The sequence below is a fragment of the Macaca fascicularis genome, chromosome 10 (assembly GCF_037993035.2).
Source record: "Macaca fascicularis isolate 582-1 chromosome 10, T2T-MFA8v1.1".
In the NCBI taxonomy this organism is placed as follows: Eukaryota; Metazoa; Chordata; class Mammalia; order Primates; family Cercopithecidae; genus Macaca; species Macaca fascicularis.
The window spans coordinates 87694991-87817591 of NC_088384.1; the positions used below are offsets into that span (position 1 = coordinate 87694991).

Here is a 122601-nt window from a genome sequence, read left to right on the forward strand (position 1 = left end):
TTACAATAGTTATGTGGGGCTGTTTCTTTGTTATTAAACAAATAATTTAGATGGTGGCAGTGACTTCTTGGATTGAGGGGAGGGTCCTCGGCTGGGGGTTGACCCCTGACCCTCTTCACAGCTGGTTCTGGGAGGAGAACTGGAGGGCTACATCTGGATTGTTGCTCTTACCGGCCTGAATGAGTGTTTCCGGTGTCTTTAAAGTCTATTCTTCCCCCCACCATCCCCGGCCATTTCCCTGCTCCCTAGTGTTATAAAACTACTCTAGACCTCTGGGGTTTCTCAAGGTGATCATTGGGCCATCTGGATCACCTGGGGAGGTTGTTAAAATGCAGATGAACCTGCCAGGGCCCCCTCTGTGTTGGAGTATTGAGCAAGCCATTTAAGTTGGAGAACGTGGTCGCTGGACCACCCACTTCCTTGCCAAGATGTGGATAAAATGAGACCCAGTGGAAAAGGACTTGCTTAGGGCCATAGCTTGTGAGAGGCAGTGATTCTATCACCCCATTCCCCAGTAGGAGGTGCCTCCCCCAACAGCCTACCTCTGGGTTCCAGCAGGCCGCCCTGGGGCTCCTGGCTCATCCAAGTGGGTGAGCAAGTTGGCAGGGCCAGGTTGGGCACAGCTGCTGGGACACCTGCTCTAGGTCCAGACTCAGCCACATCACCCTGGCCTGGCTCTGTTGGCAGCTCAAACAAATCTCCCCCCAACCCCAGGGTTCCTGGGTAGGATCTGAGGAGTGGAATCTCATTCCCCAGCTCCTGAGCAGGATAAATACGTCATTGGCAACGGCCTATCTGCCTGGACATGTATGTGGATTTCTACTCAGGGAAGCGTGTATGGGTGTCTACTCCTGTGTACCTAACAGCAGTAAGCTGGTCTCCCCCTGCCACTCCACGGTGGGGATGGGCCAACTATTCACATATAGGCCTGGGGGTGTAAGTAGGGGTATGCTCGGGGCTGTGTGCAGAAGGGCAAATAGAGCACATGTGTTCTGCAGATAAGTGTGGAACCTCCAGCTGTTTGGGCTTGTGTGTTCTGCCTAAATGCATTGTGGGCATCTCTGCATGGGTCTGGGATGATGGATGGGTTTGAATGTCTGGGGGCCACAGAACCACACTGTGGGTTTCTGTGTATATAATTGTTCTATAGATTGGTTGGCATTCCTGGGCCTCTGGGGGTCTGGAGTGAAGGTGGGGACAGCTATGTTTGGGCAAATCCTTCCTCAAAAGTTCACGTGGCAACTCCCTGGGCTATTATTAGGTCCTGGGGGCACCAACCCTCAAGAATAGATGCCAGGTAAATCCCCATGTGTTACATATGGAGAAACTGAGTCCCAGGAATGGCAAAGAACTTGTCCCAGAAAGGTAAGGGCTATTCATACGTTTTGTCAATAAACGATAGAATAAAATAAATAGCCCCTAGCACCGGAAGCCTGGCTCTGCTCAACTCAACCCTTTACAAAAACGGTTTCGTGGGGCTAAAGGCAGGATTGTGGTCCCCGTTTTACAGCAGAAGACACAAGCTCACAGACGGGATGAACAAAAAATCAAATGAAAGATTATGATTCCTTGAGCACTAACGTTAAGCCAGTTATACCCCCTCCACAAGCAGTTTATGGCTTTTATCAAACAGTATTTGCAGGCGAATTATGTTCTTTGCTACCCCCTCTCCACCGGCTGCTGTATCAATAGTACTAACCTCACGGAAAGTAGTACAGAATAAATGAAAGTAAGTGGTTAAAACGTTTAGCACAATGCTTGGCACAATGTTGCATAGTTATATATTATCATGATTAATTGTCGCCGGTGCATCCTTGGAGTGTCCTCGGAGGCACACGTGTGCACGCACTCCCTCTCACGTGTGGGCCCTGGCCTGCAAGCCCACCCACGGGAACGTAAGCAGGTTCCCCCTCGCGTACTCCGACATGCAGGGCCTTTCTTCCAGGGGAGGAAGGGGCTGCGGCAGGGGCCTGGGCCACCTCCCCCGCCATTCAGGCACACTCTGGATTCCACGTTCCCCTCTTTTCCCCTTTGGCCCAGGCCCAGCCCATCTGGAGGCCGGCTCGGCGGCGGCCTGGGAGCGTTTCCATCAGCTGGGCCCGAGGAATGCGGAGCTATTTAACCTGAGCATCCCCAGGTGTACGGAGGCGCCTGGCTGTCTGGGGCCCGCAGTCTTTGGCACCGCCGCGCTAGACAAACAGCGCGCCGCCCCCGCCCTGCCCCTCCGCCCGCAGCTGCAGCCGGGCCTGGGAACCGGCGGGCGCCGGCGGCTTGCATAAGAGGCTCCGGGCCTCGCAAAGGGAGGGAGGGAGGGAGGGGGACAGAGGCCACCGGTGTGTGTGCGTGTAGCACACAAAACCCTGCTCCTTTGGAAATCATTAACTCCTTAACCTCTCCTGGACAGGACGCAGCCAGGAGCTGGGGTGGAAGATGCCGAGAAACCCCAGGACCAAGTTTCTTGAGCACTGAACTCTGCCTTTCCGGGGATGTAATGTTAATATTATTTAAGAAATACGGAGAGCTTATTATGTGCTAGGCACCATACTAAACTCTTTACAATATCAATTCATTTAATCGTCAGAACTTTAACGAGGCCAGTGCTATCATCATACGGTCATTTGAATAACAGTAACAACCACCACTACCACAAGAGTAGTAGGCTAACATTTTAGTAGGGAGGCAGGTAGAACCCAAGCCCAGAATCAGCGTTGATGCTCATCACTTCACCTGTCAGAGCCTCTTTTCTTTTTTGGAAAATGGGCTTCAGAACCTGGGCCTCAAGGACTAATTGAACCAATGCACCTAAAAAGCATAGCACAGGCTCACAGTAGTGCATGTTGCAATAACGTGTTTTGAGTGGATTGTCTCAACAGCCCTACCAGGTGTGGGCCTACTGCTATATCCACTTTTTTTTGTTTGTTTGTTTTTCTTGAGACAGAGTCTTCCTCTATTCCCCAGGCTGGGGTGCAGTGGCACCATCTTGGCTCACTGCAGCCTCCACCTCCCAGGTTCAAGTGGTCCTCCTGCCTCAGCCTCCTGAGTCACCGAGATTACAGGCAAGTGCCACCATGCCTAGCTAATTGTATGTTTTTATAGAAAAGAGTTTTCACCATGTTGGCCAGGCTGGTCTCAAACTCCTGACCTCAAGGGATCTGCCTGCCTCAGCTTCCCAAAGAGCTGAGATTACAGACGTGAGCCACCGTGCCCAGCCTATATTCACTTTTCAGATGACAAAACGGAGGCATCAAACAAGTGTGGTGACCTGCCCAAGGCCACATTGCACATTGACTTAGAGGACTTTCCAGAAATCAGACTTGTCCAAATCAGGCTTATGAGGGGCCTCATGTTCCCAGAGTATGTCTAGTTCATGAAGCCTTTCATCTTATTTCCAACTGAAATAATACCTGGTCATTATGTTTATTTGTTTTAAAAGCATACATCAGATAAATGCAAGAAATATACACATTTCAGGCCGGGCGCGGTGGCTCAAGCCTGTAATCCCAGCACTTTGGGAGGCCGAGGCGGGTGGATCACAAGGTCAGGAGATCGAGACCACAGTGAAACCCCGTCTCTACTAAAAATACAAAAAATTAGCCGGGCGCGGTGGCGGGCGCCTGTAGTCCTAGCTACTCAGGAGGCTGAGGCAGGAGAATGGCGTGAACCCAGGAGGCGGAGCTTGCAGTGAGCCGAGATCGCGCCACTGCACTCCAGCCTGGGCAACAGCGTGAGACTCCGTCTCAAAAAAAAAAAAAAAAAAAGAAATATACACATTTCACAACTTTTGCAACCCACATTGGGGAATGTCTTTTTTTTTTTTTTAGACAGAGTTTTCCTCTTGTCACCCAGACTGGAGTGCAATGGGGCGATCTTGACTCATTGCAACCTCCACTTCCCAGATGCAAGCAATTCTTCTGCCTCAGCTTCCCAAGAAGCTGGAATTACAGGCATCTGCCAACACACCCAGCTAATTTTTGTATTTTTAGTAGAGACAGGGTTTTACAATGTTGGCCAGGCCGCTCTCAAACTCCTGACCTCAGGTGATCCACCTGCCTCAGCCTCCCAAAGTGCTGGGATTATAGGCATGAGCCACCGTGCCCAGGTTTGTTTTTTTTTTTTTTTTTTTTTTTTTTTTTTGTGAGACGGAGTCTCGCTGTGTCACCCAGGCTGGAGTGCAGTGGCGTGATCTTGGCTTACTGCAACCTCCGCCTCCTGAGTTCAAGCAATTCTCGTACCTCAGCCTTCTGAGTAGCTGGAATTACAGACGTGCACCACCACATCTGGCTAATTTTTGTATATTTAGTAGAGACGAGGTTTCACCATGTCGCCCAGGCCAGTCCTGAACTCCTGACCTCAGGTGATCCGCCCGCCTCAACCTCCCAAAGTACTGGGGTTACAGGCGTGAGCCACCACACCTGATCCATGCCAGTCACTCTTATTGAGCACCAGGAACTGCCAGCCAGAGAGAGCTCCCTGCTGCCCAGGGTCACACACAGCAGGCCTTCCTGGTGGCAGGCAGGCCTCACATCCCAGCACAGCTGCCAGAAAGAAAGGAGGTGAGTCACAGGGCCAGGCCAGGAGCTGGGTGAGGCTGGGGCCAGGGTCCAGGCAGGCGCCACTTTCCAGGAAAGGGAAGGGAAGGGAAGAGGAAACCAGAAGGCCAGGAGGAGCACAGGGAAGGGCGAGGGTGCCCTTATCTCCCTGGACCCGCCCTGGCTGGTGCTGCTTCCTGCTGCAACTCTTGCAAAACCTCCTTCCCAACACTGTCCTCAAGCAGGGTGCCCCAGGCCAGTACCAGGTTGCATCAAGGCCTTGTGCAAGGGGAGTTAAGAGGGGGACAGTGGCTGGGAGCAAGGCAGGGCGAGAGGTAAGGCAAATGTGGGTTCTAGGCCCAGTGCCACTTCTGGTTGGGCAGCTGCTTCACCTCCTGGGCTCTCAGGATCCCCAGCATTTTGAGATGGAGTCTCACTCTGTTGCCAACCTCCGCCTCCTGGGTTCAAGCAATTTTGGGGGGGCATATTTTTTAGTAGAGAGACGGGGTTTCTACATGTTGGCCAGGTTGGTCTCGAACTACTGACTTCAGGTGATCCACGTGCCTCGGCCTCCCAAATTGTTGGGATTACAGGCATGAGCCACTGTACCCTGCCATCCCCAGCTTTGTTTTGTTTTGTTTTGTTTTGTTTTTGAGATGGAGTCTCCCTCTGTTGCTAGGCTGGAGTGCAGTGGCATGATCTCGGCTCACTATAACCTCTGCCTCCCAGGTTCAAGTAATTCTCCTGCCTCAGCCTCCCAACTAGCTGGGATTACAGGTGTGCGCCACCACACCCAGCTAATTTTTGTGTTTTTAGTAGAGACGGGGTTTCACCATGTTGCCCAGGATGGTCTCAACCTCCTGACCTCGTGATCCGCCCGCCTCGGCCTCCTGAAGTGCTGGGATTACAGGCGTCAGCCACGACGCCTGGCCTCATTCCCAGCTTTTAAATGGGTGTTATACTCACTGTTTTGAGGTTTCAGTGATAGCATCCCAAACCTTTGCACTCCTCAAGCCTCAGGCTAGGCCATTGTACTTCTACCTGGAAAACTACTAGCCCCAACTGGTTCTTTCAACAAATAGTTCATAAAGCTTCTACAATATACTAGGAACAGGGCCCCAGGAGTTAACAATTCAGATACAAATTCTTGCTGTCTTGGAACTTACATTCTTAGTGGGAGACACGCAGTAGATAAATATGCATATGTGTAATCAGAGGTGCATTTACCTGGAAATTACTGAAGCTTAAACTTCAAGCCTCCTCACCTGGAAAGAGTATCAGCCATGTGTTCACATGATTTCTGTGTGTTTTGCAAGATCTGCACAATGTTGTATTCTTTTCTTTGGAGGCTGTACAAACCTAGATCCTCTCCTTTAGAGGAGACAGAGCAGGGCCCAACTTTGAAGGCACAGCTGTAGAAGACAGGAAGAATCGTGTCTGTGGGTGCTGTTCATTTCTTGGGTTTGTTTTGTTATTTTATTATTTTATTTTATTGATTTATTTTTATTTATTTATATATATTTTTGAGACGGAGTTTCCTTCTTGTCGCCCAGGCTGGAGTGCAATGGTGCCGTCTCAGCTTACTGCAACCCCCGCCTCCTGGGTTCAAGCGATTCTCCTGCCTCAGCCTCCCCAGTAGCTGGAATTACAGCGTGCAACACCACGTCCAGCTAATTTTTTTTTTTTTTTTTTTTGAGATGGAGTCTCATTCTGTCCAGGCTGGAGTGCAGTGGCGCGACCTCGACTCACTGCAACCTCTGCCTCCTGGGTTCAAGCAATTCTCCTGCCCCAGCCTCCCCAGTAGCTGGAATTACGGCGTGCAACACCACGTCCAGCTAATTTTTTGTATTTTTAGTAGAGACGGGGTTTCATCATGTTGGCCAGGATGGTCTCCATCTGTTGACCTCATAATACGCCCGCCTCGGACTCCCAAAGTGCTGGGATTACAGGTGTGAGCCACCGCGGCCTGCCTATGTTATTTTATTTTTTGAGACGGAGTTTCCCTTTCCCAAGCTGGAGTGCAATGGTGCGATCTCGGCTCGCTGCACCGCACCCTCTGCCTCCTGAGTAGCTGGGATTACAGGCACCTGCCACCACGCCTGGCTAATTTTTGAATTTTTAGTACAGATGGGGTTTCACCATATTGGCCAACATGGTCTCCAACTCCTGACCTCAGGTGATCCACCTGCCTCGGCCTCCCAAAGTGCTGAGATTACAGGCGTGAGCCACCGCGCCAGGCCTGTTGTTGTTTTAATAGAGACGGGGTCTTGCATGGTTGCCTAGGCTGGCCTCAAAATCCTGGGCTCAAACAGGCCTCCCGCCTCGGCCTCCCGAAGCGCTGGGATTACAGGCGTGAGCCACCCTGTCCGGCCCGGTTTTTGGGTTTGAGACTCTAAAATATCCGGGCGGCAGAGAAGAGCTGGGAGGCGGGCCAGCGCTCTCCAGAGCAGCTGGTCTCATCCATGCAGCTGCAAACGCAGGCGCTGTGCCCGCTCCCGTCTTCCTCTGGCCACCAGCGCCCCCTCCCGAGCAGAGCCTGGGCTGCGCCACCGTGGGCGAGAAAGGCTGCGAGAGGCGGAGGCTGATGCCTTGGTGACCTCTAGTGGGCGCCTTGGGAACTGCAGCCAGAGCTGTAAGCATATTAGGAGAGTGAAGAGTTGTGCCCACAAGAGAGTTCAGCCCCCTCTCCCAGGGCCCCCTTCGCTACCGTTTCCCCCATTCTCTCATCCTCTTTCCTCTTCCTTTCTTGTGACAACCCCCTATAAGCCTCATTCCCTCCCTTTTAAAGGAGGGGATCTTGGGCTAATCTTGGAAATTTCTTTTTTCTTTTCTTTTTTTTTTTTTTTGGTAGCCCAGGCTGGAGTGCAGTGGCGCGATCTCAGCTCATTGCAAACTCCCTCTCCTGGGCTCAAGCGATTCTCCTGCCTCAGCCTCCCGAGTAGTAGGATTACAGGCGACCACCACCACGCCCTAATTTTGTATTTTTGGTAGAGATGGGTTTCTCCATGTTGGTCAGGCTGGTCTCGAATTCCCAACCTCAGGTCATCCGCCCGCCTCAGCCTCCCAAAGTGCTGGGATTACAGGCGTGAGCCACGGCGCCCAGGCTAGTTTTTTTTTTTTTTTGGCGGGGGGAGACAGCTTCACTCACCCAGGCCGGAGTGCAGTGGCGCAATCTGGGCTCGCCACCATGCCTGGCTCACTTTTTGTATTTTTAGCAGAGATGGGGTTTCACCATGTTGGCCAGGCTGGTCTTGAACTCCTGACCTCAGGTGATCCACCTACCTTGGCCTCCCAAAGTGCTGGGATTACAGGTGTGAGGCATCACGCCTGGCCTAATCTTGGAAATTTCTTTTTTTCAATTGTGAAATGTATCATACCTACAATAGAGCAGATATCACATGTCTGCAGTTTAAAAAAGATAGTAATAGGCCGGGCGCGGTGGCTCAAGCCTGTAGTCCCAGCACTTTGGGAGGCCGAGACGGGCGGATCACGAGGTCAGGAGATCGAGACCATCCTGGCTAACACGGTGAAACCCCGTCTCTACTAAGAAATACAAAAAACTGGCCGGGTGCGGTGGCTCAAGCCTGTAATCCCAGCACTTTGGAAGGCCGAGACGGGCGGATCACGAGGTCAGGAGATCGAGACCATCCTGGCTAACCCAGTGAAACCTCGTCTCTACTAAAAAATACAAAAAAAAAAAAAAAAACTAGCCGGGCGAGGTGGCGGGCGCCTGTAGTCCCAGCTGCTCGGGAGGCTGAGGCCGGAGAATGGCGTGAACCCGGGAGGCGGAGCTTGCAGTGAGCTTAGATCCGGCCACTGCACTCCAGCCTGGGCTACAGAGCGAGACTCCGTCTCAAAATAAAAAAAAAAAAGATAGTAATAAAACCGGCCGGGTGCGGGTGCAGTGGCTCACGCCTTTAATCCCAGCACTTTGGGAGGCTGAGATGGCACCATTGCACTCCAGCCTGAGCAACAAAGACTCCATCTCAAAAATATATATATATATATATTTAATATCTATATTAAATATATAATATATAATTATATATATTATTATATATATATCACACACTTAAGTACCAGCCACTCTGCTTAAAATAGAATATTAGTTCATTTGAAGCCTGTGTGCCCTTCAGGATAAAATCCCCATAAGATTTTACCTCTTATCCAGAACTTTGTGTTAATCGATTGCTTGTTCTTTTTTTTCCACATATGTACCAGTATGCATCCTTAAACAATGTATTACTTAATATTACCTGGTTTTGCCTTTTATATAAATAAAATCATACTATATGCAATTTTCTGCAACCTAATTTTCTCATGCAACATGAATTACATGAGAGTCATCCATGTTTGATTTCTTGCCTTCATTCATTCATTTTCACCATTTTGTAGTATCCTCTTTTTTTTTTTTGTGATGGAGTTTTGCTCGTGTTGCCCAACCTGGAGTGCAATGGTGCGATCTCAGCTCACTGCAACCTCTGCCCCCTGGGTTCAAGTGATTCTCCTGTCTCAGCCTCCTGAGTAGCTGGGATTAATACAGGCGTGCACCACCATGCCCGGCTAATTTTGTGTTTTTGGTAAGGACGAGGTTTCTGCATGTTGGTCAGGCTGGTCTCGAACTCCCGACCTCAGGTCATCCGCCCACCTCGGCCTCCCAATGTGCAGAGATTACAGGCGTGAGCCACCGCGCCCAGCCCACTTTGTAGTATTCTATTATGTGATTTATTGCCCCAAGCTCCTGTGATGGACCTTTGGATTGTTTCATGGGCTTAGCTGTTATCAACAGTGCTGCTCTGAATGCCTTGGCACATATCTCCAGTGAATCTGTGTTAAAAGGAGTAGGATGGCTGCATCCTAGGTGATGCACAATTTAAACATTACTAGGTTGGATTTTTTTTGTTGTTGAGATGGAGTCTTGCTCTGTCGCCCAGGCTGGAGTGCAGTGGTGCGTCTTTGCTCACTGCAAGCTCCGCCTCCCAGGTTCCCGCCATTCTCTTGCCTCAGCCTCCCAAGTAGCTGGGACTACAGGTGCCCGCCACCACGTCTGGCTAATTTTTTGTATTTTTTTAATAGAGACGAAGTTTCACCGTGTTAGCCAGGATGGTCTCGATCTTCTGACCTTGTGATCTGCCCGCCTTGGCCTCCCAAAGTGCTGGGATTACAAGCATGAGCCACTGCGCCTGGTCTGGAGTCTATTTTGATTAAACAGAATAATCAGAACTGGGAGGTCCCTTACATACAGCTTAACCCAGTGCACTCATTGTAGAGATAGGAAAAGGAAAGCCTGGAGAAGTTCAGTGACTTGCCCAGAATCCCTCAGACCTGGCCTCTTGGGCTAAGGTCATAGCCTTAGAAGTGATTCTGGGAGTGAGGCATGAGAATATATTTCCTTCTCATTTTGAAGATTAACAAGATATATTTTACCCTTAAAATTGTCTTCTAGGCTGGTTTTAGAATCTGGGCAGCCGGGCACGCTGGCTCACACCTGTCATCTCAGCACTTTGGGAGGCCGAGGTGGGTGATCACGAGGTCAGGAGTTCGAGCCTGACCAACATGGTGCCACCCTGTCTCTACTGAAAATACAAAAATTAGCTGGGCGTGGTGGTGCACGCCTGTAATTCTAGCTACTTATGAGGCTGAGGCAGGAGAATTGCTTGAATCCAGGAGGCAGAAGAAAAAGAAAGAGAGAGAGAAAAGAAGAAGAAAGAAGAAGAAGAAGGAAGAAGCAGAAGGAAGAAGAAGGAGGAGGAGGAAGAAGAAAGAAAGAAGAAGGAAGAAGGAGAAAGAAGAAGAAAAAACAGGGAGGGGGCACATCGAGATCTGGCCACTGCACTCCATCCTGGGCAACAGAGCAAGACTCCGTCAAAAACAAAAAACAAACAAACAAACAAAAAAAAGAATCTGGGCAAACTAGAAACCCAGGATGCTCTTTGAAAACCATCCCACTGGGCACGGTGGCTCACGCCTGTAATCCCAGCACTTTGGGAGGCCAAGGCGGGCGGATCACCAGGTCAGGAGATCGAGATCATCCTTTCTAACATGGTGAAACCCCGTCTCTACTAAAAATACAAAAAATTAGCTGGGCGTGGTGGCAGGCACCTGTAGTCCCAGCTACTTGGGAGGCTGAGGCAGGAGAATGGCATAGACCTGAGAGGCAGAGCTTGTAGTGAGCCAAGATTGTGCCACTGCATTCCAGCCTGGGCCACAGAGCAAGACTACATCTCAAAAAAAAAAAAGAAAGAAAAAGAAAAAGAAAAAAGAAAACTACCCCAAGACAAATACACATTCATACTCATTGCATCTCCAAGTCCTGCCAACTCTAACTCTTCCCCTCCACCCCACCAAAGACAAAGTCTCACTCTGTGGCTCAGGCTGGAATGCAGTGGTGCAGTCTTGGCTCACTGCAACCTCTGTCTCCTGGGCTCAAGTGATCCTCCCACCTCAGCCTCCCAAGTAGCTGAGACTACAGGTGTGTACCACCACACCCGGCTAATTTTTGTATTTTTTGTTTCGTCATGTTGCCCAGACTGGTCTCAAACTTCTGGGCTCAATTGACCTACCTGCCTCGGCCTCCCAAAATGCTGGGATTACAGACGTCAGCCAGTGCGCCTGGTCTTACCACTTTTTTTGAGACGGAGTCTTGCTTTCTTGCCCAGGCTAGAGTGTAGTGGCAGGATCTTGGCTCACTGCAACCTCTGCCTCCCAAGTTCAGGCAATTCTACTGCCTCAGCCTCCTGAGTAGCTGGGATTACAGGCATGTGCCACTATGCTCGGCTACTTTTTTTATTTTTAGTGGAGATGGGGTTTTACCATGTTGTCCAGGCTGGTCTCGAACTCCTGGGCTCCAGCAGTCCTTCCAACTAGGGCCTCTCAAAGTGCTAAAGTGATCCTCCCACCTCAGCCTCCCAAGTAACTGGGACTACAGGTGTATGCCACCATGCCCAGCTCATTTTTGCATTTTTTGTTTCATCATGTTGCCCAGGCTGGTCTCAAACTCCCGGGCTCAATTGATGCACCTGGCGCGGCCTCCCAAAGTGCTGGGATTACAGCATCATTTCACTGTAATCTGTTGGTTCAAGCAGTCACAGAAGCCCTCGCAGGTTCATGGGGAGTAGACATACACCCGCGTTTTGACAGGAAGAGTGTCAAAAATTTGAGGCCATTAAGAAATAAAATGGCCGGGTGCAGTGGCTCACACCTGTAATCCCAGCACTTTGGGAGGCCGAGGCAGGCGGATCACCTGAGGTCGGTGTCATGCGTGTCTGTGTGAAGAGACCACCAAACAGGCTTTGTGTGAGCAACATGGCTGTTTATTTCACCTGGGTGCTGGCAGGCTGAGTCCGAAAAGTGAGTCAGCGAAGGGAGATAAGGGTGGGGCCGTTTTATAGGATTTGGGTAGGTAAAGGAAAATTACAGTCAAAGGGGGGTTGTTCTCTGGCAGGCAGGAGTGGGGGGTCACAAGGTGCTCAGTGGGGGAGCTTTTTGAGCCAGGAAAAGGAATTTCACAAGATAATATCATTGCTTAAGGCAAGGACCGGCCATTTTCACTTATTATGTGGTGGAATGTCATCGGTTAAGGCGAGGCAGGGCATTTGCACTTCTTTTGTGATTCTTCAGTTACTTCAGGCCATCTGGGCACATATGTGCAAGTCACAGGGGATGCGATGGCTTGGCTTGGGCTCAGAGGCCTGACAGTCGGGAGTTTGAGACCAGCCTGACCAACATGGAGAAACTCCGTCTCTACTAAAAAAAAATACAAAAAAATTAGCTTAGGCCGGGCGCGGTGGCTCAAGCCTGTAATCCCAGCACTCTGGGAGGCCGAGGCGGGCGGATCACGAGGTCAGGAGATCGAGACCATCCTGGCTAACACGGTGAAACCCCGTCTCTACTAAAAAAAATACAAAAAACTAGCCGGACGAGGTGGCGGGCGCCTGTAGTCCCAGCTATTCGGGAGGCTGAGGCAGGAGAATGGCGTAAACCCGGGAGGCGGAGCTTGCAGTGAGCTGAGATCCGGCCACTGCACTCCAGCCCGGGCGACAGAGCGAGACTCCGTCTCAAAAAAAAAAAAAAAAAAAAAATTAGCTGGGCGTGGTGGCACATGCCTGTAATCCCAGCTACTCGGGAGGCTGAGGCAGGAGAATCGCTTGAATCCGGGAGGCAGAGGTTTTGGTGAGCTAAGATGGCACCATTGCACTCCAGCCTGGGCAACAAGAACGAAACTTGGTCTCAAAAAAAAGAAAGAAAGAACAATAAAAGAAAAAGAAATAAAATAAGGCTGGACGCAGTGGCTCAGGCTTGTAATCCCAGCACTTTGCGAGACTGAGATGGGCGGATCATTTGAGGACAGGAGTTCGAGACTAGCTTGGCCAACGTGGTGAAACCCCATCTCTACTGAAAATACAAAAATTTGCCAGGCATGGTGGCACACACCTGTAATTCCAGCTACTCAGGAGACTAAGGCACGAGAATTGCTTCAACCCGGGAGGTGGAGATTTCAGTCAGCTGTGATCGTCCCACTGCACTCCAGCCTGGGCGACAGAGCAAGACCCTGTCTCAAAAAAAAGAAAGAAACAAAAGAAAAGAGACTGAGCCAGGGGTGCCAGTGTGCATCTGTAGTCCCAGCTACTTTGGAGGCTGAGGCAAGAGGATCACTTGAGCCCAGGAGTGGGTAACATAATGAGACCCTGTCTCTAATTATAAAAACAAACAAACAAAAACTGTCATGAGGACAATAAGCTATTCTAACTGCAGTATGTTCAGAGAGATTCAGTTCCTTGCCCAGAGGACAATTACAGATGTGAATGGTGATAACAACAAAAACCAGGTTGAAAGGAGATCGGGCCGGGCCTGGTGGCTCACGCCTTTAATAGCAGCACTTTGGGAGGCTGAGGTGGGTGGAACACCTGAGGTCAGAAGTTGGAGACCAGCCTGGTCAACATGGTGAAACCCCATCTCTACTAAAAATACAGAAAAACTTAGCTGGCTGGGCACGTGGCTCTTACCTGCAAAAATACAAAAAAATTAGCCAGGCATGGTGGCAGATGTTTGTAATCCCAGCTACCTACTCAGGAGGCTGAGGCAGGAGAATCGCTTGAACCCGGGAAGGGGAGGTTGCAGTGAGTCGAGATCATGCCACTGCACTCCAGCCTGGGTGACAAGAGCAAAACTCCATCTAAAAAAAAAAAAAATTAGCCAGGCATGTTGGTGCATGCCTGTAATCCCAGCTAATTGGGAGGCTGAGGTAAGAGAATTGCTTGAACTCAGGAAGGTGGAGGTTGCAGTGAGCCAAGCGCATGCCACTGCACTCTGTCTTGGGCAACAGAGTGAGACTCTAACTCAAAAAGAAAAACAAAAACAAAAACAGGGAACAGAAGAATTATTCAACTATGCTCCACCTTGATCCCTGACTCACAGAATCTGTGAGATATAGTAAAATGGTTGTTGTTTTAAGCCACTAAGTTTTGGGGTAATTTGTTATGGAGCATTTGTTATGGTAATTTGTTGTAGCCAGAGCCATCATGTTTATTTGATTGCTTACCATGTTTTCTGCCTCTAGAATGGGTGCTCCATGAACTGCTTTGTTCCCTGCCATGTGCTCACTGTCCAGCCCAGAGCCTGGCACATAGTTGGTGCTTAATAAATATTTGCTGAATAAATGAGAGAGTGGATGAATAGATGTATGCCCACCACACTTGGGTTCAACTCCGTGCATCCAGCTGGGTAGAGTTTCTGGGATAATCCTGCATATGTCTTGGCATTGGGAAGAGAGGCATTCAGGCACCTGCCATCCCCTGGCAGCCTAGTCCCCAGTCCTGGAAGGGGGTACTGAGAGTGGCTTTGGTTACCAAAACCTATTGTTGCATGAGGGCTCAGTTAGTGCCTACCTGCCATGACCTCTCTTTTCTGTTCCAGCCTCCAGACTTTGCACAAATGACTTCTGGTGATGTCTTCCAAGCCTCGTTTGTCTGAATTCACCTCCTCCAGAAAGCCGGTCTAGTTTGGAAACTCTCAGGCTCCCTTCCCGACCTCCAGAGACAACCTTCCTCCCGCTTGTTGACAGTTGCAGGGATTGCTTTAGGATCATTCCCACCCAGAGCCCCCAGGTGCCCCACACGGCCACCTCCCACCCTGCACAATTCAGTCCCCTAGCAATGACATTCCCAACCCAAAATACCTGCTATGTGTCAAATCCTGTGCTGGGTGTTTTGCTGCTGGTATCTCAGTTCAACACACTTCCACAACTCAGTGAGGTCAGATCCGTGATTGTCCCATTTTATGAATGAGAAAGGTGAGGCTCCAAGAGGAAACACTAGTTCCAGGTACCTGGCTGGCAGGTGCTCTTCTGGGATCCAGTTCATCATTATCATCATCATCATCATCACCATTATCATCATCATGACTGTAACTTACTAAGCACTGACTGTGACGATAATGATCTACCAAAGGATGCCCAATTCAAGGGGTTAAACTTCAAGCAGAAAAAGGATATTTTCCTGGTTTCAAAGTATCTCCCTAAGTACATTTAATAACTACACAGAGTAAAATAATAATTTTTTTTTTTTTGAGATGGAGTCTCTCTTTATCACCCAGGATGGAGTGCAGTGGCACAATCTCGGCTCACCACAACCTCCACCTCCCGGGTTCAAGCAATTCTCCTGCGTCAGCCTCCCGAGTAGCTGGGATTATGAGTGCACACCACCATGCCCGGCTAATTTTTGTATTTTTAGTAGAGACGAGGTTTCACCATGTGGGCCAGGCTTGTTTTGAACTCCTGACCTCGTGATCCACCCGCCTCGGCCTCCCAAAGTACTGGGATTACAGGCGTGAGCCATTGCGCCCGGCCTAAGATAATAATTTTACAGTGGAGAAGTCCAGTAGATACTGCCCTAGATAACTGATCAAGGTTAACGTCATTCGTCATACATGTCAACATCAGGTGCTTCTGCAAGGATGCACTGAGGAAGGCATGACACCACTTCTGTGACATTTTCCCCATAATTCATGACTTCAATTTGATCACAAGAAAATTTCAGACAAATCCAACTTGAAAGACATTCTACTAAGCAGCTGAATAGGACTCTTCAAAAGTGTCAAGGTCGCAAAAAAGACGGAGACTGAGGAACTGTCACAGATTGAAAAAGACTGCCAGTGCCAGGTGTGGTGGCTCACACCTGTAATCCCAGCACTTTGAGAGCCTGAGCCGGGGAGGATCACTTGAGCGCAGGAGTTTGAGACCAGTCTGGGTAACATGGTGAAACCATCTCTGCAAAAAAAATACAAGAAGTTAGCTGGGTGTGGTGGGCTCACACCTGTAGTCCCGGTTACTCAGAAGGTTGAGGTGGGAGGATCGCTGGAGCCTCGGGGGTGGAGGTTGCAATGAGCTGAGATCACACCACTGCACTCCAGCCTGGGCCATAGAGTGAGACTCTGTCTGAAAAGAAAAAACAAACAAAAAAAAAAACCTGGTTTAGGCCGGGCGCGGTGGCTCACGCCTGTGATCCCAGCACTTTGGGAGGCCAAGGTGGGCAGATTGCGGGGTCAGGAGATCGAGACCATCCTGGCTAACATGGTGAAACCCCGTCTCTACTAAAAATAAAAATAAAAATAAAAAAAATAAAAATATTAGCCAGGCGTGGTTGCTTGAACCCAGGAGGTTGAGGCTGCAGTGAGTCGAGAGCGAACCACCGCACTCCAGTCTGGGTGACCATAAGAGACCCTGTTTTTTTTTTTTAAAAAAAAAAAAAGAAAAAGAAAAAAAGAAAAGAAATCTAAACTGCATAGGGATCTTAGGGAAAGTCTCTCTGAGATGACGTTTGAGCTGCAAATTGAAGGACATTGGTTGGGGTTTGGGTGTCAATACATAACAACCTCTTCTTTGTCCAAGTTCTGACACAACAGACAGCCAGATGAGGAATCAGGTATATTGAAATCAAAATAACACTTCCTTATTGTTCAGTCACTGTTCCTGCATGACAAGCCAACTGGTGTTTAGTGCGTAAAATAACTGATGCTGATGGTTTCTGTGGGCCAGGAGGTCAGAGAGGGCACGGCAGGGATGACTTGTCTCTGCCCCATGAAGTCTGGGGCCTCAGCTGGAAAGACTCAATGGCTACGAGGGCCTTGATGGCTGAGGCTGGAATCATCTGGAGTTGTACATGTCTGGAACTGGATGCTGGCTGTAGGCTGGCACCTCAGCAGGGCCCTGAGCCAGCACATCTACACATGACCTCTCCATATGGTCTCTCCACCTGGGCTGGCTTGGCTCCCTCATAGCATGATGGCTGGGTTCCCAGAGAGAGTGTCCAACCACGTGGCTTTTTTTTTTTTTCTTTTCTTTTTTTTTTTTCTGAGATGGAGTCATGTTCTGTTGCCCAGGCTGGAGTGCAGTGACACAATCTCAGCTCACTGCAACCTCCGCCTCCCGGGTTCAAGCAGTTCTCTGCCTCAGCCTCCCAAGTAGCTGGGATTACAGGCGCCTGCCACCATGCCTGGCTAATTTTTTTTTCTTTTTTTGAGACAGAGTCTTGCTTGTCGCCCAGGCTGGAGTGCAGTGGTGCAATCTCGGCTCTGCCTCCCAGGTTCAAGCAATTTTCCTGCCTCAGGCTCCTGAGTAGCTGAGGTTACAGGTGCCCACCACCACGCCCAGCTAATTTTTTTATTTTTAGCAGAGACAGGGTTTCATCATATTGGTCAGGCTGGTCTCGAACTCCTGACCTCAGGTGATCCACCTGCCTCGGCCTCCCAAAGTGCTGGGATTACAGGAATGAGCCACGGCGTCGAGCCTTTTTTTTTTTTTTTTTTTTTTTTTTTTTTGTATTTTTAGTAGAGACAGAGTTTCACCATTTTGGCCAGGCTGGTCTTGAACTCCTGATCTCATGATCCGCCCACCTCAGCCTCCCAAAATGCTGGGATTACAGGCGTGAGCCACCGCACCTGGGCCCACATGGCATTTTTATGATCCAGAAGTCACATAGCAACTTTCACCATATTCTGCTGTTTAATGCTGTCACAAAGGTACATCCAGGCTGAAGGAAGAGGGACATAGATCCCACCACTGCAGGGCAGGAGTGTCAAGGTCACAATGGTCCAACTAGCATGTGGAATTGGAGATACTGATGAGGCTATCTTCTTTGAAAATACAACTTACCACAATTCCTGATGAACTACTTAGTAAAGCATAGCTTTGGTCTGTGAGCGAGAGGCTAGGTGTGTTGCTCCAGTAGAGCTTTCTCAGATGGAAACAGGTGGTGGGAATAAGACTTGCCCTTGAGAGAAGAGCATTTTAGCAGAGGGAAGAGCAATGACAAAGGCCCTGCCATGGTCAAGGTTGGTTGTGTTCTAGGAACTGAAGCCCAGCGTGGCTGGGGCGTGGTGGGAGAGCAGGAGAGGCTGATGAAGAAGCTGTGTTTGGAAGGTTTGGTAGTGGGGACCTTGAACGTCAGGCTAAAGAGTTTATTGGGAAGCCAGCGGTGCCAAGAAAGGCTCAAGGATGCCATGAGGCTGTCCCCGCATAGGCTGTCCCCACATCTGGGGGCCAAATGCCCATGCCCATGTGCAGGCCAATTGTGTCTCAGCGAAGACAGAGGCCCTGGCCTCCAGGATGTGAAGGGACTAGTGCCTACCCTAGGGCACTCCCAGATCTCACCACCTCAGCCCCTTTGCCAGGTTGGCCCCCCTCCTCTAGTGTGTCTGCCCTGGTCGGGAGGAGGAAACAGGAATAGTATGAAGCAATCTGACCTGCCCCCAGGAGGTTTCCATCTCTAGGCCACCTGTCATGTCCTGTCCCGGTGAAATCTAGTTAAGGGCATTCATCTACCCCTGATCACACTATGGGCTCTGTGGCAGGCCAGGAAACCTGCCATTAGTGGCATCCACCTCTATGGCAGTCCCAGCTCAATGTCAGTTTCTGTTGTTGTTTTTGAGACGGAGTCTCACTCTGTCACCCAGGCTGGAGTGCAGTGGCATGATCTCGGCTCACTGCAAGCTCCGCCTCCCAGGTTCACACCATTCTCCTGCCTCAGCCTCCCGAATAACTGAGATTACAGGTGCCTGCCACCACGCCCGGCTAATTTTTTTGTATTTTTAGTAGAGACAGGGTTTCACTATGTTAGCCAGGATGGTCTCAATCTCCTAACCTCGTGATCTGCCCGCCTCAGCCTCCCAAAGTGCTGGCATTACAGGCGTGAGCCACCACGCCCAGTAGTTTGTTTTTTTGAGACAGGATCTTGCTCTGTTGCCCAGGCTGGAATGTAGTGGTGCAATCACAGCTCACTGCAGCGTAGAGCTCCTGGGCTCATGCAATCCTCCCACCTCAGCCTCCTTAGTTGGGACTGCAGGTGTGCACCACCACATCCTGCTAATTTATTTATTTATTTTTTGTAGAGGCAAGGTCTCGCCATTTTGCCCAGGCTGGTCTTGAACTACTGATCTCAAGCAATCCTCCCTCCTCAGCCTCCCAAAGTGCTGGGATTACAGGGGCAAGCCACCACGCCCAGCTCTCAGTGTCGGTTCTGACCTGGCTTGCCTGTCCAGGGTTTTAGAAGCACTTGCTGGACGGGCCACCGGAGCTGCGGGTCTTCCCGTGACGTCCTCCGAGCCTGAGCTGCTGCTGGGACACTCTCAGTGTTCAGTGACTCCCACGGCTCCGCAGAGCCTCTGCTCTCACGGGTGAGCTGGGTGGGCCTTGCTCTCCGCTCCTGGCCATGGCCCTCGGCTCACTGACCACGCCCATCGGCTCGCTGGCCCTGCCCCCTCAGCTCCTGGTTTCCTTGCTGTCCCCTGGCCTCACTCCTCGTGGTTAGCTCTGCCCATTCCCGCCTCTCCCTGCTCCTTCTGTACTAGACCTCCTCCTTGGGTTCAAGGGGCCCTCGGGCCTCCCGAAGGGCTGGGAGTCCAGGTCTGTGATGTTTTGTCCAGCACCTCTTCCTATTTTCACCTTAGGGTCCTGCGTGAGGCCTAGCTCTTCCGCAGTATCCCCTCTAGGCTGGCAGGCTGGAGGTGGGTCCTCTGTGAAACCTAGAGCCTGGGTGGGGGTCTTGTTGGCAGGGGGATGCTGAGGCTGTGGCTCAGGTCTTAGCGTCTGGGCAGAATCTGGGGGTCTCCCTGGAGCCGACCAAGTGAGTGTGAGCTGCCATCCCTCCTGTTGGCAGGTCTTAACCTGTCCCAGAGCTCTCGGCATGTCGGCCCTGTTGTGGCAAGTGGCCTGAATGCCCTCTCCGGAGCCCTCTCCACCCTTGGACCCACCAGGGTTCCAGAAGACCCTTATTCCTTGGCTTTGGGACCCCGAGTGGCCTGCCTTAAGGGACAGTCCATCTCTTCCCAGGTTCAGGACCTCAAAAGGAGGCTCCGCAATCGTCCTGCAGGCTGTATTCCCTGTGAGCTGCTCAGGGCCTGCCTCTACCCCATGGCTCTCAGCCCAAGGGTGGGCTTCTCCCACAGATGTTCCTTATCACAGCATCACTCAACTTCTGGAACCTGATGTTCCCACAGAGGCTGGGGCGGAAGAGCGCAGGGAAGAACAGAGGGACGCCTTTCCCAAATGCCTTCCCTTGGGAGACCCTGTGAAACTGAGGGGGGTGGGGGGGAAGATTAGACCCAGAAATGGTGCCGCTTGGCCACTCAGAGTGGCTGTAGTAGAGCCATGCATAGACACAGGCCACTCACTCCAGTGCAGCCACCACCCTCCCAGCCACCCTGAAAAAAGTCTGGCAAGACTCATCAGCTTCTGCCTGGCGTGGTGGCTCATGCCTATAATCCCAAGCACTTTGGAAGACCAAGGCAGGAGGATCCCTTGAGCTCAGGAGTTCAAGACTAGCCTGGGCAACATAATAAGACCCTGTCTCTACAAAGCTTTAAAAAAAAAAAAAAAAAGCCATGGTTTTTCCTCCAGATTCTTGAAGAAGCGTCTTCCCCTGTCCTCTGTCCATAGGACTACTCTATAGAACACCCTGCTCAGCAACCAAGAGGTAAGGGGTGGTCCTTCTTTTTTTTTTTTGGAAAGGGAGTCTCACTCCGCGGGCCAGGCTGCAGTGCAGTGGTGTGATCTCGGCTCACTGCCACCTCCGCCTCCGGGGTGCAAGCGATTCTCCTGCCTCAGCCTCCCGAGTAGCTGAGATTACAGGTGCCCACCACGCCTGGCTAATTTTTGTCTTTTTAGTAGAGACAGGGTTTCGCCATGTTGGCCAGGCTGGTCTCGAGCTCCTGACCTCAGATGATCCACCCTTCTCGGTCTCTCAAAGTGCTGGGAGTACAGGCATGAACCACCACGCCCGGCCAAGATGGTCCTTTTGGGGGTCTCACATTTGGAATTACTTTGGTTGGGGAAGGGGAGGAGCAGCTCCCAGAGTGACCAGCAGTGGGCCCAACCTGGCCAGTTCTGGGAGCTGGACGTCTCATGGAACTCTGGAAGACTCCCAAGCTGCCTTCTCAAAGATTTGTCTCTGGCACCGTCCAGAATGGAGGTGATGTGCACTCTAGGGTCCCTCTAACACCTTCCCTTGAGCCCCTCGCCTTCTAGGCTCATCTGCCCCCAGGACTAAGCCCCCTCCATTGATTGATTGATTGATTGATTGATTGAGATGGAGTCTCGCTCTGTCGCCCAGGCTGGAGTGCAGTGGTGCAATCTCGGGTCACTGCGACCTCCACCTCGGCCTCCCTAGTAGCTGGGACTACAGGCATATGCCATGACGCTTGGCTAATTTTTGTATTTTTAGTAGAGATAGGTTTTATTTTATTTTTTATTTATTTATTTATTTATTTATTTATTTATTTATTTTTGAGATGGAGTCTTGTTCTGTCGCCCAGGCTGGAGTGCGGTGGCTCGATCTCGGCTCACTGCAACCTCCGCCTCCCGGGTTCACGCCATTCTCCTGCCTCAGCCTCCCAAGTAGCTGGGAATACAGGCGCCTGCCACCATGCCCGGCTAATTTTTTATGTTTTTAGTAGAGACGGAGTTTCACCATGTTAGCCAGGATGGTCTTGATCTCCTGACGTTGTGTGTGATCCGCCTACCTCGGCCTCCTGAAGTGCTGGGATTACAGGCATGAGCCACCACGCCCAGCAAGATAGGTTTTCTTCATATTGGCCAGGCTAGTCTCGAACTTCTGACCTCAAGTGATCTGCCCGCCTTGGCCTCCCAAAGTACTGAGATTACAGGCGTGAGCCACCACACCTGGCCAGTCTTTAGAGACTGTCTGGAGCAGGCCGCTATGGCCTCGTTAGGGTATAGGAACCCTGATGGAAGACATGGGGGCTGGGCATACCTCAGGGACCTAGAGCAGGGAGACCTGGAAAGCTCTTGTCTCCAGGCCACCGAGGGGACCCCCAGCCCTCGCCCATTCATCTGCCATCCATATACTGACAGTCCCGGGACACATTTACTGAACTCGTGCTCTGCTCCATTCGAACACATCACTCCTTTTCTTAACTTTGGTTGCCTCCCACCTTCTTTTTATTTTATTTTATTTTATTTATTTATTGAGACAGGGTCTCATTCTGTTGCCCAGGTTGGAGAGCAGTGGTGTGATCTCAGCTCACTGCAACCTCCACCTCCCACCCCAGCCTCCTGAGTAGCTGGGACTACACAGGTGTGCCACCACACCAGTTTAATCACCTTCTTTAAATAAAATCCAAGCTCCTTACCATGACCTACAGGTCCTTCTTGGTGGTCCAGCCCACCTCTCCCTCCATCCAGCCTCCCCTTTAACCATGACACTCTGGCCAAGATGACCTCTCTTCTTTTATTGTTGGTTTTGTTGTTGTTTTGAGATGGAGTTTTACTCTTGTTGCCCAGGCTGGAGTGCAATGGTGGGATCTCGGCTCACTGCAACCTCTGCCTCCCGGGTTTGAGCGATTCTCCTGCCTCAGCCTCCCGAGTAGCTGGGACTACAGGCGCATGCCACCACACCCGGCTAATTTTTGTATTTTTAGTAGAGATGGGGTTTTGCCACGTTGGCCAGGGTGGTCTCGAACTCCTGACCTTAGGTGATCCGCCCGCCTCGGCCTCCCAAAGTGCTGGGATTACAGGCGTGAGCCACAACGCTTGGCCTAAAAGATGTTTCTGGAGTAGGAGGCTTTGGGCCTAGCTGAAAGGTTTGTGTCTTCAAAGGCCTGAAGAGAACATCCCAGGTGGGAGAAACAGCAAGGAGGGAACGTGTGGAGGAGGCAGGGAGACCCTGCTCTTGGGACTACTGTCTGCAGAGGGTCTCCAGAGGCAGGACCCCAGGGGTAGGGACACTGATGCAGGAGTCGCTCTGCAGTCCCTCCCCCCAAGCTGTGGGCCGGGGTGCCCCCAGGGACGCGGGCTGTGCGCTCCCACGCCCAGCCGAAGCAGGACGTTCCCACGCGGGGGCGGCCCTGAAAGGCTGTGGGGCGGGCCGGGGGCGGGCGCCCGCGCTCAGGTCCCTCCGCAGCGGGTTCTCAGTTGCTCTCTGGGCAGACCCAGGTCGCACTCCCGCTGCCGAGCCCGCGAGGTGAGTGAGTTGGCGGAGGACCCCGCAACCCAAGCCCGCGCGTCAGGGGCGCGGCTCGGTCTCCTGCCTTCGCCGCTGGGTCGCGCCCCGAGTGGTCCCTGTCTTAGAGGGTTGGGGGGCTTCATGCAGGTTAGAGTTGAGGGTTCCTGGGGAGTCCTCTGTCTGCATATGTATGCCATCTTTATCCCCAAATACAGATTACACCCTCCCTCTCTGGATATGTGGAGCTCTCCCACCCACTAATCATAATCACTGGCCGGAGCTCCTCTTTTCTAGAAGTGCGGGCCGCCCCCTCCCACTTATCACCTGTAATGTGCCCCCTCCCTCACTCTATTTGTTGGGTGTCCCTCTCTCCCGCTAGATGTGGGATCCCCTTCTTTTCCCCAGATGTGTGTCTCCCTCCCTCTGACCCAGTTAAGTCCCTATCCTCTAAAGCCCCTCCCCACCCCCATGGATGCCAAACCCTGAGTCTTCCCTGGGGGTGGGAGACTGGGCTTAGCCGGTCTGGCTGAGCCCAGTCCCCCACCCCCAACCAGATCCAGCAGAGCAGGGCTGTGTGCACGTAGGCGGCCAATTATGGGGGAAGAGGTGGGGGCCAGACGGTCTGTCTGTTCTGCCTGTGCTGGGCAGGGAAGAGAGCCTGGGGACCTGCTCCCTCTCAACCTGGACCCCCACCCAGCTTCCTCTGGGGAGCAAACAACTGAGCAGAGTTCTCTAGTCTGGCCAGACTGAGCTGGGGCTGGCACTAGAACCCAAGCCCTCAGCCTCAAACTCTTCAGACCCTGGCCCAAGACTTAGGCCTCCTCCCACTTCTCAGATGGTGAATTGAGGTCCCAAGAAGGGGCTCCAAAGGTCTAGGACCCCCATTGCCCCCCCTTCCCAGGGATATCAGACAAAATTAGAAGGGTCAAGGGCATGAGGGCGACCTTGAAACCCTGGGATCCCTACCACTACCATACCAGTGGAAAAGGGTTTCTCCGTCTGGCCCTGAGGTTTGGGGGCAGAGGGTGATGTGGGGGCAGAACTCATCTATACCTCCACGCCCCCAGATGCTGCCCAAAGCTGCCTGGAGCTTGGTGCTGAGGAAAGGTGGACGTGGAAGACGAGGGATGCACAGCTCAGAAGGCACCGGTGAGACCTGGAGTCCTTCCTCCCAGCCTAACTCCAGAGATAGGGGCAGGGGTCCCCTCTGCCCCCTTTGCCCTTCCATGCCACCCTGGGCCTGTTCCTACCACACTTCCTATGATCCCACTCCTTGGTCCCAGGCCAAGTTTCTCCAGGAAATGGAGTCCGTGGGGTGAGCAGACAGTGGCCATCTCCATTCCAAGCTTCCTTAGGAGCCCGCCCCCAAGCCTCAGGTCCCTAGGTCTTTTGTCCTGAGGTGGAGGATGCTGACAGAACCTTGGACCCTGATTCCTACTTTCCAGACCCCAGTTTGAATGCTAGTAAGAAGAAAGAGACCTGAAGCAGGAGAGACTTCAGCCAGATAGCAGAAGGGCCTTGCTGACCCATGGAGAATAACAAAGAAACATTTATTGAGCCCTTGCTAGTATCCCAAGCTATTATAAACCATTTTTTTTTTTTTTGAGACAGAGTCTTGCTCTGTCGCTGAGGCTAGAGTGTTCAGTGGCGTGATCTCAGCTCACTGCAACCTCCGCCTCCTGGGTTCAAACGATTCTGAGTCAGCCTCCCGGGTAGTTGGGATTATAGGTGCCCACCACTGTGCCTGGCTAATTTTTGTATTTTTAGTAGAGGCGGGGTTTCACCATCTTGGCCAGGCTGGTCTCGAACTCCTGACCTTGCAATCCACCCGCCTCGGCCTCCCAAAGTGCTGGGATTACAGGCGTGAGCCACCAAGCCCGGCCACTTTCTTTATTAATATAGTTAGAGATAGGGTGTCCAAGGGGCAGCCTGGACTCAGCTCCTTCCATTGTGTCTGCAGCCCGTGGTGGGGGGAAGACGCCCCGCTACACCAACTGCTATGCCCAGCGCCACTACCCCATGCCAGAAGAGCCCTTCTGCACAGAACTCAACGCTGAGCAGCAGGCCCTGAAGGAGAAAGAGAAGGGAAGCTGGACCCTGCTGACCCACGCCGAAAAGGTGGCCCGTAGGTGTCAGGGTGGGGCTGGCTGGAGAGAGTGGGTTGGGGCCTAACTTTGGAAAGAAGGGCCTGTCAGGGATCAGAGGGCAGAGAGAGGCCCCCAAGACAGCCAGAAACCTCCAAGCACCTGAGGGGTGAAGTTTATGCCTTTGTTCGTTTCTTTATTCACTCACCTATTTGTGCATAGCCTGATGTTAGGCAATGCTGGGGACAAGAGGTGAATCACCTGGATAGTTCCTGTCCCCATGGTGCTCCCAGTCCCGTGGGGAAAACCAGTACAGACCCCAAAAATTGTAATACAGAATATGTGACTAGGGTGAGGTGTGTTCAAGGACTGTGAGATGAAATCTTGGTGGACCTCCCAGAGGAGGGCACATTCCAGCTGGCCTTTAAGGGTGAAGAGGAGGGCACTGCCAGGGAGTGGGAACTGCATGGGGAAGGGTGTCCAGAACAGGAGACTGTGGAGGCTCCTGGAATTGAGTGATGTGGGAGAGATGGAACAGAGAGAGGCAGGTGAGGTGGTTGGGGAGGAGCCCTCTGACCCTGGGAGACTGGAGGGATGTGTGGTCCCTTGTCATGTCCACCAGAGCATCCCTGAGCTGACCCTTTGATATTTGGAGCACCTTATTCTCATTCCATGAATGGGAACACTCAGCCTGACTTCCAAGATTTCAAAGGATTCCTAGTGGGGAAAGGTTCATGCTTCTCAAATTCATTCATTCAGTCAACATCTTATTGAGCACCTACTGCAATACCATGCACTGGGAATGCAGCTGTGAGCCAGCCAGGCTCCCTTTCTGCCTGTGAGCTTGCATTTCCAGCCCTCTCTCAACACCTTTCCTCTCTCCCTCTCTCTCTCTCTGTCTCTCTTTCTCTCTCTCTCTCTCTCACACACACACACACATATCTTGGTTTTCTCTTCATTTCAGAAATTGACACTCTTTATCTGAGCGTGGTGGCACATGCCTGTGGTCCCAGCTATTCAGGAGGCTGAGGCAGGAGGATCGCTTGAGCCCAGGGGAGTTGAGGCTGCAGTGAGCTGTGATTGTGCCACTGCATTGCACTCCAGCCTGGGTAACAAAGTGAGACCCTGTCTGGGGGAAAAAAGAAAAAAAAAGAGAGAGAGAGAGAAAAATAAATGACGGACATTCGCCAGGCAAGATGGTCATGAGCACCACCCCTAATATGTACTGCACGCTTACAGGTAGCAGGCACCGCTGTGGAGGTAGGTGCTCTCATTAGCTCACATTTGAGAGCCTCAACTCAGTGAAGTGCAGTCACTTGCAATGGTCGCACGGCTAGAGAGTGGTGGAGGCAAGATTTGAAACCACACAGACAGGCACCAGGGGTTTCACCCTTAGCTGCTATACCACATTAGCTACAGTGAAGATTTGGTGGGATGCTTGGTGCATTGCAGTGTAGCCTCACAGATCAGTTAAACAACTTTTTTTTTCTTTTTTTTCTTTTGAGACAAGGTCTCTGTCACCCAGGCTGGAGTACAGTGGCCCCATGTCGGCTCACTGCAACCTCTGCCACTTGGGTTCAAGCGATCCTCCTGCTTTGGCCTCCTGAGTAGCTGAGACTACAGGCGGGCACCACCACACCTGGCTATTTTTTTTGTATTTTTTGTAGAGACAGGGTTTCACCATGTTGGCCAGACTGGTCTCGAACTCCTGATCTCATGATCCACCTGCCTCAGCCTAAAGTGCTGGGATTACAGGTGTGAGCTACCACGCCGGCTATTTATTTATTTATTTATGTATTTATTTATTTATTTATATTTCTGTAGAGACAGAGCAGTCTCACTATGGTTGCTCAGGCTGCTCTTGAACTCCTGGGCTCAAGCAATTCTCCTGCCTCGGCCTCCCAAAGCACTGGGATTACAGGCATGAGCCATCATGCCAGGCCAAATGCCTTGAGTCTTGTCAGACCTCTTCCAGGGCAGGCGGGCATGAGATCACATACTCCAACCTCAGCAGCAGAGTGAGACTGTCTCAAAAAAGAAAAAAGAAACGGTCTCACCCTGTTGCCCTGGCTAAGACAGCACTGTATGGGATCCTTGCTCACTGTAGCCTCAAACTCCTAGGGTCAAGCAGTCCTTCTGCCTCAGCCTCTCGAGTGGCTGGGACCACAGGCACATGCCACTGTACCTGGCTACTTTTTTATTATTTATTTATTTATTTATTATTTATTTTTTTGAGATGGAGTCTTGCTCTGTCTCCCAGGCTGGAGTGCAGTGGTGCAATCTCGGCTCACTGCAAGCTCCGTCTCCCTGGTTCACGCCATTCTCCTGCCTCCGCCTCCCGAGGAGCTGGGATTACAGGTGCCTGCCACTATGCCTGGTTAATTTTTTGTATTTTTAGTAGAGACGGGTTTTCACTATGTTAGCCAGGATGGTCTCGATCTCCTGACCTTGTGATCCACGCGCCTCAGCCTTCCAAAGTGCTGAAATTACAGGCATGAGCCACCGCGCCCAGCCTTACCTGGCTAATTTTAAAATTTTTTGTAGGAACAGGATCTCGCTATATTGCCTAGGATTGTCTCGAACTCTTGGACTCAAGCAGTCCACCTGTCTTGGTCTCCCAAAATTCTGGGATTACAGGCATGAGCCACCATGCCTGGCCCCCTCCCTAATTCTGTTGAAATGAAATCCAGATTCTTCTCCATGGATTCTGACAAGGTCCTGTGTGAACCGGCTCCGGCCAGCCTCTCGTTTGCTAAATTCCCTCTCTTTTGCTCATTTCACTCCAGCCACAGTGGTCCTCACTTCACTCTTTTCCTACCCACTTCCTGCTTCTGGGTCTTTGCATTTCCTTCCGGTTTTCACCAATTTTCTCCCATTGATTTTTCAAGCCTCAGTTCCAATGTCACCTCCTCTGAGACACCTTCCCTGGCCACCCAACTGTTTGCCTGAAGCATTTGCCACGGTCTCCCCTCTTAACTCGACAAGGGCAGGGATTTTCATCTGGCTTACTCACTGCTGTCACCAGTTCTTGGTCATGCTGTGCATATAGTACATGCTCCGTAAGAATTTGCTGAATGAACAGCATCTGCTGCAGGGAGGCGGAAGCCAGGGATCACTTAGAGTGGATGCACCTGAGGCCCTTCCCCCCTCCCCCCCAATTGCCTCCAGTGTACCGGCTCCAGTTCAATGAGACCTTTGCGGAGATGAACCGTCGCTCCAATGAGTGGAAGACAGTGATGGGTTACGTCTTCTTCTTCTTTGGATTCGCAGCTCTGGTGATTTGGTGGCAGCGGGTCTACAGTGAGTAGCAACATCTCATCTAGATGCAATCCTGGGCCGTGACCTTGTGGTCACGGCCACCAGATGGTTTCTTAAAGGAACCATGCTGGCACTCATCTGAAGAGTTGAAAATGTCTGAAGAGGTGTAGTGTGAAGGGCAGAGCATGGCTGTCTAGGTTTGAATGTAGGAACTTTACCTCTCTGGGCCTCAGTTTCCTCATCTGTAAAATGGAAATAGTAATGTTCCATTTCAGGGTACTTAAGAGGATTTTAATGAGAGAGGGCTATAGGCCAGTGTTTGGCTCATAGTCATGAATGGTGTTGTAACTGATTGTTGTGTATGAACTATGTGTTTTTCGGTGTATATATATATATATACATACACGGAACCTCTGCCTCCACAGTTCAAGTGATTCCCCTGCCTCAGCCTCCCAAGTAGCTGGGACTACAGGAGTGTACCACCATGCCTGACTAATTTTTGTATTTTTAGTAGAGACAGGGTTCGCCATGTTCGCCAGGCTGGTCTCAAACTCCTGGCCTCAAGTGATCTGCCTGCTTGGAACTCCCAAAGTGCTAGGATTACAAGCATGAGCCACCACGCCTGGCCTATTTTTCAATATATTGCTTCAGCTACTGTAACAAAGAGTCCCCAACTTACAAGAGCTTAATTTAGATAATGGTTTATTCCTTTCTCACAACAAGGGCAGAGAAGCAATCCAGACAAATGTGGGGACTCCACAATGCAGGCTCCTTCTGTCTTGTTGCTCTGCATCCTTGACATGCAAGATGGCTGCTCCAGCTCCTGCCATCAAGCCTACATTGCAGCCAAGGAAAAAAGGGAAAGGGAAAATAGGCTCCTCTTTGAGGCCTAGAAGTTGCTCAAACCACTTCTCCTCACATGATATAGGCTGAGAAATGATCATGTGATCATCTGGCTACAAGGGAAGCTGGGAAATATAGTCTTTAGCTGGGTAGTCACATGTACAGCTGAGCTTTTATTACCTCTGAAGAGTGGTTCTCAAAAGTGTTCTCTGTGTACCAATAGCACCATCTAGGAACTTGCTAGAAATGCATATTCTCAGCTCCACTGGTCAGACACTCTGGGGGTAGACCCCAACCCCAACAATTTTTTTTTTTTTTTTTTGAGAGAGAGTTTTGTAGTGGTGCGGTCTCGGCTCACTGCAACCTCCGCCTTCTGGTTTCAAGCGATTCTCCTGCCTCAGCCTACCAAGTAGCTGGGATTACAGGCGCCCGCCACCATGCCCAGCTAAGTTTTGTATTTTTAGTAGAGATGGGGTTTCACCATGTTGGCCAGACTGATCTCGAACTTCTGACCTTGTGATCCGCCTGTCTTGGCCTCCCAAAGTGCTGGGGTTATAGGCATGAGCCACCGTACCCGGTCTGACTCCAATAATTATTTAATTAAATTAATTAATTTATTTATTTGAGATGGAGTCTTGCTCTGTCACCCAGGCTAGAATGCAGTGGCGTGATCCTGGCTCACTGCAACCTCCGCCTCCTGGGTTCAAGCGATTCTTCTGCCTCAGCCTCCTGAGCAGCTGGGACTACAGGTGCATGCCACCACATCCAGCTAATTTTTATATTTTTAGTAGAGATGGGGTTTCACCATATTGGCCAGGCTGGTCTTGAACTCCTAACCTTGTGATCCACCCACTTTGGCCTCCCAAAGTGCTGGGATTACAGGCGTGAGCCACCACATCGGCCCAGCAATTTTTATTTTAACTGCCCATCCCTCTGGTAGACCAGTGAAAGGCTCAGCACCTCCCATGCATCCTGGAAGGGCTAGTCTAGCCTAGTGCTTGGCACATAGTCGATGCTCATAAAGGTTGTTCCCTTCCTGCTCCGCTCCTGGGATAGAATGTACCAGGGATGGAGGTCAGGAAGGCTGAGTCAGCCTCAGGACCAGGTGGACCAGAAAGTAAGGTATGAGAGCTATTGGGAGCTCGGGCCTCCAGGCCTTTCCTGTCCCCATCCACACATCAAGGTGCCTAAAATGCCTCTATGAGTGCTTTCAGCTTTTAGGTTAAGTATTGCCTCTCCCACCAGATTTTTTTCTTTTTTTTTTTTTAAAAAAAAGACAGGGGTTTTTCTATGTTGCCCAGGCTAGACTAGAATTCCTCAGTTTAAGAAATCCTCCCATCTTGGCCTCCTGAGTAACTGAGACCATAGGCACACGCCATTGCACCTGGCTCTCCCCATTTTTTTTTTTTTCTTCTTCTTTTTTTTTTTGAGATGGAGTCTCGCTCTGTGGCCCAGGCTGGAGTGCAGTGGCCGGATCTCAGCTCACTGCAAGCTCCGCCTCCCGGGTTTACGCCATTCTCCTGCCTCAGCCTCCCGAGTAGCTGGGACTATAGGCGCTCGCCACCTCGCCCGGCTAGTTTTTTGTATATATATATATATTTTTTAGTAGAGACGGGGTTTCACTGTGTTAGCCAGGATGGTCTCAATCTCCTGACCTCGTGATCCGCCCGTCTCGGCCTCCCAAAGTGCTGGGATTACAGGCTTGAGCCACCGCGCCCGGCCTTTTTTATTTTTATTTATTTTTTATTTTTATTTATTTATTTATTTATTTATTTTTATTTATTTATTTTTTTTTTTGAGACGGAGTCTCGCTCTGTTGCCCAGGCTGGAGTGAAGTGGCCGGGTCTCAGCTCACTGCAAGCTCCGCCTCCCGGGTTCACGCCATTCTCCTGCCTCAGCCTCCGGAGTAGCTGGGACTACAGGCGCCTGCCACCTCGCCCGGCTAGTTTTTTGTATTTTTAGTAGAGACGGGGTTTCACCATGTTAGCCAGGATGGTCTCGATCTCCTGACCTTGTGATCCGCCCGTCTCGGCCTCCCAAAGTGCTGGGATTACAGGCTTGAGCCACCGCGCCCGGCCTTATTTTTTATTTTTAGAAAGAGTCTTGCTCTGCCACCAAGGCTGGAGTGTAGTGGCATGATCTTGGCTCAGTGCAACCTGTGCCTCCCAGACTAAACCAATTATCCTGCCTCAGCCTCCTGAGCAGCTGGGATAACGGGGATACACTAATTTTTTGTATTTTTAGTAGAGACAGGGTTTGACTAGGCCAGGCTAGTCTCGAACTCCTGACCTCAAGTGATCTGCCCACCTCGGCCTGGGCGTGATTAAAGGCATGAGCCACCGCGCCCTGCTGCCTGTCCCCATATTTTTAAAGTGAACACTCTTACCTACTTCCTACTCTCAACCCCCTTAGAAAGTAAAAGGAATTATTTCATCCTTTACCCTGCCCAGCAAGCGGAAACAAACTCAGTAATTACATAATTATAGTAGATAACATGTATCAGGTGCTTAATATTTGTCTAACATTGTGCCAACAGCTTTGGAAATACTCAGTTCCCACAATCCTAGTGGATAGGACCTGCTTTTGACAGGTAAGGAAACTGAGGCTCAGAGAGGTGAAGTAACTTGTTGAAAGTCACAGGGCAAGGGAGTGGTGGAGCTGGGATTTGGATTCAGGCAGTCTTCAAATCAGTGCTCTTATTACCACAGGCCACAGAAGTAGGTAAGGCGACTGAGTTGGGAAGGACCTTGGCCTGGCTCCCACGGTCCTTGGAGTCTAAGGCAAAGCTGGGATCAGAACCGAGAGGTGCCTGGGGCGATGCTTTAGGAGAAAGTCTGGGGTGCTGGGCTAGACAGGGTGGAGGGAGTGCCTCAGTGCAGGATACCCCAACCCCGGAGTAACTTGTACCGTCAGCCTTGGGAGTAGCTGGGAGGCTACAGGGTGGCTGGAGACCCTGGCTGGTGGAGGAAGACTGGCCGGATCCTGAGCTCCCCCATGCACTCCCTGCAGTGTTTCCTCCAAAGCCCATCACCTTGACGGACGAATGGAAAGCCAAGCAGCTGCAGCGCATGCTGGACATGAAGGTCAATCCTGTGCAGGGCCTGGCCTCCCGCTGGGACTATGAGAAGAAGCAGTGGAAGAAGTGACTTGCATCCCCAGCTGTCTCCCTGCGGCTCCACCCTGGCTGGGAGCCTCTGCCGGCACCTCCCCTCCCCTCCCCTGCCCTTAACCCCAATAAAGCTGATTGGTTCTCTTCTGCCTCTCACCTCCACTTCAGACTTTACTTGGCATCTAAAATTAAGCATTTTACCAGGCGAAGTGCAAGAAGGGCTCAGAACTCATCTGGTCAGTGAGGGCTTCCTGGAGGAGTGGGGGCTAGAGCCAGGGCTTAGGTGGGATTAGGAAAGGCAAGAAGAAGGGAAGGCATCGGGGTGGAGCAAGTGGCTTAATCAAAGGTGAGGACACTCTTTTATTCAGCTAATTAACAAATACTTGGCCGGGCATGATGGCTCACACCTGTAATCCCAGCACTTTGGGAGGCCAAGGAGGGCGGATCACTTGAGGTCAGGAGTTCAAGACCAGCCTGGCCAATATGGTGAAACCCCGTCTCTACTAAAAAATACAAAAATTAGCCTGATGTGGTGGTGCATGCCTGTAGTCCCAGCTGGTCAGGAGCCTGAAGCAGGAGAATCGCTTGAACTCAGGAGGCAGAGGTTGCAGTGAGCCGAGGTCATACCATTGCACTACAGCCTGGGCAACAGAGAGAGACTCCATCTCAAAAAACAAAACAAAAAACAAATACTGAGCACCTACTATGTTCCAGGTTCTAATCCAGGCCCTGGGGATGCAGCAGTGAACAAGCAGGCAAAGACCTTGGCCTCATGGAGGAGACATTCCTCTATGCAGGGAGATAGAAAAATGAAAAAATAATGCAATAACTTGTAGGTTACATGGTAATAAGTGCCATGAAGAAACACAACAAAGCAGCATGAGGGGACAGGATAAAGGGGATTGGGGGTTGGTAGTGAAGGCCTTTAGGAAGAAGTGGTATTTCATTTCTTTTTTTTTTGGTAGGGTCTCATTCTGTCACCCAGGCTGGAGTGCAGTGGCATGATCATGGCTCACTGCATCCTTGAATTCTCGAGCTCATGTGATACTCCCACCTCAGCCTCCCAAGTAGTGGTACAGGTATACATCACCATGTCCAGCTAATTTTTTTTTTTTTTTTTGAGACAGAGTTTCACTCTTGTTGCCCAGGCTGGAGTGTAATCTCAGCTCACCGCAACTTCTGCCTCCCAGGTTCAGCCGATTCTCCTGCCTGCCTCAGCCTCGCTGGTAGCTGGGATTACAAGCATGTGCCACCATGCCCAGCTAATTTTGTATTTTTAGTAGAGATGGAGTTTCTCCATGTTGGTCAGGGTGGTCTCGAACTCCCGACCTCAAGTGATCCACCTCCCTTGGCCTCCCAAAGTGCTGGGATTACAGGCGTGAGCCACCGCACGTGGTCATTGGTATTTTATTTTATTTTATTTTATTTTATTTTATTTTATTTTTTGGAGATGGAGTCTCGCTCTGTCCCCCAGGCTGGAGTGCAGTGGCACAATCTCTGCTCACTGCAAGCTCTGCCCCCTGGGTTCACGCCATTCTCCTGCCTCAGCCTCCCGAGTAGCTGCAACTACAGGCGTCCGCCCCCACGCCCAGCTAATTTTTTCTATTTTTAGTAGAGACAGGGTTTCACCATGCTGGCCAGGCTCGTCTCAAACTCCTGACCTCATGATCTGCCCACCTTGGCCTCCCAAAGTGCTGGGATTACAGGCATGAGCCACCACGCTCGGCTTTTTTTGGTAGAGACAGGGCTCCGCTATGTTGTCCAGGCTGGTCTCGAACTCCTGGCCTCAAGTGATCCTCCTGCCTCAGCCTCTCAAAGTGCTGGGGGATTTTATTCTAAGTGTGATGGGAAGTTGTGTCCATTTGGGTTCTTTGAGAAGCAAATGCCAAGAAGGAATTAACCATGTGAAGAGATTTACTGGGGGTAATGCCTGTGAGAGATAAAGGAGAGAGGAAGCAGGAGTAGGTTGGGAGAATCTTCAGACTGCGGTGCAGATCTGACACCTGTGGAAGAAGAGAAGGGAAGAAAGGAGAATTGCATAGGAACAGCCTCAGACTTCAGGGCCTCTGGATCATTCTGAGTCCCATCAGGAGACAAAAACCACAAAGCAATTTAAACAGGGGTTGTTTAATATGAAAACATTATTAATCTTACCCAGGAGAGTAACCATAAAGATGCAAAAGCCGGCTGCGGTGGCTCACCCTGTAATCCCAGCACTTTGGGAGGCTGAGGTGGGCAAATCACTTGAGATCAGGAGTTGAAGAGCAGCCTGGCCAACATGGAAACCCCATCTCTACTAAAAATACAAAAATTAGCCAGGCGTGCTGGTGCACGCTTGTAATCCCAGCTACTGTGGAGGCTGAGGCAGGAGAATCGCTTGAACCTGGGAGGTGGAGGTTGCAGTGAGCCAAGATCACGACATTGCACTCCAGCGTGGGCAACAAGAAGGAGACTCCGTCTCAAAAAAAAAAAAAAAAAGAAAAAAAAAGAGAGACCTTTAAAAGATATCCAAGGAGAGTCCCCAAGGAAAGATAAACTTGGAAGGGGGTGCCCTCCCCAAGTGAGGTTCAGACCTCACTGGAGAAGGTGTGGTTGGTTGCAGCCCACTGGATGGCGAGAAGTTGGGTGGGTTGCCTACGGCCAGAGCTGGTCCACAGTTCCCTGGGTAAGCAGGAATAACCCTCAGAGGGCTAAGGGAGCCGAGACTGGTGGGCGGGTGGAATTGGGGCACATTTGCAGTTGTGAGGCCTAAAGCTTGAGGTGTCTGCATCAGGAGGTTTGCTGGAAGATGGTCCCCGGGCCTGAGGGCTGCAGTGTTGCTATAGGCTATGCACACTGGGCTCATGGCTGGGGCAGATCACCACTAAATGTCCTCACACACACTGCTAAGCAACCAAAAAACAGGAGCAAGAACAGCACGCACACAGAAACCTCCTCTCCTGAAAGTCACTTCTAGCACTGACTACTTGCAAAGCTCAGCATCTCACTATAAAGGAGTTCAGTTCATCTCCATTGTGCAGAGTGGAGTGAATTTGGAGCTGAGCGGTAATACATTGATAACTGGCCCAGCATCTTTCAGAAAGTCTTGGCTAGGCCAGTGGGAAGTCCCAGAGCAAGGAATGCCCACTAGTGGAGTCCTGTATTGGGCAAAATTAATGCATCCCTAGTGTATTAGTCAGGGTTCTCTAGAGGGATAGGACTAATAGGATAGACGTATATATGAAAGGGAGTTCATTAAGGAGAACTGACTCACACGATCACAAGGGGAAGGAAGTTCCACAATAGGCCATCTGCAAGCTGAGGAGAAGCCAGCCTGAGTCCCAAAACCTCAAAAGGAGGGAAGACAATAGTGCAGCCTTTAGTCTGTGGCTGAAGGCCTGAGAGCCCCTGGCAAAATCACTGGTGTAAGTCTAAGATTCCAAAAGCTGAAGAACAAACTTGGAGTCTGATGTTCGAGGGCAGAAAGCACCCAGCACGGAAGAAAGATGAGGCCAGAAGACTCAGCCAGTCTAGTATTTCCACGTTTTTCTGTCTTATTTATTTATTTATTTATTTATTTGAGTTGGAGTTGCTCTCTGTCTCCCAGGCTGGAGTGCAGTGGTGTTAGCTCACTGCAACCTCTGCCCCCCAGGTTCAAGCAATTCTCCTGTCTCAGCTTCCTGAGTAGCTAGGATTACAGGTATGGGCCACCACGCCTGGCTAAGTTTTGTGTTTTTAATAGAGATGGAGTTTCACCATGCTGGCCAGGCTGGTCTTGAACTCCTGACCTAGGGTGATCTGCCCATGTTGGCCTCCTAAAGCCACCACACCTGGCCCCTCTGTCTACTTTCTTTCTTTTTTTTTTTGAGATGGAGTCTCGGTCTGTCGCCCAGGCTGGAGTGCAGTGGCACCATCTCGGCTCGCTGCAAGCTCCGTTCCCTGGGTTCATGCCATTCTCCTGCCTCAGCCTCCTGAGTAGCTGGGACTACAGGCGCCCGCACCATGCCCAGCTAACTTTTTTGTATTTTTTAGGCGAGACGGGGTTTCACCGTGTTAGCTAGCATGGTCTCGATCTCCTGACTTCGTGATCCGCCTGCCTCGGCCTCCCAAAGTGCTGGGATTACAGGCTGAGCCACTGCGCCCAGCCCCCTCTGTCTACTTTTAACCTAGCTGTGCTGGCAGCTGATTAGATGGTACCCACCCAGCTTGAGGGTGAGTCTGCTTCTCCCAGTCCACTGACTCAAACGTTAATCTCCTTTGGCAACACCCTCGAAGACACACCCAGGAACAATACTTTGCATCCTTTAATCCAATCAAGTTGACACTCAGTGTTAACCATCACACCTAGTAACCCCATTGTGCTCAGTCCCTGGTTGGGAGCGGCCCAGAAAGATCATGGCCTCGGCATGAACACTACAGCAGGTCTGAAAGTGTGGCAGCTGGAGGTGGTCACACATCTACCCTCTTCATAGCAGGTTCTCTTGAAGAGTCTGAGTAGCACATCTCCATAGATACCCTAGGTGCCAAGGGAAGAATTTAGTAGAGCAGTTGTGACAAGTCATTCAACCAACAAACATTTATTGTGCATTTTAACTTAATGACTTTATTTGTTTGTTTATTTATTTATTTATTTTGAGATGGAGTTTCTCTCTTGTTGCCCAGGCTAGAGTGCAATGGCACCATCTCCGCTCACTGCAAGTTCTGCCCCTCGGGTTCAAGCGGTGCTCCTGCCTCAGCTTCCTGAGTAGCTGGGATTACAGGTGCTCACCACCACACCTGACTAATTTTTTGTATGTTTAGTAGAGACAGGATTTCACTATGTTGACCAGGCTGGTCTTGAACTCCTGACCTCATGATCCACCTGCCTCAGCCTCCCAAAGTGCTGGGATTACAGGCGTGAGCCACCGTGCCTGGCTTAGTCACCTCTTTTAAAAGGTCTTATCTCCAAATGCAGTCCCATTCTGAGGTGCTGGGGGTTAAAAGATCCACATATGAATTTGGAGGAGATACAATTGAGACCTTAATAGTTGGGCTCAGGGCTGGGCATGGTGGCTCACGCTTGTACTCCCAGGACTTGGGAGGCTGAGGGGGGCAGATCACTTGAGGCCAGGAGTTCAAGACCAGCCCGGCCAACATGGAGAAACCCTGTCTCTACTAAAAATACAAAAATTAGCTGGATGGCCGGGCGCGGTGGCTCAAGCCTGTAATCCCAGCACTTTGGGAGGCTGAGACGGGTGGATCATGAGGTCAGGAGATCGAGATCATCCTGGCTAACATGGTGAAACCCCGTCTCTACTAAGAAATACAAAAAAAAACTAGCCGGGTGAGGTGGTGGGCGCCTGTAGTCCCAGCTACTCGGGAGGCTGAGGCCGGAGAATGGCGTGAACCCGGGAGGCGGAGCTGAGATCCGGCCCCTGCACTCCAGCCTGGGAGACAGAGCGAGACTCCGTCTCAAAAAAAAAAAAAAAAAAAATTAGCTGGATGTGTTGGTGCACGCTTGTAATCCCAGCTACTTGGGAGGCTGAGACACAAGAGTCAGTTGAACCGGGAAGTGAATGTTGCAGTAAGCAGAGATTGTGCCACTCCACTCCAGCCTGAGCAACAGAGCAAGACTCTGTTTCAGAAAAAAAAAATGTTGGACTGAGGTTTATTCTGGTGTCTCTTTGTTCTGGGACCAGTGGACATCTAGGGCATGTTCTTCTCATGGCAGAAGTCTGAGACTTTGGCAGGGCAGAGGAATGGGTGGGAACACTCTTAAAGTCCAGGCCCAAAACAAGCACACACAAAACTGCACCACATTCCACTGGCCAAGGTGTTCCAATTATGATTGCTGCATTAGAAACCAGCCTGAAACTGAGTGGCATAAAACAATTACTTTATTAGGCTCAGAGACTCTGTGGGTCAGGGATTCGGGTCAGGTGTGGTGGAAACCACTTGCCTCTGCTCCAGAACATCTGGGGCCTCAGCTGGAAACATTCAAGGGCTGTGGCCAGGATTGGCTGGAGGTGTTTTCACTCATATATGCAGTGCTTGATGCTGGGACCACAGTTGGACCTGAGATCAACTGGAACACCACTCTGTGGCCTCCCTCCATGGTCCATCTGTGTGGACTAGTTTATTCTCCCTTAAAACATGGTGGCTAGAGGCCAGGCGTGGTGGCTCACGCCTGGAATCCCAGCACTTTGAAGAGGCCAGGTAGCCAGATCATGAGGTCAATAGATGGAGACAATCCTGGCCAACACGGTGAAACCCCATCTCTACTAAAAACACAAACATTAGCTGGGCATGGTGGCAAGCACTTGTAGTCCCAGCTACTTGGGAGGCCGAGGCAGGAGAATCGCTTGAACCCGAGAGGCTGAGGTTACAGTGAGTTGAGATTACACCACTGCACTCCAGCCTGGAGACCCAGCAAGACTCTGTCTCCAAAACAAAAACAAAAATACAGTGGCTGGGTCCCAAGAGAGCGGTGGGGAAGTGCTTTGTCTTTTTTTTTTTTTCTTTTTGAGACAGAGTCTTGCTCTGTCGCCCAGGCTGGAGTGCAATGGCGCGATCTCGGTTCACTGCAACCTCTGCCTCCTGGGTTCAAGCGATTCTTGTGCCTCAGCCACTCAAGTGGCTGGGATTAGAGGTGTGCGCCAGCATACCCAGCTTTTTTGTGTGTATTTTTAGTAGAGATGGGGCTTCACCATATTGACCAGGCTGGTCTCGAACTCCTGACCTCAGGTGATCTGCCCGCCTTGCTCTCCCAAAGTGCTGGGATTACAGATGTGAACCACCACGCCTGGCCTGCATGGTCTTTTTATGATTCAGCTTCAGAAGACAAAAAGCATCACTTCTGCTGGAGCCCAGTGGTCAAGTCACTACCAAAGGTACACCCAGGTTCAAGAGGGAGAGGACATGGACTCCACCACTCAGTAGGAGGTCATTGTAAAATGTGGGGTGCATGTGAGAGGGGAAATTTCTTCTTTTTTTCTTTTAAATTTTATTTTACTTTAAGTTCCAGGATACATGTGCAAAATGTGCAGGTTTGTTACATAGGTAAACGTGTGCCACGGTGGTTTGTTGTACCTATCAACTCATCACCTAGGTATTAAGCCCCACATGCATTAGCTATTTGTCCTAATGCTCTCCCTCCCCTCACCCCCACAGACCCCGGTGTATGTTGTTCCCTCCCTGTGTCCATGTGTTCTCACTGTTCAGCTCCCACTTATGAGTGAGAACATGCAATGTTTGGTTTTCTGTTCCTGTGTTAGTTTGCTGAGGATGATAGCTTCCAGCTTCATCCATGTTCCCACAAAGGATATGATCTCATTCCTCTCTTTTTGAGACCAAGTCTCACTCTGTCACCCAGGCTGGAGTGCAGTGGAACGATCCTAGCTCACCGCAGACTCAAATTCCTGGGCTCAAGCAATCCTCCCGCCTCAGCCTCCCAAAGTGCTGGGATTACAGGCATGAGCCAAGAGGCATCTGGCCAAGAAGGAAAATTTTTGAGATCATTTTTCGAAAATACAGTCTACCACCCAAGGTCAAGCCCAATGTTGATGGAGAGAGAAATATCCTACAGCCAGGGTGTGCATGGAGGCATGAGGAGAGAAGGCAGAATTGTGAGCAGATAATAAAATATTCTACGGATGTGGAGAAACGACCAACACAAAATCAAGTTGAAGGCCAGGTATGGTGGCTCACACCTGAAGTCCCAACACTTTTGGAGGTTGAGGCAGGAGGATAGCTTGAGGCCAGGAGTTTGAGATTAGCCTGGGCAACATAATGAGACCTGTCTCATTATGGTTTTTTTGTTTTGTTTTGTTTTGTTTGAGACGGAGTCTTGCTCTGTAGCCCAGGCTGGAATTCAGTGGCGCAATCAGCTCACTGACGCTTCTGCCTCCTGGGTTGAAGCGATTCTCCTGCCTCAGCCTCCTGAGTAGCTGGGATTACAGGTGTGTGCCACCACACCAGGGTAATTTTTGTATTTATAGTAGAGACAGGGTTTCACCATGTTGGCCAGGATGGTCTCCATCTCTTGACCTTATAATCCCCCCTCCTTGTTCTCCCAAAGTGCTGGGATTACAGGCATGAGCTGCTACGCCTGGCCATGTCTCAGGTCTTAAGATCCCTAGCTGGTCAGCCATCCTTCCACTTCTCAGAGTTTTCGTTTCTTTTTTCTTTCTTTCTTTCTTTTTTTTTTTTTTTTTGAGATGGAGTCTCACTCTGTCACCCAGACTGGAGTGCAATGGCATGATCTCGGCTCCCTGCAACCTCTACCTCCTGGGTTCAAGCAATTCTCGTGCCTCAGCCTCCTGAGCAGCTGGGATCACAGGCATGAGCCACCATGCCTGGGTAATTTTTGTATTTTTGGTAGATACAGTTTTTGTCATGTTGGGCAGGGTGGTCTCAAACTCCTGGCCTCAAGTGATCCATCTGCTTCAGCCTCCCAAAGTGCTGGGATTACAGGCATGAGCCACGGCGCCCAGCCTGAGTTTTCTTATTCTTATTTTATATACAGTGTCAAAGGTTCTTAGTTTTACTTAGCAGGAGAAATAGGGAAAAGTACATCTGCTCCATCTTCCTAGATGTGGAAGTCCTGTGGTTCATCCTACTATATATTACAGTCTCTTTTAATATATAATCTCTCTGTTTCTCCCTACCCCTCCTTCCCCTTCCGTTTCATTTGTTGAAAAAAATGGAGTCATTTGTCCCGAGGATTTCCCCCAGTCTGTATTTTGGTAATTGCAATCCCGTGTGTCACTTATTATGCCCCTCTGTCCCCTGTGTTTTCTATAAACGGTGATTACATTTAGAAGCTTGGTCAGACTCGCACTTGATGTTTTTGGCAAGAATATTTGATGGGTGTGCTGTGTTCTCTTGGCAGGCAGCACGTGACGCCTGGTTGTCTCTGTGTACCATTAGCAGCTTTCATTGGTCATTGTGTAGATTCATTAACGTATTAGGAGTACAGATGGCTTTCAAATACATGAAAAGATGCCAACCTCAATTAGATTTTTAAAAATGAAATTTTAAAGGATGAGTACTATTTTTTCATCTACCAGATTGACAAGGATCAGAGTGTTAACATGAATGTTGGCAAGAGTGCAGAGGACAGGCGACTTCATAGGCTGCCTGATTTGACTGTATCCATCAAAATGACAAATGTATACACCCTTTGGCCCAGCAGTTCTACTTTTAGGAATGTACCCTGTGGATACACGGGCACATATGCAAAATGATGGATTGCAGTATTGTTTGGATTAGCAGGAGTTGAAGCCTGGGCAACATAGTGAGATCTTCTATTAAAAATAAAAAATAAAAAGTAGCCAGGCATGGTGGTGCATGCCTGTGGTCCCAGCTACTTGGGAGGCTGAGGTGGGAGGATCCTCAAATTTGGGAGGTCAAGGCTTCAATGAGTTGTGATCACGCCACTGCGCTCCAGCCTGGGCAATAGAACAGACCCCATCTCCAAAAACAAAAACAAAAACAGTAACAACAAAAGTTGAGAACTACCAAATTGTTCCACCTGGAGTGCTACAAAGTTATCACAACTTGTGGCAGACCCTGTGGGCAATGTGCCTGCAGGATGCTCTCCGAAGCTTTGGTGGACAGTTCTCATTAAAGGGAACAGCCACCTGTGTGTTTTTGACCAAGCATGGGGCAGGCAGGAAATGCCAAATGTCAAGGAGAAAATCTTGAAGCAGCCCTCAGCCAATGAGGGATGAGTTGGTAGATAAACACCTTGGTGGTCTTGTCTCTAAGTGACAGGAATTTTTTTTTTTTTTTTTTTTTTTTTTGAGACAGAGTCTCGCTCTGTCGCCCAGGCTGGAGTGCTGTGGCCGGATCTCAGCTCACTGCAAGCTCCGCCTCCCGGGTTCCCGCCATTCTCCTGCCTCAGCCTCCCGAGTAGCTGGGACTACAGGCACCCGCCACCTTGCCCGGCTAGTTTTTTTTTTTGTATTTTTTTTTTTTTTAGTAGAGACGGGGTTTCACCGTGTTAGCCAGGATGGTCTCGATCTCCTGACCTTGTGATCCGCCCGTCTCGGCCTCCCAAAGGGCTGGGATTACAGGCTTGAGCCACCGCGCCCGGCCAGTGACAGAATTTTGAGCAGTGTTCCACGGGTTTTTCAAAGGATGCCCTGTGGAGGAGCCCCATTGCCTGGAGCGGCAGCTTACTCAGCATCACACCCTATATTAGCTCCCTGTCCTTCCTTGTGTCACTTCCCCACTTAAACCATTTGCCCCTGAATCTTTATTCTAGGCTTTGCTTTTGGGGGAAATCTACACTAAGGCAGAGCTTGGTGGTGGTATGGCAGCACAGTCTGATACAATTGATAGTAGTTACTATAAAAAATAGTACTTACAGTGCCAGACACCATCCTTAAGCACTTTACAAGCATTAAATCTGTGTAACTACCCCATGAAGTAGGCATGATTAACACCGCTATTTTTCAGGCAAAGAAACTCGGGCACAGAGAGGTTAAGTCACTTGTCCAAGGGCACCTACCTCCCCTGGGCAGTCTTGTTTCACTGTCCTGCTCCAAACCACCACACTATCCTTTCTCTGGTCCCCTGCTGCTTCACCAGCGTGAGCTGAGCTTGGCCAAGGTTGGCCTCTTCCTTTCTGGACATCGACTGTAGTGGTCAGCTGTGGAGAGTGGCCATCCACATACACACTACAGTTGGTTTTCCAGGTGCCCAGAGAGCTTGGCACAAAGTCCAGGTAAGATTGATATACCCGGCCGGGCGCGGTGGCTCAAGCCTGTAATCCCAGCACTTTGGGAGGCCGAGAGGGGTGGATCATGAGGTCAGGAGATCGAGACCACCCTGGCTAACACGGTGAAACCCCGTCTCTATTAAAAAAATAGAAAAAAATTAGCCGGGCGTGGTGGCGGGCGCCTGTAGTCCCAGCTACATGGGAGGCTGAGGCAGGAGAATGGCGGGAACCCGGGAGGCGGAGCTTGCAGTGAGCCGAGATCGCACCACTGCACTCCAGCCTGGGCGACAGAGCGAGACTCTGTCTCAAAAAAAAAAAAAAAAGATTGATATACCCTTTTAGGGACAGCCAACCAGCTGCAGAGGGATGTTGCACTTCACAAATGGTTTGTAACCTACAGCCCTATCATTTTATTATTATTTTTATAATGCAATCATAACAGTTATTTCTGGGGGAGGTTTGTTTGTTTTTTAAGTTTTTTGTTTTGTTTTGTTTTGTTTTTTGTAGAGATGGAGTCTTGCTGTGTTGCCCAGGCTGGTCTCAAACTCCCGGGCTGAAGCAATCCTCCTGTGTCACTCTCCCAAAGTGGGATTACAGGCGTGAGCCACCACGTCCAGCTTTTTGTTTGTTTGTTTGTTTGTTTTGAGACGGAGTTTCGCTCTTGTTGCCTAGGCTGGAGTACAGTGGTGTGATCTTGGCTCACGGCAACCTCCACCTCCTGGGTTCAAGTGATTCTCGTGCCTCAGCCTCCTGAGTAGCTGGGACTACAGGCACCCGCCACCACGGCCGACTAATTTTTGTATTTTTAGTAGAGACGGGGTTTCACCATGTTGGCCAGGCTGGTCTGAAACTCCTCACCTCAGGTGATCCGCCGACCTTGGCCTCCAAAAGTGCTGGGATTACAGGCATGAGCCTCCATGCGTGGCTTGTTTTTTACATCAGTGCAATTAGAGCCTGATGTGGGTACTTGCTGACATGGGTACTGGTCATTTCCTATTCAGCAACAAGTTTACAAACCATCTCATTGGCCAGGCCACTATGTTATATTTATATTATTTTCTATTTTATATTCAGAAAAACTTTTTCTTGTTTTATATCCACATTCTTGGTATCTTAGTGTTGTATTATTATTTTTATTTATTTATTTATTGAGACGGAGTCTCACTCTGTCGCCCAGGCTGGAGTGCAATGACGCGATCTCGGCTCACTGCAAGCTCCGCCTCCCGGGTTCACGCCATTCTCCTGCCTCAGCCTCCTGAGTAGCTGGGACTACAGGCACCCACCACTGCACCTGGCTAATTTTTTGTATTTTTAGTAGAGACAGGGTTTCACCGTGGTCTCAATCTCCTGACCTCGTGATCCGCCCGCCTAGGCCTCCCAAAGTGCTGGGATTACAGGCATGAGCCACTGCACCTGGCAATATCTTAGTGTTTTTTTGTTTTTTGTTTTTTTTGAGACAGAGTCTTCCTCTGTCACCCAGGCTGGAGTACAGTGGCATAATCTTGGCTCACTACAACCTCTGCCTCCTAGGTTCAAGCCATTCTCTTGTCTCAGCTTCCCCAGTAGCTGGGATTACAGGCACGCACCACCATGCCCAACTAATTTTTGTATTTTCTTTTTTTTTTTTTTTGAGACGGAGTCTCGCTGTGTCACCCAGGCTGGAGTGCAGTGGCGCGATCTCGGCTCACTGCAAGCTCCGCCTCCCGGGTTCACGCCATTCTCCTGCCTCAGCCTCCGAGTAGCTGGGACTACAGGCGCCCGCCACCACGCCCGGCTAGTTTTTTGTATATATATATATATTTTTTAGTAGAGATGGGGTTTCACTGTGTTAGCCAGGATGGTCTCGATCTCCTGACCTCGTGATCCACCCGCCTCGGCCTCCCAAAGTGCTGGGATTACAGGCTTGAGCCACCGCGCCCGGCCAATTTTTGTATTTTCAGTAGAGACAGGGTTTCACCATTTTGACCAGGCTGGTCTCGAACTCCTGACCTCGTGATCTGCCCGCCTCGGCCTCCCAAAGTGCTGGGATTACAGGCGTGAGTCATCGTGCCTGGCCTATCTTGGTGTTTTAAAAATGACTTCCTCAAGTTTTAACATTGACGTGTTAACAGTTCATAATATGGCCATTTAAATTTCATTTAAGAACTTCAAGAATTCACAAGACTCCCTATAATGAAATTATTAAAATCAATTATTTATATGTGAATTTATTGAAATAAGATGGCTTAAATAATTTAGGAGAGAATACTCAACATGGTCAGAATTCTTACATGAGTGTATGCATATTAATTAAAAATCAGGCTGGGGCTGGGTGTGGTGGCTCACGCCTGTAATCCCAGCACTTTGGTAGGCTGAGGCGGGTGGATCATGAGGTCAGGAGATTGAGACCATCCTGGCTAACACGGTGAAACCCCGTCTCTACTAAAAATACAAAAAATTAGCTGGGCGAGGTGGCAGACGCCTGTAGTTCCAGCTACTCGGAAGGCTGAGGCAGGAGAATGGCGTGAACCCGGGAGGCGGAGCTTGCAGTGAGCCGAGATCGCGCCACTGCACTCCAGCCTGGGCGACAGAGCGAGACTCTGTCTCAAAAAAAAAAAAAAAAAAAAAAAAAAAAAAAAAAAATCAGGCTGGGTGCAGTGGCTCACGCTTGTAATACCAGCACTTTGGTAGGCCAAGGCTGGCAGATTGCCTGAGGTCAGGAGTTCGAGACCAGCCTGGCCAACATGGTGAAACCCTGTCTCTAATAAAAATACAAATGTAGCTGGGCATGGTGGTGGGCACCTATAGTCCCAGCTACTTGGGAGGCTGAGGAAGGAGAATCACTTGAATCCAGGGGACAGAGGTTGCAGTGAGCCAAGATGGCACCACTGCACTCCAGCCTGGGTGACAGAGTGAGACTTAAAAAAAGAAAGAAAGAAATGAACATATATGATCTATATAAATGTATGTCTTCTTTGATTTTTATTTATTTATTATTACTATTTTTTTTGAGATGGAGTTTCGCTCTTGTTGCCCAGGCTGGAGTGCAATGGCATGATCTCTGCTCACTGCAACCTCCACCTCCCGGGTTCAAGCGATTCTCCTGCCTCAGCCTCCCGAGTAGCTGGAATTACAGGCATGAGCCACCACACCTGGCTAATTTTGTATTTTTAGTAGAGACGAGGTTTCTCCATGTTGGTTAGGCTGGTCTCGAACTCCTGACCTCAGGTGATCCGCCCGCCTCAGCCTCCCAAAGTGCTGGGATCACAGGTGTGAGCCACCGCACTTGGCTGTGCCCAGTCATTTCTATTATTTTCTTTTTCTTTTTTTGAGATGGAGTTTTGCTATTGTTGCCCAGGCTAGAGGGCAATGGCACCATCTCAGCTTACTGCAACCTCTGCCTCCCAGGTTCAAGTGATTCTCCTGCCTCAGCCTCCTGAGTAGCTGTGATTACAGATGCCCGCCACCATGCCCAGCTAATTTTTTTGTATTTTTAGTAGAGATGGGGTTTTACCATGTTGCCATGTTGGCCAGGCTGGTCTTGAACTCTTGACCTCAGGTGATCTGCGCGCCTCGGCCTTCCAAAGTGCTGAGATTACAGGCGCGAGCCAGCATGCATGGCCCATTTCTATTATTTTCTTTTCTTTTTTTTTTTTTTTTTTGAGACGGAGTCTCGCTCTGTCACCCGGGCTGGAGTGCAGTGGCCGGATCTCAGCTCACTGCGAGTTCCGCCTCCCGGGTTTACGCCATTCTCCTGCCTCAGCCTCCCGAGTAGCTGGGACTACAGGCGCCTGCCACCTCGCCCGGCTAGTTTTTTTTTTGTATTTTTTAGTAGAGATGGGGTTTCACCGTGTTAACCAGGATGGTCTTGATCTCCTGACCTCGTGATCCGCCCTTCTCGGCCTCCCAAAGTGCTGGGATTACAGGCTTGAGCCACTGCGCCCGGCCTATTATTTTCAATATAGTAAGAAATAGTTCTTGTTATTTTTGCCTCATGACCAAGACTATGATGGTAGAGATAGAAAAATAGAAAGCTGGGCATTATGTAATAAATTATTTTATTTTATTGTTCTTATCTTTTTTTTTTTTTTTTTTTTTTGAGACAGCCTCTCACTGCGTCACCCAGGCTGGAATACAATGGTGTGATCTCAGCTCACTGCAACCTCCACCTCCTGGGTTCAAGCGATTCTCCTGCCTCAGCCTCCAGAGCAGCTGGGATTATAGGTGCGCACCACCACATCTAGCTAAAATTTTTTTTGTATTTTTAGTAGAAATGAGGTTTCACCATGTTGGCCAGGCTGGTCTCAAACTCCTGACCTCAAGTGATCTGCCTGCCTCAGCCTCTCGAAGTGCTGGAATTACAGGTGAGAGCCACCGCGGCCAGCCCATTTTATTTTATTTTCTGAGTCAGGGTCTTACTCTGTTGTCCAGGCTGGAGTTCAGTGGTGTGATCACAGCTCACTGCAGCCTCAACCTTCTGGGCTTAAGTGACTATCCCACCTCAGACTCCTTATTAGTGGGGAATACAGGCATGTGCCACCCAGCCCAGCTAATTTTTGTATTTTTTTTGTAAAGATGGGGTTTTGCCATGTTGCCTAGGCTGGTCTGGAACTCCTGGGTTCAAGCAATCCGCCCACCTCAGCCTCCCAAACTGCTGGAATTACAGGTGTGAGCCACCACACCTGGCCTATGTAATAAATTTGATCATGACATAAGTTGCCGGGTTTTCTGCATGATTTGTTGATTTTTTTTTTTTTTTTTTTGAGACGGAGTCTCGCTCTGTCGCTCAGGCTGGAGTGCAGTGGCCGGATCTCAGCTCACTGCAAGCTCCGCCTCCCAGGTTTACGCCATTCTCCTGCCTCAGCCTCCTGAGTAGCTGGGACTACAAGCGCCCACCACCTCACCCGGCTAGTTTTTTGTATTTTTAGTAGAGACGGGGTTTCACCGTGTTAGCCAGGATGGTCTAGATCTCCTGACCTCGTGATCCGCCCGTCTCAGCCTCCCAAAGTGCTGGGATTACAGGCTTGAGCCACCGGGCCCGGCCGATTTGTTAATTTTTAAAAACTGCACAAGTGAGCCAGGCATGGTAGTTCACATCTGTAATCCCTGCACTTTGTAGGGGTCGAGGCAGGGGGATCACTTGAGCCCAGGAGTTCCAGACCAGCCTAGGCAACATAAGGAAACTATGTCTTCATTAAAAAAAAAACATTGCACAAGCAATATACAAAATTATTATCTTAAACTTCTACAGACCCAGAAGACAAGAAGTGAAAGCTGGCTAAAAAGCTTTTTTTTTTTTTTTTTTAATTTAATAAATCACGAACAGGTGTTGGCTGGGCACTGTGGCTCATGCCTGTAACCCCAGCACTTTGGGAGGCCGAGGCGGGCAGATCACCTGAGGTCAGGAGTTTAAGACCAGCCTCGCCAACATAGCAAAACCCCGTTGCTACTAAAAATACAAAAATTAGCTGGATGTGGTGGCAAGCACCTGTAATCCCAGCTACTCAGGAGGCTGAGGCAGGAGAATTGCTTGAACCCGGGAGGCTGAGGCAGGAGAATTGCTTGAACCCGGGAGGCAGAGGCTGTGGCAAGCAATTCAGATGGCACCACTGCACTCCAGCCTGGGCAACAGAGTGAGACTCCATCTCAAACAAAACAAAACAAAACAAAACAAAACCATGAACAGGTGTTGAATTTTAGAAAATACTATTTTGATATCTCCTGAAATAATCATAAGCATTTTCTTTGTTAATTTTTCAACACAATAAATTACATAGATAAATTTCTTGGCTGGGTGCGGTGGCTCATGTCTGTAATTCCAGCACTTTGGGAGGCCAAGGCAGACAGATCACTTGAGGTCAAGAGTCCAAGACCAGCCTGGCCAACATGGTGAAACTCTGTCTCTATTAAAAATACAAAAATTAGCCTGGCATGGTGGTGCATGCTTGTAATTCCAGCTACTTGGGAGGGTGAGGCAGGAGAATCACTTGAACTTTGGAGGTGGAGGGTTGCAGTGAGCTGAGATGGCGCCACTGCACTCCGTCTCAAAAAAAAAAAAAAAAAAAAGAAAAAAGAAAAAATTCCTGTGGCCGGGCGCGGTGGCTCAAGCCTGTAATCCCAGCACTTTGGGAGGCCGAGACGGGCGGATCACGAGGTCAGGAGATCGAGACCATCCTGGGTAACACAGTGAAACCCCTTCTCTACTAAAAATACAAAAACTTAGCCGGGCAAGGTGGCGGGCGCCTGTAGTCCCAGCTACTCGGGAGGCTGAGGCAGGAGAATGGCGTGAACCCGGGAGGCGGAGCTTGCAGTGAGCTGAGATCCGGCCACTGCACTCCAGCCTGGGTGACAGAGCGAGACTCCGTCTCAAAAAAAAAAAAAAAAAAAAAATTCCTATATGTAGTCAATCTTGTTTACCTGGAATAAATCCTACTAGGTTGTGATATATTATTCTTTTAATATGTTGTTAGGTTTGATTTGTTAATATTATAACTTTGGCACACATATTCATAAGTAATAGGGACCTATAATTCCCTTTCTTTTCCTTCCTTTCTTCCTTCTTTCCTTCTTTGTTTCCCTCCCTCCCTCTCTCCCTTCTTTTCTTCCTTCCTCTCTCTTTCTTGGTGTTGTACAGCCTTGCCCAGTTTTTTCTTTCTTTTTTTTTGAGACGAAGTCTGGCTCTGTCACCCAGGCTGGAGTGCAGTGGCACGATCTCAGCTCACTGCAAGCTCCATCTCCTGGGTTCACGCCATTCTTCTGCCTCAGTCTCCTGAGTAGCTGGGACTACAGGCACCTGCCACCAGGCCCGGCTAATTTTTTTCGTATTTTTAGTAGAGATGGGGTTTCACCGTGTTAGCCAGGATGGTCTCGATCTCCTGACCTTGTGATCTGCCCATCTCAGCTTCCCAAAGTGCTGGGATTACAGGCGTGAGCCACCTCGCCTGGCAGCCTTGCCCAGTTTTAATAACAGTTATAATGGTAAAGAAAGATAGAAGAGTTTGAAAGATTTGTATCTTTTCCTGTGTTCTGAAGTCATTATTTTAAAATATTCAAAACGAAAACGTACATTTGGATTGATTTCAAATCCAACTGAATACAAGAAATATTAACATTAATTTGTCAATTAAAGAAAGGAAGAGCTATTAGAATGTTTAAATATAATTTCAATAGTAAGCTTTGGAATGGTTTACATTTTTCTTTTATTTCCTACTTGAGATTACGAAGTCTCTTTTTTTTTTTTTTGAGACAGAGTCTTGCTCTGTGACCTAGGCTGGAGTGCAGTGGTACAATCTCAGCTCACTGCAACCTCTGCTTCCCCATTTCAAGCATTTCTCCTGCCTCAGCCTCTCGAGTAGCTGGGACTATAGATGTGGGCCACCACGCACAGCTAATTTTTGTATTTTTAGTAGAGACAGGGTTTCACCCAGGTTCAAGTGATCTCACCATGTTGCCCAGGTTGGTCTCCAACTCCTGGGCTAAAGCGATCCTCCCACCTCGGCATCTCAAAGTGCTGGGATTACAGGCATGAGCCACCATGCTGAGCCCTGTGTGAGCCCTTCCTTCCTTCCTTATGAGCCACCATACTGAGCCCTGTGTGAGTCTTTCCTTTCCTTTTCCTCCCCTCCCCTCCCCTCCCCTCCCCTCCCCTCCCCTCCCCTTTCCTTTCCTTTCCTCCCTCCCTTTTTTTGACGGAGTTGTGCTCTGTCACCCAGGCTGGAGTGCAGTGGTGCAATCTCCGCTCACTGCAACCTCCGCCTCCTGGGTTCAAGCTATTGTCCTGCCTCAGCCTTCAGAGTAGCTGGGATTACAGGCACATGCCACTATTCCCGGCTAATTTTTTGTATTTTTTGTATTTTTTTTTTTTTTTGAGACGGAGTCTTGCTCTGTGCCCCAGGCTGGAGTGCAGTGGCGCGATCTCGGCTCACTGCAAGCTCCGCCTCCCGGGTTCACGCCATTCTCCTGCCTCAGCCTCCCGAGTATCTGGGACTACAGGCGCCCGCCACCTCGCCCGGCTAATTTTCTTGTATTTTTAGTAGAGACGGGGTTTCACCGTGTTAGCCAGGATGGTCTCGATCTCCTGACCTCGTGATCCGCCCGTCTCGGCCTCCCAAAGTGCTGGGATTACAGGCTTGAGCCACCGCGCCCGGCCTGTATTTTTTTTTTAGTAGAGACGGGGTTTCACCATGCTGGCCAGGCTGGTCTCAAACTCCTGATCTCCTGATCCGCCCACCTCAGCCTCCCAAAGTGCTGGGATTATAGGCGTGAGCCGCTGTTCCCGGCCGGGCCATTTCTTTTTTTCTTTTTTTTTTTTTGAGACGGAGTCTCGCTTTGTGGTCCAGGCTGGAGTGCAGTGGCCGGATCTCAGCTCACTGCAAGCTCCGCCTCCCGGGTTCCCGCCATTCTCCTGCCTCAGCCTCCCGAGTAGCTGGGACTACAGGCACCCGCCACCTCGCCCGGCTAGTTTTTTGTATTTTTTAGTAGAGACGGGGTTTCACTGTGTTAGCCAGGATGGTCTCGATCTCCTGACCTCGTGATCCGCCCGTCTCGGCCTCCCAAAGTGCTGGGATTACAGGCTTGAGCCACCGCGCCCGGCCGAGCCATTTCAATAATAAAACCTCATATAAAAAGTTGCATTTACAGGACCAAAGTCAAGTTTTTAAAGAAAAAATTTAAAAATATCTCATGTATTTAGATGTTTTAATTAAAGTTAATACTTCATATTTTCTCTATGAAATATATTGTATTTCATTTCTTTCATCATAAATATGTAATATATGGAAATTGAATGAGTTTTTCCCCAGGAACCACATAGAGAGTCCCAAATCCCCTCCAGCTTTCCGTCTGTGCAATTCCAAGCATGTTCCATGGCAATATATAAAGTTGGGAATCACGGAGAGGTCTGGTTTAAAACTTGTGGAATACCACACAGCTAGAAAAAAAGAATAAAGGTGACATCAGTTGGTAATTGTTGAAACTGCCTGGTGAGTACATGGGGATTCATGTCTGAATATGGAAACGTCTACAGGGCTGAGCTAGGTGGCTCAAGCCTGTAATCCCAGCACTTTGGGAGGCCGAGGTGGGCGGATCACCTGAGGTCAGGAGTTCAAGACTAGCCTGACCAATATGGTGAAACCCCCGTCTCTACTACAATCACAAAAATTAGCTGGGCGTGGTGGTGTGCGCCTGTATTCCCAGTTACTTGGGAGGCTGAGACAGGAGAATTGCTTGTACCCGGATGGCGGAGATTGCAATTCTCGAACCTGGAAGGTGGAGGTTGTAGTGAGCCGAGATCATGCCACTGCACTTTCTGCTTGGGAGACAGAACGAGACTCCGTCTCAAAGGAAAAAAAAGAAAAAGAAAAGAAAAAAAAAAGAAACCTCTACAAGATACAGTATGCAGATGGAAAAAGCAAGGGAAAGTGTGTTTAGTATGTTACCATTTGTGTAAAAAATTAGTGGAGGATCAAAATATATTTATATCTGTGCCAATATGTGAAAAGATGTTTCTGGGCTGGGCGCAGAGGCTCACGCCTGTAATGCCAACACTTTGGGAGGCTGGGGCCAAGTGATGGCTTGAGAACAGGAGTTCGAGACCAGCCTGGGCAACATGGCAAAACCCTGCCTCTACAGAAAATCCAAAAAAATTAGCCAGGTGTGGTGGCGTGCTCCTGTAGTCGTGGCTACCTGGGAGGCTGAGGTGGGAGGATCACCTGAGCCCAGGAAGTCGAGGCTGCAGTGAGTTATGATCACACTACTGCACTCCAGCCTGGGCAACAGAATGGGGAGCCACTCTCAAAAAAAAAAAAAAAAAAAAAAAAAAAAAAAAAAAAAGCAAGCTAGTGAAGACATTTCTGGAAGCACATGGAGAATCTGAAGAAGGGACTTCAAAGGCTATGGCTAGGGGCAGGAGCTAGGGACACATCGTGGGGGAGGGGCGAGTGGGAGCTGGAGGCTTTGGTCTTGAACCAAACAAGATGGCGATTCTGAGCCCCAGAGAGCCCATACAAGCTCTGAATCCAGTACCTAAGGGTTGGAAGTGTAGCTGTCTTTCTGGTGAGTAGGGTAGAGGGTGGAAGGCACTGGGGGAATGTGGCCCAGCCACAGAGGTCGTGCACACTGAGCCGGAGCAGTTTGGGCTGGGGCTGGCTCTCAGGTCGCATCCTGTGGCCACCAGGGGGCAGTCAAGCCCATTCCGAAAAGCGGGCGGGGCGGGGCGCGGTGGGGCGGGGCGCCCAGGGCAGGTCCCACCTCCAGGGCCGCCCTCCGGCTGGAGCTCTTGACAGCTTTTCCCAGATCCCTCCTGGACCGCCGGTCGCGGTCACGAGGGACTCCGAGAGTGCGGCGCCTCCTCTCTTCTCCTGGAGAGCCCGGGGGGATGCCGAGTCCATCCCTGCGGTCACCCTCAACATCCAGTCCTCCTCCACCGCTTCTGGGTTATTGCATTCAATTCCCATCACACCCATTTTGTAGAGGGGAAAGCTGGGTCACAGAGAGAGTACGTAACTCGCTGGAAGCCACGGCTCAAGGAATGATGACCTGGGACACAAATCTGGCTGTCCATCCTCAAAACCGGAGCATTCATGAAACCATGGCTTCCTCACTGATCTCCGTGTTTCCACTCTGCTCCTCGCTCCGGAACCTTCTCCATCCATCAGCCAGCGTTTTGGGGGCTCTCGGGCTGTATCACTCCCCAACTTACCACCTTTCTCTGGCTCTCACTGCCATTAGGATCAAGTTCAGTCCCCTCACTCCACCCTCTGTCATCATCTTAAACCCAGGAGCGCCCTCTCTCTTAGCTCTGGACACACCAACTTTTCTTCAGCCTGAAGACAATGCCTGCTCATCTGGTGCATTTACTGCTTCTTCCCTGGGCCCACTCTCCTGCCTCCCCACTTAATTGTAAGTTAACCGTGATGCACTCTTCAGGCCCTGGCTCTTATGTTACTTCCTCCAGGGAGCCCTCCCTGACTCCTGACTCCCAGACAAGCTCAGATCAAACTTACTATGAGTCTCTAGGGTTGCACTGGCTTCAGACGTGCACTTCATTTTTGTATCTATGATGGCACCGCTATTCTAAAAATCTGTCATCCTTGAGTCTCTCTGAAACTCTCTCTACTCCACCTGAAATCCTGTGGGATCTACCTTAAAAATCTCAAGTCTGATCCCTTCTTACCTCCTTCCCTACTAAGTCCTTCATGTCTTAGTAGAAGACCAAACGGCTTCCTCATGGTTGTTGCTTTTCCTCCTTTGCCCTTATTGGGGCTTAGAAAACAATACCCCCAAGTATGGCACTTTGGCATGCTGAATACTTTGAACTAAAGGAGGCTGGAAGGCCTCAGAAACAAGATCTCTCTTCTCCTGGTTTGCTGTCTCCCATTTCTCTTTCTCCCCTGAAGCAAGTAACAGAAACTAGCATTCATTCCTCTTCCCCAAGGTGGGTTATAGAAACTAGAACTCCTCTCCCCAAAGCAACTCACAAAACACAGAAATACTACTGTAACCTTCCTCTGCTCTACTATGTATAAGCTGGCCACAAATTATTGGCTGGGCGTGGGGATCACTGGAGGCCAGGTGTTTGAGACCAGCCTGGGCAACACAGCAAGATCCCCATCTCAACAACAAAAAAAAATTTGAACATTAGCCAGGCTTGGTGGCACCCACATGTAATTTCAGCTGCTCAGGAGACTGAGGCAGGAGGATCGCTTGAGCCCAGAATTTGAAGCTGCAGTGATCTATCACACCACTGCATTCCAGCCTGGGTGACAGGATGAGACCCTCTTAAAAAATAAATACTCTGACCTACGTCTTGTCTCCTGTACCGGGGAGGAAGGAATGCTACACAGAGGCCAAGAAGAATCTGGACTGGCCTTGCTGGGTTGGCTAATTTAAAATTTTTTTTGTAGAGACAGGGTCTCACTTTGTTGCCCAGGCTGATCTTGAACTCCTGACCTTAAGCAACCCATCCTCCACCTGCAAAGTATTGAGATTACAGGGTGTGAACTGCCACTTTGTTTTTCTTTTGTTATAGGAATGTCAGTCATAGAATCTTCTGCTGGGTGAGGAAAGGCATCACACCTTTCCCCGACACCCTACAGCAGCCAGAGCCGTGCTTGTGTCTGTCTCCTCCACTAGAATGAATGCTACGTAAAGGCAAAGATTTTGTTTGAAGAAGTCCCCAGTGCCCAGGACTATGTCTGTGTAGAGCAGAGCTCAGTAAACACTTGCCAAGTGGCTGTCTCTCCCACTAGAATGTCAGCTCCTGAGGGCAGAGACTCTCTGTCCCATCACATGCAGCCCCAGTGCCCAGCACACAGCATGTGCTCAATAAAACCCTGTCCTGGTACAGGTGGATACATTCAGGCCCAGAAGGAAGGAAGGACTTGTTCAGGGCCCTCCCCTGCGGTGGCAGAGCCAGGACCAGTACCCAGCTCTCCAGTGGCCCCTCCTTTCTCCATCCCAGAGCACACAAGAGCCCAGGCTCTTTGTTCACTGAGTAAACACAGTTTATTACTGAACTGCACTTTCACCTTCACACAGACTATTTCAAAGAGCTGGAACAAGTGTGGGGTGGGGGTTGGGGGAGGGGCAGGTGCCCCTCAGGAGCCAGGACCCTCGGCCAGCTTCCCTGGACCAGGGCAGGGGAGGGAGCATCAGGCCGTCCAATCTCCGGGCACCAGCTCTCCACGTGCACGCGCACTGCAAGCCAGCAGCTCCTCACACATAAATACAGACACGCTTAACAAAAATAGTATATCATCTTCACAAGGAATAAAAACTAGTCTCGAATATGTACAGCAGAGCGCCCGGGGTGGCTGGGACCCCTGGGGATGAGACAGGCCAAGGGTGGAGAAGAGAGAGGGAGGCCTGAAGAGCTCCTGGCCAGGCCACTCTGACCTTGGTAGCCTGGCTCCCCAGGCTGGACAGGCGTGGGGCACAGATGTGCCTGGCCAGGCAGGACTGGCCCTTCTAGTCAGCCCTACCCCACCCCATGCAGCAGGCTCTCCTTCCTGCCCTTCCTGCCTGAGGTAGGGAAGAGCCTGGGGCTCATAGCTGTTCCTGATAGCTTCCTTTCACCTTAGGACTGAGTCCCCTGAACCCGCCATGAGGAGCAGCCCAAGCCTGTGGTGCCACAGGCTGCTCTTGTAGGAAGTGAGGCAGCTGAGGCCATAAACAGCTCTGGGGCACCTGTCTTGGGCCCAGTTGGTCCCTCAGTCATGGTCATGGGAGCCAGGGAGGGGAAGGGACTAGGGTGGTGCTGAACTGCAAGGGCCACCCTAGCATTGGCATGGGGTGCTTCCTGCAGCTATAGCCCCCTCCCTCCTGGGTGGGGCTGGCCTCTAGCCAGAGGCTTCTGGAGGACATGTGGACTGGGAGTGAGGACTCTAGCCAGTCCAGAGGTGAGGAGGGAGTCCTGGTCCTTGCATCTTTATCCCAAGCAGCCTGAATCCCTAGTCAAAAGTGGCCCCTAAATGGCTCTTAGGGGGTAGGGATGGAAGGAACGGGAACCCAGGTTAGTGTGGGGGGGGCGGGGGAATGATCAATTCTGAGGCCACAAACATCAAAACAAAGGCAATCTAGTCTCCTTTCTGGGGAAGAGGTTCTGAAAACTTTCAAGCTCCCTGGCAGAAAAACATTTTCAGGGAGGCTAAAGGGTAAGGGTTGCACCAATCAGGTAGGGCCCTCCTGCCCCTAGCCACAAACCCTTCCATACCTGCCAGCCTCCTTGGGATAGATTTTGTGGAAATTTTATGAATTCTGAGGCCAAGGGAACTGAGGTGTGGGGGTCTCACAGAAGTGTGATAAATTCTAGAAAACTAACTGCAGGGGACCAGATCTGGGCCCAACCCTGTGGTGGGTAGGTGGGCATGGCCTGCATATAGTGGTTCTCCTGGTGGCAATGGCGGCTGGACGGAGGATGTGGTGGGGCAGAGGGTGGGAGGGTAGAGTGGATAGTCAGTGTCTGGTCATTTCCGACTGAAGAGTGAGCCCAGCAGAACCACGCCGGCCACAGTCATGCCCGTCAGGAACCAGCGGTTGAAGCGCTCCTGGCCCTTTCGGCTCTCGGCTGCTGCATTGTTCCCATAGAGTTCCACAAAAGTGTCCTGCAGGGAGAGAGAAGGAAGGCGCAGTTTGAATTCTCAGAGTAATGTAGGTGGGTGGGGAAAGGGGCCATGTGCATGCTATGGCCTTGGTGACATGAAAAACTGTAGCCATCCGTGCCCACTCTGGGCCAGGTAAAGGGCTAAGGGTGGTCCTCTTTCTTGACCCTCAGTTGGTGATAACCAAACCATGTTACTGCTCAGAAAACAGGTAGAGAGGAGGAAAGTGCCCTGAGGTCAGCAAGTAGCACTTTCTCCAGAATCCAAGGTGGGAACGAGATGGGCAGGGTCAGGGAACTGATGGAAGCCAGGTGACTGGAGCAGAGTGCAGGAGAAGAGGGCATGGGGGAGATGATGGTGCAGGGGTGAGCAGGAGCCAGACCATGTGTGGCCGGGAAGCCGCGAGGAGCCTGGAGTTGAGTCTGAGGGTAGTGTGGAGTGTGGAGACACTAGGCCTCAGACTTTCTACTGCTGCACCAGAGGGAGGGACAAGGAAGCCCAGGGCTAAATCCCCAGGGTGATTTGGGGCCAATTCAGGGGTAGACTGGGTCCTGGGACTTCAGCCAGAGGCTCCTCCCTCTGGAGGGAGTCTCTGGTGGGCAGGTTGGTGATGAGAAGAGCACGGCAGAGAAGAGAGGGTAACAATGACGCAGGACTGAGAGGCCTCCATGATGGGGTCTGTGAGGCCTTGTCCCTGTCCTCCACTGCAGGGAGTGTGACTCTGCGCCCAGGAGGTTGTGATCAACAGCCCTCTGCTCCGAATCTAAGTCAGAAGGGAAGCACATGATAGGGGGAAGGAGGAGCTGTGGGCTAAACTACCCAGCCCAGGGTGCAGCAGCCTGTGGGGCAGGGAGAGGGACACTTAGAACATACTTTTTTATGAGTAAGCATTGTACCCAATTTGTCCTTTAATCCTCCCAACAATTCTGCAATGCAGGCTGTCTCTCCCCATTTACAGGCCAAGAAGCTGTGCCCAAGGGCCAAGGACCCAAGGAGTAGATCAAGGTCACCCATCTGTGTCAGTGGTGGAGCCAGAATCCAAAACTGGTGTCTGGCACCTAGAAATATGTAAGAAAGAAGTTCCAGGCTGGGTGTGGTGGCTCATGCCTATAATCCCAGCACTTTGGGAGGCTGAGGCGGGTGGATCGCCTGAGGTCAGGAGTTAAGACAAGTCTGGCCAACATGGTGAAACCCCGTCTCTACTAAAAATACAAAAATTAGCCAGGTGTGGTAGCACGCACCTGTAATCCCAGTTACTCAGGAGGCTGAGGCACGAGAATTGTTTGAACCTGGGAGGTGGAGGTTGCAGGGAGCAGAAATCATACCACTGCACTCCAGCCTGGGTGACAGAGACTCCGTCTCAACAATAACAACAACAAAAAAGTAAGTTCCGTGTGTGTGTGTGTAAAATGAATGAGTTACTGGCTGATTCTTGCCTCTCTACCAAGACCTCTGCCACACTGGGCCTACATTTCCAACCGGTCCCAAACAGGCGAGTGGCTGCTCCGTCAGGGCATGCCATCTCCAGTTGGCCTCAGGTCTCACCTACCAATTTGCTCACTTGTGACCCCTGCCTGGGCCCACTTTCAGTCTTGACAACCCCCTCAGTCTATGCTCCACACAGAGATTTCTAAAAACACAGGTCAGATCATAGCACACCTATGCTTGAAGCCCTCCAGCAGCTTTCTCCTGCACTTAGAAGGCCAGCATCATTATTTTTGTATACCTGGTACCTAGCAAAATGCCATATGCACTGAGGTGCTAACTTGACTGAAGGAATCCTCAACATTAAGCCAGTAGAGAGCAGTGACCCATGAATCTCAGCCCTCGCACAAGCACACTCCATTCAGTCACTCCAAGTTCTCAACCTTCCCAGGGCTTCCATCACACCTGAAACAAAGTCCCCACTCCTTACCCTGGTCAGCAAGGTCTAGTGGGATCTGGCTCTAACACTTTCTGGCCTCCTCCCCACCCCTGTCCCCGCACACTTCACTCCAGTCTCACTGGCCTCCTTGCTGTTCCTCCAATGTCTCCTGCCACAGGAGTCTGCTGTTCCCACTTGCCTGGAGCACCTGACCCCAGGTCAGCGCCTGCCTCACTCCATCATTTCACAACCATGACTCCCCTCAAATGTCACCTCCTAGGTGAGGCCTTCCCTGACTGCCTTGTCTAAAACAGTATACCACCCCCATCTCTCTCTGCCTGTCCTCCCCTTACCTTCCTTGATTTTTCTTCTTAGTTGTTTCTTTTTTTCTTTTTTTAGACACAGTTTTTCTCTGTCCCCCAGGTTGGAGTGCAATGGCACAATCTGGGCTCATAGCAACCTCCGCTTCCCGGGTACAAGCGATTCTCCTGAGTAGCTGGGATTACAGGCATGTGCCACCATGCCCAGCTAATTTTTGTATTTTTAGTAGAGACAGGGTTTTGCCATATTGGCCAGGCTGGTCTTGAACTCCTGACCTCAAGCGATCCGCCCGCCTCGGCCTCCCAAAGCGCTAGGATTACAGGCGTGAGCCACCAAACATATCTGGCCTTTTTTTTTTTTTTTTTTTTTTTGAGACGGAGTTTCGCTCTTGTTGCCCAGGCTGGAGTACAATGGTGCAGTCTCGGCTCACCACGACCTCCGCCTCCCAGGTTCAAGCAATTCTCCTGCCTCAGCTTCCAGAGTAGCTGGGATTACAGGCGCACGCCACCACGCCCGGCTGATTTTGTATTTTTAGTAGAGACGGGGTTTCTCCACATTGGTCAGGCTGGTTTCAAACTCCCAACCTCAGGTGATCCGCTTGCCTCAGCCTCCCAAAGTGCTGGGATTACAGGCATAAGCCACCACGCATGGCTACCATTTTTTTTTCTTGTTTTTAAAAGATGTATCCAGATTGACTTTGAACTCCTGGACTCAAGCAATCTTCCTGCCTCAGCCTCCTGATTACAGGAACTACACTACACAGAATGACCACCGTGCCAGCTTTTCTTCTCGGCGCTTCATTTTCTTATTTTTAAATTTTTGTGACACGGTCTCGCTCTGTTACCCAGACTATAGCGGCACAATCATGGCTCACTGCAGTCTTGACCTCCTGGGCTCAAGCGATCCTCCTGCCTCAGCCTCCTGAATAGCTGCCACTATAGGCACACACCACCATGCCTGGCTAAATTTCTAAATTTTTTGTAGAGACAGGGTCTCACTTTGTTGCCTAGGCTGGTCTCAAACTCCTGGGCTCAAGGGATCCTTCTGCCTCAGCCTCCCAAGTGCTGGGATTACAGGTGTGAGCCACCATGCCTGGCCTCACCACCTCACCACTTTTTTACCCCCTTAAGCTGCACCCACTCCCAGCACTTTTCATGACTAGATTCTGTACTTTGTTTTTGTTGTGATGTGTCTTCCATACTAGATGTGTCTTTTTTTTTTTAAGACAAAGTCTTGCTCTGTCGCCCAGGATGGAGTGCAGTGGTGCAATCTTGGCTCACTGCAACCTAGACCTCCAGGGTTGAAGCCATTCTCCCGCCTCAGCCTCCTGAGTAGCGCCCACCACCACGCCTAGCTAATTTTTGTATTTTTAGTAGAGACGGGGTTTTACCATGTTAACCAGGCTGGTCTCAAACTCCTGACCTCAAGTGATCTGCCCGCCTCAGCCCCAAACTGCTGGGATTATAGGCGTGAGCCACTACCCTCAGCCTATACTAGATATATCTTGATAAGGGCAGAGGTCCTGTCTTGTTCCTATACACCCAGTGCTCAGAACAGTGTCTTGCACATAACTGGTGCTCAGTAAATACATGAGTTAACAAATGTATTGCACGTCTACTACATGTCAGGCATTGGTATCCCACTTCACCTTTATCAGAATCCTGAGATGTAGATTTGAGCCACATTTCACAAATAAGATGCCTGAGGTTTAAAGCAGGGAACACTCAGCAGACAGCAGAGTCAGGATCGAACTGCAAGACTAGCTTCAAAGGGAGTGCTGCTATGGCAGGACACTTCCCTGAAGTCTGAGGCTGGAGGGACGTGTCCTGTCAGTAGTGCTGAAAGGATTTCCAGGAGAAGGAATGTGGGAGCAGGGTTGAGGTGGAGGATCTGGGGAGAGGAGGGCAGTAGGGCCATGGCTATGCTTCCCTGTCTCCCACTCCATCCTAGCCAGTCTCTGTGGGTCTTGGCAGAGAAAAATATTCTTACAGGAGGTTTGATTTTGTTGCTCCCACGTATGCCCAGGTGGAGTCAAAACAGGATTATCTGTGATGAGGGAGAGTTCCAGACTATGAAGAGCATGGGAGAAGGCCCTGGTTATCCCAAAAGGCCAAATGTCTCTCAAGAAACCAGGGACACTGGGGTTGCAGCCAAAATGGGAGAGGCCTGGCTCCCTTGATGGGAACTTTCCTGAAGTAGAGGGCTGGCAGCCACAGGAAATTTTCAGCTCTGGGGCTGGGTTGGAGTAAACAGGCGCTGTCCCCACAAGCGCACAAAGCATTCACTGTCCAGGAACAGTCATTCCTGGGTGGAGGGAACATTCTCATTTCAGTGCCACACAAACATTCTCATTTCACCTGCCCCAGCTTCCACTCATGTGTTCCTGGTCATGACAACCTTCATCTCCACTTCAGTTTCTTTTCCTGGGGAAAGGGAGTAGGATTTCCAAGGGGTGTGGATTCTAAGGATTGCTTTTGCAGAGAGAGCACGAGCAAAATGGGGCGTGCTGTTCCAGGGCGGGTGCTGGAGAGGCGGTGGCGTGGGTATATTTAGCCCATGGTTCACACGACACACTTGGAAATAAACAGAGCCATTTTCTCAGCGGGCGGCTGCTCTGGATAAATAAACAGGATTGCAGAGCAGCCCTGGTCTGGAAAAGCAGAGATAAGCCCCGACTACTCCTTGGGTGGCTCCCACTGGTTTTAGCCAGGCTGGCATGGTAGGCAGGGGATGATGTTTAAGAGTGGGTTGCAGGGAGGTTTCTAATGTCACAAAGGTTTCTAGGAGACCCAGGCCCAAGGGCCTGTCTGCATCCTCTGCTTGAGTTAGAGGAAAGTGGGGAAAGTTTCTCTTTGTAGCTGACTTCCCTGTGGGGGTTTGTAGGGCCACTGGGGACAGACAATGGCAAATGATCTCCACAGGAGAGTCATGGATTCCTAGCCAGGTAGACCCACGAAGTCAGCAAGGGCAACCCACCTGCCCATTCTACGTTTCCACTGCTGGTTTTTAGTAGAGCCTACACTAGAAAATTGGGTCTCCTGACTTGGCCCCTAGGAGATGCCTAGGCTAGTACCACTTTCAAGGTCCTTCTTCCAATACTTCAGAGGCTTCAACAGTCCCGGCCACCCACTTGGAGTGGCCCCACACTACATACTCCTAAGTGCTTCAGGCCCTGGTGCCTTTGCCAACACTGTCCTTTAACTGGTCATTCCATATCTTCCTCAGTTAACCAACTCCTACTAGGCCTATAGGACTCCATTTTGGAGTCCCCTCTTCCCTGCTCATCCCTCCCTAACCTCTGGGATGAATGTCTCCTTTCCGCTCCTAGGGTCCCTGGACTTCTGTTTATACCAGGGGTACGCATTGAGGCTGGTACTGGAGACTCAGCCATGAGCAAGGCTTCCACGGAACTTATTTTCTAGTCCATTCTCAATGGTAGTAAGATCACCTCCAATGGCATGAAGTGAAGCATTCTTAGACATTACAGTGATTTGTGGCTCTCCACAGGGCCAAAGCACATAAAGAGATATATAGTATATATAGTATAGTATTCAAATTTCATGGGAGAGCAATTAAGACAAAAAAGTCTGAAAAAGACTCCTTGCAGGGGTGGGTGATTAAAAAAAAAAAAGTTGAGAAACCTTGTCTTACTGGGAAGCAGAGAGGATAACAAGAAAAAAAAAGATAATTTTCGAGATGATAGGGTCTTAAGTCCTGGGGAGGTGATAGAGAATATCCGGGGGAGCTGGGCACAGTGGCTCACACCTGTAATCCCAGCACTTTGGGAGGCCGAGGCGGGCATATCACCTGAGGTCAGGAGTTCAAGACCAGCCTGACCAACATGGCGAAACCCTGTCTCTACTAAAAATACAAAATTAGCTGGGTATGGTGGCAGGCACCTGTAATCCCAGCTACTTGGGAGGCTGAGTCAGGAGGATTGCTTGAACCCAGGAGATGGAGGTTGCAGTGAGTCGAGATCATACTGTTGTACTCCAGTCTGGGCAACAAGAGCAAAACTCGGTCTCAAAAAAAAAAAAAAAAAAAAAAAAAAAAAGCATGTTTTAGCAGAGGTAGTAAGTGCAAAGGCCCTGAGGTGGGAGGGAGGGGAGGGATGTTCCTGGGTTGATGGCCTCTGTGTGCCTGGTTTCCCCCAACAGCCTGGGGGCTCAGTGCAGATAGGGACCAAGTCTGGCCCAGGACCTACTCAGACAGGCACAGACTGACTTCAGCTAGATCTCTGCCCAGAGTCAGCCAACTGAATGATGCAGGTCACCTTGTAGGTGCCTGTGACCCTGCAGAAGTCAGGTGAAAAGGTTGGCATGATGCCCTGAGGAAAGGGGCCCAAGTGCCAGGGGACCAGCCAGAGGCTGAAGTATAGTCTCTGCTTGAATCTGATCTTTCAGTTCCCATCCTGGTTTCACTGCCCACATTTTCTTCTTTTCTTTTTTCTCTTGTAAATTTTTGGAGAGATGGAGTCTCACTACATTGCTCAGGGTGGTTTCAAACTCCTGGCCTAATCCTCCTACCTTGGTCTTCCAAAGTACTGGGATTATAGGCATGAGCAACTGTGCCTGCCCTTCCCACTTCTTCCAAGTAGTGTGACTTTGAGCAGGTTACTTCACCTCTTTGGCCCATGGTGTCCTTGTTTTTTTTTTTTCTTTTAAGACAGTCTCTCGTTCTGTTGCCCAGGCTGGAGTGCAGTGGCATGATCTCGGCTTACTGCAACCTCTGCCTCCCAGGTTCAAGCAATTCTTCTGCCTTAGTCTCCCAAGTAACCTGGGATTACAGGTGCCCGCCACCACACCTAGCTAATTTTTTGTATTTTTAGTAGATGTGGGGTTCCACCATGTTGGCCAGGCTGGTCTGGAACTCCTGACCTCAGGTGATCCACCTGCCTTGGCCTCCCAAAGTGCTAGGATTAAAGGCATGAGCCACCGCACCCAGCCCTTACTTGTTAACAGTAATAAAATACTTTAGGAGCTGAGGCAGGAGGATTGCTTGAGTCCAGGAGTCTGAGACCAGCCTGGGCAACATAGGAGGACCCTGTCTCTACAAAAAAATTAAAAAAAAGAAAAAAAATTTAGCTGGGTGTGGTGGTATGCATCTATGGTCCCAGCTACTGGGGAGGCTGAGGAGGATCTCTTGAGCCTGGGAGGTCAGGGCTGCAGAGAATCGTGTTTGGGCCACTGCACTCCAGCCTGGGCAACAGAGTGAGACTCTGTTTCAAAAAAACAAAAGATAAACAAACAAAAAACTATTATTATGACAGCTGACCATTACCAAACATTTCAGTGTTCTACCTGTGCTGGGCACTGAGCTGAAGCACTCTATGCACACTAGGCCATATTTCCCAATTACATGTATAATCATCATATTCACTTGAGAGATTATTTTTTGTTCTGTCTCCCCCACTTCACTGTGTGTGGCTTTGTCACCTGTATCTCTAGAACCTGGTGCTATACTTGGAACACAGCAGATGCCATTTTAAGTGAAACTATTTTAGAAGAACAAATGAATGCTTTCATTTGATCCTCATAACACTTATCAATAGCCCCATTTTACAGATGTGAAAATGGAGGCTCCAGAGTTTACTCAAGATCCCTATCTAGGAAGTGGCAAGAGTGGGATCTGTCTGAGTTCTGGCCTCACACCATCCTTTTTTTTTTTCTTTTAATCTACCCAAGATAGTACTTCATTCACACTCATTCTGACGTCCAATCTTGCCATCTTAGACCCTGCTATCTCTACCCACAGAAAACCTGACTTCCTTAGTGACTGCAGCAGCAGCGCACACTTCCTGAGCACATACCCTGTAAGGTACTCTTCTTGGTTTTTTTGTAGACTAGTTCATTAGTTGTCTCTACACTCTGTCAGTGGGTACTACCATTAACCCATATAGCTGATGGACATGCGGCCCAGATGATTTGTGAATTGCTCAAGGCCATGTAGTGAGCTGATGACCTAACTGGGATATCTACACCAGCGATCTGGTTCCAGTGCCTTTACTCCTAACATTGATGCAGCACTCTGCTCAGTTTCTAAAGGACGATCATGGGCCAGGTCCATGTACTTCTGTGGCTGAATAAGGCCTTCATTCTAAGTCCAGGTAACCCGAGGCTCAGAGATACTGAGACCTAGCTAAAGTAGATAAGTGGCAGCCAGGTGTGGTGGCTCACACCTGTAATCCCAGCATCTTTGAGAGGTCAAGGTGGGCAGACTGCTTGAGCTCAGGAGTTCGAGACCAGCCTGGGCAACATGGTGAGACTCCATCTCTATAAGAAAAATCTTAGAAATTTAGCTGAGTGCGTTGGCATGCACCTATAGCCCCAGCTACTCAGGGGACTGAAGTGGGAGAATTGAGGCCGGGAGGTTGAAACTGCAGTAAGCTGTGATCGCACCATTGCACTCCAGCCAGGGCAATAGAATGAGACCCCGTCTCAAAAAAACAAAAACGGGGGAAGCCATTTTTAAGCCCCAGTATGTTTGGCAGCAAACCCCATATTCTGGGCCAGCGCCATGGCCCTGGGTCTGTCAAGGAGGGTAAAGTAGCCCAAGGCCATCAGCTGAATGAATAAGCACTGGCTCCCGCCAGCTGAGGGGAACTGGTGCCACAGGAAAAGGATGTGACGAAGACCAGGAGGGAAAGTGAAACCCTTCCGTCCTGGCTTCAGTGAGGAACAAGCATGCCTGTGCCAGACGAACCCTTCCTTCCTCTTGGGTGACTCTGGAGGGCCCAGGCCCACTGCTTCCTTCCTGCTTGGTTATTTCAGGAAAGAGGTAGGTGGAGAAGAGGAAGGGGCTACTCTACTAGCAGCCAGGGAAAGTGCCAGAGACACCAGGACTGTACCTTGTCCTGTCCTCCTCACATCCTTGCATTGGCAGGCTGTGGGTCACCTGCAGAGTCACCTTCTGCACCTGGCCTCAGTTTCCCTGAGGGAGAGGCTGATAAATGCATACTGAATAGACAAACATGGCCTTGCTAGATCGCTGGGAGATGGTAGGAAGGGGGTAGGGCAAACGGAGAGGCCTTATCACTCTCGTGGCAGGGAGTTGCAGGCGGAGACTCGAAAGAAGTGAGGTTTGTGGTTGGAATCCACTTCCTCTGGTTTTCCTAGGGGAGCTGTTGGCTCCCGAGATGTGAGAAGAACATGGCCTTTCTCCTCTCCCCCACGGAAACATAGGTCTGGAGGTAGGCAACTTGGAGAAGCAGCTCAGTGGAGGCAGTGGCAAAGAGAGGGGTGGCGAGACTGTGTTGGGGTCAACACCTCAGTCCAGCCGGCCCAGCTATGGGTGTCACAGCAAGCCTTTGGCATCTGAGCCTCAGTTTCTCCTGCCTTGACCTCCCTAGCAGTAGTGGTGAGATCAGGGGGTGTCATAGAGGGCTCAAGCCATCTGGGCTATAGGGAATATTTGGTGCTTTCCTCACAACAAACTTCATGTTTCTCTTCCTCCAACTCTGACCCGTTCAGTTCAGCTGCCAGCCTCTCCTCCTCCACCTCCTCCCCCACCATTAGTTCTAAGAAGCTGTGCCTGACTGATGCACTTGCATTTCTCAGAAAAGGAAGCGGCTGTGCCGGGAGGAGATAACACCTCTGCTGGGGAATCGAGAAAGCTATCAGGCCCAGCAGTGCGAGTGTGGGCTCTCCATCTCTCTAGCTCAGAACCAGGGTGATGGGCCTGGGGGCAAAGAGAGAGAATTCAGAAAAGCATTTATTGGGGGCAGAGATGCTCTTTGGGGGCTCACAACCTCCTTCCCTTGAAGTGACAGTGATAAAACAGCTGATATTTACTAAGTACCAGGCATGGTGCTAAGTGCTTCGTCTGTAAGAATTTGCTTAATCCTCACAATAATCCCAGTGAGTACATGCTGTTATTACTCTCCAGCTTACAGATGAGGAAACAGAGGCAGAGAGGACAAGTCACCCTCCCAAGGTCATAGAGGCCACAAGTGGTAGAGTTGGGATTTGAATACAGGTAGTCTGTCTCCAGAGTCCAAACATTTAACCGTTCCTGGGTGGCTGCTATGTGCTCATATGGGTTCATCCCCTGGGATTCTGATGCCTCCCCTCATCTCAACCCTTTCATTTCAACCCTGGTGACTCCCTGTTCTTTTGTAAGTAGATGGCCACAGCCCTCCATTCTTCTCCCAATGTCCAGGGTGAGAAAGACCAATACTCATCCTTGGAACAGAGTCGGAGACTCCAGTGACCTTACAGCATGCCCATCCAACATTCCATGTAATACTCAAGCTCACCATGAACACCCCCATTTCAAAGACGGGGTTCAGAAGGGTGGAGTGCTGAAGTCCCACAGTGGGTCTGTTTCATCCTGATGGTCCACACGCATGGGATTTGGTAGTCATCTCTAGGGCATTCTCTCCTTATGCACTTATGGAGAGCTCCCTCCTTCCTGGGTGGGGCATTTCATCTTCGGACAGCCCCATTGGAAAACTCTTCCCTGTTAGGGAGCTGATGCTCATCTCCCTCTATCTCCCTTGACTGGCTGGTCTTAATTCTGCTCTCTCTCCTCTGCTGCTCTCCTCCAAGTATCAGTTTCCTCATTTGTGAAACGGAGGTGCTATCTGGATGAAGGCAATTAATTTCGACTTCTCTATCAAGTTGGGCTGCCGGAGCACAGAGCAGCCAGAGAACCAATAAAATTTGCAAACTAGATTAAGATATTTTGCTTTTGACCTCATCTGTAAAATGGGGATTAAAAATGTCCTTATTTCTTCCTTTTTTTTTTTTTTCTTGAGACAGAGTCTTACTCTGTCGACCAGGCTGGAGTACAGTGGCACAATCTTGGCTCACTGCAACTTCTGCCTCCCATGTTCAAGTGATTCTCCCACCTCAGCCTCCCAAGTAGTTGGGACTACAGGTATGCGCCACCACGCCTGGCTAATTTTTTTGTATTTTTAGTAGAGACTGGGTTTCACCATGTTGGTCAGGCTGGTCTCGAACTCCTGACCTCAAATGATCCACCCACCTCGGCCCCCTAAAGCGCTGAGATTACAGGCATGAGCCACTGCGCCTTGCCCAAAATGACCTTATTTCAAAAGAATACCACGAGGATTCAAATTAATACATGTAAAGGTCTTAGACCTGTGTGTGGCACATAGTTAACTTTGAGCAAATGTCTGATTTATTGTTCTTACTAGTAGACCATGGCTCAGCTTGTGTCTCAGAGCCTTCTCTATGGCCTACAAGGGCCTGCAGGGTTTTCTCAGCTTCACCTAGGGCCAGGCTGCTTCATTCCTCACATGCCATGTTCTGTTCAGACTCAGGACCTTTGCCCACACTAGTGGGCTTCTGCCAAGCTCTGTCCCACTTATCTTTGAGGTCTTAATCCACAGGTTACTTTCTCAAGGAGCCTAGCTGCTCACTTCCTCCCCCATCTGACCATGGGCTCTGTCCCCTAGGCCTTGCCCAGTGCTGGGTCCAGAGAAGGTGCTGAAGAGTATGGCTGAGTGGTGGACAGAGAGGAGGGAAGAGAAGAAAGGCCAGTTCCCACTTTCTTCATTCCTTTCCTCACTGCCTGGTAAAACTAGAAAGAGGCCCCAATATAGCAGGTGATTAGGCAGGGTGTCCAGTATTCTCCAGACATTTTCTCTCAGGATAAGAAAGGGGGACAGGAAGCTTATGGGAAAGTTCTAGAAAAGGCATCTTCTGCACTGTGCTGAGGCAATGGGCAGGAATGGGGTAGCAATCTCCAAAGACTAGGACTTCTTTCTGAGGTCTTCGACCCCAAGTGCTCCATGGTCCAAAGCAGCTTCTCCTTCCTCCTCTCCGTCCAAAGCTATGGCGACTACCTCGTCTGGTGCAGATCAGTGCTGGATGCTGCAGGGAAGAGAGTACTGGGCTGACAGTCAGTGGATGTGGGTTTTGTTTCCCAGGTCCATCGCTGATTTGCAGGTGAGTCCTTTCCCCTGTCTGAGACTCTGGGAAAGTCTGGGACTTTCCCCAACTGTCAAATGAAGTAGGAATCATCTCAAAGGGCTCCGTCTAGGGCTGCAGCATAAGGAGAATGAAAGTAACTCATGCAGACAAATGAGTGACTACTGGGGTTCTCTCTCTCAGGGGTATCCAAAAGATCCAGTAATTAGTGTGTAAATTGAGAAGCAACATTCTGAAGTAGGAGGACTTGTTGCCACAAAGGAGTCTGATTCTTCTCCACCTCAAAGCCTGCTGGGCATTGCTCTGAAACCTGCAGGATTCCAGGGGAAGAGAGCAATAGGCACATCTATGACCCAGGGCAGACTCCTGGGCAAGGCTAGATCTTTCCACGCTCTAGCTCCTGTGGCCTCGACCTCTTCACCCCAGCACCGCCTCCAACTAGTCCAGACAAGTCCTGAGTATTTTCAGCCACCTTTATCTGATCGGAAATGTTTGGAATTCCACAGCAGAAGGCAACAGCTCTGGAGGATTTGGGGAAGGGAGCAAATCCCTGCAACACCCTTCCCTTCCGCCTCAGCCTCCTAAGTAGTTGGGACTACTTGTACATTCCCACTGTACAGATGAATGCTCACACCCCACGTAACCAAACACTCAGGGCTGAAGGCACCCACGGGGTTACATTTCCTTCTGTTCTGTGATGTGATGGAACTGGGAAACAAAACCCACATCCACTGACTGTCAGCCTCGTACTCTTCTCCACAACATCCAGCATTGATCTGCACCAGACAAGGGAGTGGGTTCCTTCTAGTTTTCTGCCCTATTCATTTCTGCCCCAGTTCATTACCCCTTTAAGGTGCAGAACAGTAAGATGCCTGAGATGGTGAGAAGAAGGCTAAGGTACTTTGCCTGATGTCGAGGAAGGGGGCACCCAGAGGTGTGCTATTCACAGTCAATACCCAGAGCACCACCACCAGGAGGCCCGGAAGCAACCCACTGTCCCACCTGATGTGGCCTGTGGACCACCCAGAAATTTCAGAGCGTCACAGAGCTGTGTGGTTCAACCCTCAGCAGGTAAGAAACTGAGGCCCAGAGGAACTGAAGGGATGCCTCCAAGTCTTCATACAGGGACAGAGCAGAGCCTGGCCTCAGGCCTCCTTACCCTGGAGTGAGACAGTGTGGCTTCCAACCCTAGTTCTATGACTACCTGGCTGCAGGACCTGCAGCAAGACACTTTACCCCTCCAAGCCTGGTGTTCCAGCTGCAAAATGAAAACAGCTGTACCTACTTCACAGGCCTAGCAGCAGAGTTAAATGGTCCATGTTAAGCGTTCTGTAAATGTTAGTTGCTGCTGTTGTTGTTATTATCGTTATTATTTGAGACGAAGTCTCACTCTGTCTCTGTCGCCCAGGTTGGAGTGCAGTGGTGTGATCTCTGTTCACTGCAACCTCTGCCTCCTGGGTTCAGGTGATTCTCATGTCTCAGCCTCCCGAGTAGCTGGGATTATAGGCGTGTGCCACCACACAAATTTTTGTACTTTTGTAGGCTAATTTTTGTATTTTCAGTGGAGACGGGGTTTTGCTATGTTGGCCAGGCTGGTCTTGTACTCCTGGCCTCAAGTGATCCACCTGCCTCAGCCTCCCAAAGTGCTGGGACCATAGGCATGAGCCACTGCACCAGCCCTTTTTTTTTATTGCTGAAAAATGAGTGGCTCCATTTATGCTTCTCATAGTGTCTCTCTTATTTGTAGCTATAAGCAAACAAAAAGTAACAGCTAATATTTGCTGAACTAATATTTACTGTTTGAATTCTTAAAATCTTGCAAGTAGGTGCTGTTCCCATTTTACCAATGAGGAAACTAAAATTCAGAGAGGTGATGAGACTTTGCCTGAGGTCCCTGGTTACTAGTGAGGGCATTCAACTTCACGGCATGCTAAATTTACCAGCGCAACATGATACATGAAAAGATTTTACTAAGACCTTCTTTCCTTCACCCTTTCACCTACTCAATATTTACTGAGAATCTGCTATTCCTAGGCCTTGGGAGTCAGAGATGACTTTAAGTACATGGAAGTAGCATTCCCCCAGGTTCCCTGGGTGCCTCGAGGGGTGAGACAGGGAAGAGTGTGCTGAGGCTACTCAGTGATGAAATCAATTTCCCCCAAGCCAGCTCTGCAAGGACAGTATTTGCAGAGAGAGTTCCTCCCTCTGTCTGATCTTTATCTTGGAAACAAAAGTGATGCCACGTAGCTTTGGTGAAGCTATTAGATGAGTTTTCTAAGACGGGACATGGCCTATTTGTAAGCCAGGCTGACCTATGGAGTTGTAGGAAGGCTGCCTAGCTCTGGACACTCATTCATTCACCAAATCTTCATTAAGTGCCCACTAAGATTCAGGCACTGTGCTAAGCATTGGGGATAAAGCAGTGACTAAATAGAATGAAAATTCGTACCTGTATGAGTTTACAACCAAATGGGAAGAGACAGGCAATAAACATGTCAGATGGTGATGTGTTAAGAAAGAATAAATGTGAGAAAGGGGGTACAGAGAAACATGGAAGAAAGTAAGATTAGAATCCATGGTCAGGGAAAACTTCTTGAGGAAGTGAATTTGATCAGAGACCTGAGTGAAGTGAGGGAACAGGCATTGCAAAGATCTGAGAAAAGGCCATGGGAATAAGTGCAAAGGCCCAGAGGCAGGAACAAGTGCAAAAAAAAAAAAAAAAAAGGCCCAGAGGCAGGAACATGCTTAAGGTGTTCCACGAACAGGAAAAATGCCAGTGTGGCTGAAGTCCAGTGAATGTGAGGAGACCGGTAATGATGAGATCTGGAAGTAGCCAAGGGCCCAATTGTGCAGGGCCTGGTAGGCCATTTGAAGACTTGGGCTTGTCCTGGGAAAGCACTGCAGGGTTTTGAGCAGGGGAAGGACATGACCTGACCTTGGTGTTCAATAGTGTCCCTCTGGCTGCTTGGTGGAGATCTCCAGGAGTCTGGTGAGATAATCAGGAAAATATGACGGTGGCTTAGCCACAATGGTGCCAGAGAAGTTGGTGAGAAGCAGTCAGTTTCAGAATTTATTTTTTAAAGTAAAGCTGGCCCAGGTGCAGTGGTTCATGTCTACAATCGCAGCACTTTGGGAGGCCGAGGTGAGAGAACTGCTTGAGTCCAAATGTTTCAGACGAGTCTGGGCAACATGGGAAAGTCCTATTTTTACAAAAAAATAACACAGAGTAGCTGGGCGTGATGGCATGTTCCAGCTATTCTGGAGGCTGAGATGGGAGGATTGCTGGAGCCCCAGAGGCTGAGGCTGCGCCACTGAACTTCAGCCTGGGTGACACAGCAAGACCCTGTTCTCAATCAATCAATCAATCAATAAAAGTAGAACTGAAAGGATTTGCTGATGAATTAGATGTGGACTGTGGGAGTTGCCTGCCCCTTTGGCCCTCTGTTTCCCATCTATAAAAGACAGGAGAAGAGGTCCTTGGCGATTTCTTTCCAGCTTGATAACTATGAGGACCTATATGAAGAAAGAGATAAAGCAACTATTTCTGTGCTCTCATGGAAGCAAAATCACTTGCTCACCAGGCCTCAAAGTGTGGATGGCAATAAGATGAGAAAGGCAGAGGATGCACAGAGACAGTGCAGCGAAGGGAGGGCAGGGCTCTGCCTAGGCTGTGGCTATCCCACTTTCAGCACACACATCACTGCTAGGCATATGTCAGGCCACAGAGTAGACAGGCTCCAGTGGGAGTGGGGGTCGGGGTAGCTTGCTTTATATTAGGAGGGAAGAGGCATCAGAGCTGTCGTTGTCCAGGGCCTACTAGGCAGAAGGTGCTCAGTGACTGACTGACTGACTGAATGAATGAATAAATAAATAAGGTAATGCCAGAAGGCCAGTATATGTGCAAGAACTTCCCAAGTCCTTCCAAATTAACAAGAGGTAGGCCTGGCCCAAAGGATTGCTCTCCTGTCACTTTATCTGCTTATTCTAGGCTGAGCTTCAAGTTCTTGTTCTCTGTGAATTGGAGACTATGTGGTCTGAATCACTGAAGCAGGATTTTAGAGCTGGAAGGAAGCACAGACACATTTGGTCCACTCTATCCACAATTTCAGCCATCACTGTTTTGACCTTATCTGTGATTCTGTTATTATTTACTTAACATTTTTCTTTTCTTGTCAAGACAGGGTCTCACTCTGTTGCCCAGGTTGGAGTGCAGTGGTGTGATCAAGGCTCACTGAGGCCTCAACCTCCCAGGCTCAAGCAATCCTCCCGCCTCAGTCTCCCGACTAGGTGGGACTACAGGTGTGCATCACCATGCCTGGCTAATTTATTTTTCTTTTTCTTTTTTGTAGAGATAAGGTCTCACTATGTTGCTCAGTCTGGTCCCTGAACTACTGAGCTCAAGCTATCCTCTCGCTTTGGCCTCCCAAAGTGCTGGGATTACAGCTGTGAGCCACTGTGCCTGGCCTACTTAACATTATTCTATCAATTTACTTACTTTTTATAAATTTAAATAAATGTACTGAAAATCCTTAATTTCTTCCCAAACCTGTTCTTTCTGCATCTTTCTCATCTTTAAATCCCCTCTAGCACTCATCTGTCAATATATCCTGATTGATCTGTATTCCAAATTTATCTAGAGTTCCACCACTTCCCACCACCTCCACTGCTATCATTTGGTCCAAGCCAGTATCATTTCTTGCCTGTATTGTCCTAATAGCCTCCTTATTGGTCTCCCAGCTTCTTATCGACCCCATGGTTCCTTCACCACATGGCAGCCAGAGGGGTCAGCAAAGTCAGTTTCTTGTCTGCTCAAAACCCTCCACTGCCTTCCCATCTCACCCAGAGGAGAACCAGTGTCTCACCACTGCTCACACAAACCTTCCTTTCCAACCACTTCTCCTCTGCTTACTCTGTTCTAGCCACACTCATCTCCCGTGCTCTTCCTCAAACATGCCAGGCACACCATTCCCACCCTTTGGCCTCTGCACTTGTTCTTTACGTTTGGAATGTTTTTTTCCATAGACTGTTACATGGTTTTCTCCCTCAGATCATGCAGATCTCTGCTCACATGCCTCCTCCTCAGAGGCCTTCTTTAATTATCTCTTATTAAAAAGGCAAACACATACCAAAAGCTGCCTACCACAGGCCCCCCAATCACTCTCTGTCCTCTTAGAGTGTAAACTTCATGACGGCTGGGCGCGGTCGCTCACGCCTGTAATCCCAGCACTTTGGGAGATCAAGATGGGTGGATCACCTGAGGTCAGGAGTTCGAGACTAGCCTGGCCAACATAGTGAAACCCCGTCTTTACTAAAAATACAAAAATTAGCTGGGTGTGGTGGCGGGCACCTGTAATCCCAGTTACTCAGAAGGCTGAGGCAAAAGAATCACTTGAACCCGTGAGTCAGAGGTTGCAGTGAGTCGAGGCTGCGCCATTGCACTCCAGCCTGGGCAACAAGAGTGAAATGAAACTCCATCTCAAAAAAAAAAAACAAAAAACAAAAAACAATGTGAACTTCATGAAGGTAGGTATCCCCAGTAGCTAGAATAGTGGTTGGCAGATAGTAGACACTCAGTAAATATTTGCTAAATAAATAAATGCAATGAAAAGGCAACTTATTATTCTTACTATAAACAGTATCATTTGCCCCAGATGGAAATCAACATAAAATATACTGACTATTAAAATAGACAATGTCCATCTGCATATCACCTCTAAGTTACCTTGACGATCTTGGTCTAACACTTCTACAGAGGAGATATTTGAGACCCAGGGCAGAGTCAGCCAGCTGACTGGAAGCCAGTCCAGAATGGCCCACAGGTACCCCCCAACATGCCTTGGAACCACAGCCTTGTCCCCCAGGGTGTGGACAAAGAGACTGAATCTCAGGAAAGGTATAGCTAGGTTGGACCAATAGAACCTATCTGAGAGGCCAGGAAAGCCCTCCCTAGCAAGGCACAGAGCTAGCAGTTTTGCTGAAGAGAACAAAGGCCAAAGAGGCATGAGTGTGCCAGGCTGGGAGAGCCTCATGGGGCTGCATCGTGGGCGACAGGCACGTACAAACCTGTAAGTGAGGTCCACAGAGACCAGACAGCTGAGAGCAGAAATGAAAACAGGATAGGTCCCAAAGGGTGACAGCTTCAATCCCGTAAACATCAGACAGGCGTGGGGTTCAGGTGTAGGTCTGGGGACCCAGCTGAGCCCAGGGGAAGGATGGGACCTCCCCAGTCTCCTCCATCAGTGATGATGACTCTAAGCTGAGCTGAGCAGAAGCACCACCAATCCAGCTATAGTCACGCCAGACATCAGACATTAAGGAGGGAAGAGCCAGAGCCACCCTTCTCATCTCCACATTCCGGATGGTCTGTCTCCTCCCAAACCCACTCCAGTCCCAGCCAGCTCCACCCATATGAGCCCTTGGGGATACAAACCCTATTTAGAAGGGACCATCCATTTCCCATCTTTGTGGGCCTTAGTGAACATGGCTACAGGTGCAGGGGTGAAGCTAGAGCTGTTGTAACTGCCAGGCCAGCAATGCCTGACCTACATCTCCACGGTTGGTTGCATGCAAAGAAAAATACCAGGGATTTCCGTTGGTGTTCACCACATGCAGCTGCCAAGGGAAGGCTGGGCCTTCTGAAGGCCTGTTGTGAATAGGGCAAGACAAGTGATAAGCTGGCTGGGATAGGCAAGAAGGCTGGCCTCTAAATTATTTACTGGCTCAGGGGACCTCCCTAGATTTTAGAGACTCTATATAATTTTTACCTGCTTTCTACCAAGGTCCTCCATTAAAGCTTTGTTTTTCTTCTTCCAGTATATTTTTATTAAGAATTGAGAAAGACAGCTGGGCGTGGTGGCTTACGTCTGTAATCCCAGCACTTTGGGAGGCCGAGGTGGGTGAATCACGAGGTCAGGAGATGGAGACCCTCCTGGCTAACATGGTGAAACCCCGTCTCTACTAAAAATACAAAAAAATTAGCCGGGCGCGGTGGTAGACGCCTGTAGTCCCAGCTACTTGGGAGGCTGAGGCAGGAGAATGGCGTGAACCTGGGAGGTGGAGCTTGCAGTGAGCCGAGATCGCGCCACTGCACTCCAGCCTGGGTGACAGAGCAAGACTCCATCCCCCCATAAAAAAAAAAAAAAAAAAAATTGAGAAAGAGAGAGAGAGAAAGAAGATTCTATCTGGAATAAAGTTCCCCAAACTAAACAGTTGTTCTTATTGTAAACCACTGGCATTTGCAGTGAGCCTCTAGTTCCCCACAGAAAATAGGCAATTTGAAAGTTCCACATGGTCAGGTTCAAGAAACGTGAGCTTACTCCTGCTTTGTGGTGGCTCTATTTGGCTATGGTCTTGTCAATTAAGCACTATGGGCCTCACTTTTCTCATCTGACCAGTGTGGAGGATGGATCAGATGATCTCTAAGCCTTTCTCTCCAGCTTCAAAGCACTAAGACCCTATCCCCCCGGCCTTTTTTTCCCCCTCAAGGGAGCAGTGGAGTGTAAGGGAAAAGTAAGCTTTTTTGGCAGACAAAAGACTGAGTTCTAATCTCAGCAATGCCATTTATTAACTTACTGTGTAACAATGGCAACTCACTTCCCCTCTGGGGGCACCTTATTTTCTTCATATATAAGCCAAAGACCCAAAAGTGCAGTGAAACAGGGACTCTAGCAAGCCTTTGGCATTATTTTTATGCCTCCATTACATTGTTCATCCATTAGCATATCCTGGCCTCCCAAAGAACCTGTTCTTTACTTGTTGCTCTGACTTGCGAACCCCTGTCCTTGAAAATCAACAGGTTCCAAGAGCTATGCCATAGGAGCCGGAATAGCCTCTGGGTCCCCAACCCCCTTCTGATGTCAATAAAAAGATCACTGCTCTTTATTCAATGTTTTGTATATGCCAGGCCCTCATGTGTGTTTAAAACTCTTATTTTATGAAGACATGGACGTTAATGATCCTACGCTATTATTTTATGACTCCAGCCTGGGTTTCACCATATTTGAAAAAAGAGTGGAAGTAGCAAGCTGTAGTATCTTAGAGATGTTACAGCCCCACTTCTTTGTCTTGTGTCCTACTCAGGCTTTCTTTTGTTCACATCCGGTCCATCCTTCTAGGTTCCCGTTACTTGGAACCTCCAGGCCACCCAGCACGATACCCACAGTGCTCTCCCTGAAAGGTCATGGAGTGGAGGGGTTCAGAGTCCCAACTTTATCACTTATTTGTTGTGCACCTCTGGGATGATGACTTAAACTCCTGAGTCTCAGGATCCATGTTTATAAAATGGACATAAGACCTATCTCATAATGCTCAATGCATGTTTGCTAGCTATTTAAATTATGTTATGCCTCCTTTCTCCTCTGAATTTCTCTAACCCTTATAGTCTTTTCCATTTACTTTGACACTTTCAGTTTCATGATTTAAGTTGTTGAGAGCTAGGCTTGTACTTTAGACTTCTCTCCCACTGCCACAGTGAGCACATGACAGGTGTTCGAAGAGCACCTATTATACGCGTGGGAAATGGGTCCTTTTTGAAGTGGTAACAGTGTGGGCCATATCCGATAATCAGTCACCAATCTTCAGGCATCATGTGGCTGCCCACTCTTTGGCTACTCTGTGCTAAGTACTAGCAGTACAGGTAGGGAGTAAGGGGTAAATGGAAACTACAAGTCTCCTTTAAAACAGTGTGAAGTAGAGAATCCAGACTTACCTTCCAGAAAGGGCCTCAAACAATAAGGAAAAGTAAAAAAAAAGGCAGAGAGAGCCAAGGGAAGCCCATGGAGACCATAGTTAAGTGAGGGCTTTTGAGTCCAATATATTGGATTTGTATTCTGTCCTTACTATCATTTGACATTAGGATTATAATTTAACTTACTTTACACTCAGTTTTCTAATCTGGACAACGAGGACAATAACATGTTTCCCAAGAAGGATTATTGTGAAGATTAAAAATACCACATTGGCCAAGTATGGTGGCTCACACCTGTAATCCCAGAATTTTGGGAGGCCCAGGAAGGAGGATCATTTGAAGCCAGGAGTTTGAGACCAACCTGGTCAAGACAATAAGATCTCCATCTCTACAAAAACAAAACAAAACAAAACAAAACAAACTACAGTGTGCCTTACAGCATCTTGCACATGGCAGGCACTCAATAAATAGCAGCAACTATACTGTCATTAGTAGATTAAGCACAGATGGATCACCCGTAAAGGACCTTCTGATGGCCAGTAGATGCACACTGAGAACCAGTGACTTGAGGCTCTCTATAGCAAGTGAAGCTCTGAATGGAGAAAATCTCGGCTGGGCACGGTGGCTCACGCCTGTAATCCCAGCACTTTGGGAGGCCGAGGCAGGCGGATCATGAGGTCAGGAGATCAAGACCATCCTGGCCAATACGGTGAAACCTTGTCTGTACTAAAAATACAGAAAAATTAGCTGTGTGTGGTGGCACGTGCCTGTAATCCCAGCTACTCGGCAGGCTGAGGCAGGAGAATCGCTTGAACCTGGGAGTCGGAGGTTGCAGTGAGCCTAGATGGCCACTGCACTCCAGCTTTGCGACAGAACGAGACTCCATCTCAAAAAAAAAAAGAAGGCCGGGCGCGGTGGCTCACGCCTGTAATCCCAGCACTTTGGGAGGCCGAGGCGCGCGGATCACAAGGTCAGGAGATCGAGACCACGGTGAAACCCCGTCTCTACTAAAAATACAAAAAATTAGCCGGGCGCGGTGGCGGGCGCCTGTAGTCCCAGCTACTCAGGAGGCTGAGGCAGGAGAATGGCGTAAACCCAGGAGGCGGAGCTTGCAGTGAGCCAAGATCGCGCCACTGCACTCCAGCCTGGGCGACAGAGCGAGACTGCGTCTCAAAAAAAACCCAAAAAAACAAAAAAAAAAAAAAAAAAGAAAAGAAAAAAAGAAAATTCTCAAACTCTTTCCCTGGGAGGGAGGCAGGCAGCTCAGTGTAGACCAGAGGCCTCTGATCAGACATATGTGGGTTCCTCATAGCTTCCACGCTGGGTGTTTTGTGGCCAGTTACCCTTTCTGAGCCTGATTCCTGTATTAGACAATAAGACCGTATGTTTTTCCTCCTGAGAGGCAGGTAAGGGTGTACTATAAGAGCACAGGCGTCAGAGGATTGAAACCTGTGCTTAATCCTAGCTCTGCCACTTAATAGCTGGACCATTACCATGGCACCTTGTTTAACCCTTCTGAGCTTCACTTTTCTCATCTAAAAGCCTTCCTCTTTGAGTGGTTATGAGAATTATCATATAATGTGCCTGTGCCTGGCAAACAGTAACAATTTCACTTGATACATGAAAGTGTTTACCTTATATCCAGTGCCAGGTACAGGAAGGCACTCAAGATATGTGCTGATGGCTGGCGCGGTGGCTCACACCTGTAAATCCCAGCAATTTGATAGGCTGAGGCGGGCGGATCACCTGAGGTCTGGAGTTTGAGACCAGCCTGGCCAACATAGCGAAACCCCGTCTCTACTAAAAATACAAAAATTAGCCCGGCAAGGTGGTGGGCACCTGTAGTCCCAGCTACTTGGGAGGCTGAGGCAGGAGAACTGCCTAAACCCAAGAGGTAGAGGTTGCAGAGAGCCAAGACTGTGCCACTGCACTCCAGCCTGGGTGACAGAGCGAGACTCTGTCTCCAAAAAAGGAAAAAAGAAAAAGAAAAAGAAAAAGAAATGTGCTGAACCAAACTCTATACTTGGGTGGAAGGCTGTTCAGAAAAAAGATACTCCTGTAAACTGGTACCCACTGCTATGGGCCCAGGCTAACTAACCCTACTAAAATCCCAAGTACACATACCCTTTGCCCCCGTAATTCCACTTTTAGGGATTCATCCCCCCCAGATATACTGTATTCATATATGGGCCAAATGACAAATATACAGGGCTAGTCATTGAGTGTCACTATTATAACTGCAAAAGACTGGGGAAAAAAATGTGTCTACCAATCGGAACTGGTTAAATAAAGTATAGAATAGTGCCCTGTGTAGAATACCATGCAGCATTAAAAAGACTGAGAAAGCTTTTATGTACTGACACAGAAAGATCTTAAGAGATACAACTCTGATATTTGCATCCTATGACAACAAAATAACACCACTATTTGTATCGACCACACTAGGGTTGCTGCCATCTCTGACCCCTTGTCTTTGGATGCTGTTAAGCTAAAAGCGGACCAGGATCCATGATGAGGTTCCTCTATCCTCTGGGTTAAGTTTGTCCAGGTAAAACAATAGGGAAAGAAGAATACCATTAAAATAAAAATTGGCTGGGCACAGTGGCTCATACCTGTAATATCAGCACTTTGGGAGGCCGAGGCAGGAGGATTGCTTGAGGCCAGGAGTTCAGGACTAGCCTGGGCAATACAGCAAGACCCTGTCTCTAAAATTAAAGAAGAAAAGGAAAGGAAGAAATGGGAAGGGGAGGAGAGGGGAGGGGGGAAGGGGAGGGGAGAGGGAGAGGGAGGGAGGTGGAGGAAAGGGGAGGGAAGAGGGAGGAAAGGAAGGAAGAAAGCTGGGTGCAGTGGCTCATGCCTGTAATCCTACTAACACTTTAGGAGGCTGAGGCGGGTGGATTGCTGGAGTCTAGGAGTTCGAAACCAGCCTGGGAGACATAGTGAGATCCTGTCTCTACAAAAAAAAAAAAAAAAAAAAGAAAGAAAGAAAGAAAGAAAGAAAATAAAAATTATCCCATGGTGGTCCTGGAAGAAAAAAGGGAAGGTAGGAAACTTAATCCTAGAGGAAGTAGTAGTAGTCAGGCTCTAGGAGAAGGGCTGGCAATGGCCTGAAAATCCCCTCCCCAGTCTTTCCTTACCAATCTCTCTCCTGTTTTATTTAAAATCAGTCTCTTCCATGCCTGCTAAGACCGCTTTATCAGGAACTCCTGAAAGCAGACAGAGACTAAATTGGCTCTGAAAGAATACAAATGGCTAATAAAACGTTACGAAAAGATGTTCTACCTCACAAGTAACCCTGGAAATAGTCCTTGGATATTTTTAACTTTTTCCTCCCCCCGTGACAGGGTCTCACTCTGTCATCCAGGCTGGAGTGCAGTGGCACAATCATGACTCACTGCAGCTTCAACCTCCCGGACTCAAGAGATTCTCCCATTTTAGCTTCCCAAGTAGGTAGGATTACAGATGTGTACCACCACAAACGACTAATGTTTTTTTTGTTTTTTTTGAGAGAGACAGGGTCTCACTATGTTGTCCAGGCTGATCTCAAACTCCTGGGCTCAAGCAATCATTCCACCTCAGCCTCCCAAACTGCTAGGATTACAGGTGTGAGTTACTGTGCCTGGCCAATTTTAAACTTATTCTTATGAGTATATTTAATCATGTACAAAAGTAGACAGAATAAAACAAACCCATCATTCAACTTCAACAAGTATCAACTTGGTGCCAATCTGATTTCATCTGTTCCCCAACCACTACCTCTCTCACTTGGGTATTATTTTGAAACAAATCCCACACACAGGTCAGTATGAAGTCCTCTGTGTTTTTAGACAGAGTCTCTCTCTGCTGCCCAGCCTGGAGCGCAATGGTATGATCTCAGCTCACTGCAACCTCCATCTCCTGAGTTCAAGCGATTCTCATGTCTCAGCCTCCTAAGAAGCTGGGATTACAGGCATGCGCCACCATGCCTGGCTAAGATTTGATAAACTCTTTCTCACATGCTGGCTTTGAGAATTGATTGAAAAGTTAAAAAAGAAAAAAGGAAAAAAAGCCCCAACTTTTTCCCAAAGAGGGTACCTTCGTTCATTATGAAATATCAATACAGTAGGCCGGGCACGGTGGCTCACGCCTGTAATCCCAGCACTTTGGAAGGCCGAGGCGGGTGGATCACCTGAGGTCAGGAGTTCGAGACCAGCCTGGCCAATATGGTGAAACCCTGTCTCTACTGAAAATACAAAAATTAGCTGGGTGTGGTGGTGCATGCCTGTAATTCCAGCTTCTCGAAAGGCTGAGGCAGGAGAATCATTTGAACCCGGGAGGCAGAGGTTGCAGTGAGCCAAGACCGTGCCACCGTACTCCAGCCTGGGAGGCAACGAGACTCTGTCTCAAAATAAAAAATAAAATAAAATAAAAATAAAATAAAATAAACAGGCCAGGTACAGTGATGCCCGGCGAACAAATTAATCCTAGCTACTCAAGAGGCTGAGGCAGGAGAACTGAAAGACTATATTTGTAACATGCAGAGACAAAGTATTAGTATTCAAAATATATTTTAAAAGCCTACAAACCCTAAGAAAAAGTCAAATCAAAAGGAAATGGAGCAAGGACTTGAACATTTTACAAAGAGGAAACATGAATGGCCAACAGATGTAAGAAAAGATTCACAGCCCCACTTGTAATCTGAGAAAAGCAAATTAAAACCACAAGATACCATCTCACACCCACCAGCTCCATAAAAATTTAAGTCTGACCATATCAAGTATTAACAAAGAGGTAAAGTAATGGAAAACCCATATGCTGTTAGTGGCTGTGTAAATTCAAACAAACACAGGAAAACAATCTGCCATTACCTTCTGATCAAGCAATTCCACTTCTGTGTAAACCCTACAAGGATTCTCAGTGAGGTCCCAGGACCAAGAGCGGCAGCATCAGCTGAGAAGTTGTTAGAATTGCAAATTCTGCTGGGCGCGGTGGCTCAAGCCTGTAATCCCAGCACTTTGGGAGGCCGAGACGGGCGGATCACGAGGTCAGGAGATCGAGACCATCCTGGTTAACACGGTGAAACCCCTTCTCTACTAAAAAATACAAAAAATTAGCCAGGCGCGGTGGTGGGCGCCTGTAGTCCCAGCTACTCGAGAGGCTGAGGCAGGAGAATGGCGTGAACCCGGGAGGCGGAGCTTGCAGTGAGCTGAGATCCGGCCACTGCACTCTAGCCCGGGCGACAGAGCGAGACTCTGTCTCAAAAAAAAAAAAAAAAAAAAAAAAAAGAATTGCAAATTCTGAGGGCCCCAACCCTGACATACATAATCAAACACTTTGGGGGTGGAGCCCAGCAATCTGAGGTTTAACAAACCTTCCAGGTGATTCTGATGGGCAGCTAAAGTTTGGGAACCACTGCCTGGGAGAAACTCTTGAACATGTGCATGTGCAGGAGACACAAACAGTTTTCATAACAGCATTGTCTGAAATAGCAAAAACAAGCTATTTGTTATTTGGTTATTTGGGAACAACCCAAATAACCACTGACAGCAGAATGGATACACAGCTTGAGATATAATCATAAAAAAGGGATATGAAAATGAACAAATTATGCTATGCAAGTAACATGGATCTCAACCTTGAATGAAAAAAGGAAAACTGCAGACCATAAACAGAGTAATACCTAAATGAAGTTTAAAAGTATGCAGAGGCTGGGCGCAGTGGCTCACGCCTGTAATCCCAGCACTTTGGGTGGCTGAGGCTGGTGGATCACGAGGTCAGGAGTTCAACACCAGCCTGGCCAAGATGGTGAAACCCCATCTCTACTAAAACTACAAAAATTAGCCAGGCATGGTGGCAGGCACCTGTAATCCCAGCTACTCGGGAATCTGAGGCAGGAGAATCGCTTGAACCTGGGCTGCAGAGGTTGCAGTAAGCCGAGATAGCGCCACTGCACTATAGCCTGGGCAACAGAGTGAGACTCCGTCTCAAGAAAAAACAAAAAAATTAGTCAGGCATGGTGGCGTGCACCTGTAGTCCCAGCTACTTGGGAGACTGAGGCAGAAGAATCGCTTGAACCCGGGAGGCGGAGGTTGCAGTGAGCTGAGGTCGTACCACTGCACTCCAGGCTGGGCAAGAAAGTGAGACTGTCTCAAAAACAAAAACAAAAAAAAGCATGTAGAAGAATATCCTATATTGTTCAGAAATATATACCTACATATATATAGTAAAACTTAAGAAAAAAAAAAAAAAGGCAGCCAGGTGTGGTGGCTCACACCTGTAATCATCCCAGTGCTTTGAAAGGCTGAGGTAGGAGGATCACTTGAAGCCAGGAGTTCTAGACCAGCCCAGGCAACATAGTCAGACCCCCATCTCTTAAAAAAAAAAAAAAAAAGGCCGGGCGCGGTGGCTCAAGCCTGTAATCCCAGCACTTTGGGAGGCCGAGACGGGCGGATCACGAGGTCAGGAGATCGAGACCATCCTGGCTAACACGGTGAAACCCCGTCTCTACTAAAAAAAAAATACAAAAAACTAGCCGGGCGAGGCGGCGGGCGCCTGTAGTCCCAGCTACTCGGGAGGCTGAGGCAGGAGAATGGCGTAAACCCGATTGGCGGAGCTTGCAGTGAGTTGAGATCCAGCCACTGCACTCCAGCCTGGGCGACAGAGCGAGACTCCGTCTCCAAAAAAAAAAAAAAAAAAAATTCAAAAATGAGCTACTTCGGAGGCTGAGGCAGGAGGCTCACTTGAGCCCAAGGGTTTGAGGCTGAAGTGAGGTATGATCATGCTACTGCACTCTAGCCTGGTTGACATGGTGAGGTATCACAAAACAAAACACAACTCAGGAGTATGGATGGTGGGGTAGCTATGATTGCAGAGGGGTACACAAGGGGCTCTAAGGTACTCACATTTATTTTTGTTTGTTTTTAGAGACGAGGTCTCCCTCTGTTGCCCACACTGGAGTACAGTGGCACGATCATAGCTTACTGCAGCCTTAAACTCCTGGGCTCAGGTGATTCCCAACTCAACCTTCTGAGAAGCTGGAGTTATAGGTGTGCACCACCATGCCTAGCTATTTTTTAATTTTAGTTTTTGTAGAGACAGTGGTCTCACTATGGTGCCCAGGCTGGTCTCAAACTTCTGGCCTCAAGCAATCCTCCTACCCCAGCCTCCCAAGTGCTGGGATTACAGGCATAAGCCATCATGTAAGGCAGACATATGTTTGATTATTTATTAAACTGGGTGATGAGTTTACAGGTGATGATTTTCCTATTTTTGAAATTGTACATATGCATTAGATATTCTCTGTTGTATTTATGATAGATTTCTTAAAAAAAAAAAAAAAAAAAGTGTACTGAAACAGTGCAATACTCTGAGCCAGAACTGTAACCACTAACTTAACATACGCAGTGTCCAAAGGGTTAAGCCTGTTTCTCTGCCAGTGGGTGGGAGGGCAGGCAGCAGCTGGGGCACAGTGGGAGTTCCTGGCTCCAGCTGGCTCCAGCCTGGATGGAGCACCACGCCCAGGAACTGGCACCTGTAGGGGGGGCTTCTGGACAGGTGGCACCTGTAGCCCTTGGTGACCTGATACGTGTGAGAGGCTGGGCCCAGTCAGATGGGTGGTGGGCTCCTGTCAGAGCCCCTCCATCTGGTAAGGAAGTTTGCTGGTGGCAGCTTGGAGCTGGTGAGAAGGGGAAGAGGGTCTAGGACACAGGATGGGGGTGGGGAAGGAAGTGGGTGGGCTGGGCTCAGATACCAAGGGAGGGTGGTGGGATTAGCACCTGCTGAGAATGAGATTAAGTTTCTTGGGAAGGGCTCATCTATCTAATGCTCCCCGAAAGCTGTCTCCCTGTGGCTTTTCTCTGCTGGACAGATGGTGTCTGAGCTGCCTCTTGGAGGGTGGGCTCCTTGAAGGGGTGGTGGAGGTGGAGTGCGACCTGCTGCCTGCTTTCCAGAGGACCTTGAGGCCCTGGGACTTCTTGCTTTCCAACAATAGTAATAAGGATTAGAGCTAACTCTTACTGAAGGTTTACCATATGCCAGGCATTGTCCTAACCCCTTCATACAAATTACCCCCATTTAGTTTTCACAGCACCCAACTGCCTATCATCTAGACGGTAGGTTTACATTGAAGGAAACTAAGGCTTGGTAAAGTTAAACACTTACCCAAAGTCAAACAGTAAGCAGGGCCTGGTGGTGCACCTATAATCCCAGGAAGACTGAGGCGGGAGGATCACTTGAGCCCAGGAGTTTGAGACAAGCATAGGCAACATAGTGAGACCTCACCTCAAAGCAACAACAAAAACAAAACAGTAAGCAAACTAGGACTTGAATGCAGGCAGTTCAACTCCACAGCCCTCGCAGGAAATCACTATTAGTCAAGGCATCTTCCCCTTATTAAATGGCAGTAAGGACTTTCCAGTTTCTTAAGCCAAAAACTTGGACTCTTCTCTCTCTCTTATCTTTTATCCAGCAATCATCAGCAAATCCAGTTGGTCCAACCTTCAAATTATATCCAAGCTCTGACCACTGCTTGCCACTTCCACCACCCCTCTACCCTGGTATAAACTGCTGTTATCACCCACCTGGCTTCTCACTGGTTTCCTGCTCCCGCTCTTACCCATAGAGTTTGTCCTCCACACCAGAGAGATCCTTCTAAAACCTGTCATTTCTTTGCTTAAAAATCCTCCATGCCTTTCCACTGCCCTTAAAGCAAGGTCCCATGTGGCCCTGCAAGACTTGGCCCCTGGTGACATCTCAGACCTGATTCCTACCACTGGCTTACTCTACTCTGGTCACACTGGCCATCTTGCTGTACTTTAATATGTTGGAGAGTCTTTTTCTGTACTTGCTTTTTAAATTTTTTTGAAACAGGGTCTTGCTCTGTCACCCAGACTAGAGTAGAGTGACAGGATCATAGCTCACTGCAGCCTCAAACTCCTGGATTTAAGCCATCTTCCTGCCTCAGTGTCCCGAGTAGCTAGGACTACAGACATGCACCACTATGCCCAGCTAAACTCTGGCTTTGTCACTCTGGCTGATCTCAAACTCTCAGCATCAAGTGATCCTCCCACCTTGGCCTCCCAAAGTGTTGCGATTACAGGCGTGAGTCACTGCACCTAGTTTTTTGTTTTACAACTTGCTGTTCTCTACGTCTACAACACTATTCCCCAAATATCTGCACAGATCATGCCCTCACTGCATTCAGATCCAATGTCACTTTATCAGAGAAGCCTTCCTAACTACCCTACCCTTCCTTTTCCCATCCCTAATCCCTTTTCCCTGCTTTATTTTTTCCTATAGCCCTAAATACTACCTCACATGTTATTTATTTTTTAGAGGTGGGGCGTCACTATGTTGCCCAGGTTGGTCTCGAACTCCTGGGCTCAAGCAATACTCCCACCTCAGCTTCCCAAAGTGCTAGAATTACAGGCAAGAGCCACCATGCCTAGCCCTGACATGTTAATTTACTTAGAATCTGTCACCCACATTGTAATGTCCACTGGGTGAGAACAGGGACTTTGGTTTATTCAGACTGTATGTCCAACCTTTAGCTCAGTCCCTGATATATGGCAGGAATTCCATAAATACTTGTTAATGAACAAATGAATGAATGACCACTATTCCTCAGGAAATGACTCAGACTCAAATGGGAGCAAGGCTGCCTGCGTGTCCTTGGCTTTCTCAGCCCTGATGACCTTTGGTACCCCATGGCAGTGGTCAACATCCTTTCCTATTATGAAATGTCCTGGGTGCATAGCATCACCACTGTGTCATCTACTTGTGCATGTACCCATGCACACACACAGGGACACAAAGCTGGAACAGGGCTGGTTTTGAGAAGGAGTAAGCCTGGGCAGTTGAAACCCAGGTTCAGTGAACTCTGGGGCATTTATTTCTAGGTGACTGTGCTTGCCACTGCTGGCCTACCAAGGTCTCCCAGTCGTCTGCCCATGCACTGTATACATTTTGGCATTTATTCTCATGAATAAAGTGTCATTAGAGGCCAGGCACTGCTGGCTAATGCCTGTAATCACAGCACTTTGGGACGTCAAGGTGGGAGCACTGCTTGAGCCCAGGAGTTCAAGACCAGCCTGGACAACACAGTGAGACCTTGTCTCTACTAAAAATTAAAATAAGCTAGTCGGCCAGGCACAGTGGCTCACACCTGTAATCCCAGCACTTTGGGAAGCAGAGGCAGGTGGATTATTTGAGGTCAGGAGTTTGAGACCAGCCTGGCCAACGTGGTCAAACCCCGTTTCTACCAAAAATACAAAAACTAGCTGGGCATGGTGGCGAGTGCCTGTAATCCCAGCTACTCGGGAGGCTGAGGCAGGAGAATCACTTGAATCCAGAAGGCAGAGGCTGCAGTGAGCTGAGATCACGCCACTGCACTCCAGCCTGGGCAACAGAGCAAGACTCTACCTCAAACAACAATAACAACAACAAAAAACTTAGCTAGACATGATGGCACATGCGTATCTTTTAGCTTCACTATTTTCACATGTAAAATGGATGTCACAGGGTATATGGCTCCTTGGAATATTACATGAGATAACATATTTAAATCATTCAGCAGTATATTTAGCACCCATGGAATGCTCAATGGATGGTAGCTCTGTAGATCAGTTCTCAATAGAGGGGCAGGCCATTAGATATGCTTGGGGAAGACTTCCTGGAAAAGACTGGCTTGGTACTGGACTTTGGAGCCCGGATAGGACATACATGAATGTTGGCTGGAAGGAGCCTATTCAAATGGAAGAGGGAAGAGGACAGGCTTTGGATGCTGGCAGTTAGCTGTGTAATCTTTTAACAGGTGACCTTTTTTTTTTTTTTTTTTTTTTAAAAAGACGGAGTCTTGCTTTGTCACCCAGGCTGGAGTGCAGTGGCACAATCTCGGCTCACCGCAACCTGCAACCAATCCCGGGTTCACGCCATTCTCCTGCCTCAGCCTCCCAAGTAGCTGGGACTACAGGTGCCCACCACCATGCCTGGCTAATTTTTTGCATTTTTAGTAGAGACGGGGTTTCACCGTGTTAACCAGGATGGTCTCAAACTCCTGACCTCATGATCCACTCGCCTCAGCCTCCCAAAATGCTGGAATTACAAGTGTGAGCCACCGCACCCGGCCTAACAGGTGATTTTACCTCTCAAAGTCTCAGTTTTCTTCTCTGTAAAATGTAGATAGCACTGCAGCACACCTCAACAAACTGTTGGGAGGATTAATGAGGTGCTATACTGGTAAATGGAAACCACTGAACAGAATCCCCAGCATGTGCTGTTGCTGTTTCTTATTTGGCAGAAGAAATTGCCTGGGCAAAGGCTGGGAAGTAGGATGTAAGAGAGAACAGCTATTACTCATTCCCTCTCTCACATCTGCCATCATCTCTCACCTAGACAACAGTAACAGCCTCCTTCCTGAGCTCCCTGCTTTTGCCCTTGCCCTCCTCTAATCTGTTATCTATCTAGTTACTGGTGATCCTTATTTATTTGTTTGTTTGTTTATTTATTTATTTTGAGATGGAGTCTTACTCTGTTGCCCAGGCTGGAGTGCAGTGGCGCAATCTCATCTCACTGCAACCTTCACCTCCCAGGCTTAAGCAGTTTTCCTGCCTCAGCCTCCCGAGTAACTGGGATGACAGGCACACGCCACCACGCCTGGCTAATTTTTGTATTTTTAGTAGAGATGGGGTTTCACCATGGTGGCCAGGCTAGTCTTAAACTTCTGACCTCAAGTGATTCACCTCCCTCGGCCTCCCAAAGTGCTGGGATTACAGGGGTCAACCATCGTGCCCAGCCTGGTGATCCTTTAAAAATGTATGTCGGACTGTCATTTTTGGTTCAAAACCCTCCAATGACTCTTTTTGCTGAGACAGGATTTCGCTCTGTCACCCAGGTTGGAGTTCTGTGAGATGTGTTCATAGCTCACTGCAGCCATGAACTCCCAGGCTCAAGTGATCCTCCCACCTTAGCCTTCTGAGTAGCTAGGATTATAGGCATGTGCCACCATGCCTGACAAATTTTTTATAGAGATGGAGGTCACACTGTACTGCTCAGGCTGATGTTGAATTCCTGGGCTCAAGTGATCCTCCCACCTCAGACTCCCAAAGTGTTGGGATTACAGGCATGAGCTACTGTACCCAATTTTCTTTTTTTTTTTTTTTTTTTTTGAAGACGGTCTCACTTTGTCACCTAGGCTGGAGTATAGTGGCATGAACATGGATCACTGCAACCTTGACCTCCTGGACTCAAGTGTTTCTCCCATCTTAGCCTCCCGAGTAGCTGGGAATATAGGTGTGCACCACCACACCTAGCTAATTTTTGTATTTTTTTTTGTAGAGACAGGGTTTCGCTATGTTGCCCAGGCTGGTCTCAAACTCCTGAGCTCAAGCAATCTGCCTGCCTCAGCCTCCTAAAGTGCTCGGATTACAGGCATGAGCCACCACACCTGCCCTTTTTTGCTTTTCAATTAGTGAGTCAAGGGGAGATCTCCAATAGATATCCAATAGTGTGGTGGCTGGTCTGCTCTGAAATGTAAGCAGTTTTTTTTGTCCCCTTGACCAGACTCTAAAAGTCTTAAGGTCAAAAAGTCCACAAATAATGTTTTGTTTACCCATCCTGCAGTGCTGGGCCTAAGCCTCAGACTTAGGCAAAGGAGATCAGAAGGGTCACATGGCTAAAAGTAGGTGGACGGGAGGGAGTCGGGGAGGGCCTTCCTGTGAATCCTCCTGCCTCTCAAGGACAATCTGTTCCCTTAGCTTGAGAAGACTTGAGGAAAGCTTTTGCCACGAGCAAGCTTTTAAAAACCTTTTAGCTCTTTAAAAGCAGCAAGCACTGTTCCAGCCATGACCCTGCAGACAGGTGGAACACCCATACTCCAGCCTCATTCTGAAGAGACTTGCAGAGCAGGAAGGAAGGGGTAATGACTTTCAGTTCCAGTAATGTATCTAGAAGCAGCAGCTGATTCAGCTAGATGATGTCACCTTCCCAAACCTCCTGACCAGCAGCTGAGATGGTAAAAGCAGGAAACAGGGGATACTCAGCTGGCTAAGTCCGAACATGCCTCTGGCAAGGGCCTACAGTAACCCCAGGCTCTGGAGGCAACCTCCTGAAGATGAGAAGAAAAAGTCCTCTCAGTTGGGAGGACAGTAGGTATCCTTCAAGACCCTCAAACCAACATGCTTCTCCAACTCTCCTTTTGCTAAGCAGCTTTCTGCACATCCAACCAACAACCCTTCATTTATTCCAAGGGTGGAACAGTGGAAAGAAGCCTGGCTTCAGAGCCAGCCCAATCTAGGTTCAAATCCAGGATTCACCATATAAAGCTGCAGGACCCTGGCATGCAACTTCACCTCTCCAAACCTGAGTTTCTTTAGTGGAAAAGAAAGTAGGGCTAATGGATCATTTACCACACAGTCTAGGTGAGGGGATTAAACGAGAAAATGCATGTAGAGTGCTGACATGGGCTAGGTGCTCAATAAATGGTAGTCACCATTATCCCATTGGATCTCTGCAGAGGAGATTTGAAAGATCACCTCCATCTATAACACAAAAGGAAACAAAGGTACCAACTAGACCCAACGGTGTCAAAGCTGAGTATCTGAGTGGGCCCATGCATAGAGTTGCTTCCCCAGATATTCCATTACTCATCTTCATTTTCTGTACAGCAATTAACCCATTCTCTGAAATAATCTTATTTGTTTCTTGGGCTAGCTGTCTCTCTCATTAAAGTAAGAGTTCTATAAGAGCAATGTCCTTGACCTTGTCTTGTTTATCTTAGCATCTTCAGCACATAGCACAGGGCCTGGCACATAGTTGGTGCTCAATAAACATCTGCTGAATCGCCAAATGAATAGCAGCACCTGGGATGGCCAAAAGCTAAACTGATAATGGCCCCACACTTACTCCTCTCCTCACTATTAGTTGAAGGCTCTGGCTCCCATTTCGGCAGCTGCCATTGCCACCTGGGAATCAGCAGCCCAACCAGTGGCCAGGATGGGCATTAGTCCCTAGGCATGACCTATCTATTGGGATACCAGGGCTGCCAAGGTGGGTCCTGAAACCTCCCCCTGGCACTTGAAGATCCTACAAACCTGGCTCTAGCTGACCTTTTTGGATTTATTACCTAATAAAAGAGTCCCCTCCACATATGCCTAAAACTTGACTGCCACTGCTCACAGGTCTCTTCTTGAGAGTTGGTCTCAGCCTGCAAATCTCAGCTCACGTCGACTCTCCTACTGGGAGTTACAGCCCCTTTGTTCCCTGCTTTGTGGTAAGGCTTGGTGCAAACCTCACCTCTTCTGTGGAGTCCTTCCCTCATTCAGCATTTATTGTTGGCTTTTACAAGATCTCTTTTCATGTATATTATGTCTTTTCTCTCTAATTCAATTGGAAGTATCTTGAGAGCAGAACTGGGCTTCCAATGGCAATATCTCAATTAATAAACCTTCAACGGAAAAGACTCCTTGAAACAAAGTTAGCTAGGTCCCGAGAGGACTGGAGAGGGGTCTAGGCTCTTCCCCGCTGGACCAGGCCCTTTGGCAAAAACAGGAGATCCCGCTGCCTCAATCCAGGAGACCAGCTGATGAGGCAGGAAGGGAGCCAGCAAATCCTAAACTATGATGTGCAGTTTGGGACAATCCCAAGGTCATCTATGTAATTAGATTTTTTTTTTTTTTTGAGATGGAGTCTTGCTCTATTGCCAGGCTGGAGTGCAGTGGCGCGATCTCAGCTCACTGAAACCTCCGCTTCCTGGGTTCAAGCGATTCTCCTGCCTCAGCCTCCTGAGTAGCTGGGATTACAGGCACATGCCACCACGCCCGGCTAATTTTTTGTATTTTAGTAGAGACAGAGTTTTACCATGTTGGCCAAGATGGTCTCGATCTCCTGACCTTGTGATCTGCCTGCCTTGGCCTCCCAAAGTGCTGGGGTTACAGGTGTGAACCACCATGCCCGGCCTGTAATTAGATTTTTAAAAAACCATCATTTTAAATGAATCTGGGCAATATTTAGTTATAAAGAATGGCAGAAAAACTGCTCAGTTCAAAGGACTTTTGTAACATACATTTGTGTGAACTAATTTTAGTTTTGGCTCTTGTCTTCTTACCCATATTTTCCTTTCACCTGACTCCCTTAGCTACATTATCCTTTTGGTTGTATGAATTTTCCTAAGTTGCTTCCAACTCTTTGTAAAACAGAGCAAGGTTCCAATAAAAAATAAGAGTTGGTCCAGTGGTACTCTTTTTCTAAGTGGTACAGTGGTATATATAAAAAATGATGTTCCAAACAACTCATTATAACAGTTAAGAGTAAGTGGCAAAAATAATGCATGTAAATCACTGAATACAGTGCTTAGCACTTAATAAGCATTCAAAAGTAGGATGAAAGAACACTATTAATTCTCATTAGCTTCTCTTCTCTGGGCCTCAGTTTTTTCATGTCTTAGGTTTTCTTCATTTGTTTAATCATTTATTCAAAAACTATTCACTGAATGTTTACTACCTGCAAAGAACAGCTGCAGACACTGGAGATACAATGATAAACAAGCCGAACTCCCTATAATCATGGGGTTTATATTCTAATAGAAGAGACAGACAAAAACAAGTAAACAAACAAAAAGAAAATTCCAGGTACAGGTTGTTGCTATGACAAAACTACAAGAAGACTGGAGAGGAATTTAGAAGTAGCATGGCTACTTTAAACTGAAGGCCAAGGAAAGTCTCTCAGAGGAGGTGACCAGCAAGCTGAACCCAATGTAGGACTCAGAAAGGAAATACTAGGGGCAGAACATTCCAGGCAGAGTGAAGAGCAACTACAAAGGCCCTTGGGCAGGAAGAAGTTACGCCAGGATCCAGGAGCAGCAAGGAACCCATATGGTTTGAGTGGAGTAAGGGAGAGACGGAATGATGGAGGGGCAGCCAGGACCAGATCACAAAGGCCTCAGAGGTTGGTAAGAAGTCTGGGTTTTGCTGAGTGCAGTGGATCACAGCTGTAATCCCAACACTTTGGGAGGCTGAGGCGGGCAGATAATGAGGTCAGGAGTTTGAGACCAGCCTGGACATCATGGTGAAACCCTGTCTCTACTAAAAATACAAAAATTAGCTGGGCGTGATGGCAGGTGCCTTTATTTTTTTATTTTTATTTTTTATTCTTTGAGACGGAGTTTTGCTCTTGTTGCCCAGGGTGGAGTGTAATGGTGTGATCTCAGTTCACTGCAACCTCTGCCTCCCAGGTTCAAGCGATTCTCCTGCCTCAGCCTCCTGAGTAGCTGAGATTACAGGCATGTGCCACCAAGCCCGGCTAATTTTGTATTTTTAGTAGAGACGGGTTTCTCCATGTTGGTCAGGCTGGTCTCGAACTCCCAACCTCAGGTGATTTGCCCGCCTCAGCCTCCCAAAGTGCTGAGATTACAGAGGTGAGCCATTGTGCCAGGCCAGTGGGCACCTTTAATCCCAGCTATTCAGGAGGTTGAGGCAGGAGAATCGCTTGAACCCGGAAGGCGGAGTTTGCAGTGAGCCGAAATTACGCCACTACACTCCAGCCTGGGCGACAGGGCGAGACTCCGTCTCAAAAAAAAAAAAAAAAAAAAGTCTGGGTTTTATTCTAACTACAGTGGAAGACCACTTGGAGGGTTGTAAGCAAAAGTGCAGTAAGATCTGAACTTGGTTTTTATTTTATTAAATTTTTTGAGACAGAGTTTCACTCTTGTTGCCCAGGCTGGAGTGCAATGGTGCAATCTTGGCTCACTGCAACCTCCACCTCCTGGGTTCAAGTGATTCTCCTGCCTCAGCCTCCCAGGTAGCTGGGATCACAGGCATGCGCCACCATGCCCGGCTAAATTTGTATTTTTAGTAGAGATGGGGTTTCACCACGTTGGTCAGGCTGGTCTGGAACTCGTTACCTCAGGTGATCACCCGCCTTGGCCTCTCGATACGCTGGGATTACAGGTGTGAGCCACTGCTCCTGGCTAATTTTTTGTATTTTTAGTAGAGATAGAGTTGCATCATGTTGGCCAGGCTGGTCTCGAACTCATTACCTCAGGTGATCCATCTGCCTTGGCCTCCCAAAGTGCTGGGATTACAGGCGAGAGCCATCACACCTGGCCTGAACTTGGTTTTATTTTTATTTTATTTTTATTTTTGAGACAAGAGTCTCACTCTGTTGCCCAGGCTGGCGTGCAGTGGTGCAATCTCGACTCACTGCAACCTCCGCCTCCTGGATTCAAGTGATACTCCTGCCTCAGCCTCCAGAGTAGCTGAGATCACAGGCATGCACCACCACACCCGGCTAATTTTTTTTTTTAATTTTTAGTAGAGACGGGGTTTCACCATGCTGGACAGCCTGGTCTCGAACTCCTGATCTCAGGTGATTTCGCCTGTCTTGGCCTCCCAAAGTGCTGGGATCATAGGCATGAGTCACTGAGCCCAGCCCTGAATTTTTTTTTTTTTTTTGAGACGAGTCTTGCTCTGTCACCCAGGCTGGACTGCAGTGGTGTGATCTCGGCTCATTGCAACCTCTGCCTCTCAGGTTCAAGCAATTCTCCTGCCTCGGTCTCCAAGTAGCTGGGTTCTACAGCATCTACAGGCCCACGCCACCACACCTGGCTAAATTTTATAATTTTAGTAGAGATGGGGTTTCACCATATTGGTCAGGCTGGTCTCAAACTCCTGACCTCAGGTGATCCACCCGGCTCAGCCTCTCACTGCACCCGGCCCTAAATTTTTTTTTTTTTTTTTTGAGACAGAGTCTCTGTCACCCAGGCTGGAGTGCAGTGGCCTGATCTCAGCTCGCTGCAACCTACGCCTCCCAGGCTCAGCCTCCCACTGCACCCGGCCCTAAATTTTTTTTTTTTTTTTTTTGAGACAGAGTCTCTCTCTGTCACCCAGGCTGGAGTGCAGTGGCCTGATCTCAGCTCGCTGCAACCTACGCCTCCCACGTTCAAGCGATTCTTCTGCTTCAGCCTCCCGAGTAGCTGGGATTACAGGCATGCACCACACCCGGCTAATTTTTGTATTTTTAACAGAGACAGGGTTTCACTATCTTGGCCAGGCTGGTCTTGAACTCCCCTCATGATCCACCCACCTCGGCCTCCCAAAGTGCTGAGATTACAGGCATGAGCCACCACGCCCGGCCTGAAGTTGCTTTTTAGAAGACCACTTTGGCTGGAGTATTGGGCAAGAATGATTTTCTAAGGTCCCTTCCCAGCTCCAATCTTCTGACTTTTCCCCTGTCATTCTAGGCTCCCATGAACTGGTTGCCTGAGCAATAAAGACACAGATTCTGGATTAGAGTGACTAAAGAGCTTAGAGTGGTTCCTTGCCCTTGGCCAGAGTAGGGAATCTGTGTCACCTTGTTCTGCAGGAGATGGAGGAAGTGACTCCCTCAGGGAGGGGTGGGAATCCCTTCTTGGAAAACATCCTCAAACCACCTGTATTGTTTCTGCCTCCTGTGTGGAAGTTTCTGCCAATGACACAGTGCTCTCTGGAATGCACTCCCCACCCCCAACGCACACACCCAATCTTCCGTTTACAAAGGCATAGCTGTACTTTGCATTCCTCCTAGGATTTAGTTCAAAGCTAGCCTACAGGAAATGGTCGATAAAGAGTTACTGATTGATTACTAAAGAGAATATTCTCAGTCATTAAGCAAATATTAATGAGTTCTATGAGTATTAATGAGTTTTATGTTGGTCTCTAGGGGTGCAAGGTGATTAAACGGGTTTCTAGTCTTCACTGAGCTCAGAATTCAGTGGATAGACCAAAAACCAGAGACGACTACAATGTTGGATACAACAGTTGTAACAGCAACATTTACTATGGCCTTCCTTATCCAGAGGTAGGACAAGTTGGCTTTGGAGCCAGACTACCTGGGTTCAAATCATGGTTTTACCACTTACTGGCTGTGCATCTTTGAACAACTTCCTTAACTTCTCTATAGGAATAATAAGAGAACCTACCTGAGTGGTACTATTTTGAGAATTCAACGAACTATCTCATATAAAACGCTTAAGTGCAAGTGCTCCATAATGTTAACTATTACTAAAATTACCTTAATACCTGTACTGGGCCGGGCGCGGTGGCTCAAGCCTGTAATCCCAGCACTTTGGGAGGCCGAGACGGGCGGATCACAAGGTCAGGAGATCGAGACCAGCCTGGCTAATACGGTGAAACCCCGTCTCTAATAAAATATACAAAAAAAACTAGCCGGGTGAGGTGGCGGGCGCCTGTAGTCCCAGCTACTCGGGAGGCTGAGGCAGGAGAATGGCGTAGACCCGGGAGGCGGAGCTTGCAGTGAGCTGAGATGCGGCCACTGCACTCCAGCCTGGGCGACAGAGCGACACTCCGTCTCAAAAAAAAAAAAAAAAAATACCTGTACTGTATGATCTTACATACATCCTTACAAAAGGTTCTTAAATCCTTACAAAAACCCTATGAAGTATTATTATTATCCCCATTTTTCAGATAGGGGGACTGAGACTCAGAAACGGAAAGGAATGCACCCAAGATCTAACAGCTGATATGGAATAGAGACCAGATTCAAACTCAACTCTGATTCCAAAGCCCATACTTCCAATAACAAAATGATCCCCTTCTCATAAAGACCCCCAGCACAGTGCCTAACACACAGCAGAGACTTTATAAAGGGAGCTATGGTTATTATGTCATTGTCCCTGGAGTTTCCAGCTGTAGATGCTGTAGAACCCAGAGGAGGGGGCCTCTCTTTCATCCTAAAGGGATCTGAGAAGGGTTTAAAGGTGCTGGGAGTTCCATAGGTTTCCCTCACTGGGGCCTGGGATACTAATATGGAACCTACACTAGCACCACTAAATCAGACCCAGAAAGTTTCCCCAGGTGTCCAAACACCTGCATGAACAGGCAGGCAGTTTCCTCTAGGTTGACTTCTTGTCTGGTCCTACACATCTCTCAGTTTCATCACTCAGCCACCAGCCACAGGGCCTCATGTGTGCACCTGCTGCTTGACCTAGTCCCAGGAGACACTGAGCCTTAGAATTGGGCTCCCTCTCTGGACCTTGCCCCAAAGGGCTATTGCTGAGTGACTCCCTGGGACTTCCCTGACATGGTAACCCCTAGGGCTCCAATTGAACGTGGGTGCTGTGAGCAAAGGGAAATTCTTTGGAGTAGCAGATGGAGAGTGGGTAGAACAAGAGGCAGTTGTTCTGGATCAGAGATAAGCATGGGTCATCAGAGCTATACTATGGGTCTGGATTTTATGTTTAAGCAGCACTGATCCTGGATAGTTCAGAACCCCCACACTGAAGTCCAGCCTAGGCAGGTAAGGACCTCCTGGAGCTAGGTGTTAATACTCATTTCTATTTCACATCTGAGTCATATTCAGAGTCTGGCCTTGCCTGGTAATTTGACTGCAGAAGGCAACCCATGGCTGCATCAAGGCACCTCAAGCCTCATAGAGAGAGAAAAGGGAAAGACTCAGCATTTGGTGAGCTTTTACTCTGTACTAGGCACTGTGTAAGTGCACTTTACATATACCATTAATTATTAGGAATGTTTATTAACCCAGTCACTAAACACTCAGCCACCAAGTACTAGGCCCAGCAGTAGCTGTTAAGAGTGAATAAGACAGAGTTTTTATCCTCAATAAGCTCAGAGCACCTCATTTAGTCTTTCTCCCAACAACCTTCTGAAATGAGTATTACTTCCATTTTATAGATCTTCAGGTTTACAGAGGGAAAGTAACTTGTCTAAATTCATGAAGCCAGTTAAGTGATAAGATATTGCTTCCACGCAAAAAATCCTTGTTGACTGAATGAATGAATGAATGACACAGCTATGGCTGTGACTTTAGTCAAGGAGTAGCAACAAGACCAAATATTTATAGTTCTCAAAGTGCTTTTTCATCTATCATCTCTTTGGGCCTCCCTGCTAGCCCATGAGGGAGGCAAGGCGGGTGTTATCTTTCTTCAACATGTGAGGCAACAGGCAGAGCTTGGGCAAGAGGCTTGAGGCCACAGAGCAAACAAGGAGTGAGTGGGGCCATCCTGGAAAAACTCCAGAGTTCCCACAATGCCATGTTTTAGCATTCAAACACATGTCAAACACCTACTGTGTGCCAGGCATGCTCCTACACACTTTAAATATTTAACTCATTAAGTCTTCTACTAAGTCAACAAACAAGGAGGTCCCTGGGAAGATAAAACAAAATATGGGCCGGGCGCGGTGGCTCAAGCCTGTAATCCCAGCACTTTGGGAGGCCGAGACGGGCGGATCACGAGGTCAGGAGATCGAGACCATCCTGGCTAACACGGTGAAACCCCGTCTCTACTAAAAAATACAAAAAAACTAGCCGGGTGAGGTGGTGGGCGCCTGTAGTCCCAGCTACTCGGGAGGCTGAGGCAGGAGAATGGCGTGAACCCAGGAGGCGGAGCTTGCAGTGAGCTGAGATCCGGCCACTGCGCTCCAGCCTGGGCGGCAGAGCGAGACTCCGTCTCAAAAAAAAAAAAAAAAAAAAAATTTTGGCCCATTGCCAAATGCCTAGTCAACAACACTAGCCAAACCTCTACTGTGTACAAGGTATGATTTGGGGTCCTTGTAGAGAAGGTAGGGGACAAGGTTGTGAGCCAAGGCCCCAAGCTTCAGGTACCTTAAAATCTCTAAACACTTGGTCCAAAGATATCCACATATTCTGTCAGCCTGAAAATTCACTCTTGGACAACAGCAATGACAACAATTTGCTTACCAGTGATTGCAATGTGACAATAACAGTAATAATAGTAGCTTGTTATACTAAGTAATTACTATATGCTGGGTTCCTTGGTAAGTGCTCCATGTATCTTTTCAACTGTTTCATGCTCTCAAGAGTGTTTCAAGAAAAGCACTGTAGGCTGGGTGCGGTGGCTCACGCCTGTAATCCCAACACTTTGGGAGGCTGAGGCGGAAGAATCACCTGAGGTCAGGAGTTAAAGACCAGCCTGATCAACAAGGAGAAACCCTGTCTCTACTAAAAATACAAAATTAGCTGGGCGTGGTGGCGCATGCCTGTAATCCCAGCTACTCGGGAGGCTGAGGCAGGAGAATCGCTTGAACCTGGGAGGCAAAGGTTGTGGTGAGCCGAGGTCACACCATTGCACTCCAGCCTTGGCAACAAGAGCAAAACTGTCTCAAAAAAAAAAAAAAAGGGCCGGGCGCGGTGGCTCAAGCCTGTAATCCCAGCACTTTGGGAGGCCGAGACGGGCGGATCACGAGGTCAGGAGATCGAGACCATCCTGGCGAACACGGTGAAACCCCGTCTCTACTAAAAAATACAAAAAACTAGACGGGCGCGGTGGCGGGCGCCTGTTGTCCCAGCTACTCGGGAGGCTGAGGCAGGAGAATGGCATGAACCCGGGAGGCGGAGCTTGCAGTGAGCTGAGATCCGGCCACTGCACTCCAGCCTGGGCGACAGAGCGAGACTCCGTCTCAAAAAAAAAAAAAAAAAAAAAAAAAAAGAAAGAAAGAAAAGCACTGTATATGGTTATCTCTTTTTCATACATGAGGAAACTAAGGCTGGGAAAGATTAAGTATTTGCCAAGGATAACTATTAAGCAAGTGAGACTCACCAACTCAACACTGGTTTGTCAAATTTCATACCTGACTCTTAACAACGATGGAATTTCTCCCAAGGAGGCAAGGCAGACACCAGGAATACCAGGAGCAGCTGCTGCCTGAGAGAGTGGGGGGCCTCCAGAGCCCCCAGAAGAGTTTTCCTAACCCCTTTCCATCAGGTTTTAACATCACACTGAGATGGGGAGGTAAGGAAAGAATGGTTAGGTGTGCTCGATCTATCCTCAGAACAACAAGGGTCTGGCCCTCTTTGTTGACCCTCAAGGGAAGACGTTTATGACCTCCTATTTGTCACTCACTAACCCTCTAGAGAGAAACGGAAGGGGGCAAGGGCATGGGAGTATTTTATCCCTGGGGTTGGGGGCACACACAAGGGAAGAAGCAGCAGCCTTACTGGCTCTTTCCTCCTCTGGGCAAGAAGCCTGTACACGTGATATGGCGTGTGTCATTCACATGGAACCCCCTTGGGGAAATGCCAAGGCACCTTTTGGACCCAAGAAGCCTCAGAGAGGAGAGACTGGCAAAGCCCTGAACTGCAAGCTAAGCTGACAATTTCTAAGCATTGTAACTAGGTCATCAGGTTCCTGGAGAAGCCAGCTGTGGCTGGGGGATGGGGAGGAAAATTTTGCAGCCTACCAAGATCCCTACTTCCCTTTAGGCCCCACCCTCCCTGAAATCTGCACCTGCTCCCAAACTGACCCCTCCCCCCAGCTGAGCCCAGCTGTCAACGGCTCACAGTGCCCCGCCCCTACCTTCCTTGGGCCAGAACCATGGGGGCCTCTTGGGCAGGAGGTACCTGATTGCCACCTGAGCTTTTCAGAGAAGGAGCTGTGGGGCAGGGAAGGATTGGCCTCTCCTGGAAGATATTTCTTGCTCCACCAGGGCAGCAAGAAAGTTAGGCCCCTTTGGGCCTACCTAGGGTACCCTTCCTGGCACTGTCACTGCAGGTGGCAGGAGACAGGTGATGTTTACCCTGCTGAGGCCAAAGTTGCCAAAAGGCTTCAATCAATCCTTTGAATCTGCACCTGGCCTTGAGTCCCAAAATAACAACCAGGGCAGCTTACCTGATCTGCAGGTTGCAGGTGCCTCTGGCTTTTCTCTCTCTGCAGCTCTGCCTGCTGAGCCCTGGCTGGCAAGAAATTCTTTTTCCCAGGGGTTACTGGAGACCTGACTGCATCCCACAGATGCTCTGGGCCTCTCCCCATTGGGCCCACCTCTACCATCAACCATCCCCATCCCTCTGTCCAGAGGGCTCTGTCATCAGCCACCTGCTTTTTTCCCTGACCAGCTTTTTTGCTGACACAGACTGTCTTCGGCTCTAGCCAGTCTGCCTCCTCATCATCTCCCAAATGCTTCATACATACTCCACCCTGGGTGTTCTGTCTGGGTGGTTCTTACCCATCTGGCCTGCTCGTCTGTGTGTGTGTGTGCGCGCGCGTGACTAGCCTGATCTTTTGTGTTTGTTTGTGTGTGTGTGTGTGGCAGTCTCCCTCTGTCGCCCAAGCTGGAGTGCAATAGCATGAGCTCGGCTCACTGCAACCTCCACCTCCCAGCCTCAAGTGATTCTCCTGCCTCAGCCTCCCAAGTAGCTGGGATTATGGGCGCCGGCCACCACGCCCTGCTAATTTTTGTATTTTTAGAAGACATGAGGCGGGCGCGGTGGCCCACACCTGTAATCTCAGCACTTTGGGAGGCCGAGGTGGGTGGATCACGAGGTCAAGAGATCGAGACCATCCTAGCTAACACAGTGAAACCCCATCTCTACTAAAAATACAAAAAAAATTAGCCGGGTGTGGTGGCGGGCACCTGTAGTCCCAGCTACTTGGGAGGCTGAGGCAGGAGAATGGTGTGAAACCGGGAGGCAGAGCTTGCAGTGAGCCGAGATTGTGCCACTGCCCTCCAGACTGGGCGACTGAGCAAGAGCAAGACTCCGTCTCAAAAAAAAAAAAAAAAAAAAAAAGAAAAAAGAAAAAAAGAAGAGACAAGGTTTTGTCATATTGGCCGGGCTAGGCTTGAACTCCTGATCTCAAGTGATCTACCTGCCTCAGTTTCCCAAAGTGCTGAGGTTACAGGTGTGAGCCACCATGCCCAACCATAGCCTGCTCTTGTTACATTCTTTTCATCTATTTAAACCCATCATGGTCCACATCTTCCTAAGACATGGCAATGCCTAACATTGACTGAGTATGTCAGACACTGTGTGAGGTGGTCTACACAGCCACTTACTCATTCAACAAATATTTGCTGAATGCCTCCTATGTACCAAGCACTCTGCTAGATGCTGGGGATGAAGAAGACAGGATAAAGCCCCTGTACTCTGAGAGCTTATGTTTTACTACAGGAAACAGATGGTAAATGTGTAAACATGGTGGCCTCTAGGGAGGTGATACCTGAGTTGATACCTCAATGATAAAGAGAGAGCCCTGATCAGATCTATAGGATGAGTGATACAGGCAGAGGAAAAACAGCAAGCCTATAAGGAAGAGATTACTATCATCTTCATTAAGAGATTAGTATTATCCCCATTTTACAGACGAGGAAACTGAGGCCTCAGTGGGAACTGTACAAAGCTTGGTGCTGAGAAAGCTATGATTATTCAAGCTGCCAGTGACCTCTCTCCTTCCTAACCCTTTCCACTGTTGGTGCAGAAGAGAGTCTGGATTGGCAATGCAGTTGGCTAGGGAAAGGGTGCAGATTGGTGATATAGGCTGAGGGTAGAGGCCTCTGGGCCCAGTAATCAACTGAGTAGTTGATGGTGGAAGTGGGCCCATTTGGCAGAGGCCCAGGGCCCAGCAATGCAGTCAGGTGGACTCAACCTCTTCTGCTTTTGGAGTTTACTCCACAGGTTTGGCACAGTTTGCCTCAAGCCATTCACCAAGTGTTTGGGGTCTATTTCTACTGCTTCAAATGAGTTTGCTTCCTTAGGGGCAGAAACTTTTTTTGTAGCTTAACCTGTATCTAATAATAACAACCCTTCATGTTCATTGAGCAGGCCCTGGCCAAGTCCCCACCCAACCGCAGGCCCTGAGCCAGGTAGTCAGGGTAAAATAAGCCAGTCTGGGCTTGCAAGAACCAATGACGCTTATAGGCTTTTGCATCAGACACATCTGAGTGTAAGACCCAGCTCTGCCTCTTATAAGATCTGTTACTGTGGACACATTAGGGAGCCTCTCTGAACCCTAGATTCTCCATCTTCACAGGAGAGCATTTGTGAGAACCAAGTAAGACGATTATATCAAGGGCATAAACACAGCACCTGGCACAGAGCAAGTAACTACTCAACACATAGTACCTGTTATTATTACCAAAAAACACACTTACATTTCACTTTCTCATTCATGCCTCACTTACTCTGGTGGCTTGGCATTATTTTTTCAGGCTTATGGATGAGAATTTGAAGCTGATTTGCTTTGTGTTATGCCACCAGCAAGGAGTCAAGCTGTCTCAAATGTGAGGCCAGAGTTTTGTCTGTGTATGTGTTGAAGGTGATTAATACATATCAACTATAATGAATCTTGCCTGGTGTGTCTGGGAGCTGAGGAGAAGGATGGATGGCGCATGTAGACTGATTCAGATGGCAGACGACCACCACCAGCAAGACCCAAGGTGTGGAGTATGGGAACAGACCATTGAGGGATGGGACTCAGTTCCAGTTACCGCAATAACCACAGTATCGCTAGCATTTAGCACATTACAAAGCATTTGTCAGTATTTGCTGATTTAACAAAAGAAATGAAACTCCAAGGACAGCTCCAAGCCACATATCCAGCTTTAGGAGAGGCAGACAGTATCAATAATACTGTGTTAAAAGCCAGAACATGAATTCTAAGCCTGATGCTGCTATTTACTGTGGGACAAGACCCCTTATCTTAGTTTCCTCTCTAGAAACAGTGCTGAATGGCCGGGCGCGGTGGCTCAAGCCTGTAATCCCAGCACTTTGGGAGGCCGAGACGGGCGGATCACAAGGTCAGGAGATCGAGACCATCCTGGCTAACACGGTGAAACCCCGTCTCTACTAAAAAATACAAAAACTAGCCGGGCGAGGTGGCGGACGCCTGTAGTCCCAGCTACTCGGGAGGCTGAGGCAGGAGAATGGTGTGAACCCGGGAGGCGGAGCTTGCAGTGAGCTGAGATCCGGCCACTGCACTCCAGTCTGGGCGACACAGGGAGACTCTGTCTCAACAACAACAACAACAACAACAACAAAAAAGAAACAGTGCTGAACATACCCACCTCACCTACTTCACTGGGAAATAACTTATAAAAGGAGTTTGGTAAATTAAAAGTATTATCAAGCACATAAAAAGAAAAATCATGACAATACAGACTACTAAGGCAATAGAGTGTGAATCCCAGCTCTTCTTGGTACTAGCCTCTGAAGCTCTGGGCACATCACTTTTCTCCGAGCCTCAATTTTCTCAACCATAAAATGAAGGTCACAACACCTACTTTGCAAGATTTGTAAGGATTGCAGATAAAAGGGACAGGCTTTAGAGTAAGAGAGACCTGGTTTCAAATCCTGACTCTGCCTCTGGCTAACTATAAGCCCTCCCAAATCTCAGTGTCCTATAATGATAAGGTTGTTGGGATAGTAACGGAGATGGTGTCAGTAAAGGCTGTCACATAGTGAGCACTGGATGAATGCCAGCAGTCATCTAGACAATAGTGAACTGGATGAGGGAACACAGTGGAGTGTTTAAAAGGGGGAGGTTGAAAGCTACCCTCCCAGGCTTTGCCACTTACTAACTCTGCTACTTTGCATAAGTTGCTTAACCTCTCTGTACCTCAGTTTCCTCACATGTGAAACAGAGATAATAGAACCCACTTCAGAGTGCTACTGTGAGAATGAAATCTATTAATACATATAAAGCACTTTGAACAATGGCTGGCATAAAGTAAGCACTCAATAAGTGTTAGATACTATTAATAGTAATGTTAACAATAATATTAATCACCAACTGGAATAAGAGGGAGGAACTGTTTATCCTGGGACATGGGTATCCCACGAAATAATTACAGAGAAGTCTCAGCTGTTTGTAGGCAAGTTCTTAGCCTCCGAGACTCTATGGAAAGGACATGAGGCTGGGGGTTCCTAAGCAAATATCCCAGTCCCACTGACCAGACCAGTCCCTAGGGAAGCGAGTCAGGCTCCTTGGAAGGGACACTGTGTTCCTATCCCTGCCTGACTCGAGGGAACAAAGGCACGTGTGTATGTGTGTGTGTGGCCAGGGAGGAGGGAGGGGAATGTTTCCCTTTCAAGAGAGGAACAAAGGATCTGAGGCATAGTTGAGTGCGTTCCAATCCCCTCCCAGGCCAGCTCCCATTCCTCAGATGATTGTCCAACAAGGTTTTCAACCTTCTAGCTTCCTCCTCAAAGGTGACTGGGGGAGGGGAAGGCAGGCTCTGTTTCACTCCACCCTCTATCATCAATTTCCAAGAGGCAGGATTTATATGTGCCAAACCTCGAGATATATCTTAAGAATCCCATCCTATGCAGGGGTGGGGTGGAAACTCCTATGGGAACTCAGGGTTAATGGATGACACAGGGCACTGCAAGCAACAGGTTTAAAACATCTCCAGGAGAAGTCCAGGACTGAAACTGCTAATGGGTGATGGAGCCAAGGAGACCGAGAACCCAGGAATTCTAACCGACCTCCCTCACAGCCTAGCCTAGGGTAGGGGGAAATGGCCTGGCAGAACCAAGTAGAAAGGCATTTTCTAAATCTTGAAGGGATGATCACAGCTGGAGGGAGAAGCCGGGTGAAGGAGGAAAGGGTAGGGAGCAAAGAAAGTAATTGACAAGAGGAAAGGTAGGGACATGTCCAAAAAAAGTAGTTTTCAGGGGGCGGATCTCTAGGGACATTGCTTTCCAGTTTCCACACTCTTGCCGACAGGGCTGGGACAGGAAGCAGTCCATGGAAGTCATCGCAATGGCATTTCCTGAAGAGCTGGAGAAAAACCTCCAGTTCCGAGGGGAGCACTGGAGGCTGCCCAAAAAGCTGTGTGGCTCAGAGTTTGCTGTAAGGCTCAAGCTTGGCCCGAGAGTCTCATCAGGGATGAAACAAAATAGCACATGGTCCCAAAGGTAGTTTCTTCATACAAAAACACAATTTCAAAAATCAATATGTAATAAAAAAGAAGCCAGATGAAGTGAGTGAAGAGCCCTAGGATGACATGAAAGCCCTAAGGCATGAATTAATTCACGGAATCTTCAGAAAAAGGTGCCATTATTACAGCCATTTACAAGTTAAAAGACTTGCCCAAGGTCAAACAGCAAGCTAGTAGTCAACTTCCAATTTGAAAGTCCAAAAACTGCCTCTTCCTCCTGATGTAACCTTGGGCGAGTCAATTCATCTTTCTCACCTGATTTCTCTCCTTTGAAACGGAGATGGCATCCTTCCTGCTCAACTCTCTGGGTGGTTATAAGGATAAAAAAGGCAAGGTTGATCTGAAAGTGCTTTGGAAGCTGTAAGGTGTTATAAATATAGGGTATCACTATTGTGGGCTCAGCGATAAACTAGCCTGCCTTGACACTGGGTTTAGTTAAGGTGCTGACATACCTGTCAACAGGAGAGAGACATTTTAAAATATAACTAATGTGAAATATGCCATAATGGTGGAATCTGCCACAAGGTCTAAGGATAGAGAGAACCAGCATTCCTATACTGTCTACGACCAGTGCTCATACCACCATTGCACACAAACACTATGGAGCTCCCACTACAACAGAAACGCTAGAAGGGCCTGCTCTGAGATGTGCCCATGGGTCACTATGGTGTTTAGAAAAAGGAGAGTGGATGCTCAAGATTCCGTGAATGGGTCTCTGACATGTGTTCTGTGGTAAAGATAATAAGAATAATGATACCAACATGGCTCCAGGCTCTATGCATCTCAGATACACCTCACTGTGTCTTTACCATCACCATCTGTGAGGCAGGTATTATTATTTGTCCCAAGAATCAGAGAGGTAAAAGAAGCTTGCATAGGTAGACATGGATGAGTTGGGAACTGAACTCAGACAAATTGCATTTACTCAGACAGAAATACTGTTGGAGTGGAAGAGGACCATTAATCAGGATATCACATTTGGAGAGAACTATTCCCCAAGAACATCTAGCTTACTTAACTTCTAGGACCTCCAAGTAGTTGAAAAATATGGTTTCCAGGGTGGCTGGACCCATCAATATACCATGTGCAAGCCTGGTCTTATTCTCCAGTACCCCTCTCGCTGCACCTCCATCTCTAGGTCCAAGCCACCATTCTTTTTCACCTGGCAATTGCACCAGCCTCTTCACTGGGCTCCCTGTTGCCACCCTTAAGAATACAGACCATATCACCCCCACTCCAAATCTTTTGGCCTCTCATTCCACCAAAGCCAAATCCTCATCATGGTCTGTATTGTTCTACGCGATCTGGCCCCCACCTGCCTCTCCACCCTCTCCTCAACCATTTCCTCCCCACCTTCTACCCTTTTCCCCTTTGCTGTTTCTTCTCCAGCCACATTGACCTTCTTGTTCATCCTTGAAAATGTCAAGCATGCTCCCTCCTGAGTCCATTCCCTCTGCTTTAAACACCCTTTGCTGTAGGGTACCTACATCATCCACCGCCTTACCTCATTCAGCTCTTGGCTCAAATATCACCTTTAGGTAATACTTTTGTTGGGACTCAGGACATACTATCCCAAAATATGACTGTAGGAAAACAGAATATGCGCCGGGCGCGGTGGCTCACGCCTGTAATCCCAGCACTTTGGGAGGCCGAGGCGGGTGGATCACAAGGTCAGGAGATCGAGACCATGGTGAAACCCCGTCTCTACTAAAAATACAAAAAATGAGCCGGGCGCGGTGGCGGGCGCCTGTAGTTCCAGCTACTCGGGAGGCTGAGGCAGGAGAATGGCGTGAACCCAGGAGGTGGAGCTTGCAGTGAGCCAGGATCGCGCCACTGCACTCCAGCTTGGGCGACAGAGCGAGACTCCGTCTCAAAAAGAAAAAAAAAAAAGAAAACAGAATATGCCACCCCAAAAATACATTTCTTCGGCATATTTTGAGCTGGTTATTCTGAGAAACTGCAGACATAAGAGTAGCTCCGAAAAGCTGTCCTTTTGTAAAAGAAATTCACATCTAAAAAGGAAATCTACACTAGTAAAAGTATCTGTATTAGGAAGAGGATTGCTCCAGACAAATTTTATTACCAGATAGACTTTTTATTTATTTATTTATTTTTTGAGACAGGGTCTTGCTCTGTCACCCAGGCTGGAGTGCAGTGGCGTGATCTCGGCTCACTGCAACCTCCGCCTCCCAGGCTCAAGTGATCCTCCCAGTTCAGTATACCCCCTCAACCGTAGCTGGGACCACACCACTACCAACTCTTTCCCTTACCCTGCCATAACTTGGGTTATGGCAGAAGTCCCAAGCCCCACATTCTTTCCTGTAGCTATATAAGCTTCAATTATCTGACCCTTCTTTGAGCCTCATATTTTGTAGGACTCCCGTGTATACCTATGTAATTAAATTTTTTTTTCCTCCAGCTAATCTATGTTAATTTAATTCTCAGCCCAGCCAAAGGACCTAGAAGGGTAGAGGAAAGCCATTTTTTCTCCCTTACACCTTCTTTGATCACTCTTTTAAAACTACAGCCCCACCCTCCCTTGCTAGACATGCCGTATGTCCCAACCTGCTTTATTTTCTTCATAGCATGTACAATCATCTGATATAAACATGTAATTATATATTTATTGCTTATCACTCCTCATTGGAATGTGAGCTCCATGAGGACAGAAACTTAGTTTTGTTTACTTTTGTTTACTGCCATACTCCCAGTATCTTAAGACTGCCTGGTACACAGTAGGAGCTCAGTAAACATTGTTTGACTCAATGAATGAATTATTAGGTAAATAGCCACTCCCATGATTGTTACTCTGGCTTGATAACGGTCTGTTTTTTCAGAAATTTACTGGGTTTCTCTTTCATTCGATATCTGCTATGCCCAAGGCCTCTGCTCAGAGCTGAGGAAACAAGCATGGCCAACCAAGATGTGGCCTCCACCCTGAGGAGCTCCTAAATATAGGAGAGAGTAAATCTGTTAGAAATGTCTTCTCTGCACATAATTTAAGCTCTACCAACTGTTAACTTCTTTTCATTTATCCAAGTTTTGCCAGGTACCACACCAATAAAAAAAGGACTCAGTCCTGGGGCTGGGCACGGCGGTTCACGCCTGTAATTCCAGCAATTTGGGAGGCCAAGGCGGGCGGATCAGGAGGTCAGGAGATCCAGATCATCTGGCTAACACAGTGAAACCCTGTCTCTACTAAAACAAACAAACAAACAACAACAACAACAAAAAAATTAGCCAGGCGCGGTGGCGGGTGCCTGTAGTCCCAGCTACTCAGGAGGCTGAGGCAGGAGAATGGCGTGAACCCGGGAGGCGGAGCTTGTAGTGAGCTGAGATTGCGCCACTAAACTTCAGCCTGGGCGACACGGCAAGACTCTGTCTCAAAAAATAAAAATAAAAAAGACTCAGTCCTTCTTCCTTCAGATATGTGAAGCTGATCATATTCTCCTAGGTCTTCTCTTCCCAGGCTAAACAAAAAGACCCAGTGAGATTGTCTGACTCAGGTCGGCCAACTGGGAACAAGGAAGACAGACTGCTAGATAGAGGGGCTGAAGAGAAGAAGATCCAGGAGCAGAGTGACTCCTTCAAAGAAAAAAGAGGGAGTCCTTAGGGAGGACTCTGTGTAATTAGGTTGGAGGTTGGGATGGGGACAGGGCCCCTGCTTAATTAAGGCAGTAGGAGACTATGCTTCTGTAGAAAAGCAGTACACTGGGAATTACCCCTATGTCTATCCACATTAAACTCAGGCAAAACCACAGTTGCTTAAAGAAAGCCCCATGATGGAAGGTTGAGGGCACTGGCAAAATCAGGGAGGTCGGGCACAGAGGAGGACTCTCAAGCCCACTGGCCTCAGGACAGATATCTGCTGAGGGAAGGGACAAAGATAACAACTGCTGCTTCACGCAGCCCAAACAAATCTGGGGACACCCATACAAAAGTCAAGAAAACTCTCCAGGTTCCATTGGAGCCCCCTGAAAAAATACCCGGGTAATTTTCGACAGAAGCTAAAGGGCTCTGTGGGGCTACTGGGGAAATTATTCCTAGGAAGTCTGGAAAACCCTGTGATGGTAACGGAATTTTAAGAGCAACCTCAAATGTACACTCAGAAGAAGTAGGTGTTTCAAGGGGGAGCCCCTGAGACACTTCTACTTCATTTTGGGACCCGAATGAGATTACTAAAAATTTCCACATTTGGGGTTTCTAATGGGGTTTCCCCAAGAAAACCGCAGAACTGCCACTATCTGCAAAGGGCTGAGGTGCTTCAACTAAGCATACATCCATCTGAAGAAGGCAGATTAGGCAATAAGAGATCTACAGAAACTCAGACTACTGAGCCATACAGCTTAAAAAAGGCCAAGTTATGTTTTCTGCCCCGCTACACTGTTCATTGCTCCCAACAATGACGTTTCTATCAGGCTAAAGGATTTCTTCAGGAACAGCAATCCCAAAGTGGCCAGGCCCACCTGGGTCCCTTCCCACATTCCCATTGGAAAGCACCACAAACACTTGTGTCCCTTCGGGGAAGGTCATGTATACAACATTCCAGGTGAGTATCACAGGGACTTTGTTTCTTAAGGAGAAACTCTAGGGGAAAGAGTCAGTTCTCTGAGGGAAGCTGCCCATTCATTAAAGGGTTTCCACCCTACAATTATGGCAGGGGAAGGGCTTTTGTGCTAGATCCTTTACTAGAGTCAAGCTATGGAAGCTGGCTATCATTATTCCATTTTACAGGCGGAGGACAAGAAAGCCGAACAGGTTCAGCATTTCATCAGGTGACTCCAGGCAGGCAATAATCTGGCTAAGGGTCTATACTTTCAGTCCCTGAAGCATCACTCCACCACTAAGTGGAGATACCTGGGCCAGGCCACCTTCTCCCCACACGCACACAGCTGTCATCTATTGGCAGGGCCTGAGAGGGTTTTAACAATGAAAAAATTGGCCGGAGCCAAGCAAGGTGGTTCATGCCTGTAATCCTGGCACTTTGGGAGGCTGAGGCAGGCGGATTACCTGAGGTCAGGAGTTTGAGACCAGCTTGACCAACATGGAGAAACCCCCGTCTCTACTAAAAATACAAAATTAGCCAGGTGTGGTGGCGCACGCCTGTAATCCCAGCTACTTGGGAGGCTGAGGCAGGAGAATTGCTTGAATCGGGGAGGCGGAAGCTGCAGTGAGCCAAGATTGCGCCACTGCACTCCAGCCTAGGCAACAAGAGTGAAACTCCGTCTCAAAAAAATAAGAAAAAAGAAAAGAAAAAGAAAAAATTGGCCTGGCGCGGCGGCTCAAGCCTGTAATCCCAGCACTTTGAGAGGCCAAGGCAGGCAGATCACCTGAGGTCAGGAGTTCGAGACCAGCCTGGCCAACATGGTGAAACCCCATCTCTACTAAAATACAAAAAATAAGCCAGGCATGATGGCACGTGCGTGTAGTGCCAGCTACTGGGGAGGCTGATACAGGGGAATCGCTTGAACCTGGGAGGCGGAGATTGCAGTCAGCCAAGATGGCGCCACTGCACTCCAGCCTGGCGACAGAGCCAGACTCCGTCTCAAAAAAAAAGCAATGAAAAAATTAATAAGCAGCTCACTCTGGGGCAAAACCCTGATGCCCACTTGAAACCTGCCATGTCTGAGTTTTAGCAGTGCCAGAATCTGAGGCTACCAACACACCTCTGGGAACCTGCTACTGCCAACTATCCTTCCCATAACTACCTGAACAAAGCCAGTTATCAGTCCAGAGTGAGCACCTTGACAGGCATGGTTTGCTTGGCCCAATAGCATCTCTGGCTTTCTGGGTCAGCCTGTCTGGGTCACTTTATTACTCCCTGGACAACTTGATAGGATGAAAAGTGTTTAGGCTTTAGAGTTATGCCAACCTCAGTGTAAATTCTCATTCAGACACTTAACCGGCTGAGGAATACCTGGGGTCAGTCACTTAGCCACAAAGAGCTTCACTGGGAATAAACTCGCCTACCTTGGAAGGTTACTGTAGAATATATGAAACAGCATGCCATTTCCATGAAGGAAGGTACCATGTGTGGCTTATGGCCGGCACCTAGAACACTGCCAGCTTCACAGTAGATGCTCAAGAAATAACTGGTTGCATAAATAGAGGACCTAACACAGTGCCTAGTACTTAACAGGTACTCAATAAAGACTAATTTCCTTCCCCTTTCCTGTAGGGATGCTAAATTTAGAACACAGCCCTGAGTAGAACAGCCCATAACTCCTACCCCCAAGGATCTCCCAGCTGCAGCCTCCAGGATAATTACCCGATGCCACCACAGTAGCCAGGTGGTGCAGCTTGGAACAGGACAGTACCTGAGAGGAAGGCGGGTACCTTCTACCCAGGCTCAAAGGATCCTGAGTCAAATGTTCTTTACTCCCTGGCCTCAGGGAGAGGATGCATGCTCAGAAATGGTTTTGACATAACTAGCTCTTCCACACACATCCCCTCTGTTCACCAAGAGGAAGTGACATGTGGTATGTTGTCCAACGGGCTCTGACAATTCTTAAGCAAAGAGATGGAAGATGGAATTTCAATCCAATGGAGATCTAATAAACTTGCCCAGGCTGCTGTGTCTAAGACCTCTTTCATATGCACCACTGGGCAGCTGGCAATTCTCTGGTAGGGGTAGCCCTCTGCAGAGGCTGGCTAGCAGACCAGGCACCTCTCCCAGACTGCCTTTTGTTTATAGCTGGCAACAACCCACCTGGTATTAGGACCACTGGCCAAAGACAATAGTCAGGCAAAGTGGGCAAGTGGCCTCAATCCCCACTTGGAGATGCCTCAGAGGGTGTGTCTGCAGTACTGGAATCCTGTCCCTCCTGTAATCAACTGAACAAATATTTGCCCCAAAAGAGAATTCAAAGCAGGAGGGAACAGGAGAGGTCACTGCACAAACCAACAGGAACTATTTAATCATTTATCCCCCCAGGGAGTTCATTTACAGAATGGCTTTCAAGTCTAGTCAGCCTTAGCTCAAGAGAACCCACCACCTTTACCTCCCCTGACCCCACCCCAGTTATCTGACCTCTATTGACTTGACCCCCTTGCCTTTTAGAAGAGGTGGCACAGAAGAGTTGAAGTTGCAAAGAAATGGGAAATGAGGGGGTGGGGTTCCAGGGCAAATTCTGGTCTCTTGCTCAGTGGTAAAGTAAAGTGCCTGCCACGCCCTAGGCCCAGCCTATAGACAGTGCATTCTTGACATTCCTGAGTCCATGGTGCATGTCCCCTTCCACCTCAGCTCCTTCAATGGATGACTTATTTTCTACAGCTTGTTGCTTTTCTGCATATTCTGAAGGGATAGAATACCTCTCATAAACCTTGCACCTCCCCTAGGTAAGGAAATAAGCAAGAAACCAGGACTGAGTTCACTGAAGAGCAAAACTGGCCCACAGTGACCACTGGTGAAGAAGCTTTCACCACCACCTCATCCTGGCTCAGTGATGAGCAGGAGAACTCTCCCTCCCTGGAAAGGGAATTTGCTGGTGTTGGTCACTGTGCTCACATTATTGCCAAGATTTACAATACTCTGTAAGTCAAGGAGAGCTTGCCACATTTTTAGTGGAAGAAACTAAGCCTTGAGAAAGTAACCCAGCCTGTCCAAAGTCACACAGCTATATGACGGAGCTAGATACATGACAGAGTTTTAAGACAGGGACTTATACCTGCATCTGAAGTCTGTTACTAAATCTCAATGTCCCACAGAGCCCCAAAGACTGGGTTCTTGCTTTGCCAGCAAACAGTGCTTGGTGAAGAGGCCCCAGGGCTCTGGCCGGAAAGTAACAGGCAGAGCAGCTGGAGCTCCCCAACCGACCCCAGGCAACGAGGTGCAAAGTCCCCGGGCTTAATGTGTGACACAGCAAGTGCTCCACAAACAAGGTAACCATGCAGAAAGTCACACACTTTGGGGGAAATGAACTTAGGGGGCGCAGTGCAAACACAATCTGCACAGCCTACACTGCCCCAAAATCTGACAATTCTCAGCCATTCAACCCAGTGGGAACTCCTGCCTGTGGCCATGCCCTAGTCTGAGAGAAGAGTGCCTTACACGGAAACTTTGAAATAAAGGGAACTTTTTTTTTTTTTTTTTTTTTTTGAGACGGAGTCTCGCTCTGTCCCCCAGGCTGGAGCGTAGTGGCCGGATCTCAGCTCACTGCAAGCTCCGCCTCCTGGGTTTACGCCATTCTCCTGCCTCAGCCTCCCAAGTAGCTGGGACTACAGGCGCCCGCCACCTCGCCCGGCTAATTTTTTGTATTTTTTTTAGTAGAGACGAGGTTTCACCGTGTTAGCCAGGATGGTCTCGATCTCCTGACCTCGTGATCCACCCGTCTCGGCCTCCCAAAGTGCTGGGATTACAAGCTTGAGCCACCGCGCCCGGCCAAGGGAACTTGATTTGGAGAAGAGAAGCCCAGGATAGGACTGAGACCCCTAGGGGGAACAGATGGAGAGGTCTGTGGGTCACTGATACTCATCACCCTTTTGTGTGTGAACCATTGTATACGGTAAGGGAAACACCAAACTAACTTCCTACCCTCACAGGTTTGGGACTTAATGAACACATAGGCTATAGTTTTCTTTGCTAAGAAACTGGAACACAAGTATGGAATAGTGGAGTCATGGGGGTGACCAGGGTAAAAGATGCCTGATCTCTGAAGCACCGGGTCATTTATATTTCCAGGGAGTTAACCTCTTGTCGTGAAATGAGATCAGGTTTCCTCAACTATCAATGTCTCCAACAATCACCCAACCTAACAGAGAGATACAGAAGAAGGGCAGTTGGGGATCTCTGACCAGAGGCCAAAGAAAAGGGACACACAAGGGGCTTGGTTCTTACCCAGCCGCCGTTCTCCTGGATCCAAGGCTCTAGGTGGTCATTCAGGTAAGTGGCCATCCAAGCTGCGATCCGACTCACCAATACCTGCATCTCCTTGTCTACGCTTTCCACGCACAGTGCCCCGCCGAAGGAGAAAAAGGCCACAATGCGACCCCAGTTTACCCCATCCCGGAAGAGTTCATTCACTACCTGTTCAAAGCTCTGATATGCTGTCCCTGGGGTGATGTGGAGCTGGGATGTCAGGTCACTGAACGCCCGCCGGTACCGCAGTTCAAACTCGTCGCCTGCCTCCCTCAGCGCTTGCTTTACTGCTGCCATGGGGATCACCTCCCGGGCATCCAAACTGCTGCTGTGGCCAGTGGCTCCATTCACCGCGGGGCTGTCCACCAGGTGCCAGGATGGGTTGCCATTGATGGCACTGGGGGTCTCCATCTCCGATTCAGTCCCTTCTGGGGCCTCAGTCCTGTTCTCTTCCACATCACTAAATTGACTCCAGCTGTATCCTTTCTGGGAAAGCTTGTAGGAGAGAAAGTCAACCACCAGCTCCCGGTTGCTCTGAGACATTTTTATAATAGGGATGGGCTCAACCAGTCCATTGTCCAAAACACCTGCTCACTCACTGAGTCTGGTCTCTGGTTAGTGATTCTCTTCTAAGATCCAAAGCCAAGATAAGATTCTGAAGGGAGAGAAAGAGCTTTAGGAAAAAAAAAAAAATTAATATGCATGCCACTTACCCTAAACATCCCATTCCCCCTCCAGGTACCAGAACTGGTTTCTTTGTGGGTCTTACGAAGGTCTGGATCTAGGTTCCAAGATACTTCAATTAAGTCAAATCGAAAGCACCAGTGGACTCTGAATCTCCCACCAGCCTTTTCTACCCCCCTCTTCTCCGAAATGCCTTCCTCGGAAAGTCACCCCTTGGGCAGTCCCCCCCTCACTCCCTCTCCCCCGCACCACCTACATTCAAATCCGCCTTAGGCAAAGGCAGGCAGGTGCAGCCCCCGGAAGATCTTTTGTATCACAGGTCGGGAGAGGAGGTGGCTGCGGGGATGCCGGTAACTCAGCCGGCCTCGCGGCGGCTGGCAAAAAACCCAGCTCCGGCCGGAGGGATCATGCGACCTGGCAGGCTGGGAGCCCAGAAGGCGACACAGGAATTGCGAAGCTCAGGAACCAGCCCCCTCGCTTGCTTCCTCCTCCATCGCCCGGATCGAGGGCGGCCGCTCCGCAGCCGCGGCCTCCTGCCACCCGGGAGCCCAGCCCCCTCGCTCTTGCACGCCCCTTGGCTCTCCGCCTCCTACTGGGAGCCAGGAGAACTCTCCCGGAGGTGGCTGGTATGGATTTAGTTGGTTTTTTTTTTTCCTTTCTTTTTTCTATTTAAGTACCAGCCCAGGGTGAGGTGGAGGCGTCCGAAACCCTGAAGGGACTTCTCAATGGGGTTCAAGGTTTCGGTGAGGGACGCAGGGAGGGGGAAACTGCCTCGGATCTGCGATCTGACTTTGGGAAGGCCACCCCCAGGCCTGTCTGGGAGGTTGAAGGCCGGAGACCCCCCACAAATGCCGCTGGTTTTCTTTGAATTCCCCAAAGGCCCTGAACGTGGCGGTGGGGAATTGCCGGGTCCTCCATTCCCCGCCCGGACACAATGGCCGCCGGCGCCCTGCACAAAGACTGGGTGAGGGTGAGGCGCTGGGCCTCTCCTCAGGTCAGGAAGAGGGGTCGAGGCCTGCTCGACGGCCCCACAGCTGAGACCACGTTTTCCTGGGGACAGGCCCAAAGTGGCTTCCTGGCGCCCCCGGGAGGGCTCCGGGGCCGGGGGCTGCACCTCTCCGGAGCCCAGGGTGGGCCGGTTGCGGCCTCGCGGCTTCTCGCGCTCACTAGGCCCGGTACCCGCCGAGCCACCGCCCCGTTGCTAAGCAACCGCCCTCCCCCGGGGGCGCCCCCTAGACCTTTCTAGGAGGAGGGGCCTCGCCCCCGGCGGTCCTCCCCAGCGCCGCCAATCAGCGAGCCTAGCCGGCACGGAAGCGGGACGGCGAAGGCTCCTATTGGGCGCAGCGGCTGTCAGGCACAGGGGAGGCGGCGCTCTCACCTGTGAGCCCCGCGAGCCGTGGGGGGCCACATCCCCCTTCATCGGCCCGGTAGCTTCCAGACGCGAGAGCTCTTCGCGGCCGAGTTCCGCGCCGCGGACCCGGGCCGGCCTACCTGGCTGCCGGCCTACCTGGCTGACTGCTCGCGCCGTCTCTCCCGAACAAGCCGGCCTCAGTTTCCCCTGAAGAGACGGGGGAACTTGCAAGCTCAGTCACTTCCGGTGCTGCGGCAACGCGCGCGAGCCCGAGACGCAAAGGGAGTGCGCGCCTTGAGTGACTGGCATCAGGACCGGGGAGAGATCGCCCCCTCGCGGTAGATCCGGGGAATCGGAAGGCGCAAAAAATCAACATTTATAATCACATTTCCATGTATTCATTAATTCAGTCAGTCAGTCAGTCATCAGTCAATCAGCCTATTTCATCCGTCCGTCAGTTTATATATAGAAGAAGCATCGCCTTGTGGTTAAGCACTTTGTCTGGATTCTAACTCTGCCAGTTAGGCAAGTTTCTCAACTGCTCTGCGCTTCAATGTCCTCAATTGTAAAATGGGTAATAGTACCAACCTCTCTCGTTGAGCTATTGTGATGATTTAAAAAGTTATTAATTGTAAAGTCCATAGGACAGGCCGGGCGTGGTGACTCACGCCTGTAATCCCAGCACTTTGGGAGGCCGAGGCGGGCGGATTACCTGAGGTCAGGAATTCAAAACCAGCCTGCCCAACATGGTGAAACCCCGTCTCTACTAAAAATACAAAAAATTAGCTGGGCCTAGTGGCGCATGCTTGTAATCCCAGCTACTCGGGAGGCTGAGGCAGGAGTATCGTTTACAGGAGAATCACAGGCGTGAGCCACCGCGCCCGGCCAATTTCCTTACATCCTGAACCACACAGTGTGTTATCAAATGTTTTATCTTTGCCAATTAGATGGGTAAAAACCGAAGGCACTTTCATATTTCTTTTTTTTATTATGAATGAAGTTGAGCAATTTGTCATTTTTTTAGTCTTTCTTTGGAGGGTGGATCTTGTATTGGTGAATTCTCTTCATATTGTTTACCCCCTTTCCAGGTGGTCTTTCTGTTGAACTTTTTCCTCATTTGTTGTTGTTGTTGTGGTTTGTTTGAGACAGAGTCTTGCTCTGTTGCCCAGGCTGGAGTGCAGTGGTGCTATCTTGGCTGACTGTAAACTCTGCCCCCCAGGTTCAAGTGATTGTCCTGCCTCAGCCTCCCTAGTATCTGGGACTACAGGTGCACACCACCACGCCCAGCTAATTTTTGTATTTTTAGTAGAGACAGGGTTTCACCATTTTGGCCAGGCTGGTCTCCAACTGCTGACCTCAGGCGATCTGCCTGCCTCAGCCTCCCAAAGTGCTGGGATTATAGGCCTGAGCCACCGTGCCTGGCCTTTTTTTTTTTTTTTTTTTTTTTTTGAGACAGGGTCTGTCTGTCACTCAGTGTGCAGTGCAATGGTGTGATCTCAGCTCACAGCAGCCTTGACCTCCCCATCCCAGGTGATCCTCCCACCTCAGCCTCCCCAGTAGTTGTGAATACAGGCTCGCACTTCCACGCCCAGCTAATTTTTGTATTTTCTGTAGAGAATGGAGTTTCCCCATGTTGCCCAGGTTGGTCTCAAACCCCTGGGCTCAAGTGATCCGTCTGTGTCAGCCTCCCAAAGTGCTGGGATTACAGGCATTAGCCACACTTAGCCCTGATTTATTATTATTATTTTTTGAGACAGAGTCTTGCTCTGTCGCCCAAGCTGGAGTGCAGTGGTACAATCTCAGCTCACTGCAGCCTCTGCTTCCGGGGTTCAAGTGATTCTCCTGCCTCAGCCTCCTGAGTAGCTGGGATTACAGGCACCTGCCACCACACCTGGCTAATTTTTGTATTTTTAGTAGAGACAGGGTTTCACCAGTTGGTCAGGCTGGTCTCGAACTCCTGACCTTGTGATCCACCCACCTCGGCCTCCCAAAGTGCTGGGATTACAGGTGTGAGCGACCGCACCTGGTCTGATTTACATTTTTGGACCTGTGGTGTCACAATTATTTCAATATGAAAAGTATCATTATGGAAGCCTCAGTGTGCTTTGGGAGCCTAGCAGAGGGCAGATAAACTCTGTCCACAGATAGGGGCTTTACTGAACCGGCCCTCAAAAGAAGAATCGAATTTTGCTTGTGAGAGAAAGGATGTAGGAATATTTTAAGCAGAAGATATTGCTTGAGCGAAGGCCTGGCAACCCAGCATGAGAGCCCATGGTGTCCTGGAAATAAATTGGGATGACTGAGGGGAGTGGTAGAGAGGAGATGGAATATAAATGTGTATCCATGCGAGCAGCACATCAAATAGCACCAGAGGAGCCAGCAAAGCTTTTTTAAACCAGAAAGAACATGAAGAAATTTATATTTTGGAAAGATGGATACAGTATTTTGGAAAAGGAATTTTGCAAGTCTTGAAAGTGGCTCTCAAATGATCTTTCACTGGATTCTAATTTAAAGAAAGTAAGTTACATTTAAATCTAAAGAAAGTAAGTTTTCTTTTTTATACTTCTCTGTATTGTCTACGCATAACTTTGTATTTTTTTTCTTTTCTCTTTTTCTTTTTTTTTTTTTTTTTGAGACAGAGTCTAACTCTGTTGCCCAGGCTGGAGTGCAGTGGCATGATCTTGGCTCACTGCAACCTCTGCCTCCTGGGTTGAAGCAATTCTCTGGCCTCAGCCTCCCTCTTTTTTTCTTTTCTTTTTTTTTTTTTTTTTTTTTGATATGGAGTCTCGCTCTATCGCCCAGGCTGGAGTGCAGTGGCACAATCTCAGCTTACTGCAACCTCTGCCTCCTGGGTTCAAGTGATTCTCCTGCCTCACCATGTTGGTCAGGCTGGTCTCGAACTCCTGACTTTGTGATCCGCCCGCCTCGGCCTTTCAAAGTGCTGGAATTACAGGCATGAGCTACCACACCCAGCTATTATTTTATTTTATTTTATTTTTTTGAGACAGAGTCTCACTCTGTCGCCCAGGCTGGAGTACAGTGGCGCGATGATCTCAGCTCACTGCAAGCTCCACCGCCTCCCACGTTCACGCCATTCTCCTGCCTCAGCCTCCCGAGAAGCTGGGACTACAGGCGCCCACCACCACGCCCGGCTATTTCTTTTTTTGTATTTTTAGTAGAGATGGGGTTTCACCGTATTCGCCAGGATGGTCTCAATCTCCTGACCTCGTGATCTGCCCGCCTCGGCCTCCCAAAGTGCTGGGATTACAGGCGTGAGCCACCGTGCGCGGCCTATTTTTAACTATATAACACTATTTAAAAGCATGCCAACTTTGGCCGGGCACAGTGGCTCACCTCTGTAGTACCACCCCTTTGGGAGGCCAAGGCAGGTGGATTACGAGATCAGGGGTTCAAGACCAGCCTGGCCAACATGGTGAAACTTCGTCTCTACTAAAAATGCAAAAATTAGCCAGGTATGGTGGCAGGTGCCTGTAATCCTAGCTACTCAGGAGGCTGAGGCAGGAGAATCACTTGAACCCAGGAGACAGAGGTTGCAGTGAGCCGAGAGCACGCCACCACACTCCAATCTGGGCGACACAACGAGAATCTGTCTCAAAAAAAAAAAAAAAAAAGAATCTCAGAAACAGACCGGCCATGGTGGCTCACACTTGTAATCCCACCACTTTGGGAGTCTGAGGCAGAAAGATGCTTGAGCTCAAGCCAGGAGTTCAATACCAGCCTGGGCAACATAGTGAGACCTCTTCTCTACAAAACAAAACAAACAAACAAACAAAAACAATTAGCCAGGCCTGGTGGCATAACACCTGTAGTCCCTAGCAACTCAGTAGAATGAGGCAGGAGAATCGCTTAAGCCTGGGAGGTCGAGGCTACGGTGAGATGTGATCATACCATTGTACTCCAGTGACAGAGTGAGACACCCTCTCAAAAAAAAAAAAAAAAAAAAAAGAATTTCAGAAACATATTGAATGGAAAAAATTGCAAAAGAATAATGTAGGAAGAATCTACTTATACGCAGTTTAGAAATAAGCAAAACTATACAATTTAGAGTTTGTAGTATCTAGCTTCCTCCAAGATGGCACCTGAATATTCCTGCCTCTTCGTATTCACGCCCTTGTGTGTTTTCCTCCCACACTGAACCACAGTTGTTCTGTGTGACTAATGACAAATTGCAGCAATGGAATGTTTCTTTCCCTCCCTTCTTTTCTCTCTCTCTTTCTTTCTTTTCTTGACAGGGTCTTGCTGTTGCCAAGGCTGTGGCGCAGTGGCACAGTCACGGCTCACTGCAGCCTTGACCTCCTTGGCCCAAGCAATCCTCCCCCACTCAGCCTTCCTAGTAGCTGGGACCACAGGTGTGTGCCACCACACCTGGCTAATTTTTGTATTTTTTGTAGAGACGGTGTTTTGCCATATTGCCCAAGCTGGGGGTATGTCACTTTCAAGACTTGGTTACAAAAGATTGTGGCTTCAGCCGGGCGTGGTGGCTCACGTCTGTAATCCCAGCACTTGGGGAGGCTGAGGCGGGTGGATCATGAGGTCAGGAGATCCAGACCATCCTGGCTAACACGATGTAACCCCATCTCTACTAAAAATACAAAAAAAAAATTAGCTGGCCGTGGTGGCGGGTGCCTGTAGTCCGAGCTACTCGGGAGGCTGAGGCAGGAGAATGGCGTGAACCTGGGAGGCAGAGCTTGCAGTGAGCCGAGATCCCGCCACTGCACTCCAGCCTGGGCGACAGAGGGAGAGTCCAAATCAAAAAAAAAAAGAAAAAAAGATTGTAGCTTCTGTCTTTGTGTTTGTGGTCTCTCTCTCACTCTGGGGGAAGTCAGCTGCCATGTTGGGAGCAGCCCTATGGAGAGGTCGATAGTCATATGAGGGTCCTCCTGGCCCAGTAAAGCCTTCAGGTGATGATAATCTTATTAGAGACCCTGAACCAGAACCACTCCATTAAGCTGAATTCCTCAGAATTGTATTCCTCAGATACTCAGAAATTGTATGAAATAATAAATTATTGTAATTTTAAGCTGCTAAGTTTGGGGGTAATTTGTTCTCCAATAGTAGATAACTTGTATATATACAAGTTATATGTATATATACACACCTTATATGTCTGTGTGATAAGAGAATGACAAACACAAAAGTCATGATAGGCTGGGCACAGTGGCTCATGCTGTAATCCTGGCACTTTGGGAGGCCAAGGCGGGCAGATCACTTGACATCAGGAGTTTGAGA

The 122601-nt window shown here is 49.1% G+C and overlaps 3 protein-coding genes and 1 long non-coding RNA gene across 23 annotated transcripts in view; 2 read left to right on the forward strand and 2 right to left on the reverse strand.

Annotated features, from left to right (window-relative positions):
• ID1 (inhibitor of DNA binding 1) overlaps window positions 1–54 on the forward strand; it is a 1203-nt gene extending 1149 nt beyond the window's left edge. Inside the window, exon 2 of the mRNA XM_005568627.5 lies at window positions 1–54. This exon is cut by the window's left edge and continues 385 nt beyond it. The gene's annotated coding sequence lies outside the window, so the exon portion shown is untranslated.
• A 22897-nt stretch (window positions 55–22951) lies between these two features.
• COX4I2 (cytochrome c oxidase subunit 4I2) lies at window positions 22952–32434 on the forward strand. 4 transcript variants are annotated; one of them, XM_074004994.1, is made up of 6 exons: window positions 22952–23002; window positions 24052–24133; window positions 24945–25109; window positions 28237–28368; window positions 31706–31759; window positions 32179–32434. In XM_074004994.1, exons 2-5 carry the CDS (start codon window positions 24052–24054, stop codon window positions 31741–31743), a joined length of 417 nt encoding a protein of 138 aa, XP_073861095.1. In that variant the 5' UTR covers window positions 22952–23002; the 3' UTR covers window positions 31744–31759; window positions 32179–32434. The 4 variants fall into 4 exon arrangements, with proteins under 4 accessions (XP_073861095.1, XP_005568685.1, XP_065379015.1 ...); XM_065522943.2 differs by lacking the exon at window positions 22952–23002 and adding an exon at window positions 23609–23822; XM_005568628.3 differs by lacking the exon at window positions 31706–31759.
• A 22985-nt stretch (window positions 32435–55419) lies between these two features.
• BCL2L1 (BCL2 like 1) lies at window positions 55420–117607 on the reverse strand. 17 transcript variants are annotated; one of them, XM_074004992.1, is made up of 3 exons: window positions 117508–117607; window positions 115485–115971; window positions 55420–57040 (listed from the first exon to the last, which is right to left on the reverse strand). In XM_074004992.1, exons 2-3 carry the CDS (start codon window positions 115857–115859, stop codon window positions 56903–56905), a joined length of 513 nt encoding a protein of 170 aa, XP_073861093.1. In that variant the 5' UTR covers window positions 115860–115971; window positions 117508–117607; the 3' UTR covers window positions 55420–56902. The 17 variants fall into 17 exon arrangements, with proteins under 17 accessions (XP_073861093.1, XP_005568687.1, XP_073861092.1 ...); XM_005568630.4 differs by having other exon boundaries at window positions 115296–115971; XM_074004991.1 differs by having other exon boundaries at window positions 115485–115989.
• LOC141407908 (uncharacterized) lies at window positions 94888–99927 on the reverse strand. The gene is made up of 2 exons (XR_012419231.1): window positions 97143–99927; window positions 94888–96829 (listed from the first exon to the last, which is right to left on the reverse strand). It is a non-coding gene; the product is annotated as an uncharacterized lncRNA (long non-coding RNA).
• Window positions 117608–122601: the final 4994 nt, after the last annotated feature.

Excerpts from the sequence above, each read along its gene's own strand:
- COX4I2 (XM_065522942.1), top strand. Across the intron at positions 24,134-24,944 it reads GCACAGCTCAGAAGGCACCG|CCCGTGGTGGGGGGAAGACG; the intron begins GTGAGACCTGGA and ends TTGTGTCTGCAG. Across the intron at positions 28,369-32,178 it reads TTGGTGGCAGCGGGTCTACA|TGTTTCCTCCAAAGCCCATC; the intron begins GTGAGTAGCAAC and ends CACTCCCTGCAG.
- BCL2L1 (XM_005568630.4), bottom strand. The coding sequence starts at position 115,859 with ATGTCTCAGAGCAACCGGGAGCTGGTGGTTGACTTTCTCTCCTACAAG. Across the intron at positions 57,041-115,295 it reads TCCAGGAGAACGGCGGCTGG|GACACTTTTGTGGAACTCTA; the intron begins GTAAGAACCAAG and ends CTCTCCCTGCAG.